This window comes from Cyanistes caeruleus, chromosome 2 (assembly GCF_971803275.1).
Source record: "Cyanistes caeruleus chromosome 2, bCyaCae1.hap1.1, whole genome shotgun sequence".
Classification (NCBI taxonomy): Eukaryota; Metazoa; Chordata; class Aves; order Passeriformes; family Paridae; genus Cyanistes; species Cyanistes caeruleus.
The window spans coordinates 60,814,398-60,918,681 of record NC_141702.1 but is presented as its reverse complement, the minus strand read 5'-3'; the positions used below and the strand labels follow the sequence as shown (position 1 = coordinate 60,918,681).

Below are 104,284 nucleotides of genomic sequence, written 5' to 3'. Positions count from 1 at the left end.
TATATTCCACATTTAGGAAAAAAATCCCCAAACAAAAACCCAAGTCCATATCAAATTTATATCATATATCCTATTGTTTACATATCTGATTAGCTGCTGAGTCATGAATCCAAACATAATGATTTTGTTTAGGAAGAAATTGTTCTTCCACCACTGTGAACTTCAGCTTATTTTGAATCCTTGATTTTGTACAGTACTTATAGGCCTTGCCACAGTCTAAATTATAAAACAAATACCCAATTCTAACATATTGAGTAATGGATTCATTTCACATTAACCACCAGCTTCAGTGGGATCATTTGTGGGATAATCAAGGAGTCAGTGTGGAAATTTATATGCAGTTTGGAACTGCAGAAAAAATTTATTATGAAAGCTTACTGTTTTCTTCAATGGCTTACTGCTTGATTTTAAGACTCAGACTGTCTTGGTTTATATGATTAAAGAGTGGTTGAGATATATAGATACAGATATGAGATATATAGATACAGATATACAAATTATGTATGCACATTTACGTATCTGATTTTTAGTGCCTGACATTTGTAAGCTCAGCCTAGGAGTTGACTGAACTTTTACGGTGAAGATGCCAACTAAGAAAGGTTAAATTTAAGTAATTTTAATGACACCATGAAATACTATTATCTTCAATGCACAGTAAACGATCTTGTTTACTTCAGCTCACAGTAAACAATCTTGTTAATTCATAAAATACATGTTCTCTGGATTGTTCTCACACACATGAGGTGGCCCTGCAGAGTGGGAATCAGAGGATATGCTTTTGAATGCACCCTACAAACCTGGAAAGACTGTAAAACGGGATTTTTTAATGTACAACAGCACCTGGAGGAGGTTTAGTACAGTGCATCAGACAGCCATCTAGCTCTCACCACTAGGTAATAAAAACCAAAAATCAAAAACAACCCCCCTCAAAATCCCCCAATTACCATTAGAAGTACATTAAGCAAATAAACAAAACCACTATTACTTTTTTTGAAACACAGGCAGTTTAGCTACTGAGTCAAATCCACTCAGTCTGTCTCTCTCAGGTAAAATGGGAGAATTTCCTAAAGCATTCTCTATTTTCTTTCAACAGCAATCTCTATTTCCTTTCTTGAGGACACATCCATTCTCTCTAGTGATTGCTGGTTATTTCCTCCTTTACTGCACTGGACAATTATTCTTCCTGGGCTAGTTGTTGTACCAGAGAGAAGGAAGAGAGACTCAGGCATTGGTCACAAGTGAACCAAGCAATACAACCCCTATCAATACTGGTCAACCAGGGACATATTCATTGTGCTGCCAACCCCCATGCTAAAATAACCCCCTCTCCAGAATTAGCTTATCCCACAATTTATAAAATTATCTAAATATGTGACACCATTTAGACTTAACTTGCCTTTTACAGAGCTTTATTTGAAGGCCATTAATAAACAGATTTTTTACAAAATCTGAGGCTTGGAACAAAAAACCCAAAATGCCCAATAGTATAATCTTCAATAAAAATGAGATGTTATTGCTTTATTTTACTATGAAGCTGCATTTTCAGTTTTCATCCCTCTCTTCCCACATAACATTTTGTTTGATTTATTCAAATACTCTTACCTCCCTTTAGAGATCTTTCTTATCTGTCAAATACCACTCTTCAGCTTCCGCATGTTTTACAAAAGAAGAATTTATGAGCATGTTCAAGTTACAATAACTACACAAGAGCAAGTTTACATCACAAAATGTTAACAAGTGAACTTGCAATCTTATTTAGATCCAAGTATAAATAAGTAGCAAGTAATAAATGAAGTTCAAGTGTCTTTTATGTAATCGTACTACCATGCTCTTCTTCCAGTACACAAATCCTTTCAACTCAAACTGAAAGCAAAAAGTGAGCAGTGGAAGCCCTTCAAGATAAAACTTGGTGCTTTTACAAGCAGCAGCAAGTCTGTCATCCAAGCTCTATTTTTGCTGCTCAAGCAAGACCTGAGAACACTATAGGTCTTTGCCAGATACTAGCAAAATAGTGAACTTTTAGTTACGGATACAAACATTAAATTAACAAACAATATTCCAAATACAATGAGAGCTGATTTTCCCACCCTATCAACTCTATTATCAAAGCATGGTTATATTTAAACAGATCTCCTAAAGCTTTAATTCTTAAATGTTTCCAGCCTTTAAAAATGTATCTTTAACACACAGTGTTTTATTCCAAGCTGTACTCACTAATAATATCTCACACCTGATGCACAAACACTTAAAATCTGTAAGTGAAAATGCTATCTCAAAATATATGGATATTTTAAACACTAATATCCACTTTTCTCCTTGTTATTTTTGAAGCATGTAAGTTCCATGACTACATGCATTTAAAAACAATCAAAACCTTTCAGAGGTCCAAGTTCATTCAAATCCCAGAAACTCTTGCTTGGGTTTTTTGCTCCGTTTTTTGATTCATACACATACTCAAGTTCTAAGTTTCCTCACTGGACTTCCTTTACCATACTACCTAATTCAAGATCTGTTTTTCCCTAGGAACTACTGTGAACTCAGCTTTTAGACTACATATGATGATACCAACTTCCATCTTTACATCTTTTGTTTATTCTTCCAGCACAGAATTGGTTATGCCTTATTAGGGTACAGGAAGTATCAAAAGTATTGACAGGTTTAGAACTTAAAATCCATGAACTTGTTTGTTCAAAAAAACTAAATTGTGAGCAGAGAGTAGAAGAACACATGCCTGTTTAGTTTATACAATTTGGAACTTCTATCCCTCTATATTATATAAGCAATTTATCAACTGCAAACATAAGCCAAAATGCATGCAGCAGCAAAGCTGTACAATTAACCAGGAGAAAAAGACAAGAACTGCAAGAAGTTTATTATAGACTGAAAAGTCACAATAGAAATGGAGCACTAGACATGCTAAATACAGAGAAGCTTAACATGTGGAATTCCAAACATGACTTTTCATATGCTGTCATTTGAAGAGAGAATGATAAATGATTTATCTTTCAGCAGAATCTGGATGGAAAATAAACTAGGATTCCAAAGAAAGGAAACAGACACTTCTAAATAAATTGCACTGAGCTATAATGCCATGTTAAAACTACTGATTATTTTTCCATTAAATGAGCACCCAATAATTTTCCACAAAAAAAAAAAACAGTTATGAGGTGAATGTTTGATAAGTCTCTTGAGATCAAGCTCAAGAAAGAGGTAAGGAACCATAAACCATTTATAAATAAGATTTAAACTTTTTATTTCAGATAAAGACATGTAGCTGGTTCTTAATCTACATGACCAGGGAAGCACCCACTTGTGAAAGAGAGCGATTAAACAACTCATTGTTCTACACAGTCAGAGAAAAGGGAAGGTACCAGAATGACATGAAGTTAAATTTTACAGGGCTATTTCTCATCCATGTGAACCTGAATATACACAATTCTACAGAACTTTCTTTGGACAGCTTTTTGATTAAAAACATCTAGTGAAACTTTCTCCTGAAGATTCCCTGTTCCTGAGGGGAAAGAAATAGCAAACCACAAAACCAATCCAAACAAGAAACAAGGACAAACCGACCAATTAATTTGATATCTACTGGACAAGAGAAACAAACACCAGTGGGAGTCAGTAAGGAAAACTGTTCCTTATAAAAGCCTTTCTCTTTACACTTGTTCTTTTTCTCAAAGACAAAAGGGTGGCATCTATCTGATGTACATGAGTAGGTCTGAAAAACCAAGCCAGTGTCTGAGTTAAAGTTACAAATACAGTGTAAAAGAAAAACAAACAACCAAACCACGACACTACAAAGCTTTTTTCTTTGCAGCGAAAGGTAATATGGGAGAAAGAAGTAAGCTGAAGAAACAAAACCCATAACCAAAAATCCAAACCCAGCTTTCTTGTTTGTTAGGTAGAGCATGGGAGTCTGATCACATAACTTTTTTTTACTATCAGCTTCAGTGAAAAAATACAAGCAATTATACCTATAGGACTGGTCTCCCATTTCTGTTACCCCATTAATTTATGATGATCTAGGGCAATGGATTTTGTTGTCCCAATCCCCCCATATCCCTCCTTTCCCTCCAAACTTCCGCCACCACTCCCCAAACTCAGAACAACTCAGAAAGCACAGCCTTGGTAGAAGTAGGCAAGTAGTATGGGGCATTTTCAACATGTTTTAACAAAAAAAACCCCAACACTCACAACTCAAAATAACACAACAAAGCAGTCACACCAACTCTCATCCTGCTGTACAAAACTTTGCAAGTTAGAGCAGTACCTGACCATGCCTCCAACTTAGAGATGTTCCATCAAGCACAGATCATACTGCAACAGATATTCTTTACTTTCTGTCAGTCACACTATAATCAGATTCAATCACACACAGGAACACAACACATCAGAGGACCTCATACAGCATTCCAACACAGAACACTACTTTCTGGGTCATCTCATATTGCAAGATAAAAATCTGAAGGAAAACCAGAGAGCATGCACCAAAAATTCTCAAGGGAACTCCTCAAGTGTATAATTTTAAATACTTTAATAAAGATACCACATTCTTTCAAAATGAGAAACAAGATCCAATTCCAGACTATTTTGTCTATGAAAATGATGCATTTTCTATAGTAGCCACTTCTATGTAGAACTTACATGCCACAGTGTTATCTATTAAAACAGTAACAACCCAAACTATTGAAATTCACTGTTCCAAAACTTGCAGTAATCTCATTTCTCTGGTTTTTCTCACTTCTGAGTAATAGGAAACGAGTTCTGGTCCATTAACTCGCCCACTCTCTCCTGGAGGAAGTTGACCAACTCAGCTAATACAAAGACATGAGTTTCATCCAGGTCTTGTATGATGAACTTCTTTCCCAAAGCATTTGACTCATCCAAGTAGAGCAGAAACTGCTTCATTGCTGGGTCACTGTAGAGACAAACACACATCAGATCCCACCTCACAGTTATAGCTGCAAACAGAAGAAACACCATTTGAAGATATTCCCAAAGATTTCAGGAAAACTAAAATTAATTTCAAGAGTCACTCACAACTTAAATACAGTTTATGAAGCTTTAGTAAAAGTAGTTTCTTTCAAAGTAGTTTTGATTCCTGTAGACACAAAAATAAAATGGTAGTAAAGCCTAATGAGTAGAATCAGCTACTTGATTAGGAGAAACGTTTCCATTTGCTGCTGCTAAGGCAACTTCAAAAACACCCAAACCAAAGCTAAAACTCTAAAGTCCAACTCTTAATAAGGCAAGGCTGAACTTACATTTCTGATTTCAGCAATAGCCTCATAAAAATGTTTTCTTGAAGCATAAAGATAACCAAAAGAGAGGAGAACACAGATCTCGCTCAAAGTACTATAGCACAGACAAAGAGTGCTCATATAAGAATTGTACATTGCTCACACTCTGACTGAACAGTCATGATGTCACCTTCTAAATTAAATTTAAATGTTTAGAAGAAAACATTTTGGAAGTACTGAACTGTTTTTGTGCAGTTATAGATTGCAAACATATTAACAGACTAAGTATACAGAAGAAATATCACACATCATATGATGCTATACCATGACCCCACACATCTTGAGTGATGCTTCTTTTTATTCTGGAGGTAGCCAGGGGCCTGAGTCTCCGTCCAGAGATGAGATTATATGAAAACAGGTACATTGCACCTACACCAAAACCTGACATTAACAAACTCCAAGCACATTCCTTTCGAATATAATCTACAAATAGAACCTCACGTTAGCATTGCGTGGAATTCGGTCCAGAGCTGATTAAAAAAAAAAAAACAAATAACAAAAAAACCAAAACAAAACAAAACAAAAAAAAACAGGAAAGGAGAAATTAAATTCTCCCTCAAGAATCAGTAGAGAAATTCTTTGTTCACCAACAACAGCAATAAACTATGTCTGCAAGCAACATAAAAACAAAAGGGTGCAACTAATATTTCCAAGGAAAAACTGTCAAGATAACTGGATTGCTTTTACTAGGGTAAGACATACCTGACAAGCACATAGATAACTTATGTATACAGCTAAAATTTCAAACTTGTGTACCTTTCAAAAATGTGACAATGTTAGGGGACCATCAGACATGGCAGAACATGGCTTTGAAGCATAATTTCTCATAGTTAATGCTTATTTTAATTATTTTCTATCCTTTTCTCTACTTTGCAAAATTAAAATAATATGCAGACTATTATGTATTTTGAAAAACCTGGATTTTTATAACAATGTGATTGCTAACTTTTTTGCAATCATATTTTTACCCCATACTCATATGCAGTTTCCTTTAGAGTTTAGGCATAAGTGGAAAACAGTCTGTTAAAAAGAAAAATGGGGAGTTTGGAATTAGGAATATCTACAATTGCCTTCTCTTCCCACAAAGGCCGCACTTTTCTCTGCTTGTTCAGCACCACCATTCCCCACAACAATTCCTTTTGTCTGGACTCCTCAGTTACTTAGATTAGATCCAGGTCTAAAGAAACACAGTCTTCGGCGCAAGGAGAGCCAGTAAATGCTGCTACTCACCATTCAACAAGAACACCTTTCAGAACATTCACCATCTTCCCGGTTCCCTTACGAGCGCTGGAGAGTGGGCAAGAGCAACCCCTGCTTTGGCTCGCACTGGCGACCACGGGAAATCTGAAAGCACAACACGCCCCACACACCGCCAGCAAACAAAATCAAACAAACGACGCCTCTGTTAAACTCAAAGACTCTTTACGACCCTAATCCCCAGGGGAGTTGCTGGTCCGTCCTGCCCTTCACCTCCGCTTTTCTCAGAGAGGTTCCCAAGGGATGCCAACCCTCCCTCCCTCCCGTCCGTCCGTCACCTTCGCCTTGAGGAGGTTCCCAGGGGATGCGGTCCCGTCCCTCACCTCCACCGCAGACCGAGCGTTTCCCGCTGGATCCGCTCCCTCACACCCGTCCTTCTCCTCCGCCGCTTCCCGGCCGGCGGAAGTGACTCGACCGCGCACGCGCCCGCCGGCCCCCGGCAGCGCCCGCGGATTGGCTGGGGCTGCCGGCGACGCGATGGCGTCACGCGGCGCGCGAGGGTCGCCGCAGGGAGCGGCGGCGCAGGCGGAAGGTGGGAGCGGAGCCCCGGCGCGGGCCGTGGGGATGGCGGGTGGTACAGGACGGGTTATGGGGAGACCCGGGGCTCAGGGTATTAATGGGTGCTTTGTTCCTCCCCGTTGGAAAGAGGCACAGAGCTGCCCCCACCGGGCTCCTTACTCGCTTACGTGTTGCATTGCTTGAAGTCGGGTGTGCTGTGGTGCTTTTGTTTTTTAATACGCCCCGGTTGCGCAATCGCGAGGCCGGTAGGTGGGGACCGCACCCCGGTAAGGGACGGGGCTCGGAGGTGCCTGGACTAGCTGTGAAACAGGGTGGGAAATGGGTTCTTTTGCATTTTATTTGCATGTCCCTGAGCATGAAAAGCTCAGCGTGAGCCGGCAGTGTGCCCTCGCAGCCCCGAGAGGAACCGGCTGAACCGGGCAGCGGGGCCAGGGAGGCGATTCTGGCCCCCTCCTCCGCCCTGGGGAGACCTCACCTGGGGTCCCCAACATCAAAAGGACATGGAGCTGCTAGAACAAGTCTAGAGAAGGGCCACGAAGTTGATAAGAGGACTGGAGCACTTTCCCAGTGAAAACAGACTGAGGAAGTTAGGGCAGTTCAGGTTAGAGAGGAGAAGGTTGTGTGGAAACCTTACGGCAACCTTCCAGGGCCTCAAGGGTCCTACAGGGAAGTCAGAGAGGGACATTTAATCAGAAACTGTAGTATAGGACTGGAAGTAATGGGTACGAACGAAAAGGGGAAGCATTTAGATTAGATACTTTGAAAGAAGTTCTTGACTGTGCAGGTGGTGAGACACTGGAACAGATTTCTCAGGAGGCTCTGGATGCTGCAAGCTTGGAAGTGTTCAAGGCCGGGCTAAGGCTGTCAGCAACATAGTCTGGTGGGAGGTTCCCCTGCCCATGGCAGGAGTGTTGGCTTTAGGTGATCTTTGAGGTCTATTCCAGACCCTTAACAATTTGATGATTTGATGCTTGCCCTTGGACCTGAAAAAAAGCTCCTGGCAACAGAAGCGCTGCTCACTTTGGCCTACTGTTTGCAGGTGCATGTTTTAAATTTTAGTAATTGTGGCACCTGCTGTCACTGAACCACATGTTTATTTCAGACTGTGGTTACAGAGGAGTAAATGTGATTGTGTGAATAAAGGTAGTAAAGAAACTGACATGAGACAGAGAGTTTGGAGGCAGGAGAGGTGTCTCTAGAGGACTGATTATCAAAGTCTTAAAGCTGTGTTTCAATGTGTGGTGTATGCTGTTGCAGTGAATGGATAAGCAATGTTGAAATGTCAGAAGTCAAAAAGTAATCTGCAGTGATTGTGACAGTGCTGGGGTAATGCTGACATTTTTCAAAAATCTCCCAAGCACTCGCAAGAGAGAAGGAAAAAATCAATTTGGGGAAATGAGAAAAGAGGGAAGACATGTTAAAGAAAGGACACAAAAGGAGTCCCCTTGTTTAGAGATGTTGGACACTGATGATAAAAGTGATATAAGTACTTTTCTTGGTCTGCAGAGATTACCTTACATTCAAGGAAAATATTAGGCTTCCATATTTCAACACCAGGTTTACACATGTGACATTTTATAATTTTGAGTTAATTGTAATTGTGGTAAGAGAGACCTAATTTGACAAGAATTTCATTAGTATGTGAGAGATACTGGTGTGGTTATTTTACATCCATAACAACACAAACTCAATATTTCATTTAGTATAATTGCATCAGTACAGACACTAAAATTTCACTTAGAAGGTATGAGTTTCATGTTACTTCTGCAGTGTATGCAAAAAGTGTTAGTTTATATGAAGTAGTTCTTTAAGCCTTGTTAGTCAAAATAAAAGACTTACTTGCCAACACAATAAATTATGAACTTTTAAAGCCAGATGGTTACTGAGTTGTATTAAAGCCCATGTCATATTAAGTAATGTCTTGATGGAGCTAGAGCTGGTATTTAGGGAAGAATGACTAAGTAGGAAATAAAACTTAGAAGCAGAGAAGTTAATTGGAGATACTTAGTCACTAAAATCAACAGTAACATAATTGATAAAAAACTACTTTAAACTTTTCTTATAATTGAAAATTCAGCCCATTAAATTGAGAATTTTATAGAGTTCTTTAATTGGAGTGCTTTATATGGAGCAAAATGACACAAACATGGTTTATTGTGACCTTCGCCATCATGACCTTTGCTGTAAAAAGAGATAAAAAATGCTACAGGATTTCTGCTGTAATTCTCAAATCGATCATTACTTTTTTTTTTCTTTCCCCCCTCATTATGCAGAATGTCAGTGGCTGCATACTGTGTATTTTGCTACAGAAAAATAGGAACCTCTGGCTCAGCCACAAAAAAACCGTGGAATGATATCAGTAAGTACAGTTCATTACGTATTGATCTAAAGCGTTAATAAAAAGGAATGGCATGACAACATGCATAATTAAATGATACTTAAGTTATAAGCCCTTGAACACTTAGTGATTAAAAGCTTCTTTTGGTCCCTGCTCTCTGTTTCTGACCTTGCTTTGCATAGCGATTTGTAATATGACACCAGCAGATTATCTAGGAACAGATACAAACACTTGATGAGGGCCTTTCCCTGACTAAATGTGATCTCTTTAAACTACCTTCAGTTCCACTTGTATCTGATTTTTTTAGTAATCTCTAGAGCCATGAAATAGTTACTTTCATAAACAGTGAATAAAGCACTTTCCTATTTTTTTTCTTTTTTCTTATTTACTTAGGCTCTGCTTAGTCTCTGTTTTCATTGGCGCCTTTGGCATATAATGACAATTTTTACAATTCTGAAATTTCTTTCTGAGCATTAAAGATAGGGTATTTTAATTTCTGCTCTACAGGAAACATTGCATTTCTTTTCTTTTTCAAACTTCTCTGCCAGTTATTTCTTCAACATTTAGCTGCTGCCTCTTGTTTGCATGCAAAATCCTTACGGCCTCACAACGATGGAAGCTAGTAGCAGTGGTTGAGGGGCAGATCTCCCAATTCATTCTGATGAAAATAAATCATTTATGATAGGTTAGATGTGTTCCATTGGGTTTGCTGCTACTGGAAATGATAGAGTTTCTCTGTATGGAGATCCTTATATCCAGATAATCAGATCAACTTTGTACATTAAAGTAGATTCAAAGTAGCTGAAATCTGGAATGAATCATTAGGTTTAAAAGGCAAATTGTTGCAAGTAGCATGTATTTATTATCTGTTTGCTTTATAAGTTAGATTCAATGCAATTATTTTTAAAAATGTATTTTCTTATGGAGACTCTGCAGCGCTTCTCAAAGAACATACATAGTCCTGCATGTAATAATATACATTGAAGAAAGAGTTGCAACATGTAAGAAAAACTTAACCCCTTAAAATTATTTGGAGTTCCAAACTACTGTGAGTTTTACAGGCAGGGAAAGTTTATTGTTGATTCTGGTAGCTCAGCAATGAATGCAATTGAGAGGTAGCAATATTCAAAGTAAATAGCACTGGCAGGATACATGTTTTATCATTGTGCTTAGGAGAGCAAGAAATCGGAATCAAGTAATGTTTTCTTCAGTTGTAAATTTGGTTAATTTCTTGAAAGCTAGAGTGTGATAGAAAATTTTTTAAAGCTTGTTCTTAATGGTTGGTATTCTTACTGTCTGATAATCGAATGGTAGCTGTTTTATATTGAGGTGATGCACACAACTTTGTTTGACACTTGGTTTTAATTTTTTCAAGGAAAAATTGCAAAGGTAACTGGATCACTTATACTAGGGTAAGTTGTAACTCATGAGCATATATGTAACTTTTGGATACAGTTAAAATTTTGATATGTGTATCTTTAAAAAAATGTCATAATCTTAGGGGACCGTAGACATGGTAGAATATAGTCTTGAAGCACAATTTCTGATAGTTATAACTTATTTCAAGTATTTTATAACCTTTTCTCTACTTTGCTAAATCAAAATAATCTTCAGACTATTACATATTTTGTAAAATCTGGATGATTTATACCCATATGATTGCTATTTTTTTTCATTATATTGTTTTAATTGATATTCATATGCAGTTTTCTTTTCTTTAAAGAGGTTTTGTGTTCATTACGTATGAAGTCCTGTCCTTAAATAAGTTACTGAAAATCGATACTCAAGCTCTACATCAAGAAAAACTTAAATCCTATGTATACGTACGTACAGCTTCTCTAAGTCCAAGTGAATATCAAGGTAAGATGCATAATTGTTTGAGTTCTAAAACAGAATTCTAAGATAATAAAATGTTTCTGGGAGTCACCCTTACATAACAAGTAAAGTTACATTTCCTGAAGTCTGTTACCAAGAAATGTCACCAAATTTATTTTAAGCTGCTGACTTTTTTGGTTTGGTTTTTTTTGAGATAGTTCTTTCTACACATAGTTCTCTGTATATGAGATAATTATATAATATCTATATGTATATGTGTGTGTATCTCTTTTTCCATATATTTATGAAAAGTGGTGTGAAGGAACTGTCTTTCAGACTTGCAGTAATACAAAAATACTCTTGTAGGGATTACGTACAAAGCCAGAAAAGAAATCCATAAAGCAGTGAGGAGAATTCTAGAAACAGAGGCTAAAATCTTCCGGAGACCTTTTAATGGTAGGTATTGAAAGCAGGACTTTATCTATGATTATTATTTTTTAGCAGTAAGAAGTAGGACAATTAGGAAGTAAATATTTTTCTAACAAAGTTAACGTGTTCTTTTGTTCTTGAAACAGTGATGATAGAGCTTATAATTTCCATATTTTTATGGATTATCAGTCAGTTGTCTATTTTCTGTATATAAAAACAATTTATTTTCTTAAAGTAAATGAAAGTGATGGTTAAAAGGAAATTTGAGGGCTGTTTTTTTTCCCATTTCCAGAAAAGATTTAACACACCAAGTTAATATTTGATATAACTTTCATGTAAAAAAGGTGTTTGGGGGATGAAATACTCTCATAGTCTCATTTTAGAAAAATATGTATGTTTTCATCAAAATTGACAATATTAACTAAAAGCAGCACAGTTTTTTGGAACAGTGTTGCTGCTTTTTCAAGCAATTTGAAACAAGAATTTCCATTTGTATCAGAAATTGTGCTCCTGAAGCATACTGTGCATTCTCATTTAACTTTCTGTTAAATGATTACAGCAATGTGCATCTCCACTGTCATCTTATGAAATTAATTCTTCAAGGTCAGGGCCTCAAGAGCTGCTAATAATTTGCAGCTCCTGCTGGTAATTTTGGTTGGTAGGCATCAGCCAGGAGTTGTGTGTGTCACATAAATATATGAAATATCAACTTGGTGCCACTAAAATGAGTCAAACTCACCATTTTAGGATCAGCATTTTGCTGATGTCATTCTGTCATTGTTTATCATACTAATTAAAAATGTTACACTGTAAATTACTGTGAATGAGTAATATTCAAATATTTTAAAAACTACATACTTCCATATGTCACAAATAGAAATGTGTCTGGTTAAAATACTCATTAATAATAACTTGGATTTCATTTGTTTCCTGGTCAAAGAACAATTCAGTACCTTTGATGGAGAAGATCATGAGTGTGCCTTATGGCTTCTCTTAAAGAGAAGTCAGTCAGAAGACAAAGCAATCCGACTGCAGGCTGTACAAGATCTGGCAAGCAACAGTCACTGGCATGGTAATGTATGCTGATGCAGCCTAATTTGTCCCTGAAATTCCAGTCTCAGTTAGCTGTTCCAAGTCTGCTGACAACATGAAGAAAAGCTAGTAGCTGCAAGAAGCATAAATATGCTCTGAAACTTGGGGAAATTATTTACATTTCAAGTAGCTGTTCTTTCCTAATGCCATGACACGGTGTGAGTGTCTGCAGTGCAGGCCTCTCTCTGTTTCCTCACCAGAGGATTGTAACCATTGCTGTGGCGTGGGAGAGCAGCTCATGCTCTTTAGTTCCTTGTGTTTTCTGTTGGGATTGCTAATGCAGTCACAAGTTTTGGCAGTGATTTTTTGTAAGCCTCTGTAGGAGTGAATTTAAGGCCATGGTTAAGTTAATAAAAATTGGTTAGGAGCTGATGGGTAGTAATGACAAACCAGAGGTAGAGGGCTTGTATGTGCAAGCATTATCTGTAAGCCATGTTTTGTCCTAGTTATTAAATAATAGTAACTCCCTCTTGCTCTAGCATCAAATATCCTTGAAAACACCAAGTAAAGGGATTTGTGCTTCCTCCTCTCCCCTCCATAACCAGGCTACATAAACTAGGTGACATTCTATTCTGGACTCTCATTTTGGTAATTTAGTCAGTTGTGGATCTTTCACTTTTCCAGTGCAATTTCACACCATGGGATTTTTCTTGTTTCAAAGTGCCTCTTTAAAATTCTAAATTTTCACAGGAAATTTACACCAGCAAACTGTATTTCAAAATGTTTAAAAGCTAGGATGTACCAAATCTGAGCTTTGTCCTTTGTAGACGAATACTGTTAGCAGGTGATTTCAGAGCACAAGATGTCCAGTATCAGGAATTTAGTTGCCTTCTATTATCTCTCTTTTTCTCTAGGGAAATAAGAACATCTTACTGTTGTAGTATTTGGATATTTCACAAACACTAATTATTCTTGCTAACTGCCTTATGGGGGAAACACTTTTTTTTTTAACCTTATACTTCAAGTCAAAGAAAGTTTAGGACTGAAAATATGTGCTAATTTTTCACAACTAGGACAAATTGTTCATCTAGAACCAAAGTGTTCAGCTCCAGTGAGTTCAGTTTGCAGGTATAAATTATCTCCACCAAAGGAAAAGTGTTGCCAGTCTACGACTGTGAAAAGTATATTTTAAAGGGCTTGTCAGTTTTGTTCTAGTGTTGTGTAACAGTAACAGGAATAGAAGCAAATTTTCGTAGAAAAAAGTGTTGATCCATTTCAAGGTTATATTTTATTTTCCACTAGTTTGCCACTGAATTATCAAACTGGCCTATAATGAACAGTTAGTGCCCAGGTGTATTTCAGCTCAGTTTTTAACTTTTGGAATTTGTGGTTAGAAAAATCAAAGGGTTTTTTAAAGTAGGCTGCAGAGAGATGTTTCTTGTTTTCAAGTATATTTACAAAGTGGATCACAAACTACATTTAAAACAATATTAATTATATAAGGTTACTTTCAACCCTAACACTGAAATTCTTGTACAACAGATTATCAGTATGGCACAGTTGCTCAAACCTGTGATCAAAGGACTGCTATAGGTTTGGCTCGATCCAAAGATGTCGACCTTCGCTTTTTCCTGCCTCCACCACCATTGCCAAAAATAAAGACTGTAAGTAAAGGAAGAGTAGGCATTAGATGATTCTTAGTTGCTTATTTTTTACTGCTTTTGTTGTTAATGGTTGAAAGTGAAATTTTTCTGAAGTAACTGACTAGTAGTAAAATACCAAAATACAAAACACTAATATATGGTATACTGCTGGGGTATATCTGAATTAGGGAGTGGCATGATGGAAAGAAATAAGGTTGGAAGCACTGATCAATTATTACTCTTGGACTATATACCCACATGACATATTTACAAGCAGTGAAGTCTGAGCCAGTTACCAGTCTGGCAGACCCGCTGCTTGTCTCTATCCAGTAGGCAATGTGCAGAAATCATCCTGCATTGCCTTGTTGGCACTTGTTGGACAGAATCCTACACACAGAGTGTGCTCCTGGAGGCCTTTGCCTCCTCAGTGCTACTGTGGTGCTCTGCTGTAGGCCCACCTCTTCACTGCCAGCTGTTGGGTGCCAGCAGATCCTTACTGGATAAACTTGGCCTTGCTTTCTTTTTAAATTAATTTCTAACTTAACACATTTGTGTTAATTATTATGTGTAATTATATATGTGATATATATATAATGATGGTCTGAGGAGTCATGTCATCAGCTTCTTCAATAAACAGAACTAGCTAATTAAGTATAATGCACAAGGTATATTTTTTGTAATGCTAATAGAATGAACAGGGGCAGAAGTCCCGGTCAGAAAATACCTGCTTATCTTAACCAGCAGCTCTGAATATCAGTTTTGATCAGGTGTAATATTCTTAGTTTTTCCTTTCTTGTCGTTGTAACATTATATGATAGTGGATCTGTACCTGTCAGTCCTTAAATACTAGGTCACACTAGTATATGGTTGTGGATATGTTTTTGCAGCAGTATGATTGCTAGGTAATTGAAGCTAAGGGTTGCCAGTCTGCTGCTTAGGAAGTTGAAGCAAATCATTGTGGCAACTCTATGCAAATAAGTCTCCATCTCTGATTTAATCAAAGAATTAGAATAATGGCAAGTTCAATGACTGTGGGCAAAGAAAATTACTTTGTTGAATCTATGAATCAATATTGGATTGTTAAACAAATACTTACATTAATTGTTTGGACAAAACCATAAAAGAAATGTCTTTATTTTTTACTAGTAATTTATACATTCATTTTAATGAATCAGCACCAAAAGCACAGCATCACAAGTTGGTGAATGAGGAAGGTGATTGTCCCACCCTGCTTTGCACTGGTGCGGCCTCGCCTTGAGCACTGTGTGCGGTTTTGGGCACCACAGTATAAAAAAAGACATCAGACTATTAGAGAGTGTCCAAAAGAGGGCAACAAAGATAGTGGAGGGCCTTTTGGGGAAGCCATATGAGGAGTGGCTGAGATCACTTGGTCTGTTCAGCCTGGAAGAGACTGAGGGGATTCAATTGCAGTTAAAACTTCCTCCTGAGGGGAAGCTGAGAGGCAGAGTGATCTCTTCACTCTGGCAACCAGTAATGACCTGAGGGAATGGCCTGAAGCTCTGTCAGGGGAAGTTTAGATTGGATATCAGGAAAAGTTTTTCACCCAGAGCATGGATGAGCACTGGAACAGGCTCCCCAGGGAAGTGGTCATGGCCCCAAGCCTAACAGAATTCAAGCAGCTTTTGGACAATGCCCTCAGGCACATGGTGTGATTCTAGGGGTGGCCTTGTGCAGGACCAGGAGCTGGACTTCTATGATCATTGTGGGTCACTTGAAACTCCAAGTATTTTATGATTCTATGAAAATTTCTATGTCATTAAGACATTTTAAGTTTCCTCTGCCAAGAGGAGCTGTTTTTTCTTCTCTTTTGAACCATTAGAGTAAGGTCAACAAAGTATGAAGTGTAAAGCTTGCTTTTGATCATTTATTTGGTGGTTTTGTAATTACAAGTCTTTACAGATAAAACTATTAAACTGAAGTTGCAGAGCACTTAAGTCCAGGGTTCATATCTTATGGCCTCATTAGTATGGCTGATTCCATTATTTGAAGTATTTCTCTCTTCTGGATTTTGCTTCATGCTTTGAACAAAATAACTTCAAAGCTGTTTGTGCTTACTTCTCACAGGATTATCCCATCGAAGATGAACTTCGCTTGTTGTTGGTATCTTTACCTCAGACTGGTCTTGATCCATGTGTCCAGTACTTCACATCACTTGCCTTACGTGAAAGTAGCCAGACTCTTGCTGCACAAAGGGTGAGTTTCCATCTGCAGAGCAGAACTGTTTGGGTTCTTTGTTCCTGCAGAGCTCAAAGATACAAATCTTGTTCCCTATTTTTGGTCATTGTAAGAGGAAGAGAAATACAGACACTTTGTGATTGTAGAACATGAGCAGAATATCTTGTAAATACAGTCTGTCTGCTTGAAGGCTTGTTTATATTTCCCAGCTGTTCCAGTTGAAAGGTGTAGTTAAAGATTATATCTTACAAGCCTTCCCATTAAGCTTGTAATGTCCATTTTGGACATTTCTAAACTCTGTCCAAAACATTCCTTCTCCATGTAGTGCTCATAAAATGATTTTTCACATTTCATCTTACTGATATTTGAATGTTCTTTTACTGATGAGATTATTAAACCTCTCTTATGTCTCTAGTAAAATAGAGAGGTAGTTAGCACACTTTAAATAGTAATCTCTGTTACATCACATGGAAGTGCCTCCCTGAAATAGGTCCCTGTTACCAAACCAGAATTAGAGTAGTCTGTGGTCTGTTTGGACCTGAATCTAGGAATTCTTCAACTGTGTCTGTGCAGCACCTTCCTAAGTGGCTTTAGAAATGTAATTTAAAATGTCATTATTGTTTAAAAATAAAAATTTCATCCACTCTCTTTTGTGATTTTTTTTTTGTTCTTTAAAAGTTCTGACTTCCTTAATCAGTGATTGTTATTTTTTAATAAGATGCAATAACAAAAATGAATGTCATTTTAATAACAATGCTTGTCAGTCTTCGTTTAGAGTTTTCAGAGTGCAATAACTCTTTATTTTCTATGGCAGAGTTATGTGTGCTATTTTTACACTATCACTCCTTTACTGTTTTCACAGCCAGAGCTCGTGCTACAAAGGGAGCTTTGGTAAGACACCACACTTGGAAGTATTTTGATTTTTATTGAGGTTATGTTGGTCTTTCTGCTGCGTGATTAAGAGACTGGTCTTCTGAGGCTGTGCCACATACTGAAGACCTTTCTTCCTTCTCTTCTAAGTTTTGCAAGTCTAGAGTTATTCTGATTCTTGCTTTTTTATGCTTAAGCAAATGATCTTAAAAGATGACATTCATTAACAAAATGAGAATACTACATTTTCCCCCTTTATTGTATGTTTTGAAGTTAATAGACTAAGGAGACTACACATTGAAAATCTAATTAATATTTCCAGTTAAAAATAGTAACTACTTTTATGATGTACTGTTGTGTAATTTGTACATTTTGAAAAGTGCAAGCATGCTGTGCACTCTTTAAAGCAATTTCTGTAGATCCTTACACACTTAACATTGTAGATTAGAAACCTTTTTTTTTATGTAACCATTTGAAATATGTTATTATTCTTATGGTTTCTCATTTCAGGGAGGCTTATGGTGTTTTGGAGGAAATGGACTTCCATATTGTGAGACATTGAGTAAAATCCCTTCAGAGACAGTGGAACTCTTCTGCTTGCAGGCTTTAGTGCAGCATTCTAAGGTGATTTATCTTTAAACTGTAGCTGAAAAGTTACATTTATAGGCATTCCTTTCTAATGCACTCTCATGTATTGGGAAGGAGTTGCTATTTCCTTGTCTCTTATCCCTTTCTCCTCTGTAAGAATGTTTAAACAACTGAGACAGGTGTGAAATGAACACATTCCTGTAACAGTTTTTTTTTCTCATGGGGAAGTGTAAGTTTTGTTGTTGTTTCTAATTTGCCTTTACAAGTTCCCCATACTATACCTGTATGTATCTTTCAAGAAGTAAAAGGGCAGCTCTGAAGCTCTAATGCCAGGTTTTCACAAAGCAGCATCATGAATTCACTCTAATCAGAAACCAGAACAGAATGCAAACTTTACCCATACATGAAGGTATTCCTTGGGCAGAATATTGCACAGCAAGCAACGAATACAGTGGCCTTCTCAGGACCAGACTGTTTTTTGCAGATACAGATGAAGACTGTAACAGTGGTGCTTCTTATTTTCTATTGCTACATTCTTCTGTGTGCACTTCATTATTCAGAAGCCTAGAGCACTGAAAAACTGTGTTGCAAATGCCAAATGGTTACTGATAGTTGGGACGGGTAAAGTGCAGTTTCCTGGTATTCTTTTCATATGCCACATGCATAGAAATTCTGACTTTATCCAGAATTTGTTACATTCTAGATTTTCAGTTTAAGCAAGCTATGACTGTACTCATTCCAAGTGCCTGTTGAAAGCCACAGACTTGAGGATATCAGCAGTTCCAAAGCTATCATGCGTATTCATCTCGACTGAATTGTTGCCCTTAGGATCAGTAATGATAGCAGTACTAATTGGAATGTAAAAAAGAAAAAATTTCATTTCAAAGAGAAAGAGTTATAATGATTGCATTTTGGATGATGGACAAATGTCTCTGGTTGAGATAGTGCTGTAGCAAATGCAGACAATTGACTTGTTCAGACTCTCGAGTTGAAATTTGATCATCTGAGTGGAGACCATTTCATCTCAGACATGGAGTAGAGGGGTGGTACTCAGAGATTTTTCAAGTTGTCATTTTATAGGAATTAAGCATTTTTCATATTAAAATATCTATTTCCTCTTCAAATATGGCATAATAAATTCTAGATTAATAATAATTCCTGTGCAACAAGGGCTATGTTATACCTGCATCTTAAAACTCCCTAATTTATGAGTTAACAGCATCTAAAAAGAAGTTTTACAGAACATCTATTTATTGTTACTGTATTTACTGTGTAATGCCAGATTTCTTCTCACTGTGATAAAATTGAAGCTAAAGGAGGCCTCCAGCTACTGCAGAGGATATACCAGCTACGTAAAGATTCAGCAAAGATACAGAGGAACATAATCCGTATTATTGGGAATATGGCTTTGGATGAACGTCTTCACTCATCCATAGTACGTGCAGGTAAAAGGAAAGCTGTCTCAGTGGAAGATTTCTACTCCAAAAGTTTCAGATAAATAAATAAAATAAATAAATAGAAAATATCAATATGCAGGTCTATAAATCCAAGCTGTTTTTTGCCTCTTTTTTACACAAAGGAGAAGTAGTAAAGGCAGAGGAAAAGATGGTGAGGGTGATTAAAAATTTGCAATTGTTGTGATATGAAGAATAGCTAGACTTAAGACACTTAGCATGGAAAAAACAGCTGAAAGAGAATATGACAGAGATTTATGAAATTCTCTTCACTGGCATAGAGAAGGCAAAGAGAGAGTGGTCATCTGCTGTTCGTTGTAATGCAAGACCAAGAGTTCTTGTACTTTAAATTATAAAGAGACAGAACAAATAAATAGTATTTTCCATGTGCTGCATGACCAAAGTAAAACTTGCCACAAAACATTATGGTAGTTGAAGACTCACGAAACTTCAAAGAATAATGAGATGAATTCATGAAAAGAAAAATCCATAAAGTTCTACACATGGAGACCAAGTTGACTGCAGAAAATGTGAGGTTGTAGACTAGAATCAGAGTAGTGTAATTGTCCTTTTATTGCTCTGTTCTTATATTGTTCTGCAGCTTCCATACTGTTCCCTTCTGAAGAAAGGCAGCTGGACTATAAAGGCCTTTGTCCTGAGCTCTGGCCCCAGTCTGAAATTCTAATGATTGTCGAAGCCGTATATGTAGAAGAGATTGAAACAGGAGAGTCAGCAGTTCCCTGGGACAGAGCTTTCAGTACAAAAGGAATTTTAGATAGTGAATCAAACTCCAGAGATGAGAAGTCAAATAGTGCTAGTCCAGAGTTGATAAAGCTTCTCTTTTATTGCTGGATGATGCATAAGAAGAAAGAACCTCTAAGGCACTTTTTCTTGCAAAAACTGCTGGCACAGGAAGAAGAAGAAAAAGGAAAACAGTTTTGCACTGTGTAGTAGCTGTGATGAGGTATCTGGAGGCAGAACACTTACTTTTGATTCTAAGCTGTTATTTTTGACTCTTCATTTTGCCTTATTTAAGAGAAATGCAAAACCAGAAACTAAACTAGTTTTAGGCAGACTACTTGGCAGTCTTCCATTGTGTTTGGAGAACTGAAAATAGAGTTTAGATAGTATTCTTCTTAAGTACAGCTTTCACAGTGGTCAGCATATATTCTGCTTAGAAACATAATTTAAATACATAATTCTTAAAAAAATTACAGTCCTCAAAGGTCCTAGAAGTTTTGTTTGTTTAAGGCAAAACTCAAATGTCAATTTGTTCTTCTCCTTGGTGGACAGTAAACAATCTTGAATTAGCAGCTTACTGACTATACTAGTAGCAACATAATGTACATAGTTTTGAAACAATGCTCATGAAATAAATCCCCAGGTTTTATTTATGAATTTAACTGTAATGTAACTGTGATTTATAGGCTGTTTTTGCTAGCAACAGTAAGATTTATTAGGATTTTATGGAACCATGTGCATATGCATATAAGAAATATTCCTTTACATTTCTCAGCAGTCTATGACAATTCCCATCCATGTTTAAGAAAATTTTACACCTTAGGTAGAGTATCATAAAATGTTTGTAAGTCAGAATATCTTTGACTTAAATTTTATTGGCTCCAATATTGTGTCCAATTTAATTGTCTTATGTTTCTAACATATAAATAGTATACAAATTTTAGAATGGCAAAGATATTTTAAATCACATAAAGAGTTTTTCTTATGCTGGATTTTACAATTAGAAATTATTGTACTTTCACAGCAAGCATCAATTTTTTACCTGCCATACCTACCAACCAACCTGTAGGTTGTTTTCTATGCCTTTCTTATCTTTAAGCTTCATTGTCTCCATCTTCCTAGCATTTTACCTGCAAGAAGAGATGTGAGATCTGTTCTTGTTGCAGCTGTACTGACCTGCTGATACGCTTCCTTTTTCTTCTGAGAAGGGGTTCTCGTTCAGATCATAAGCTGAACAGTAGTAAAATACATCTGAATTTTTGAATTTAGGAGATTCCACTTACCTAGCCTTGACTTTCCTGAGGTAAAGAGTAGATTGAAATAATTTATTTTGACATTGCCATTCTTTAGTTTTAACATCTGTTTTTCAGATGCATAGTTTGATGGTTGATGTTTCTGAATTCTGTTGTTCAGATAATGTTTCTGTTAGTTAACCTGCCACTTCATTTTCTCAATGTAGGTTGGGTTTCTGTACTTGCTGAAGTAATGAAATCCCCACACGTGATTCAATCTTCTCATGCATCCAGAGCTTTGGCTAATCTAGACAGGGACACGGTGAAAGAAAAATATCCAGATGGTGTTTATGTCTTACACCCGCAGTATCGTAGCAGGTAAAGTAGAAGGAGACATTGTACTTGCTGTACTTGGAGTTACTTGTTCTACTGTTCTGTTACAAAACTTCAGAAGAGTTGACATCAGAGTGCTGCTGTACTGATGTTACCTTTCCCTTTCTCTTCTTTGGTGGGTTGAAAAGATTGAATTTAGGTTCTCAAGTAGAACAGTAGAAGTGGTTGGAGCAGTCTATAGGTGTGGACAGAGTATTACGGTAATGCAGGGAAAATCTGAAAACAAAACATGAAATTAGTTACTGCTTTGAGTGGGTTGCAACTGTTTAACCTTTGCACTTTGTCTTGGGATACTGTGCCTTGTAATTATTCTACTGGCAATTGCATATGTTGGCCTAAGATGCAGTGAATTTTCATCCTTAGTAATAGTGATTGTGACTTAGTAATAGTAGTAATCCTTAGTAATAGTATCTGGGACTAAAGCAGTCTCCAGCTTGGGTGTCAGCAGCAACCATTCCCTGGGTCATTGGTGTTACTTCAGTTACAGTGAAAATCTAATGTGATGATGAGGCTGGAGCTACCAAGCCACGTGAACAGTAGCTAGTTTCATTATAGAAAATAATGATTTGTGAGGTGGACATTTTCCATACCTCATTTTATATCTTTCTTCTGTGTGGTTCCCTAGTTTATGTTTTTATCTGAGTATGTTCTTTGAAATATAATGAAATGTTGCCCATAAGATAAGAAATCACATGTAGTGTTAAAAAAAAGCATTTTGGCATCCCTTAGGTTAAAAGTTCCAATTTGCTAAAAGAACATGTGCCACGTATCTCTTAAAATTTCCTTTTGGTTGATCAGCCAGCCTATCAGAGCAGACATCCTTTTCGTTCATGGTCTTTTGGGAGCAGCATTTAAAACCTGGCGACAGCAGGACATTGACCGGCGTTCGGATAAAAAGGCTTCAGAAGGGGAAGAGGACTATAGTCAGTGCTGGCCAAAGGTAAAAAGGCAGTAATGTTTTCACATGTGGCTGCTGCTTTGTCATTCATGAGAGCTGTCCAGAGCATCTAGAAGGACACTGTCTGGCAAATGTCTTTTTTGAATTCAATTACTTGTAATTGAAGTGGCAGTATTCAAGTTCCTGATGGTAAAGTTTTGTTGATGAGTTGCTTGTTGTTCTTGCAAGGAAAAATCCCTGCTAAGTTTTTTGTTCTCAGCATCATTCACGTGGTAGAGAAAGAGGAGGCAATGGCTGCTTTATTTATGCTCTCTCTCTTGTTTTGGGTTTGGTTTTTTTTTTGCTTATTTTATAAAAAAAGCTATTGCTGAGGAAAAGATTTCTCAAATATAACATTTTAAATTAAGTTCCCTTTCTTACCTAGTAAGTACCTTACTTTCTGCAGATTGCTATTTAAGTGTTGTTGGTTAATAAGTAATTACTGCTCCAAGCAAGCTCACACTGGTATAGCCACTAAAGTACCTCTGTGAAACTTGAGCTGATCAGTCCTGTTGGTAATCTTAGTAAGTCTTGTTTCACCCAGGAGAGGGAGCCAGAAACGCACGAGTTAGAGATGAATCTCCATTCTTTGCCTGCTTTGTGGCTCAGGAACAATCCAGAGTTCACCAGCATGTAATGAAAGGATGATAATGCAGGTGTAAAGTGTATTTGGGGATTAACTAAAGAGCAAAAGTCTTGCTTGATATTTTCCCCACAGTAACATCTTTTCTCCATTGCTTTGAAGAGTTTAAGTACCTCAATTATATGCTCCTTTGGTTTTGCTTTGCTTTAATTTAGACATGGCTTGCTTCAGACTGTCCTTCCCTTAGAATCATATCTGTGGAGTATGACACCCATTTGAGTGACTGGAAAGCAAAATGTCCTGTTGAGGCTCACAGGTAATAAATGCAGCATCTTCAGTTTGGAGGGGGGGCAAGACACAGACCTGTAAAGCTGATCCTTGAGATCACCTGGTGTGAAAGAGTCAATTTAACTTTTCCTATAACTTTGAAAAATCAAATTAGGAAAAATATTAAATATAATCATGATATGCTTAACTTCTTAGCCTCATGGGTAGCTACATGTGTCAATTTCATAAATTCTTACAGTCTGTTCTGCTTCACACTAAGGGAGACACTAAATTATGCTATTAGTTAATGAAAATACAACACCAACTTATATCTTATAGAAAGTATTTTTTAAAATTCACACAATAATGCTTCATAAGCGCAGCAAAAAAAAATCACTGCACTGTGGCTTTATACTCCTGATTAAAAGAAGCATATATTTTCATAGAATCATTTAGGTTGGAAAAGACCCTTCAGATGATCAAGTACAGCCATTAACACAGCACTGGCAAGGCCACCACAAAACAAGTCCTAAGTCCCACATCCACATGCCTTTTAAAAGCTTCAAGGAATGGGGACTCAACCACTCCTGGGAAGCCTGTTCTAGAGCTTCACAACCCTTTTGATGAAGAAATTTTTCCTAATTTCCAACCTAAACCTTCCCTGGCACAACGTAAGACTGTTATCTGTCATCGTGTCACCGGTTCCCTGGGAGAACAGGCCAACCCCCACCCAGCTACGCCCTCCTTTCAGGTGGTTGTAGAGAGTGGTAAGGTCTTCCCTGGGCCTCCTCTTCTCCAGGCTAAACACTTCCAGTTCCTTCTGCCTATCCTCATAGGACTTGCCCTCCAGACCCTTCACTGGCTCCTTTGTGCTTCTCTGGACCGGTTGGAGAGCCTCAATGTCTTTGTGGTAGTGAGGGCCCCAAAACTGAGCACAGGACTCAGGGTGCTGCCTCACCAATTACTTTCCTAGTCCTGCTGGCCATGCTGTTTCTGATACAAACCTACTTTTATTCAAAAAATATTACTCTGATGATAAAATACAATTACTGTATCTGATTCAGTCAGAGTCTAATTGCCCTTGCCAGAGGAATGGTGTTTTTACTGACCTTAAACAGGGTAGGTCAGAGGAAGATGCTACCACCAAACATGTTGAAAACTAAAAACGCTTTGAGCCTGTAAAAGTTTTATTCTTGAAAAGAATTTGGTAATTAAGTTCAATGATCTTTAAATCAGAATCCTTCAAACATCCATTCACATATTTAAGCGTGTAACTAGTACCGTAAATTCGACTTGTGTACTGCAGCAGAGGTGTGTGCGTGGCTGCATACAGATTAAGAATCTGAAAATTAATAATATTTTTTGTGCAGGGAAGAAAAAAATTCAACATGTGTATAAAAGACCAGGAACTTGGTACTTGTTCATTCACTTCTCTCTCTGGCGATATGAAAGATCGATGCAGTTATTGCATTAAAGAAAACACATAAGCTGGGAGAAGAGGAGGAACACATGACTGTTAATGTACCTAATTGAAATTAGGCAGAAAAATGACAGTAAGAAGCATCTAGGTGGTTGCCTGTGCAGGTCCCAAGAAGACTGAAAGTGGCTTTAAGTTGCCTGGGGAGGTTTAAATAGGAAAAAATTCTTCACTAAAAGCATTGTCAAACCCTGGAAGAGGTTGCCCAGGGAAGTGATTGAGTGCCAATCCCTGGAGATAATATAAAGACAGGCAGATAAAGCTCTTGGGGATGTGGGTTTATGGGGGACTTGGCTGTTCTTGGGCTAACAGTTGGACTCAATGATCTTACAGATTTTTTTAACATAAATGATTCTATGATTGTAAAACTTTTCTTGTGTCTGTCTGGAGTAAGTATGTTAAACAAACATATATTTACTTTTTGTTTCCTAAGTTAATGTCCTTTTCATTACAAAATGGAAAATTTCATTACCTGCTATTTATGGTCACCCAACCATAATATTTGATAATTTTGTAATTTTATATGGTTAATAATAAATGAAAGATATTGAAGATATGTTTAACTAGGAGGGGCAATGAGGTAGCAGTAGAAAAGCAACCTGAGGTTTGCTTTTAAATGTACAGTCTCATTCGCTGTTTCAAAAGTGAATTTTTATGTCTCTCTGCTAGCCTAGAGCATACTGCTCAACTGAGAAGACACATTTGATTATTCTTTTCATATGTGTCATAAAGCAATTTCTAGTGAGAATGCTGAGACCAACAGAGATGAAGTGAATTATTTTGCACAATGGTTGCCCCCATATCCTGATGTTTTCATTACCCAAGGGCCTTCTTGATTCTTGTTACACTGCAAGGAGTAATGTAAAGTGCAAATGTTGCACTTTCAAGCTTGGATTGGGCATTGACATAGTTTTGGTTCTACCACAGACTCATTTTCAAGCTTTAATGTGTAGTTTATCCTTTCCAGAGTTCAGTCTCTTCATTTATAAAATTGAGATTATTGCACTTTCATACTATTCCAGTATGAAGCATTTTGAGATTGTCTGGCAAGTGTAACTGACATTAGTTGTGATTTTTTTTAATGTATTTGTTGATGATTAACTTAGTTTTTAAATTTGTGTACCCCGCTTCACATTTTGAGTGTTGTTCAGCAAAGTATATGAGGCTTGTTCGTGTTGCAGGGTATAAAGTTCATTATGTGTTGCTGTTGCTTTCATAGAATAAAAACTGTTTTGCTACAACGTATAAATGAAACTGTTTAAAACTCCATAAAACAACTTGTTAGGAAAACAGAAATGTTTGCTGAGCAAAATTAAAATAAAACTTTCTAGCAAGAATGAGAAACTGAATTTAGCTCAATTCCCATTGTCCTTGTGAAGCCATCCTTAGAAAAGTTCTTGGCCTTTTTCAATGCAGAAACAATAATTAAATAAATAATACTTGTTTACCTAATTCACTTTCATAAATGTGCAGCTCTAAAATTCGTTGTGTTTTAACATTGCCTTTTAACCTGTCATGCTCCATTATGCCTGCATTTGTTTTTTCTTTGCAGGAAGTCTATTGCTTTCAGGAGCGGTGAGCTGCTTGACAAGCTCAAAGCTGCTGGGATTGGAGACAGACCTCTGGTGTGGGTATCCCATAGCATGGGTGGTAAGCATGTTGCCTGTTTGATATAAGGCATTTATTTGTATTAAAGATTTCAGAATAAGCCATTAACCAGCTTCAGGTAGAAATGCAATTATTCAGAATAGTTTATTTTAAAAATTGGCGAAGACTTAAAAATGAAAAACAGATTTCTATTCTCTTAATGCATTATATTTAATAGCATATACATATTGAAAGTATTTTTATTGCTGTTTGTTCTTACTGTGTTGATTTAAAAACTCAATGAATTGAAATTCATGTAAATGGAAATCCAGAGGCAAAATTTTCTCCATGATCAGGCATATAGTAAATGTCATTAGCAACACATAAAGCAACTCAAAATTGTATTTGCATCATTCATTGACATTTTATATTGATGCCTCCTCAGGCGTGGTTTGGGTTTTTTTCAAGTTAATCTTACATATTTGACAATCTAAGGACTAACCAAGCAAGGCAAGAATATGGTTAATTGTTTCATGGTTAATATAGCATGAACATTATTTCCCAGTAATTTAAATCCCTACATTAAGTCAGCTTCTGTTGCCAGGTCTTCTAGTCAAAAAGATGCTGGTGGATGCTTCCAAGAATCCAGAAATGGATAAAATTGTAAACAACACCAGAGGAATCGTATTTTATAGTGTACCTCACCATGGTTCCCAGCTGGCTGAATATTCTATAAATGCCAGATATCTTCTCTTCCCGTCTGTGGAGGTTAAAGAGCTCAGCAAGGGTATGTTCACTTTGCTACCATCTAGCAACAGGAACTCTGCTAATCTGTTCTTGGTGCTTTGGATTTTTCAATTGTGCTGTCAGAAAAAGCTGGGTAAAAACAGCAAACCTCCTTTTTACATTTTGGGTTGTGTATTAAATTATTGCAAGTAATTCTGAGTAGCTGTTCCATTTGATTGCAGAGGTGAGGGGAAAAGGAGGAGTCAGAACAAATTGTTGCATATGCTAGTTGGAAAAAGGGATTACAAACAAAATACTATTCCTTTTACTCATCAGAGTAATAAAAACATCTCTAGAAACATAGTCTTGCCAGAAAAATGCTGTTCTTATAACACTGCAAAATCTATGTTCCTCTTTCTCAGATTCTCCTGCCCTTAAAGAGCTGAATGATGACTTCTTGTCTTTTGCCAAAGACAAGAAATTTTCAGTGCTGAGTTTTGCAGAGACCCTACCAACACACATAGGCAGCATGATAAAACTGCATGTTGTACCTGTGGAGTCAGCAGGTGAGAAATAGCCATTTATTTTATTTACTTTGGTATATATATTGATGTAAACATCAATAACGAGAAAAGGTTATAAATATTATGGTAAAAAACCGAATAGAAACCATAGAAAAATAAGTCTATTACTGAGGAGGGGGAGGTTTGTTTAAACTCTTGACTGAGCCTCTCTGCTGAGATCAGAAGCAGCTACATTTAGATGTTAGAATAGCAGCTGTTTGTTTTGATTTTTCTAAATGAGAGTAATGTTTGTTAAAAAAACAGGGTAGACCCTGGTCTAATGTTGGAGTCCTTTCCTTTGGAATTATGACTAGTTGTGGTTTATCTTTGTATAGGTGGGCTGCATAGTGTTTCAGATGCTTCTGCAAATTCCAGCCATTTTCTTCTTTAAAAAACTAAGTTTGTAAACTGCAAATGGAAGGAAAATGTCACAAAACTGGTTTTCAGTGTTAAGAATCCTTTACCTTCCACATCTCATGAACTCCAGCAATAGAGTTTGCCTCCTGAAGAGTTCCCTCCATCTTTTTGCCTTTTGTAGGAGAAGGGGAAAACAGACAATTTTTTTCCCTTGTTTTTTTTAATATGTGTTCAACTTATAAAACTTTTTTAACTCTTATCTTTTTAGTCTTTCTTTTGCACTGCCTAAGGTATCTGTAAAGCCAGAAACCATTGCTTTGTTAGATTTTAGACCAAGCTTTCCACCAGCTAAATCCACTAGCTTGAGTGCAAGGTCAGGTGCTCTGAAAAATATGGACTACACATCCCTGTTTTTCTGAGTCACTATTTAGCAGTATTTTTACAATATGTCCTCTTGAGCAGCAGTGTTTTGTAAAAATGTTGCTGATGCAATTTTCTTGGCAAGGACTGAAAAACTGGACTTTTTTTTGTTATGATTTAGCAAAATAAGGTCAAAAAGAGGGCTGAATAACAGAGCCCAGATGAGCACTGTGCACTTGTGATTTTGTAGCATGTCTCTCCTCTTCTAGGGATGACACCCAGTGCAGCACATGAGTGCTCTTGAAAACCTTTAGAGGGCATGTGTCAGTTCAGTAGCAGGCCACTCACCCTGTTCAAAACACAGGCTGACGAGCAGGAAGCTCCCTGTTTCTTGCATGTTTGCTTGGGCATAGGAAAGCAGAGCTTCATCCTGCTCTGGTGTAATTTTACATGGTTAAAGATACAGAAGTCAAAGCAAAATAGAGGATTTCTCTAGATACTGAGTGAATAGACAATAATGTAGTGGTCTCAGCATCCTATCTGGAAAGTTAGTAGTGATGGCTGTCAAGAAAAGAATAAATGCTGTAGTGTGCCCAAAATCAGTACCTGAAAATAGAATATTTGTATTCTACAATTAAGCAATGTAAATATTTCATTTACCTGGAAATGTGTGTAGTAATTTGCAGCATATTTCAGGTTCATTCTAGTCCAAATTTTAATGTCCATGTTGCAAAGTAAGGAATATGGGCAATTAGTGGTGATCAGATTCAAGATACCACACATTAAACTACGTCCCTGCTTATATCAGCACTTAAACCTCAGTCAGGAGTGTGCTGTTGAAGTTCTGTTTCAGCAAAGTTATCTGTATGGAGAAATGTACATTTGTGTATTTCAAACAACAGTAGAGCTCTGCCCTAATGGTGTAGTGTGCCAGTGTGGGTTTTGTGGCAGCACAGAGCTCTATCAGGCCATAACTGTGTGTACCGATGCTTTTAGCACATGAAAAAATAATGACGAACAAAGAGTTTTACTGAAGATAGGAGAGGTTGCTTTTGAGAGAGAAATTGCTAATGCAAGATGTTCTTTTCAGTCTAGGTCATCTTATGAACTCTGATAGTTTTCATCTTTTTTTTTTTTCCCAGATATAGGAATTGGAGACCTTATTCCAGTGGATGTTAATCATCTAAATATTTGCAAGCCAAAGAAGAAGGATGCTTTCCTGTATCAGCGTACACTGAAGTTCATTCAGGATGTTTTAGCCCAAGAACTGTGAGACTGAGGTTTTGCCATCCTTTCCTGCTTGTGTCCTGTGTTTGGTGTAACACAGAAACTCCTCATAACATTTGTCATGGGATCTGCAGAATTACAAGGGTGCTGTGTCAATAGTATCTGCTGCTGAATAGTTTCCTGTACATCTTGAGCTTTAGACACCTGTCCAGTTTCTCAAAATACATTCAAAACAAATACAAACTTGGCAAAAAGTGAGTGCCCAGGATATCTTCTTTTAACAAAAAAAGCCCCAAGCTTGCTTTGAAAGCAGGTAAATATACACTTGGGATAAGGTCTTATAGAGAGGTTTAGGAACAATTAAATGAGGTGGTTTTTATTGTGTCAAAGGGGAAAAGCAGCATGTGGTTACTGCAAAGTTTTGGTTTACTGTCTACGTTAGGGTAGCCTGACTGGAGCCTGAAAAAATAGTATTCAAGTGAATGAATTTGGCATTTTAGTCTGGTGGCACAATTTTGTCATTTGCCTTTTCATTTAATAGATCACCCAGATTGGTCAGCAGACACAGCATCTGTTTTTCTGCATGAAAAGAGACAGGTTGGTAGCTTGCCTTAGTTAGAAAGTTGTTTTAGTCTCTTTGTATTAATGAAAACAAAAGAAATATTCATCTTCTTGTATGTTTCCCTCCTAATCTTAGCAACTTGTGAGATTGCTTCCCTTGGGACAGTGTGTATCTGGTCAGACAGTGCAGTTCTGTGCTTGCTCACACTGAAGCTGTGTTTGATGGGTTCAGCTCTTCTGCTTTGCTCTTGGGACACACCAGGAAATTGGTACATTCAAATCCCTGGCTCATGTTACTCATATAGAAACTTTTCTGTAGCTAATTTTAAGAAGAGCACTGAAAATGCTCAGTTGGAGCACAACAAATGTAGGCCCTGACAAGAAAGCAAATGCTTAGGGTTTGGAGCTGAGGTAGAAAAAAGTAAAGCAGGAAAAAAAAATCAGGTGATTGTAAGGCCTCACTGGAAGTTACCGCAAATATTTTGGTTTCTTGGGGCCCAAATATATCTGTTGGTGTAGATATAGAGAAAAACATCAATGTCTTATTTGAGTTTATGTTTAGGATACCCTAACAGTACTGATGAGAAATCAGTATTTTTAGACAGATAAAAAAATGGCAGTGCACAGTCACTTTTTTGAAGTCTTAGATAGTTTGCACTGTGGTTAAAAGCAGCCTCATGTAATTGCAGTCTCTTTACTTCCTTTCTTTGCACCTGTATCCCTCTGAAAACAAACATGGGCTGTGTAAGGCTGTACTGCCTTTGTTGACCATTTGTTAGATAAGGTCTGTGTCGATCAGGCTTGAGGTGTCTCCTCACATCACTCCTGTGAGATGGATCCAATACTACTGCCCTTCAAATGACGGCTCTGAAAACTGCCAGGGAGGTGGGATGCACCTTGCAGCTCTGCATGGGCTTGGTGCTGTGGGCACTGCAGTCCTGGCAGGTCTTGAGAGCAGCCCAGGAGGACACTGCAGCTCAAAATGCACAAGAGCATTTCCCCCCCCAAACTGAGATGTAATTAAGAACACTGCATGGCAGTATTTTGTATAGAAAATGTAACAGAAATGTCCTAATTTCTAAAGAGCTTTATATTTTTTACACAGTGGTTTAGACTTCATGGTGTAAATATACTAGTACACTTTGTATTCACAAAGTAGAGTATGTGGAATTCATGGTGAACAGACAAGGCATCTAATAACTGAATGCTTGTTTCATGTGACAAATCTATTGGTTTTAATAGACTCCTTTGGCTTACACAGATTCAGATCAGTGACATTAAACATTAAGCTTAGTAAATGTACCTGTGTTTTGTAACTGGAATTCTTAAGGCAATGTTCTCCTTTTTGTAACTTTATTTATATATGTGTAACTTCTAAAACTAATATTTGGTGGGGGAGTTGTTGGGTTTGGGGGTTTGGGTTTTATTTTTTTGAAATATAGTAATAAAATGTGATTTAATAAAATGTCTTGGCTATGTCACAAAGTATATTAAAGGCTGATGATCTGCCAGCTGAATACTCTGGACCATGCTCATTTTTGTTAAAGACCTGCATTATTTTTTAGTGATTGTCTTGTGCTGGGAGAATGTAACCTTACCTTTTACTTGGGGAAGAGGCACAGTGCTGGGGGTGGCTGGTCAGGCATGTTTTGCCAAACTGAGCAGTTTGTCAGTTGTGCTTTTGGATTTTGCAGCAGTGTCTTCTAAAGTGTGTACAGACATAGCCAGCAGGTCTGCGGCGCTTCTCATCAGGAATTGGATGCTTTTATGCTTCCTGGTGTCACAGTAGTTGAGAGTATGTCTTTCTGTAAATTCTCAGGTCTCAAACCACTCTTTTAATCCCATCCAGTGGCTCAGCTGCAGGTGTGGCAGGCAGGTTGGGTGTGAGTTGTCTGAGATGATGTTTTATCTGCATTGTGGCATCCAAGAGTAAAATAGTGAGATGGGAAGGGAAGGCTAAAAGGGGTTGGTCAGCCTTCTTGCCTTTGTTGTCCAGCAGTCTGGACAACATCTGTAACTATGTAGGTGTTTCTAGCAGCAACAGTCACCAAGAGTCAGAGTGAAAATTCTAACCATTCTAACTTGGGTCTCTTTATTTTTGTTTTTTTCAGTGGTAACCCCCCCCTGAAAAAGCTAAATCAGGCAGTTGCTTTGCCAAGGAGAACCACTTACCCACCCCAAGCACAGATGCAACAGAGCAACCAGGGTGCCCACTGCAACTTGAAGCTGCAATACTGCAGGCCCTGGGCAAGCTCACGTGGTGTCTTGCCAAAGCCTCTCACATTAAAGAAGCAGACACTTGTAGACTTGTGTCTGGTAAATCATTCGTACCTGACTTCACAGCTGCCATCAATTTTTGCCAAGTGCTGGGCTCATGACTGGAAGAATGTCAGGGGATAACCACTCCCCACAACCCATTATATGTCCCTGAAGACTGATTTCTGTATCAGCTGTCCCTGAGGACACTAATTTCCATCGATTATGTCCCAGTGAGGATGGGCAGCAGAGCTGGGAACAGAGCTGTGCTGTGGGTTCCCTGGTTGTGGACATCAGGTAATAATAAGGGTTCAGGTTACTTGGCCTCTTTTCACATGGTGGAGCCTGGCTTAATCCCAGAGGAGAAGGAAAGAATCACTGGCTCCTGCTGTCTGAGTTCTCTGTAGTGATTTCCCAAACATGGAACAAGTCTGGCTCTGCTTTGCTTCCTCTGACCATTGAAACTAGAACCAGGTCACAAGCAGGTCACAAGCTCCTGCTTCTGAGAAAACACTTGGCTGGGACGTTGGGCACCGGTGTGGAAGGTAATTTATTGAGACAGGAGATTCCTCATTCTGTGCTGTAACCTTTTCAGCTGGACTGTCTGTCCCCTTCCCTTGATTTGCTGCGACTGAGCAATATCTGCTGTCACTGATAGCATAAACCAGCGAACTGCCGGGATTCATCCTTCAGCGGGCAGCTTGCCACAGACGCAGACATAAGATAGAATGCTAAAGGCCACATCCGTCTCTTATTCAAGGAGAGTAATAAAGCAGATTTTATTTGACTTGTATAAATCCAGTTTAATTGGCTTTCCTGCTAACACTTTCATTAACATGTAAATTAGCTGTCCTAGAGCTGTTAATTATCTTTGCAGAAAATGTTGGATGTGGTCATATTCCCTACTCTTTCTTTTTTACTGCTACTGTTCTATACTGAGATGTGCCCATAAATCTTCACTGTATTTTTTTTAAGAGGAGGACTAAGAGGCAAAGGCTTTGTATCATCTTGTAGGGAAACGAGTATTTTATATTATTCACCAGCCTGCAACCACGTTAAACTGACACTCAGGCGAGAAGCCCAGCACTGGGCTTTACGGGCTTGGCCTTTGAAGGTTCTGGGGATTTTTTTTTTAAGTGTCTGGCAAACAAGAGAGCAGAGGAGGATGACAGGTGCTCAAAGGCAGCATCCCCTCATACAGGATGTCTTGTGTTCAAAATTTGGCAGTGGCAGAGAAACAGGTAGGCATTGTGAGGAAGAAAATGGCTGAATTCCCAGTGTTTGGGAAGCTCAGAACAAGCCAATTAATTTTCCTACAGAAAAAGGAAAAAAAAAACCAACCTTCTTTTTAAATACATCTTAAATTATTTTTTTAAAATTTGTTGTTTTTTCAGCTTCACCACCTGCTTAAAAATGTTCTCCTTCCTTTAATAATGAAAGCTCTTGATGCTTAACAAGTTACCATGACAAGTTGCAATCTGGTTATTAACTGCCTGCTTTGCACAAATGGCATCTATCATGTGCAGTTCTACCCCCCAGGCAAGGCAAGGACCAGCTCGTTCCTCATCTACACGCTGGAGATAGAAGACTGACATGGCATTTGCTTATGAAGACACAGAGCAGGAACAGGGACACAAGTACTCAAGTGCCAAACTGCCTTTGGCATAAGACGTGCCTAAGCCAATACCTGTGGAATCAGCTGGTCCCAACCATTCCCCATTTTTCCTCAGGGTCTGCACAGACAATGCACAAGCAGCCTGTAGCATTTCTTTGCAGTGAAACAGCGTGTGGAAATCTACAATCCCTCTTCAAGGTGTGCTGTTGGACATGGGCTTGGGAACAAAGAGCAGGGTGAGTTTTGGAAACTTGCAGCAGAGTAATACCAGTGTTGCTGCTGTTGTCATTCCACCTTTGGATGTTCATTCCAAAATAACTGTGGCAGCCCAACTCTTCGAAGTAAGGATGCTTTATTTCAAACAGAGATAGATTAAAATATACATTTCACAGGAAAATGTTTTTCTTAATGTCTTTTTTTCTATACATGTTCTTACATATGATTTGTACCTGAAATGAAATAAAACATCTTAAGATAGATTAATAAAAAGAAATAACTTAGAATAATGAAGTTTTCAAATGAACTGCAGGTAATGTTAGGTTGTATGTTCTCTATATACTTCCCTCCAGGGGTCGTATCTTTAAATGTGAAAATGAAATGTAGCATGGACAGATGACGTATTTCATTAAATAAAAAAAGATTTATTTTTTATTTTGCATCATAATTATGATTTCTTTTGAACAAATAAGAGGGCAAAATTTACAATTCTAAATCAGTATTTGTTTTCATTAAGGTGTTTTTGTTTTGTTCTAAGACGAGCAGTTTGTTGAACCCTTCTGCCACTGCACTGCTGTCTTCATCATCACTAAATGTAACCCAGTGACTGAAATCTTTCAGATTGGGGTGATTTAAATTTTCTGAAGTGTGTGCTGAAGAAGTAGCTGATGGTGCCTGTATGGAAAGAGGGAAGGAGGAATGCATGTCCAGGTCCAGAAGATTGGTGTTCTCTGGAAGGGAGCTGGTATCCAGTCGTTGTGGATGCTGGCCTGCTGGTGCAGAAGGGCCTTGGAGCTTCGCTGTCAGTTCTGCAGCACTTGGTGCCAAGGGCTGAGTTGTGCTGTTTTCTGGGCTGGCAGAGGCTGTGGGACCTGAGCGAGCAGGGCCATGGGTCTGGGGACAAGGCCCAGGGTTGTTGTTGTTGGAGTTGAACAGTGACCCACTAAAAAGGGGGCTGTCACTGCTCTGGAGAACTTGGAGATGAAAAGCTGCAGGAGCTGACTTCTTTCTTCGTGGTGGCACCTTTGGAGCAAAGGGAGCGTTCTGGGGAGGCAGTACTATGGCCTCAGCTGTGCTTGCTGACAGGGGCTGCCTTTCACTCCTCCCCCTGCTCTCCTGAGGCTTCCCAGCTTGTGTTCTGGGCTTAGGGACTGGAGTGATCTTGGTTGGACTAAGAATAGCTCCAGCTTCTAGATGGGGTTCTAGTAAACCAAAAGGAGACTGTGCTGTCTGTTGGTCAAATAGATCTTCTGGAGATGTGGCCTGAGGAGGAAATGGAAGAAGAAATGTGAGAACAAAAAGGGACCTTAAACACTGAGTCACTACTAGTGCAAGTCTAATTGACAGCATTACTAAGAAAAGCTGACAGTCCTGGAAGAAAAAAAAGCAGTACAAAGAGGAGGTTTGACAGCACCATTCTCCACTGTAGCTCCTGGGCTCTGGGCTCATTCATCGTGCCTTGCACTCACCTTCAGAGTGCTGCTGAAGGACCAGGACCCTACAAGCCTGTTCACTCACAGCTCTTTCTGACCTTTTCAGGTTAGGATTTTGCTCTGGGCCAAATTAACACAGTTCTGAGGAGTTATTTATTTGTTACCTCTCTCTACTGACTAATATTACTTAAGCAGGATTGCATAGGGAGGCCTTTAGGTGTAGCTTATTTGGATAGATAAGATTGAAGAAGAATTACCTTAAGCTAACCCAATACATGCATTGAGGCTCTGTCCTGTCTCACTGATGCCGGCAACTGAAGATAAAAATAAGCTTTAATGCCCAGTCTACCATACATCCACCATTTAATGGTATATAAATAAGCACAGCTCAGTCTAGGAGCAAGGGCTGCTTCAGATTTCTCACACTTTGTGTGATTCAATGAAAGCATTCAAATTCTTTATTACTCTTGCGTAGTATTAAAAGATAATGTACAGGATTTTTCATGCAGGCAAAATATTTAGTCAGTATCTCATGCTGGACATATCCCTTGCCACTTCTTCCTATGTGCTGTTAAGTTGTTTACGTTTGACTGTGGTAGAGGGGGATTAGGTAGAGGTATTCAAGTACACAACTCCCATTTGACCTCCCTCAGATGGAGGAAGGAGTGGAATTCCAGGGCAGAGTCAAACTGAAATAGATCTATTCCTGCAGAAGCTCTCACATAACTAACATCAAAATAGCAATCCCTCTCAGCACCTTTCAAGAGTGACCTGGGAATGGCAACAACTTCAACAAAACAAACTGACCACTCCTTGGCATAGACTGTGCTGTCTGGGTTGGGGTTTTTTTGGTGAATCTTCTAAGTAAAGATAGCAAAGTCCATTATAGAGAAGAGGTGAATGCCTTTACCAAAGGAAGGTAAGGCAGGAGCCCTAAGAATTTGGAAGAGAACTTCCTTAGCAGAGATTCTGTCAAAGGAAGAATATAGAAAGTTTTATTTGTCTTTCTCTTGTACTCAAATTCCTTTATAAATTAGATAATCATTTTAGCAGCTCTAGAGGTTAACTATTGTCTCTGTTGTAGAGACCTGACATACATTAAAACCTGAACACCTACAGCTTTGTATTTTTGAGAACATGAACTCTTGAGTAGACTCCCAGAATTCAAACTGAAAGGCCGAGTCACATTACAAGGTGTGCAAGAAAAGCAAGAAAGGACACAGAACTGACGAAGAAGAAGCCACCTCAAATCTTTACAGAGCAGACCACTCATGGTCAAAAGTAGAGGCTGTGATAAAGTAAAAGTGACTCTTAAATCCTGACAAGGTTTAGACAAACCAGAAGAAAAACAAGAGAATGGACTGACAAAAAGAAAAGCTGAAGATGGCTCTCTTTCTTGCATTTGTATGCCTTGGTGGCTGTAATACACAAAATTATTCCAGCACCTGCTGACAGGACCAGACTGCCTGCAAAAAAAGAGCAGCCCACCCCTCCATCATTCACACTGTGTAATGGAAGCTGGATGCATTTTGCTGCAACTCTCTTACATTTTCCACCTTGACTCCGGTCCTTTGCAGGGGCACTGGCTTCTTTGGAGTTGGAACTTTGGGTGGTGGACGATGAGGCACAGGCACCACTCCTGCCTGCGACCCTTGAAATTGTGTTGACTTTGTGATGCTGGGAAGAGCCTCAGGTTTGGAGGAAATTTGGTTTCTTGTTGGAACAGGCTTTACTGCATCTTCCTGTACTCCTGAAAAGCAAAACCAAATATGGCATCTTGGTCTGCTCAGAACATAGATTCAAGATAATTTCTTTCACAACCACGTTTCCCCGTGCCTATAGGGCCAACTCGGGCCAAGAAGGTAGGTTTTGGAGCTAAGCACAGACCTTTGCAATCCTGTAACATCTGTAAGAGGCTGTTAGGGAAAAACTTTCCTGTCTGAAATAATTTCATGCCAAATCAGCAGTGCTGTGCCACCATTTGGTCAAGTGGAAAAAACACTGGCTGGGGGTTCAGGAGTCCTGGGCTCAAGCTCCGAGTGTCCTTTTGCCATTATCTGGAAAACCAAGTTAATGATACCAAGTGCATCTTGTAGAGTACTTTGGAGAGAACTGTAAATGCCAAGTGGTGGTATAGCACAAGGGACTGGAAGTGATACTGACCAAACTTTTCTTACCCACACCAAGTGAATGTGAATTTCCAAATCAATGGAGAGTAAATCTGATTTCAAAATGAAATGAAAACCACTGAGGAACAAACATCAAGATGCCTTTATCATATTTCTAAATAAATGGGATTATTCCAGATTGTATTCATTCTACATATAAATGAAAGGGGATCATTTTCTCCTAAACTGAGAGCCTTGCAAACTCAGGTAGCCATTTTCATTCATACAGCATCAGCAGAAAGACTGCATACAGCCCTGGAGGGTACATTGACAGTACCTCAGCTAGTTTTGTGCTCTGACGTGCCCTTACAAGAAGCTCGCTTCTCCAGGGACTACACAGAGAGCCTAAACACAGGGTAGCCTTTTAGCTTAGCTATTCAAGCTGAAGTAGTGCAAGCTTTTATCTAGGTTACAGCTATATTTGCTGTCCAAAAGTGAACAGAATCCAGGTTATTTCTCCTAAAGCTGCATTTGCTCTGTAGTTCTGCTTGGAATAGTGAGCATTCAGTAAATAGAGCAGCAAATATCCTTTATGCAACTCTGAGCAAACATGGGCACCATCAGTTTAGTAAAATCCCATCTTTATATTTTAATTTTTCTGACTAAATCTGGGCATAAACAACCCTAGGTTCTTCTAGTAGCAGGTTCTACAACAAAATATAAAATTTTAATTACCTTGAAAAAAAGGTTAATATTATCAGAACTGACAGAGAATACCACATACAATTTGGCAAGAATGTGTTCAGGTGAAATTCTGAATAGGAATATGTGTATCTGGGCTATGGCAAGATGAATACACCTACAGCTTTCTTTATTTAAAGATTTTTAGAAGTCAGTTAGAAAGCTGTGCTTACCTCCTTTGGCCTCCATAAGACATCTAATAGCTTCTTCTGCTTCCTCAGCTGTGGTGGTTTTGATCTGTTTGACGTTGTAAGGTTTGCTTATTCCAGTCCGGACTTTGGGCTTTACAAAAACATAGGAGAACAAGTCATCTTCAGAGAACTGAGATTTTTCTTGTACACCTCTAATTTTACAGCTAAGCTCATACATCTGTAAGATTCAGTTTTTGCAAGTGGCTATTCAGTGACTATAAACACTAAAGAAATGGGAATCTTTTAGCAAATTGTACATCTTTGCTGCCAGCTGACAGAAGGCCAGTGCCTGAGTGCCATAGCCATCCCTTCTTCAATGTGTTAGGGTCCTCATCCAGCAAGACAGAATGGGGAGGGAAGGGCATTTCCACATTTTGGTCTTGGTCTCCTCAGGGGACTAACAGCCTTGCTGGCAGTGGTCAAGACTTTTCCTGCATTCTGGGCACTAGCATGGCCCACCAAAACAGAGGTGAAAAAATAATTAAACCACATGATGATGGAGTTAAAAATTCAAGTTAGCATCTGTCAGAAAGCAGCAACAGTGCTCTCGTCTTACACCGCTCATTCTCCCTCTCCCTCATTGGCCTTTCTAACTCCTGTTAATTTATTAACATTTTTCTGCTGCCTAACAGGGCCTGGAGTTTAGTATTACAGTACAAGAAGTTATCTTGGCATTTTCAGCTCAGACATGTGATGGACTTCCTTCCTTGTATAACAGGTGCATCCTGTACGTGATTGTCAGTGTGGATGGGAGGGATCAGGACAATGGCAAGGGGCCATGCTGAGCAGCAGGACTCACTGGCTGCTGAGGGGCTCCGGGAAGCAGCTTTGCTGTTGCCAGGATGGAGCAGGTGGAATGGCTTCCTGGAGAGAGGGAACCATCTGAGGGGGACTTTTTGCCTGATGTTCCAGCTGGAAGAGGAATAAAAAATGGCTTTTTACATTCAAGAGCTGGTACAAAATTTTACCTGCAATGGAGCAAAACCAATGTGCATACCATCACCCTCTAAAAATCTTGAACTGTTTCAGGAAGCAGTTTTGTGTTAGTCTTTCTTTAATTTAATTAATTAGATAACCTCAGCTGAGCATTAACATTGCATTCTAGGCACAGAAATACAGATACCAGTGTTGGCACTTCTGTGCAACAGACTCAGAAATGAATGGGAATAATCCTAAAGAGCTCATTTTCTATCAGGAAGACCGAGCATCATAGAACTTCTAATTTAAGTCTGGAAAATGTACACAAAAGAGAATTTTGGGCTGCAAGAAAAGCATGATGTATAGCTTGTCTAATACAGGAGGCAAAGATGATTATGCTCATGTAGCAATCAGCTTTCATCCAGAAGTAACCATAAAAACAGGAGCAGCACAGCTCCTGTTGTGGCATCTCAGGGGGGCAGAGCTCAGGTAAAGAGCATCACTTCTCTTTGTGCCTCACTGAAAATCATAATCTACTTCGCATTTCCTTCATAAACACAAGAATTGCTGGCAAAGAAGGAAAGTACAAAAACCGTCCAGAGTAAGTATTTTGTCAAAGTTCTTTAAAATTCTGATTACAATTAATTAAGAATCAAAAAAAACTGCAGGAAAACACTCAGTGACTTCAGAAGCCAGCACACATAAATACCAAAATCTTTATTGCCACAAAGTGGCTGCTTAACCTACTAACCTGAGTGGTGAGCTGGTATGAAACATATGGGCTATTCTATCCTTACTAAAGACTTTTTTTTGTGGTGTATCTGTCATCCTGAAGACAAACTTCTCCCATTACTAATGGCAGTAATGCTCAGGCTGAAACAGGCTGGGAAGCAAGTCCCTCGACAACCTGACATTTCAGAACAAGGTATTCCTTTCTTTGTCACCCAGACGTGGCAGGCAAAAACTGTTCAGCTGGGGCCGGCACCACATTAAACCATGTTCAACTCACCAGGAGGGGGAGGCCTCTGTGGTGGCTGAAGCGGCCGAGGCCTGGTAGGAATGGACAAAGACCTGCTTGGAATCCGGCGGCTGCATTCCCCACTTGCCTCCAGCTCCCGCTTCAAATCGGCCAGGTCTGCATCATCTAGGGACATTTTAGAAATGTCTGTATTAGGTACCCACTGGGTGAGGTGCACACCAGATCTGAGAGGTCAGGAGAGAGGTGACTATGAGTGACAAGCCTCAGCCAGGTCTCTCAGCAACACAACAGCTCCATTCACATTTTCTGCTCTCCCTCGGTGTCTGCCTGCTCCCACTGCAGGAAACATCTACCCTTTTGTCAAATGCTTATTTCTTTCTCTCTCCCTTTCCACCATTTATTAGCTGTTTGCACCAGCACAACTGATTCCAAGGTTACTGGGCACCGTGTTAGTTTCTGAGATTTTCACAGCCAGACTTAGTAGCAACCTGCTCCCACTCAAACTGTCATGGCTAGTCATGGTGAATTCCTTGCTTTCCATCTCAAACACAGGAATTCCATTTGAGGATTAGACACCTTTTCTTGCACAGGAGAACAGTTTTTATACCAGAGAAAAATCTCTGCTTTCCATCAACATCTTCTAACAGGTACAGCTGCCTCAATCTGATAGCTGTTTGCTGCACCTTACATCACTAATTACTCAGTCTTTCATCCCATCTTAACCTTTCTGACAGCTGGAGAGGGAAGTATGGATTGCTTTATTCTCCCCCATCTGTTATAGTGAAGACTTTCATTTCAGTCCTCTCACCCTGCCATGGCTGCCCAGTTATGCAGCTCTTGTTCTTTAGAGCTCCAAGATTCACTGGGGTTAGTTTTGTCCCTATGTTTTGGAGAGATGGGGAAGGAATTATGCAACAGCAGTCTCTTGCACTTCAGGCATTTGTAAACAAGTTCTTGTTTTTTGGAAAGCTGTGCTCTGCAGGGAATCACGAGCTGCCTCACAGCTTCCTGCTCCCACTCAGCAGCAGATGGCAGCCACAGAGACAGCCTGTGTTCTGCCCGGCCCGCCCTCCCCGTGCTCGCTGCATTTTCAGTACTTCTAAGCTGCAGACACGGGCTCATCAGTAGGACCCAAGGAGTCGTGCAGGCACCTGGAGGCATGGTTTGAAGTTCAGTGAAACTGAACACAACAAAATCCAGCCATTACCACTCAATTCCATCCCTGAAAGGCTGCTGGCAGGGACATCAGTTTCGTGAAGCTGTGCCCTTCCCTGACCTCAGAAACACACATACACGCTATTGTGCCTCTCACTGTTTTCCATCTGTGTCTGCCACCAGCTACACAGTCATCATACCTTCAATTAGGAGTTACTCAGGCAGAATTGGAAGCTTATGGAGGAATCTGAAATTGCAGACACTTTAAGATTAATTGAATATATCATATTTTGAGTTATGTGAGATCATGAACTCACCCTGACCTTCTTCAAACTATACTCCATAACCTCTATTTACTTTGTGATATTTTTTGTGGAGAAGAGTTAGACTGAGTGACAAGACTCACTGCAATTCTCTGTGGCTTAATGAATCATCACACAGTAGGCCAGAGGTGCTTGGAGGGCAAGGCACCCTATAATACAAAGTGATTGACTTCACAGTATTTAATAATGACTGATTACTCCTTTACTCAGGGAGAGGCTTTTGGGTCTGGCCACACTGAACCCAGCCTATGACTCAAGGTGGACAAAAAAGCCATAAACCACTCTGTTTGGAAAATCTGTCCGTGTGTAAGTGTACAAATTCCATTCAATCTTTTTGAACTCTACTTCTGACTCAACCTCTGAAGGTATTAAAAATTTTCACTTTTATGTCAAAAGACAAAGCACTTCTGAGAGAGTGCAGACTGACAGGTACTGAATCACTTGCTGTCACAATTAGGTGTTTAATACATATCACAGCCTGTCAATGCTTGTCCACTGAAGCACATCCTGATCACATCCCGTTGTAAGACCACAACTGGCTTGGCTAGTTCTTGCTGCAGTTTTTATCAGTTTTCTATCCACAGCTTTATCTACTTTTTACCAAGCCACTTCACAATCATGTGCAAATGAGCCAGGTAACTGAGGAAAAAGGTAACACATTTATGAAGAACCTAAAGAATGACTATATACATATATAAATATTTTCTATGAATCTTGACTCCATCAGAAAAAAAACAAACAAGAACAAAGGAGAAAATTCAGGCCTCTGAAGTAATTTGAACATAACAACCTACCAGCTTACAGCTGACTGCTCTGCCTCTGCTGCTGCTCAAAGGACAGATTCGAGTCCATCACCAAATCAACAGGATTCTTTTGGTTTGATTTTGCTTTGGCCCTCACCAATAAGAAAATAGCCTGCAATTTTTTTTTGTATGTTCTGGTGCCAAGCAACATCAAATGGATAAAAAGATTTAATTTCCTCCAGCTAGAAAAGGAAAACCAGCATTTTTCAGCTTTCCTGCCTTGCCCTGGCCTAGAGAGAAGGAGAACCTAAGTTTCATCATTTGTATTGCTGTTATGCCTGAGGACCTCAGTAACAGTCTCTAACTCAAGGGAAGCTGAGCATGAATAGGTACTACAGGAGAACCTAGAATGAAAATATAAATGAACAGGGAAATCAACACAATAGGAAAATAAACAACAATCCTTCAGGTCTTACCTTAAGGAAGGTGGATACTTTACCTTTATACAGGCGGGGGGTTTGTCCAGATTTGTTTGAAAGAGCTACAGATGAGCAGTGTCCAGAGCGCTCCAACATATCTTCTGCTGTGTCTGCTACTAGGTGTTGACACAGAGCATCTTCTAAATAATCCTCTTCATCCTCTATATCACCTGGATTAAAATATTAGATAATGAAGAATTAATGAGCAAATTCATTCTCTGTCTCTCTACACTACCAATTAATTAATCTATACTATCAGTGAATTTAATATTAAATTTATTGGCTGGGAAAGATTCTTGTATGTGAATGAAACACACCATCCCATGTATTTCATTACAAGTCTGTCTCTACAGACAGTTGTACCATACATTGAATTTGCTAACATATAACACTAAATAGACAGGATGATCTAAATAACAGTTCTATGCCCAGGCACAGAGTCAGGTCCCAGCTTTAATTACAGTTGTCTTTTTAAGAAATGTGGCTTCATCACAAATTAAGGTGCCACTGATACTCATACTGTAGCTTCTCTCTGCAACCCAAGCCAGCAAAGCAATTTATCACTACTTACCTTAGAAACATGTTGCTTACCTTCTGACTCATAGTCCAAACTTGAGAAGTCAAAATTTTCTTCCAGAAGATGGGAGTTTGCCGTGGGGGACATGGGGACAACGCTGTCTCGTTTTCGAGCAATTTCCTCCTGAAGGCCCTTTAGCCAGTCCTTAGTCTTGGGCTGGATCCTCACTGTTCTGCCTCTAACCTAAGCACACAGAAAGAATTGTTTCCCTTTGCCAAGCACCTTTACAAAACGAGAATGCTTGAACAGAATAAGCAAGTGCTGCCAGCCTGTTTGGAATCACACAGATCACAGATTCTGGATGGTACCCAGAAGGATCATCAAGTCCAACTGTTAAGGGAATGGCCCATACAGGCATTGAACACAGGACTCTGATGCTATTAGCACCATTCTCTGACCAAGCTGTACAACTGCTTCAGAAACTGAGGCAACTAAAGCTTCAATTCAGAAGCTAAATGGAAAGGCAACACTCTTCTTACTCCCATAACCACATTTTCAGACTTTAAAAATATGCTTGAAAGAAAATGAGTTTCACAGCTCAAAAGTAATGTTTCTGCATTTGGGAAATACTGGAGAAATAGGTGAACCATCAAATATCATCAAAACACTGGAATTACAATATTGGCATGGGAGGGTGCCATTTTTGAGACAGCAGCTTTAAAACACACAGGAGTTTTGTACCTGCTGCCACCTGTAAGGAGACTCTGACCAGAAAATCTCATATATGATGTATATGGAACATGTATTTTCAAACAGATTAGTACTTTAGCTGTTTAAGTGTGTTGCTCTATGACATTTGCACCAAAATGCAGACAAGGCAGCAGCTTTGACAGGAAAATCAGTTTGAAAAGTTCCTAACTCATATTCCCAGCACCATTACATACTGTGTGCATTCAACTGTGTTTCAGTCTGTGCTATAAATTACATCAATGGCAGTAGTCAAATTAGAAGATAAAACTGCAAACATGAAAGAAGAATGAGAGCTAAATCCATTATTTCAGTATTAAGCTTACAGGGCAGCCCCACAGTTTTTCAACAGGGGGTTGATAATTTGTAGAGTATGTGTGTGGGAAGGAAAAGCAGAGCATGGGAAGGTAAACACCCACTGCCAATGCTGGATTTACCACTGAAGCCAATGAATCATGTTGCTACAGCTTAGTGGAAGAAGCCTATTTGATACATTGGGGAAACAAAAAATCTCCACACCACAATCCTTAGGATGCTTTGGCAACAGTACAAAGCTACACAGAAGGTCAGGAGAACTGCTTCAAGTGGCCACAACCATGACCCACGTGTTCTAAACTGGTGCCAGGGGCCAGAGCCTAAGCATTGCTTGGGATCCATGAAAAGTCACCTCATGCCATCCTGAAACTAAAATACTGCATGAATAGCCTCAGCAGATGTGAAAGTTAAGGACTTCATGAGCACTAACTTTCCTTGAGATAATGCTACTTGATTTAGGTAGAAACTCAAGTACCTCATTCTCAGCAACCACTTTTGAGAAATTTGTTACGAAATTATTATTATAGGTTTGAGAAAGTCTTACTTTGGCACCGTCTATATCCATAACACGAAGAGCTGACTTGCTGTCTGCAAATGTCACCAGCATTTGACCTCCACAGATCCTGTGAAAAAAGGCAGAGGAGAAAAAACACTTTATTTCACCACTGAATAAAACCCTTTGAAGGCTAGCATGATAGAAAACTACCATATAGATCTATATATATGATACATATGCAGTGCTATGCATTTGATTTTAGTTGTATTTCCTTCACAATTCTACTTTTTGAGAAGCAGGTGATCTATTAATCCCAGCCAGGCTTCTCTTTTCTCCAATCCTCCCTTGTGTGACCCCAGCACCCTGCCCTTTTCTGGATTACCCCGGAACAGCAGGACAAACATCTCAGTAGCTGTTGACAGGATACCCAGTGTAATATCTATACTCCCTCTGGACTAACTTCCATGGTTCTGCATATCCTTCACCTCAGAGGACATGCAATGTTCCCAAAGACTAGTATTCCACCAATATCTGAAGCAATTAAAAATAAAATAAACCAAGAACTATCAACCAAGACATGTTCTTTTCTTATTCCTTTTCTTCACAAGCATGGTGGTGCTGCTTTTCCTGCATGGCTGCTTTTGAACCCTCAGCTTATGTTGGTGCTTCATAAAACTATACAACAACAGGTCATCAGCCTTCTCCACGAATAAATGAATCAAATAAACATGAACAAGTTTTTGGTAGTGTTTCCCAGAGGTCACCTGTTAGGTCTTTTGCCTGTATTTCTCAAAACAGAAGTCTCAAAGCTGTGCTGGAGCCCTGTAGAGAATCAATCAGAATGAAATTAAGCTGCTCTGCCAGAAGGTATCACAGTCTCCCTCTCAAACCCAGTGGGTGATAGCTCTGCAAGAAGCTGTACTGTTAACAAACAAGCAAAATCACCCCCAACAGGAAAGAGAGCTGCCAGGAAGTCCTGCCAAGTGTGAAAGAGTGGTGGAAGAGAGCAGACCCCCTCGGAGGAGGTGAAGCAGGGCCTGAGGATCCACCAGAAGCAGCATTGCTTGGAAGTGAGGCCTGAATCTAAAGATGATGATTTACATCAAAGTCTCTGCTTTAAGGTGTTGTCCTGAATAAAATTCTCTTCCACTCAGACAAGAGAACTGTTAGATTATTTCTTTAGAAGGTTGTTGAGAGGTACAAGATATTCAAAACACTTGCATTCAGTTTCTAATGAAGAATTGAAAGCGCAGCAAAGGAATTCTACATTCTTCCTTCCAAAACAAAGTTAACTCTGTCAGGACAAAAGGGATCTTCTAGTCTGGTTTTTAATTGATGCCATGCCATTTCAGATCCCAAACTCACCTGACCAGAACAACAGTGCCATAATCCTCAAACATCTGCATAAGCTCTGTACGCAAGTCTTCAGGAAATTCATTCTTCTCTTCAGGTGTTGGTGATAGCAGATTTACCACTACTGTGGCATCCAGTGGTCCCTGGAAGGATGACACTTCTCGGAAAACATTGTCACGGGCAGCTTCATTAACTTCCTGAACTTCCACTTCTACAATAGCTAGCACTGGCCTACACAGAACAAAGGAAAAATACTTATTTAAAAATAAAAAGTGCTTATATAAAATTTAAATCTCTATAAAGAAGGGGGACGGGTAAACTTCATTTTTTCTGCAGTGGTGAACATCATGCATAAGCACTATTAATTATATTTCCCAGTCCTGCATTAGCTGAATATAACAGTGAAGACACACGTAAGTGAATTGAAATAACAATTGTATGCAGCACTTACGGCAAACCTACAGACCAAAATATCAGAATACTTCACTCATTATCAAACAGCTGTGGCCACAAACATCCATAAATCAGGATGGATTATCTTCTCTTAGACAAGGCCACATGTCTTCTTCCAAAAACTAAGAATAAGGTATTCTGGATCTATAATGTTGTCATGTAGCAAATTCATGCCAATCCTTTACACTGTAAACAGCCAACACTGCAAACTTGCTTCTTGAGCCATTTCTTACAAATTACTTCTCTGTGTGTTAGGTCTGAATAAAATTGAGAGAGCTGTCTGAAAGAGTAGAACTCATCTCATCTCAGTGGGTGCAATCCACATTCTCAGATTTTCACCTGTACATACACACAGAGCAGTGACTGGGACAGCTGCTCTTACAACTGTGTCAATATTGCTGCCTTCTACTTGCAATAGACCTGGCTCTTGAATACACATTATCAGAACATATGAAAGCAACAACAGCAGGGCTAGGAAGGGATAATAAAGGGGAAAAATGTATAGGAAGCATTAACTATTTCCATAAGCATTGTGAATCATAATGCATTTCCATATGTCACAAAAATACAGCTATGCCCTTTTTCCAGCACAAACCTTGGGAAAGCAAACCCACTGACTGTAATTAAAAAGAAGCTTTTGGAGTCAAGTTTGCTGAAATAGAAAACCATGTATAACAGCCATGTTTCACAGATTGCATCCTCAGGGTCCTATATAATGAGAGCAGCAGCTCCACTGGGCTTTGCAGAACACAGCAATGTCAGAGCCTTGACACAGAGAAATTGATTGCAAGAGGCATGTTCTTCCATCGCTAGAGGAATACGGAACAGTCCTAGCATGCAAGAGCACCACCAGAAGCACGCAGACAGCTACTGGGGGTCACTGAGCACTGCTAGGAGGAGCAATACTGCAGCATTTTCACAAAGCATGCAAGGGGTGAGACAAATATTCTCAATGTAAGGGACCTTTCAAAGTGTATTTATTACATAATTTGTTTCTCAGAAGTGAAGCAGAGAAAAAGTTAATCAAAGATAGGTCATTAATATGCCTAAAGAGAAGTTAATGACATAGACCAACCAGCACTAGCCTTTGATTTTTCTATCTTCTCCCATTTCTGTTTTTAAAGGAGGCACAGAAGCCCCACACTTGAGTACTGTGAAGAGGCCAAACTTGTCCCTGTGTGGTCTGGCTTGTACCTCTTCAGGCCACACAGTCCCAACCTCCTCCTTGCCTGCAGCAAGCTGAGTGGAAATCCATCAGAGCAGCTTCCTTAGGTATCAGAGCTTTTCCAAAACCAAGCAATAGAAAGCTCTGTTTTCTATACCTCTTGCTGCAACTTATTCAACCCTTGCTGCAATCACTGTGCAGAAAAAAATAAATACAGGACTGTAGATACTTGCCACTCTGGTATAAAACTCACCATGAGAGTTTAAAACCCATCAAGCAGATACTGAACATGGAAGAAGGGTGTAATTCCTGTTTTAATCAGACTTGGTCCCTCACTCTGAATGTGTAATTCAGCATGACACATTTTAACCTGGCCCATTTTAACCTCTCTCTGAGTGTTTAGTTACCTGTGGTCAGATGCTTGCAGCTCTGCTCTCCCATAGTACATCAAGGCTCCAGGGGTCCAAGTGTGTCTGATTTTAGTATCAGCACTCAGATCACTGTCCAGAAGATTGATCTCTCCAGCTATGCAGCACAAAACATGATTAAAAATTCACTCAAATCTAGTTTTACTAACAGTTAAGCACTATTTTATTAGGAAGCACTCCACAGACCCTAGTAGTAGGTGGTGGGGGTTTTTTGTTCTTGTGTATATATATGTCATTCAAAGATGAGCTTGTATCCTACAAGATGTACAAATTAGGGACTAGATAGACAAAAAAAGAGAAAGGACTGGGAATGCAACTGAGACAGCTGATCAGTAGAGTAAGACTGCAAAATTGTTGACCTGAATGTCACTCAATTAATCATCTGTACAACATGGGTTGATAGAGTCCTATTAGTATTTTACCTCCTACCTCAACACTGAACATAAAACCAGACACTGTACTTGGACATTATTTTGCAAATCTCGATATTAGACAGGGATTGGAGAAATAATACATAATAGATAGGAGAAACCAAAGCCATGCAAATCCAACCTCCAAATAATTCCACTGCAGCCCATTAAGGTGACAGAAAGTGTTCCAGACATTATGCTAGAGTGAGGTACTCTTGCTGTTAGTAAAAAAGAAGTTTTTAGGTCACTGCTTGAATAAATGGATAACTCTGTCCCTTTTTTCTGTGAAGCCAAAAATGAGTTACTATGGAATATGGCATTTCTTCCTAATCACTCACACTGGGGCTACACTTTCTTCTCATAAGAGCAGTCATTTAGCCTGTAACAGCAATAAGAAGCAACACAAAAAGAGCTGTGAGGCAGAAGAGCCTTGCCACCAGCAGCAAAGGAGAGGAACTCTGGCAGCAAACTAAGGAAGCTCTGCAGGGCTGGGAATGTACCAGTCAGTTATGGACCCATGAGAGCCAGCTGTGGGAGGCCTACAAACTCTAAAGCAAGGGACCTGCCCTGACTCTTGCAGACCAGCTGGTTAGGTCCTGTGTGCTGTATGTACTCCAACTGCTAAAGCTCCCCAGGGGCAAGTTTTGCCATGCAAAGTAAGGAATATGCATTAGAAATGCTGAAGGATGTTCTTTGTTCTAAAATGAAAACAGTCAGCCCAAGAGGGCTGTTTTAACTTCCTTATTACATCTCATACAGCTTCTCTTTCCTGGACTGCATCTCTATCAATGGGTTAAGCTCCTCTTTATTTTGTTTTTCATTCCTTAGATAAGACTGAGTAACTGTATCATGATCACACACGCACTCATTGCCCTAGTTTTGCTCTGTAGTATTTAACACAGTCATAGTATGACTTAGATTCCAAACAGAAATTTCCAGGCATGTGAAAAACCACATCTGCAAGCACCGATGAAATTAATTCTCCAGCAATTACACTTTTAATATGAATTAATTCAAACTTTAGAAATACCAGGGGATAGATGTTCCTGCAGACTGAGAGAATGATTATGAAAACTATCCCTGGACATGCAAAGAAATGCTTTTTATTTCTTAATTGTGACTTTTGAATAACAAGTGAAAACAGCCTTCCTGTTGTCTTGGCCACTCATGAATTCAAAGTATTTTATAAGCACTACTTAATGAAACCTCCCACAACTCTATAAACTAGTAGAAAAATTCCTAAGAATTACCAGTTCAGATGAAATTACAGAAAACTGTTTCTACATTTACTGAGAATAGCAGTTTTAGCAATCTAGTCATTATAACATAGGAACTTTATGTGGACTGAATACATTTTATATATATACATATATATAGTAATACAGAGTTATTTCTGTATTACAACAGCTGGGCTCCCAGCTCCCAGCACCTTTTTGATCTGTAGCATGAAACCTTTATTCACACACACAAGAAGAAAGGTCCTCCTCTATCTCTGACACTTAATCCAGTGAAGCTGAAAGAACATCTGCTTGAGTAAAGCACCATTCACTAGATTAAATCTCCTTAAGTGGGTTCTAGATGAATTCTAGAACAACTTTCAGAAGAAGAAGGATCCTACACACCTGTTTTTTCAAAGGGCAGTTTCTTTCTCCACCAAAGCACTCTGTCAGTCCACGCTGGCGTTCTGCACTTATCACTTGTATCATAAGCCTCCGAGCCAACGTCGTATTTATATGTTGGTCCAAAATTAATAGTCCCTTCATGGAAGTCTTTAAAAATCTAATTAAATAAAGAACATCTCTTTAAGTTGCAGATGAGGAAGGTGCCACTGTGACATATCAACTTCCTCGCAAACAATGTTCTGATTTTTAAACCAATTGCTGCATTCAAGTGCTACAAACAAGGGTCTGAAAACACAACTTCTTCACTCCCTCAAGGAACAAGAAAGACCAAGCCAGAATGCAATTACTCAAGAAAATAAGATACACTGCCTTACTTTTCCACTGGATTTTTGCTGCTGTAGCTGATCAAATTCCAAAAGTGTCTTCCAATCTTGACGTTTGAGAAAATAAAAGACTTCTTCATACGTTAGATCAATGCGATAGTTAAAATCACCACACCAGAAGACATAGTCATGGGAGAACATGTTCTGCCCCTGGTTTTGAGGTACAGAATATTGTTAATGATAAATCACATTCATGAAAACACCTTTAAAATGCACTGAAATGTAGCACTCAGTCTCTCTAAATTACTAAATACTGGATCTACTCGTCACAATTTTTTTGTCGAAATTCACTTTGTGCAAAAATAGAATAGTTCCTTCACTGTCTTAGGCACCCCACTGAGCTGAATTTTGTAAACAAGAATGTCCCTTCTTTCCTGAAGGTATGTTTAAGCTAGAACCTAGCTTTATAGTCACAATTTGTCTGTCATAAATATTCAAAGTATATGTTTGTTTCCCTAACACATTTCACATGCACACATTTGCATATTCTAAATATAACACCAAATATGCTTCTGATACTGAGGCAAATTTAGCAACAAGCTCCTGAGTAAGAGCAAGCTCCAAATTCAATCTTATGTGCACATCACAGCTTTGTAAAGGTATTGAAATCAAACGTCAATGAAAATTCACTCCAGTTCTAAATTTAGCATCCTATCCTCTAAATAGTCTTTTTCTTTTTTTTTTTTTTTTTTTTTTTCTTCCCTGTGCAGCTATAAACCTCTAAACCCCAGAGATTCATAAGGGAAACGTTCCAGACTGTGGCTGTCACAGCACTAGAGGGCACTCTTTATATGCATTATACACACAAAGTACCTTTAGCTGTTTAAGTGTAAAGGACATCAAATAGTTAACGAGGTATTAGAAGGAAAAACTGCCACAAGCACAACTTTATGACCATTTTGAACAGATCTTCTTTGCAGGACATCCAGTCTGTCAGTATTACCTCCTACACAAACCAACTGATTGGTATGCTGCACGTGCCAAGCCTCTAAACCTTACAAACAAACAGGAAGGTAAAATTTTATGCTTTGCAACCTAAAAGGCATTTTTTGCTGACTAACTGGAATACACAAACTGGTCCAACCCTTTCATGGCTTAGGGCCTTTTCAGAGAGATCCAAGAAAGAAGGTACTGTGGAAATTAAAGCAATCACCATTAAGGGAAGCAAAGGAGCCCTGCTACCAAATCCCATGGGTTATCTACAGGTTTGAGGAGACAAGTTGGAATTAAAGCACTAGGGTGACTGATCTGACACAATTTAGGGGGAAAGTTATTCATGCAGACCAGTGGCATCTACTTGCCATGCTCGGAGAGAAGCCAGCAGTTCCTTGAGAGTGACACATTCACGAGGAAAAAATGAAGGGAACACAGGGTACCATGTCAGTGCCCAACAACAGATCTATCATACCCGACCCAAAGCAGCCAAGGCACTGCTGCACTGAATGGCATGGATGCTCTTTCAGGAATTCTCACTAACCAGAGCCAGCAAGAGCTATCAATATCATGCTCTCCAGCTCTAACCTCAGTCATCTGGAGTTTAACTGCAGAAAGCCAAGGACTTTTCAAGCACTGGAGCAACTCTATTTTTTGAAAGGATTAGTACTTGTGTAAAACAAGGGCTATATTGGGTGGTATCTAGTCTTCTGTGAAACATGCTTCCCTATTTTTTATTTATTTATTTGCTAACATTTTCTTTAACATTTTCTTTCATGTTACTGAGATGCCTTTTTTGATGACCTGTCATCAAAGGCAGCCTGAGACCACCAGTTTACATGATGTAAAGATACCACCTTTATCTCCAATGTTTTTAGCACACTTACATCTACACTTACCATTGGGAAGCTGAGTTTCTGTGTGATTTCTTTATAATCTTCATTCCTCTCTTTCACTTGAGTCTGCCCAGCAGTCAAGTGACTGCATATAAAGCAGAAACTAGTACTATAGAACTGAAAACGAATGCTCACTGCCCCTTTATTCCCAGCTTTTCCTCCCATTCCTGTCTTCACGGTGTCTATTGCTACATCCCTGCATTAAAAAAAAAAAAAAAAATAGAAAGAGAATAGATTAAAGGGCTTCAGGGACAAACATTCAATTAACTTTGACTGCAACAGAAAGGGAAAAGCTGGTTTACAATCCTGAGTCTTCTCCCCCATAGAAAGCTTGGTGCTTTCAGGCACATCTTTTAGTTTCTTGACGTTCATGTACTTAGGTTTCAAATTAAGTGTAATACAATAGTACAGAAATAAAACTATCTGAAAGTATCTTTCTCCTTTTCTTGTCCCTTCCAAACAGACCAGCAAGACCTTATTTCTGAAGTTCTGTGAATTTCTATAGAATACAATTTTCAAGTTTACCTCTACCATGATACTTAAAATATTGACAATAACTAAATTTACTGTTATGCTTCCTTTTACTTTTGAACATATGGGAATTTGCTTTTCAGACAGTTAACAATTTACTGCTCATATGTGTTGAAACCCAACTTCACAGTTCATGATGGATTTTCCATTTAATTAAAGAGCAACAGATCATAACCCATAATTCATTAATTATTGGATACAACTATTTATATGTAACTTCTCAAATGAGTTCTGTACTGATGACAAATTACTTGAGGTCTCCATGTTGCTAATTACTTAGTATTTCAATGTGATGATTAGTGCACACTTCACTACAGAAAGATAACTTGATAAAGCAGACCACCTGCTCTCAGGGTAATTTCTCCTAAATAGCCAGGCTACTCCAAGAACAAAGCATGGCTGTCTGATCAGATAAGTAAATGATGAGATCATGGTTGTAGCCAAGCCCAGCACCATGCATGTCTTTCCCAGTGGAAAAATTTTACTTTCCAGAGAAAATGACAAGCAGATCTGACTAGAATATTACTGATTTTATGAAGGGGCGTGCAGAAAACTGCCATATCTTATTTGAGTTATTCTCAGAAATTCGTGATCTAAAGGATGCAAGATGTTACAGGTCTCCTTTTCCCAACCCCTGCATTTTCTTCTCTCTTCCTCCCCCATCTTTTGTACCTTTTTTCTCCCTCTTTAATTTCCTCTCTTTTTCTGACAGCAAGGACACCACCAGAAGACACCCTCAGGGAGGCAAAGGAGGGACATCAAAGTTTTTTATGAAACAATGGGTTTTAAGCACTCCTACAAAAGCACATGTTCAGTCTTTTCACTCTAAAGTTCTCCCTGCTGCCTGCCTACCCATCTCCTGACTGATATCAACTGATTTTTGTTCATGGCAAAGGTTATGCTGAGATAACCCACTCTAAATTCAATTGCTTGTATTTCATCAATCCTTTCACTGATGTATAAACCAACTATTGTCTCATTATTTATCTATCTTCTGTCTAAATATCTTCAATCTCTGTAAGCACAGAAGCTTTTTTTTTTTTTTTTTTTTTTTGCGCTTCTCATAATTTTTCCTTTCCATTTCTAGACGTGGGAAAAAATATGCAAGCATACAGGTTAGGTCTGATTATGCTCACATACCACATTTGCATTAAATGATGAAACTTGGTCACTAAAATCAAACCCTTCCCTTTTCCTCTTGAGCTTCAAAGGGCTACATCAAATTTCTGGCAGTTTGACAACTGCAACAGAATCACTGTGCTGTTCTGCTTCTGATTTCCTTTTAAACCATGAATTTCCTGCTGGATTACTCAAATTTTTTGTAAGCCAGGAAAAAAGTCAAAAACTGAGAGAAACATTTCTCCTCTGGACTTCTTCATAGCAGCAAAACCAGTAATTCTTTAAAATAATTTTGAAGAAAGATTACTGGAAAGCAGCAATGCAAGACCATCACAGTTATCTGGATTGCATTGCTCTGTCTGACCTACAGCACCTGATGTTGCACAAGCTCTGTTCTGAGGTTTGCAGTAGATATGAGATCACGGGGAAGAAAGAGGCAGCTTTTGATATTTTAATCACAAAATACAGTGGCCAATCAATGCCCTATTATGGGGTAGTTTTTGTGTATGTATGTAGTATGGGGTAGAGTTTGTGGATCTCAGGGCTTCAAGGTCAGACAGATGCCCAAAGATAATTTTGGCTAATTATTCACTTCCTAACCATTTACATTTAGACTGCATAATTCTTTCACACTTAGCCTGCATAATTCTTGCCCACAGCAAAGGCATTTTAATACAAGTATCTCCACGGGTTGGTAATCTTCTAGGAGGAATTTGGTCACTCTTCAGGGACAGCTGAGCTAGTAAGCAGAGTATACACAGCTCTGCACCCTCCTGGCTGGGCACACAGTTCTGGTTCCCATGACATCTGGGAAAGGCAAACACTTCATAGGTTCTCTTACCTCTCAATTCTATAAAATGTCAAGGGGCAAAATTAAGTCTCTTTCCTCCATTCTTCTCAGGTCTAGAACCACCCCTGTTTCCATAAGGAATGGACAGGGCTAGAAGTATCACCTGCCCTTCAGGCAGTGGGCAGGCACTTGCCTTCATTCGGTGCATCAAACACTCTTGGACTTAGGAGCCCAGGTCATTCCTTACCCAGAAAGAAGTGCACCCAAACAAGGTGCTCCACTCTGACTGCCCACTTGGAGCATGCCTGGCTTTTCAGCTAACTGGAGGAAGACACTGAGGCTGCCTGGCCTTTGTGCTATCCAGGGAGATGGACTCCAGCCTGTTGCTGTCTGGAAGCATGCCTCTTCTTCATGCTGAGCAGCGACCACAACCCAGGTCTGTATGACTCCCACCAAGATGAGAAATTTCCCTCCAGCATGTGCTCTGACCACACTCCAACACTAGATGTTACTAAAGACACAGGTTGGGTTTTGGGGAATTTTTTGTTTGGTTGGTTTGGGGTTTGTTGCTGTTAGTTTTATTTTGAGGTGGGTTTTTTTTTGTTGTTTTTTGTTTGGTTTGCTGGCTTTTTCGGGTTTTTTTTTTTTGTTTGTTTTTGTTTGGCTTTTTTTTTACCTGATGAAGGGGACATGATATGGTCGTACAAAGATGAAAAGACAAACACCAACAAGCTGTGCTGATGTCAGCTGAATGTAGCGGTGAGTTCTGGAAATAGCCTTTTGAAGCTGCTCTCCCCACATTTTTCTATTCGTTGTACTGGAACAAACATAAAATCATTTAATGGAATCAAAACAAACCACATACAGTCAATAAAATGAACAGATTAACTGTGCCTTAGATTTACAGACATCCCATTAGGCTGTAGAACTTGAAGTCATGTAGAATGCATGGCATAATACCTCCTTGTAAGCCAGCCTAGAGTTACCAGGGTCAGTGAGCCCAGGCACAGCACACAAATACAGTCATCCTGCTTCTGGATATGTGAGGGATTTTGTCTACTACACTTGGAAACATCCACACTCATGTGACATTGGATACACTCATTCACTGGGGATAACTGGAAGCTGATTACAGCAATCATAACCATAAAACAAATCTCCATTTCAGTCTCATTATTTGCACGATTTCCTATGCTTACAGTGGAGAGATCTCGGGATTTTCTGACTGGAAGGTGAATGGCTACTCACAGCTGTTGGCTGTTCTTAGCTAAGGTTTGTGAATAACAGCATGTACCTTCACTTCAGTGGATCTAGCTTTTTCTTTTCTCCAAAGTCAACATATCCATGCAGATATACCACCAGCCCAGCCACCACACTGAGCACTGCTGTAATTTGTCATTCTCAAAACAAACAACTAACTGGCCAGCCTGATGAATCAGCATTGGAAACATGATCTTCAGGGTTCCACCTCCATTCAGATTCACAAAGACCAGTAAACACAACAGCCTACTGCACTTGCTGATATGCCAGCCTTAGACTTTGCCTTTAACTTCTTCTCTAGCCATAATTTTCACAAATACAATTAGCCACAGAGATATTTTTAGACAATTTTAGAATTCCCATATGAATGGCAGTTAGGTTTGTAGTCATTTGGCCTATTTTTCCAACATCAGACAGGGCTTTAGGACAAGTGCTAAATCAATCTCAACCATCAGAATTCTTCTCTGCCAACATAAAGACTTAAGAGACTTAGCAAACAGTGTATTCTACACTGAATTCAGTGTACAGAAATTCACAGAGAAAGAGCACTTTCCAAAACCATCCCAGTGACATTTGTTAATGGGAAACATATTTCCAGCTATGGTTGTAAGCAACAGACTTGGAAGGGAGCATTCAACACAAATGACCATAAAAATAAACACTAGTTCCTTTAGGGAAGACTATGTTCTTTTGGTTGGGGTTTTGCTTGGTTTGGTTTGCTTACAGTTGCGGGGTTTTTTTTTTTTGGTTGGTTGTTTTTTTAGGTTGATTGATTAGGGGTTTTTGTTGTTTGCTTTGTCTCTTTGGTGCTTTTTTTTTACGTACCTGGCATTCACAATATTCCCTGCACTTAACTCAACCATCTCTTCAAATCCCACTGCAAATATATCAGGAGGGCAGCTATCATCATCTGTTGGCAGGAAGGAAAAGTCACACCAGAATTACTGTTTTGTTGTTTCTTCTAATAACTTGTATTCTAATTTCTGTCAGAAATCCTTCCTGTAGTTCTATCTTGTGTATCCCCTGCCAAGCTATACATATTCATAGCTCCTTTAATCTAATCTCATAAAACATCCCCTGCAGTTCCTCTGAAATTTTTTCCTGCTTTTCTCCCACCAGTTGGTCTCCATCTCTCTTGCAGGAAGCAGTTCAGAACAGAACATTATATTGTAGCAGTGTTAAGATCTCTCTCCCCAACCCCAGTCATCACTAGAGCCACAACATCTCACTATTCACCATCTCTTACCACTTGTCATTTTACCCAACATGCTCTTCCTTTCTGACACAGATTCCTATGTAACTGAACTTAATTGTCCACACACCAGTATGTCACCTCCATCTCAATGCCTTTAGTAAATTTATCTAGTTTAAGGATGCTTTTGAAGTTTCTTCTTGCTTCCAAGTCCTTCTTAGATTACCTATATTTAAGATCACCCTAGAGCACAGTGACTCTTCCCCAGCTTTGTGGATATTACTCTGAGGAAACACCAAAGATCAGATACTCTCATAAAATAGTGTGAAGCAAATCTGTTGACCCATTAGGTCTGTCCATTGCCTAAAGAGTTTTTTGGTTTTTTTTACAGTGTCATATGACCGTAGTGACAGTAACTTAATTCAACAAGAAGATCTAAATATAGACAAACATAGGAACCTAAATCAGATCTGACTCAGAAATCATGAATAAAAAGTAAAATATGCAGCAACTCTGTACAGACACACGGGTGAAACTAGCATGACAGCTAGCCTCCTTGACTGGCTTAACCAGATAGGCACCATCACATGTATTTCCCACTAATAATTTTGGACAACTGTCTTTGAACACTTGCACATTTGTGTCTGCACTGCACTGACATTAACACAGACACAGACATTTGCATGTTCGCACCCTAGGCCTGCCCATTCACATAACTCAGCTCTCTTCCAGAAGCTGCTCAGACCTACCATATCTCAGCTGCCTGTTCCATGTAGCCCTGCACCTCTTATTCTATCAGAGGACAGTCCAGCAAGGTTAACACATGGCAGGCTTTCAACAAGTTTTAGTATTATGGGCACAGTCATATGCTAACACATCTGAAGTGCTTCTGAAACAGACTAGACTGGGCTAATCACCTACCTAGGCTGCTCAGAATACAGAGGTCTGCACCTAATCATGTACCACTCAGGAACTAACCACTCAATTTTTAAACGACAGAATGTACTCTTTTCATTTACCTTAAAAAAAAATTATTAAATCAATTACAATACCAGACCTTGTTACATAAATAAGAAATTCAGCAGCCAATTTCATCAAGCTACAAGCATAAGAGTTTTCTATACTGCTAAAGAAAGGAAATATTGCCTTCAACAAAGTAAATCTTTGCCTGAAGGCTTTGATAGTAACATTTCCAGACAAGCTCATAGTCCAGATTGTATAGGTATGTTCAGCTCCAGATGAGAGACCAAAGAGATCCTCTGATGGCACCTAAGCACGTAGCTCCTGCTCACAATAAAGAACAAAGAGCAGAGATACGGAAGAAGAAAATGATGTACAGAGTGCAGAATAGGCAGATATATCCCACAATGGCATGAAAGAGAGCTCTGAATTCTGATCTGCTGAAGGTTTAAAACAGTCACATGGACTGTTTCAAGTGTTCAAAGAATTCTGACTGTCAGGAGCTCTTCACACACCATCCCACTTCTGCAAGACAGCAGCAAAAGCATGGAGGAGCTGAATACACCCCTAAGTACTGACAGAAAATGCCCTCCAAAATGTACTGCCTTTGAAAGGCTGGTCAAATCTTGTGTCCAGACTCACTGTCTCTAGAGATGCCAGAACATACTGCTTACACATTTTGACTGTGAAGTCTTACCTTGAAATTCTGAAACTCCTGAGAGCTTGGGAGAATCCAGCAGCCAGTCTGTCAGCTCACTGGTACCAAGGATGTTGCTTCGAAACTGCTTTCCCCCATTCACGTTCCAGGTCCCCGTGGCAATACGAACACGCTTGGAGCTTGTGAATTCAAACTGACGCTCTGACATGGCCTTCAAAATACTTGGAGTTACTGACAGAAGAGGGGAGAGAGAAAGATGGTATGTAAAAGAAGAATGTGCTGTAAAAGAGCAGAAACCATCCACACTGCAGTAGCACAGTTACTCTGAAATAACATTATCCTAGCAGCAGCAATACAAAAGGTAGGAATAACTCCTATGGCAATGTCAATAGCTAAAAAATAACTGGGGTTGATGTCAGAAATTTCTCTTCCAGAAACCAGGCACCCTTGTGAAAACCTGAAAACTTGGGAATGGCTGGTCACTCACTTTCAGCTTACATTTTTCTGTACTTGTTCAAGTAACAAGCAAAAAACTCTTTTATCTCCCATAATCTTTTCAGTTTAGTCTACAGCACTGTCATGGTTTAACCCCATCAGGCAACTAGTGCTTAGTACTGCTTATCCCAGCCACTCACTCCCTGCCCCCACAGTGAAATGCAAGAGAGAATCACAAGAGTAAAAGTGACAAAACTCATGGATTGAGATAAAGACAGTTTAATGGGACAGAAAAGGGGAAAAAAAGATAATAGAATTAGAATACAAAACACAAGTGTGGCATAGTGTCCAGCCAGTTCCCAAGCAGCAGCCCCCAGTCACATCTACCCACACCTCACCCCCCCCAATTTATATACCAAGCATGGCATCATTTAGTGTGGAATATTCCTTCAGCCATTTGGAGTCAACTGTCCTGGCTGTGTCCCCTCCCAGCTTCTTGTAGCCCTCCAGCCTTCTGAATGGGAGAGCATGAGAAGCTGGAAAGCCCTTGACTTAGTGTAAGCACTATATAGCAACAACTAAAACCCTCAGTGTGTTACCAACCTGCTGTGGTTAAACCCAGCTGGCAACCAAGTACAGCACACAAGCTCTTGCTCATTCATTAGTCTGATATTAAATCCAAAACACAACATTATAGCACACACTAGGAAGCCAATGAACTCTATTCCTGAAACCAGGACAAGGAATCAAGAATGTCAGAAGTTACAACTTAAACTGAAGCCCTTAGAAGTTTAGAATATGGAAGGAAAGATGGAAAGCAGCAGTCTCACATCAGTACAAATCTAGCACTGCCATGGCTCTCTAGCCTGGTAAGAACTCCTCAAAAAAACCTGCTATATTCACTTATTTTGCTGAGTATAGAAAATTAGCAGTGTGCTTTTTCTGTCTAAGCAAATGAAGCAGAGTTAATCTTTAACTACCCAACTTGCATTGGCAGTCAGGCATAGAGAAGTAATCTATATTTTCCTTGCAGAGAACAAGCCCAGGACTGAAGTGGTGCTGAATGGTTCTCTGGAGTAAACTGACCACCCAATACCCGTTGTGGGTAAAATTATCCTATATTTTGCACGTAAATATCTTCTCAGAGAGAGATGAGTTTATTCTAGATGGGTGCAAACAAATGTGTCTATGTTGTGAACTATTAGGGGCCTGGAATAAAGCAGGAAATTAAGTAAAATAACAAAGATGTACCTTTAAAGATCCAAATGGCTAAAAGCATGTGGAAACAGCAAGGATATGACTAAGGAGATAAAAAAGCTGAGCTCAAGAGACTTCCTCAAGACAAACTCAGATAGGACAGACTGGGAATATAGCCCTAAAATCCTTCACTCTGGTTCAATGCTAAACTGGCAGAGAATATCACCATCAAAGACCAGAAATACACATTCAAAAGTTCAAAACAAAATATGAGAAATAAGCACAAAAGTTGTGCTGTGGTCACTTGAAAGTAGTGGTTTAAACAACAGATCTGTGCAAAAGCAGCTTATTTATTGATTTTTTTTTTGTCAAAGGGATACAATTGCTTATACCTGACAGCTAAAAGCAGATGCAAAAGCAAAGGGAAGGGTTAAGACTGGCTTTACCCAGCAGTGCAGTCTGGTCCATGAGCATCTTGCCTTTGTCTGCATATTCCTCACGGTAGAAGTCACCCATGAGCAGCAACTCAATGGCTTCCTGCTTTACTGTATCAAAGAAATTTGATTGGATGGTACGAGACATGGAGCGGGCACCATCCTTGAGCTTCCCAACCTACAGCAGACAGGAATTATGAATGCAAGTGACACTGAAACATTAATAGGACATCTTTCTTTACTTGTAAATGAAGAGTTTTGCCATTTTTCTTTACCTTGTTCTTCCCCTCAAGGGCACGACTGCCACTAAATACTCTGCTCAGATTTTGACCATTGAGAGTCCACATCTCCTTGTAGGATTCCACAAAGCGCTCAATTATAGGTTTAGAGTTCAAACCAAGGCTCTCCAATTGAGCAAACAGTATCTGGATTAGGTGCGGAAGGAGAAAAATACACAAAAAAATAAACCAACGTAATTTTTAAATATTTGCTTTTTATCCTCAGTATTCCAGCCAGCACCATTCTGTAACATAGAGCTGGCAAGACAGACCCTCGTAACTGAGACTTACAGCCTCCTTCCTGTCTTTCCCATGGAACAGCCAATGTATGTACTGCAGGTAGCCCATGGAAGGTCCTCTGACAAACTCACCTCCTGTGCAACGAAGGACTGTACACTATTAGAACGATCCACGCAGTCCAAACAATTCATTCGAAAAGTACCTGTCTGCAGACTTTGGTAACCAAACACAAGAGGAGGGAGGAGAAAATGGTATATTTTAAAATAACATCTAATCATGAGTTGATTGAATAAGATCATCAAGTATTCAGCCTGAATATACCCACCCACATTCTGACGGCGCAAGCACACTGTGCACAATATATTCCATTAACACATCTAATTACTTGTCTACATCTGCAACAGTATATTAGCAAATCCATGCACCAGTAAATTTGCAGATTTGAAACCATGGAGATGCAATTAAGCTAGATCACTGACTGAGCACCAAGACTACACTTTGTCTCAAAATTTTATTTCAAGATGGTCAATTTACAGTCATGGTCCAAACACAGCAAGAAACCTGGAAAGACCAGGACAAGCAGTGCCCGGGACTGCTGGGACACTGGGACAGAGGGGCAGAGACACTCACCATGGACTTACATGCTCGCCCTTTGTGAAGATTCCAAAGTCTTCCCAGTGCAACTTCAGCTGAGGCCTCAGCAAATTTTCCAGTTTCTCAGTTTTCCCACCTTTTGCAAATTGGTGGTAGTCAAAGTTTATCATGGGACTGTCTTCCGCATGGGAAGAGGCCCATAGCAGTTTCTGTTTAGATAAGAGAATGAAGGAAAATCAATCCAGCTCAAGCCACATGTAAGGATTGATACCAGCAGGCTTTTATCATTAATAAGCCTTGACTGTTATTCACATAGTTCGTAGTGATTTTTGAAAGGCCAGACAGGAAAAAAGCAACTAAAGCTCCTCATTGTATTCTTCACAGAAGTAAACCTGACTGTTAGAACCCAGTTTTCCTGCAGGGGAACTCAAACTGTAAGTGCAAAGTATACATCAGAATTGCGCCTTGGCTGGTGGCAGCCCTGCAGCAATGGGCTGCTGCTACATCTGTGCATGAGGGCGGACAGCACTAGCAATGCTCTAGGCAGGCTCAGGGGGAGGAAGTAAGTAAGAAATTACATTTCAGGAAAGGTACTATAAAGTGTTTGTGGTAAACTGCAGAAGTGAAAGAAGAAACACAAATAGCCTCACTATTTCATCTCCATTTTCAATGACCGCACACACATTTCCGTAATCACCACAAATTTCATTAAGGTATCTGCAACAGACACAACAGTAATACATCCTGTTCTCCACAAGAAAGACAGAAAGAACCATTACATAAACTCAAACTATGCAAGCCTTTGTCTATTCTCTTCCCTCCTGCACATTCTCACCCCAAGAGATGAATGCTTTTCTCCACTGACATTGTGACATACACTGGACAAACCAAATCTGGTATTACATTAAAACTGTACACATAGCAGTTACACCAACATAATTGTATTGAGCAAGCCATTAAGAGTTTCCTGCAGAAGGAAATTTAAAGGCAGTGCCTGGAAAGAGACCTGTAAAATGTATTTCATTAGACTGTTACTGTTGACACCCCAATCTGCCCTGACAGATGCTGGCACTAGTAATACACTTGAGGATGGCATTTACCCACTGCCACAGTGTAAATTATTGTCAGAGTATTTGCAACTCTACACTACAGCCCTGCTTTTACTGTAAACATAATTACATCTGTTATAGGGAATGTTTATGGGAGGAACAGCATTTCCTGGGAACGGTATTGATTTTTGGTCTGGTCTGATTCAGGTAATGCATAATGAACAGTAAATGAATGGTAACCGTGACATTCTGATCAAGAGAGCCCAGCAGCAGTAATTACAAGGATAATTTGAACCAACACTGATAAGAATTACTAAGATTGAAGCAAGAGTGGAGAGAAGAGGAAAAAAAAATAAAAGGAAAAAAAAAAAAAAAGATGGAGAAACGAATGATAAGAGACAAGCTTGCAACCCTAATCACACTCCTACAAATTACTTTATTTTTAATTCGAGCCCTTTAAAATCATCAAAGTAAAATTAACTCTACATTCTTTCCTAATGTTTATTTCTTAAAACACAAAGGTAAAGATAAAACCAAGGAGTCATTCTGAATGAATACAAAACTGTGGGTTTCAGTGATGACAGTCTAAATTCTTTGAGCTCACAGGGTATTTTCAGATTTTATTTATTTTTAAAATAGGCAAAAATATAACAATTTCAACAAAACAAAATTTATTTAAATTAAATTTTAAAATGCAAGGTCTTCATTCTAGAGATGCCTAGTTTCTGGCTTAATGTCTGGTTGCATGATATTGGCTAGAACATGATTTTCAAGAATGTGAAAGTTTGAGAAAATATCAGTATCAGATAATCAACAAATGTCATATTTTTATCCATGTAAGTTATTTCATTATTTCAGAATTGGTTACCTTTTGCCTTTAAATTTCAGTGGGGTGTGCAAAACAAACTAGAAAAGCTATTTTAAAGAGATGGAAACCAAAAGACTACAGGGGCTTAGCTGTGTCATGCAGAAATTCAGTAAGAAGCTGAAAACAGAAACCAGAACCAGACTTCACTGCCTTCCTCACTGCCTCGCAAGTTTTAGTCATTAACTTCTTTGTTGAATTTATTTCTTAATTAAATTAAATTCTTAGTTTCTTATCTTAAATGAAATTAAATTCTTAGTTTTTTTGTTGAATCAATTTCTTAAATTCTTTCTTTGGCCACATTCTGTACAAGGGGAGACCTTCACTTCATTTTCTGCTGGGGAAGTAGATAGTGCTTCCCAGCTCTTTTGCAGGAGGAGGAAATGGTCACACAGAAAAACTGACAAAAAACTTAACATTCCCTGAAAATCCACTACTGCAACAGAGAGGGAAAGAAATCAGGCACTACTATTTAAGCACAATTTTTATTTTGCTTAGTTTCACATCGTAAGCACTGCAGCTCAGAACTGCTGGTATCATTCTTTACCAATGATATATACACTATATATATCATATATATATGGCACTTACTACAGGTGTGTACTTAAGCCATCAGATCATTAGTTTTAGGAACATAACCTCTGAAGTATCAATGTCAGTTTGCTAAAGCAACAGGCACTTAAGGAGGCAGACTTCCATCAACCCCCAGCCAGATTCAGGCAGCTATTGCACTGCTGCAAATCCCACTCAGAGCCAATCTGTGGCTTTAAGTTCACACTAGTTTTAAAAAGAATACCATACTAGAAAACAGCACAGCTTTAGTTCTACAGTTACCTGACATCCTTGCTTTCAGGTATTAGTTGTGCCTGGGGACACTTAGGGGCCAGGAAAACCTCTCTCCATATACCAAACTGTCATCTGGTGGTCAGGCAGCCAATTCCAAGCACAATCAGTACTAGACAGCTATTTTCCATTATTATCAGAGCAAGACAGCTTAGTGATGCCAAGTCACTATGCTCAGTGATCCAGGCTCAGGGCCTGGCCCCCAGGTGGCTCAGGGGGCCCTTGACTGCATAGGTGGCTACATACAATGTCAAAACTTGCTATGATTTGCTTTTGCAAATGTGAACTATCCTTAGGAGTATTCAGGCAATTTCTTTTCAAGTTTGGTTAAAGAGAATGTACGTGAATGTATGAAGAAGGAAGCAGAAAGGAAGTGCTGGAAACTAAGCCATGAAACCAAGAAGCACCACTCTCAGTATGTAACATGTGGTAAAGAGTTACTGCAATTTCTTTAGAAATACTATTCATCACCTCCTGGGCCAGAAGGAAAACAGAAGAACATGGAGGCTCAAGGGAAATCAACAGTTAAAATGAAAATTATTGCTTTTTACCTTAAAAGCTCTGTTGAGCACCTCCTCTCCTCCTCTGCTTCCCAATAGGTTAACGATCACTTGCTTTCCATACTGCTCTTTCAGAAGCATCATATGCCTACAGCAAAAGTAACCATAATAGGTACTAAACAAAACTAAGTTATGTTGCCTACTGCCATTTTCAAAATACAAAGTAGAGACCACTGATTGTTTCATCCAGCAGAAAAGTCTTAGCCATACCATCTACAGATATCTTAGCTTCCTTGCAATCAATTATTAAAGTAAAAATGGTCAAAGTATGCAATTAATAGACACAGTATTTTGTATTGAACTTAAAGAAAGAAGTGTCTTAGGAAATAGGCCCCAAATCTTTTATGTCACTGTTAGCTTTGACATTGCCCTTTATGCTCCTACCTCTTGGTTGTTAGCCTGGGAACTACACAGGAAAGACAAGAAGGGAGGAAAATACATTACACTTCAACAGGAATTGCCTGGCACCTTGCAGAGCTGAGACTACTAAGAGTCAGCAGCAGCAATGGGGCCTACAACTCCAGTGCCAAGGCCAGAGAGGTCCAAACACAAGTCACAGGTGACAGGGTTCAAGTATCTCTGAGCTACTGCAACATGGAGACATTCACTCTCAACTCAGATCAAGCAGGAAGATGAGTAATCATGAGAACTGCTTCACTGGAGCAGAACAAAGGTCCTTTTAGCCAAGTTGTCTGGCCCAGATTCTGCAGGAAAAGCACAAAATAGGACAAGTGGGCTGGATTTTTTGGTCTGTGTCACGAAAATCTCAAAGGCTGACATTTAGGGACTGTCATGTTAAGAGCTTTAACCAGATGCCAAAACACCCATTCTCCCCTCAATACATCTTTTTCAAGTTGGCATGCATGGTCTGCAGAAGCTGTGCTGGCTCATCAAGAAAGAATTAGATCTTAAAGTTGATTTCCATCATGTACAGACAACACTGTAGTAGTACTTAAGAGGAAGCTGGATAGAAATAGACAAGAAAAATAAACACTCACAAAAATGAATAGTTATTACATGTTGCAAAATAGCGTGTAATGGTGAAGTGTGAGAAAAACAGCAAGCACACATCATCTGGCATTACTCTTTAAATCCTACAACCAGAAATAAATTACACAGAAAACCATGGAAGGGGAGAAAAGAAAGAAGTCATAAGCATTGCTTTCAGGAAACACAGCTAAATATATTTTCTGGTGCATTCTGTATTCTGCAACCAGTTCTCTGTATGCCAGCTCATCCCATGTAGTTGCACCCTCTGATCCCAGCATCAACAGTCTCTGCCACTGTTGCTTCCTTACAACAAAACTTCTGAAGCTCAAGTCACCTGTTTGAATGAGCAAACTTTGTAACCAAAGTTCCCTGTGAATTTCTCAAGGACAGAGACAGAGGATGAAAAAATATTTAACAAGATTAACATCAATTTCTCACATGGTTAAATAGAACAGGCTATATTAACATCTCGGAAAAGCCGTAGCATGTTGTTAAATTCCAGTGTACTTTTCCATATAAGCAGTCACTTACTCCTTAACCATTTTCAAAGAACTGTCTTCTGCAGATTGGTAAGCAGAGAGATCCCTAAGTTCATCTAATTTACAGGTACAAGGGAAAGAAGGAATAGTGCAAGTTTATCCTTATATTCACTTTTCTTAGGAGAAAGCTATTCACCAATCGTATTAGGGTCAGGGCTAAAAGGTCTTACAAAGTTGTTCTTTCCTGAGGTACTCTCAATTTCATGGGCAGTACAAGAAGATGCTGAATTAAGTTATTTTTTTCTTCTTACATGAAATATCTCTGTTGTGGAATGCAAAACTCTAAGGATGGAGCTTCAGGGACACTGGCAGGGCAAGTTATCACAGCACCAGATGGCCATGAGACCAAGAGTCTCAAAGGTACTTGAATTTGGTAGGATTTAAGAGCCTTAAAAGCCTGGAGAATGTAGGCCAAGAATCTCTGGAGCAGAAACTGCTATGGTGCATAGTTCCTTTAGATTCTAATTCCTGCTTGGGGTCTTCAGTGTTGTAAAACCATTAACAGTCAATAATGTCCTGTATGCAACAGTTACGGTAATAAAGAGGCCTTACTGAAAATCAACATACAACCTGATCTGCCAAAACCAAACCAAAACAGAAATTAATCACTTGACCTGCACTTACAAGGTGAAAATTTCCCACAGACCAAATTCTTCATGTGCTTTTCAGGCACTGTTCCCACAGATATCAGTAGAAATACACCCTTAGAGAATAGCATTTCCTAGTCAGACAGTCAAAGAAATCAAGCTAATGCACGTCTTTTTCTACAGTTTCCAGCTGACAAACAGAATCTTAATGGTTTAAAAATGTTTGCAAGCCAGTCTTCACATAAAATAGAGAACATCACCACAACAGCATCATATGACATTGGTCACAGAATAAGGCACTGCTATTTCTGTGTAGGAGCAAAAGAATGAAGAGAAGACCACATCCAGAATGGAGTGAAAGCAGTGTTTACTCTTTAACTACTTCTGTTAGAGTGGTAAAGTACACATATTCTGTGTACTGTAATTTTAAACTCATCTGGTGCATAAACCCTTCTTTTGCCTATCACTCAGTATTTCTAAACTTTTACAGAAACGAGCTGGAAGACCAAATTAATTCAATTACCACTGAAAACAAGAAGGAAAAAAGCACCCAAAAAAGTGACTAAATTAAGTAAACCAATTCAATAATCTGCCACACCTGGGGGGTTTGCCACATCATCTGAGAGATGTTTCATGTATCAAAATTTTCTAGGAAGACAAAGTTATGGAACCTTGGATACATGCCAGGCTGCTGTGTTGATGCCAAAGTGGAATGAAACTTACCTGTCAAAGGCAGGTGCATTGGCTTCCAGACCTCTGTTAAGCCTTAAATGGCGGGAACCAACCTAAAATAAAATATTAGAAGACCAAGAAAGAGAAAAAACTTCTTAAACAGCTAGAGTCCTAAGTCACTAGATGTCTCCCTTTTTCCTTCAGAGAAAAACATTTTTTTAGCAGCAGCAGACATCTCTAACAGACTCCAACCACCCCCACACATAATATCCTTAGCACAAAAGCCCCAGCTTTTATTAGACAACATTTACAATTACAAGTGAAAACACAATTACCATTAAGCAAAGGGATACCTACACATCTTTTTATGGCCAAACAAATCACATCTCTTTGCCAGTTTCCTCTTGCAAACTGCAAACACTGCCTCACATGAGTATTCTGTGAGCCTAGCATTCTTACTGCCCTTGCCTTGGTAGAGAGGGCTGCATAATGCCAGTTCCATGGGTTGTGTATTCTGACTTCTTTCAAAAGTATCAGGACAGTCATTCAAAAATATGAAGGGTGAAATTCTGTACCATCAAACTAACAGGTCTTTTGATATGGATGTCAACAACAGTAGCCTCAAGCTCCTTTTGAATGGTGGCTACTGTTACCTCTTTATTACAGAGGGCTCCTTCCTTTCCAAGATATGTGTAGGATCATGCATTGTTCCCTGTACTTCATCATCTTTATTTGTCTTTCATGAGGCTGGTTTCTGCAATTCTTTCTACCACCAGTGCCAGTACATTCACATCTAAGGAGTAAGAGTACATAATCTAATCCAGATAAGGCAAAAAAACCAGGCCTACTAAAAAATCAAAAATTCTGTGTAACTAGAGATATTACCCACTAGCCAAAAATACCTGAGGGAATGCTCGATGGCTCTGTAATATACAGAACAACAGTGCTGGATACAGCTACACCACGGGCAGGACATGCTCAATCATATGGACAAACTTGGTTTATAAAAAGAAGCAAGTATTGCATTGGATGGTGCTAACAGACAACAGAGACCTTTAGTCATTTCCTTTTGTGCTAAATCAAGTGCCTCTGAACAGTACATAGGTTCTAGTTTAATGATCAAAAAAGTATCATATAACCTTTAAAGTATCTTAAAAAAAACCAGTTGTGATGTACTTTCTCTACTAACACACATGAATATATGTGCATACTCATTTCAGTTGCTTATCCCTGTGTTAAGAGAATGCAAAGTGCGCTAGGAAGATTCTTATTTGGGCTTACAACTGTATATAAACGGCAAGTCACATACCATGTGTTACACACTAAATGTGATGCAATAATCTCATGATGAAATCCTACATTTCTGCCTCACAAAAGATCTGATTAGATCATTATCACCCTTTTCACTGAAATCTCAAAACCACATCATCCAGACATTTTACTTTGTTTCAAGGTAGCATGCTTCTATAGAGCACTGGTATCCCCAGATACTCCAATAGTATTGTGGAGGTCAATATCATCAAGCCAATCAGGCATGTCAGAGGAAGAGATTATTCCAAATAAAACTGAAAATGTTATAAAAATATAGCTGTAAGCTTCAGTTTATAACATTAGGACACAGTCCCTTACACACAGTTCCCTGTACAGGCTTTCAAACACACAAAAATGTTAAAACTTCTGTCACCTATAGCCATTTGTCTGGTACAGTTCTGTTTATCTAAACACACAGTATTTCCTACAAGGTAAACCTAAAATGAAAGAGCTCAGCACTTTCACAGAATGAGCTTTGAAGTGCATTTGTAGAAAAAAAATATTTAATGTTAATTCTAAATTATAAGTAACAAGAGAGAGAAGCAAGGTAGGCTTTCTGATTATTTGCTTACCTGAAGCCCCGTTTGCTCCCAAAACAGTGGAACAGAACCTCTGATCTGCACAAAGGAAGAGACATCATCATCCAAGTAAATTGTCTGCAAAAACAAAATTTATGAAAGGAGTTCCGCAGTTAGATCCATCAGCCTGTGGCCCCTTCATCAGGTGACAGATAAAGACACTGAACTCAAAGGGTAAAAAAAGTAAACCATGTATCTCCCTGTATCCACTTACCGCTCAGCCTCTTTTCCATAGTCTCACAGGCAGTGGAACAAAGCACAACGTATTTGCTTTCATGTCATCGCAGCAGATTCAATTCACTTCTCACCCGAAACAAGAGAAAAAACACCACCACATCTTTCACCCACAATCAAGATGGATTTGATCTACTGGTGGAGACACTCGGAAAGACCAGGGATATACTCTCCTGCTGTCCCGCTCACAAAACTTAACTGTGCAAAATGTCATTGCTCCTTGTGACTGATGATGGGTAACGTCAGGTGGGGGATAAGCTTATCTCCTGCTGTATTTACCATTTCTTATTTCACTGCATGCTGTGCCTTGTCAGAGAATCCAAATAAAACTCTGTGAAACCAGCAGCTTTGCCACGCCCATCCTGAGGTACAGAGAACAGCAATGTGATCTACTTCTTTTCCAGAGGACTTACAGCAGGAGGTTCCAAATTCTCCACTTCCTTTCCCAACCAGACCTCAAACTCTCCCTTTATATGTTCTAATGATCGCTGTTAACAAGCTGATTTTGGGTCAAAACTATAGGAAGCACATGATTTCCCCTTTTGCCTTCCCCCATCCACAGTCCCCAGTTAAAGTGTTACATTACGTTAACTTGGCATAAAAGGTACTATCTTCAGATTCAATATGACCACAGAGCAACTGTGCAAAGCCCAGCTCACTCCTGTGGCCTATACTTAGCAGTGGAATCCTGGCTGCTCTCCACGGGGGACACATGATACACATGATACACATCTCTGTTATCTCATGCATGACAATGACTGTTCTGCAGCCCTGGGGAGGAATGGTATCCAGGTTATCCAGGTAGCTGCACTCACCACATCATATCATTTGGCACAGCTGCTGCCAGCTGGCTAGTAGCTCTGAAAATAGAATACGACATGAAAATGGATTTCTCTACAGCATTAAAGGGTTTTGTCTTTTTGGATTTGCCACTGGATGTGGCCAATGGCTAACTCAGGGAAAGTGCCTGACCTTGACCTCTTATCTTCATATGCATTATCAATGTACAGCTTTTAGAGCTACATGTGTGAAAAAAACTAAGTGTTTAGACAAAATTGTGACAAAACATTTATCTAATATTTACCATATTTTTGCAGAGCACTTAAAGCTGTTTCCATTTCACTAAGATGAAAGATTTAATTTTCTTCATCATGGACACAATGTCAGTGCTCGAAGGATAGCCAGCCCAGAAGAGGCAGTGCAAAACTGTGTTTCAATCTTTTTTAATCTCTCACCAAAGCATTAAGAACCTTTTTCTCTGTTACATTCCATCCTAGCACAACCTCTTGCAAGGGTCGGGTTGCTCAGAGAAGCTTTCTTGCAAGGCCTGTGTCACAGTTTGAGTAATGTGGCTCTAAAACACGTTCTCCCAGTAAAGTTCTCTGAACATTATTGGCACCTGAGTGCAGGAGCTAATTACCATGGCAACACACTGGCGTGCCTTTTCTTTGTACATTTGTGCTCAGGAGAGCTCATTCCTCCTGCAGCTGGACTACGAGAGGAATAAGCAGCCTCACCTTCTTCCTCTTTATCACATTCTCCCTGAGACTGGTCGTGCCAAGACGAGTCAGAGACTTCTACACACTGAATCATCTTTTCACTCACAGCCATGGACCCAAAAAAGCTCATTCCAAGGTAAAGCAAATTAACAGCACTACTACAGCCCTGGCATTATCCTGACTAATACTAAATGAAGATTAGGACTTGAATCTGTGCAAAAAAAGATTCAGGACTGGCCTACTTAAAATTTTGACAACAATAATCACTCTAGCAATTAATGAGTAGAAATGAAACATCTAATGATGACAGACAAAGCTTTACTTGAAGTACAAGGTGGTCACTCAAACAGCTTGCTACAGAGGATCAATTTTCGTTACAGTATTCTGAGAAGTCCCTGTTCCCACACCTAACTCCAAAACTGACAGCTCAAGTGTTTCTTTGACCAGCTCTTTTAGACATCCACCTGCAAATCTCTAGGACCGCTGATTAACAGATAGTAACTCTAATTCAGTATCTGCAGTTTAACATCCTTCTGAGTTATAGTTTAAAAGGAAAGTATTTCCTCAGTTACACAGCATGAATATATAACCTACCATCTTCCTGCCAAATACAGAAAAAAAATACTGACCTAAAATTTATTTCTGCATTAACAGATGCTCTATTTCCACTTCTTAGTGAGTTAACAGATGTTTGTTACCAGTGCCACTCATATTTTCTTTTATTGCTCACTGGTTTTGACCCATTACTTCCTCTGTTTTCTGCTCTGTTAAGCTGTCCATTTGGAGAACTGAACAACAACCAAAATATTCAAACTATTTGATCATTCCTGTAACCTAAACAGGATGCCTAAACCTTGATGTGATGGGCTGGGGAATCCTTTGTCAAGCTGAAGTCTAATACAGGACTCTCCTATGATGGCAGAGCATTTTAAAGAAACTGATATTTTTAGAGTATGCTGCCATAGAGCTTTAAGAAATTATATGAGGTTTTTGAACTGGGAGCAGAGTCTCTCCAACATAGTCACTCACAAGAAAGTACCTTTTTTTTTCTGTTCACTTACAGTGCTCATCATTCTGTTCTCTGAAGCAATTCTCTGGTCTTTCACAATCTTTCACCTTATTCCCATGACCCAGATGAATCCAAAATTATTTTTTTCCAAGCTGCCAGTGAGTTGGAAAAAGACCTAATATTTTTTTAATGAGTGGGAGACTCATTTTAATGACTTTTCTGCCAGTCATTCCTTCCTAAACAGACTCTAACCATTTCATTAAGCATTATAACTGTGCAAATCTTCCCTTAATTTCAGTAATACCCACTATCCTTCATTCACCACTCCAAAGAACATGACCCTTGATCCTGCACTGCCTTTTAGTGTACATGTCTCTTGATCTTACAGTATTAGTGGCAATAGACTTCCTACCAGCAGACTTGTTAAGCAAGCAGATTTAAAGACTAAGACAACTTTCCAGATCAGGAATGGACATAATCTTAGCCGCATGCACTGTAAGAAACCCTATTTGCTAAAATCTTAAATAACCACTGATAATACATTTAGACTGAAATTACACTCATACATAAAGGATTCCAGCTTCATTGCTTATGCATGGACAAGTACAGTTTCTTTTCTCATATTCTTCACAGTCTTAATCAGTTTTTGAGCACAATGTCATATTTTCTACAAGCACGTATCTGTCCCACTTTTTTGTTGCTCTAGTTTTGACTTTATCACCCTGTCCTCTTAGCAGAGCCATTTCCCGTATTCTAAGGTACTAGACAAAAGATCAAGAGTCCTTTAAGAAAACAAATTTAAAAGTAAAATGACTTATATGCAGAATTTTCCTGTCCTCTGTTTTCCTTTCCTCACAGACAAGAAGATCATACTGGTTTTTCTCTAGAAGTTCAACAACAATCAGTTACTTTTTGGACAACACTTAGTCATTAGGATTCATACATACTGCTAAATCTCTGTCTTAGTGGAGCCTTACCTCTTGACTTAGATCCAAAATGACAGCAAGTTGGTACCTATGTACTTCAGAGAGAATGTTCATTCCTATCAAATCCTCAGACCATTGAGGACTACTTCATTAATCTCAAGGGTTCTGGCCCGTACTACAATCCAATCCAGTCAGCTGCATGAACTTTCAGACCAGCTTTCTATCAGACACCATTGCAGCAACTGGACAGCTGACCCATGTGGAATACCTATTTGTCTTAACAGCAGATTACTTGGCCTGTGACCGCTGGTGTTAGAATTTGCCATGCTTTTCTTTCAGGTTCTGTGGTCTTAGAATCTCTTTGTGGTCTCTTTCTCCAGCTCAGGATCTAGGGTGATAGTACTGACAGTTCAATAGGACATTTTTCAATCTTTCTGTTCTGTTGCATAGGGCCAGACCTTGCCCCTCCAATACAAAGATCTCTCCTGGTAAACAACCTTCATGCACTGGTACTGCTAGAAAGCTTCTGGGCAAAAAGCAAACATCTGTGTCAACCCACCGGTGTTCTAATCACAGCATGCTGTGTCCATTTATTGCTTGGAATAATTTCTTCACTAATCTCCATCACTTAGCCTTATTAGAAACAAATAATCATCCAGTCACAGCTTCAAACAGCAAAATTCATTACAGGCTCAAGGGGTACGCAGAGACACAGCCCCTGATGAAATGGATACTCAGATGGCATATTTGAGGATTCCCAGCTCTGCCACACAAAGAGCATGGACAGCAGATGGCCTAAACCTCTAAACCTAATACCTCTCCATGGGTCCCTTTAGCTCAGGCCATGGAACTCAAGGATATATTTGCCAAAATAATCCTTTTTGCCTTGCCTGGAGCATGCTAAAACTTGATCCAGAAAATAAATCAACCACATGATTTCATCCATCCCTTTCCTGAAGAGCTATCCAACACAGTCTAGGAGGTATTGTGAAATAGGGATAATTTTCCTTAATCCATGCCTGACATTTTTTTTCTGAAACTGGAAGAAAGGCAAGGTTAATTCAAATTCTTGGTATTTCCTTTTAATGCTTTCTCAAAGTTTCAATTTTCTTTACTGAACAATTCCATGAAGGGGGAAAAACTGAAACCATTTATTTGTCTTTGGTTAATTAGAAGTGTTCCTTATAATCCACATAGTAAGATTTTAGTGTAACTCTTTGGAGGATAACTGGGAGAAGAGCTGAAATGTAAAGAGTGTAACAGGCACACAAACTAAATGAAGAAAGCATTTCTAGTTCCTCAAAGCTATCGGAAGAAAAGAATTACAATAATGCAACACAGTCTCAACTTCAAAGGATTACTAGGGGAGGAATAAAAGGTGAAGGAAAACATTTAAGCTACAACTGAGAAACAGAGACTGATTTAAAAGCTACTTGAGAATTAACTGCAATATTGCAAGCTCTCCAAGTAGAAAGGGCTACCATCCCATTACAAAATATTTGTCAGCAAATCTGAAAGCTGAGCACACTGAAGGGATTGACCTCTTTCCTCTTAATTTTGTTTTTCCTTAAGTCTTTCCTATAATATTTTCTTTCTTCTTTCTTCATAAAGACACAAGCCAAACTATCAATAAACTTAAAGGTATACTAGAAGTTGTTATTTATCTTTTTTAAAGAAAAAGTGAAGCTATTTTACTTTCCCCCCTTTCTTCTCAAACACTGAGTCACAGCAGTTAAGTGAGCCCACAAAAAAATGACTCATTGCAGAGCTGAAATGCCACAAGGCTAACTCAGTGGGAGACAAAAGCATACCATCTATGCATAAAAGAGCTGCCTGCAGATAAGATTAATTGTTTCTCCCTCTTCTAAAAACAGAAAAATGTTAGAAGCAATTCCTACAAAGAGGGGAAAAGTCCTGGGTTTTCCAGAATCCTAGGGTGCTATTTATCTGTGAAAGCACATAGCCAACATGCCATTATACTGTACAGGCTGCAGTAAATGGAAACAAAATCTTATTCAGCCAAGATATTACCTCACAGGAGATTAGTCAGGCGTTTACTATGAAAGTAGGAGAGAGTTTATTCTTGGACTCTTCCCTCCTAATGGCAAGGGGATGCCAGCTTGAACTGGATCTCAGGCATCCTGGTGGTTAGCCCAACTTTGCTTTCTTAGGACATGCAGCTTGGTAAAACTAGTGTTTAGCACTATTAGTAACAGCAACCTTCTTTTCCTTATTTTCTTTGGTTTTAGAAACCAAACGAAAACACACAACCCTTTAAAACTGCAAACTCTGTAATTCTGGACCCACTCAAGCCTTTCACCCTAAAACCATTTCGCTCTTGCACTTTCGCTTACCCGGTTGAAAAAAAACCTCAAAAGGCTTCAGTTCTCCCACTCCAGCATCTGGCTGAATGGGAACAAAGCACAGCAATTCCCACAAAGAGCCTGACCCAGACCCAGCTAAGGGAAGCATCAGCAATCAAGTACTGTTTTGCCATTCACCAGGAGCCAATCCTCAGGTTTTCTGCTGGAACACAAAGACCACCTTATTTTTCATGCTAAACATTTGTAACATGATGTACTCCAGGAATATAACAAAATAAAATTAGTTACTTCTGATCCACCTAGTGAGCAGGATAGCAGAATTACCCATAATAAGTCAACTACTAAGTGCAGTGCCACAAATGTGAGACTCACTGAAAAAAAGCTGACAACCCGTTCTAACATTTCTTCCCCTGCTTTTCAGCAAGTAAACATTCTTCAAATCCTGAGTAACAGGATTAGTGCTTTCCACTAATATTCATAAGAAGATACTCAACTAAAATAGCAGAATGTACCAGGTATCACTTAAAATGGCATATCTCCCTTCTGTTCCCAGCTTCCATGGGAAAATTCCACTTTTCAGTAAGCAAACATAGCTGTATCTCCCAATGCACTGACAGACTTTCTAGAAATGTGCAGATGTTGCAAGACATGACTTGCAATTGCTTTGGAGCAGTGACACGCAAGAGAATTACTAGCAGAAAGTTTGGAGGCTGATATTAGAGACCCAAACACTGCAGGGGAAGATGCAGCTTCACATTCAACAAGCTGAATTTGTGGAAGCCTGTACACTAAGTGGAAAGATGTCAGCCTAACTGAAAATGCAGGCATACCAGAAAAAGGAGGGACATGAGCAAGAAGTCACCCACATCCCCAGAGAGAACTCTGACCACTGGGCAGAAAGTCACACATATGACATTGTGCATGTTTTGAGCACCTCTTGGGAATCAAACCTCACCAGCAGGCTGAGGAATACCAGTCTGCAATTCCTCCAGGCATCCTCTGGAGGATCAAAGCACTGTCAAATCTGAAGTAGCTCTTCATATGCCTTTAGGCAGAACCAGGTGAAAAGGTTAAAGCTGTATTATGAAGACAACAACTTAGAGGAAATGTGGAAAGTACCCAAACATGGCTGGATTTTGTACAAACAGGTGCCTGAAGGCATGCCTGGCTCATGTAGTGGGATAACAGGAAGGAACTCACTGGGTGAGAGCTGCTACATTTGCACATTGCTGTGAGGAAATACCAGAGCAGTCAGCCCACAAAAGTGTGGGCACCTTTGAGAGTGGGTGCCTTCCTCAGCCATGAGGCACAGGCTTTCAATGACAGCTCAAGTATCTCTACCCTGTCCTGATTGTTTCATGCTCCTCTTACAAGCATCACATAAACAATCTACTTTCATTGTACATGCACCTACACATATAGACGCATACGTACACAACCTATGCCACATATGCCACTCTGCAGGTATGCCCAGAAGATGCTGAAAACAATCAACTTTTAGGAGTAAATCCCTGATCTTTGTTGAAAACTACCAGCCATTTGTCTATTCTGTTTATACAGTGATCCATTTCTGTATGATGGTTCTGACTGCTAGTAATTACTACTTCAGTTCAAAAAGGAAAAGGTGGTAGTACCTGAGTAAGAAAGCACTTTCTTCAGCTGGCACAGAAGACTTCAGATTCTCCATGGTCCAGTGCTTTTTACTGACTTTCAAGGCAGCAAGCTAAAACCATGTGCAATAAAACCAAGTGACTCTGTTGTTTTGTTTGGCTGTGCCAATCAAGGGAGCCTGCTGAATGCATTTCACACACATAATTTGTCTCAGCATCAGCCGGAAATGAGGCTTTTACCACACATGTATAAAAACTGTCATACCACCTCACACTGGAGAGAATCCAGCACAAACCAGTGGGGAATATGAAAGCAGTCTCCTCCAAAATCAGTTAAACTAGAATTTGCCTGACTCTGAGAAGATTTTATTTTTTTCAACATTTTCTTTACTAGAGAAAGATGATTTGACAGTGAACTTTACTAGTCAAAGAAGAGGTCCCAGCACCTTTGCTAGACACCTTCCTGAATGGTTTAAAACCCCATATCTGCATTTCACTATAGTATCAAATGGCCAGACTTTCACACTCAGGAAAAAATAAAAAGTGTTAGTGAAAACTGTCTAAATGAAAAAGTCAAACAGAAAAAAAGACCAGATTGCAAAGAAATGCTTAATGGACAAGAACAAACAGATCTGTCGTGCAATAATATTTTAAATATTCTTGAAAAAAAACCACTTGCTGAGCTCCTTTAATTCTCATTGAAAACCCTGCCCCAATTAAACACGAATGGACTAAATTATGCAAAGCCATTGGATACATCCTCTTACCTGCTCTGTCTCAACAAAGTTAGACACATGTCCATCATCATTGACCCCTCGGACGTGGAAGCGGACACCAGCTCGCTCGCAGCTGATGCGAGAGATGAGGCAGGCTTTTGCCTTCTTGTGGGAAGCATAAACAGTGCGAATGTCCACGACTCCACAGACCACTTTCAGCAGCCAGTCGGAGCAGTTCACCTGGTAGTGTTTGAAGGGCACATGCAATAGCTGGTTCCTGAAAGGTTCAACAACATGCAGGCACATTACTGAATAAAACAAACAGACAGGCATGCGTGCCACCTGACAGCTATCACTAATCAATTAATGTTTTATGACCCCTTTTCTGCTGTGCCTTATCTCTAAGCAAACCCAGGAAATATCAGGAAGAAACCCTTGAGAACTACTACAGTGAACTGAACGTGGCAAATTTTAACCGAACAGCTACCACCAAGGTGCTGTCTTTATATCTTGTACCTGTCTTATAAATTCAGATGCAAATGTCACCTCTTTCAGCTCCAGAAATTTATATTTAGTAATCTTTTTCATAAATTACAGTGTTGTCAAACTAATTACTTTTTTTTGGAAGAGTACCACCTGGACATTAGCATTCAGTACAGGATGAAGAACTGGTTCAAAATCCACCAGGTTTTTTTTAAAAAAAAATATCAAGCAGAAACTGGATCTGTAAGCCACTGGAGATACTGCAAAAAGTACTATTTAAAATGAAGAGGAACATCTGTTCTAAACTTCAAGATCAAGAACTCAACAAACTTGTCATGTCTCATTAACAATGATAATAGTCTCCTCTATTATGATATTTTTCTTTATTTAATGTTTCAAAATGTGCCTTTAGTCATACAGGAGGGCCAGAAAAATATCTTTTATGACTGTGCATTACTCAATAGAGGAGCTGTAACAAAGTGTGAAACCCCTGAAAATATTTTCTTCTAGAGTACAGCATTTACCTGAAAAAGGTGCAAGGCATTATCACATTTTTAATCTAAATATGTAATGGAAAAAGCAGCTCTAAAACAATTTTTGCTATCTGTTCTACCTCTTTCTCCCAGTTCTACTTGCAAAGGAAGTCCTCACTCAGGCAAATTCCAGTACAATTTTTTTTTTGTTCTTGCAGTTCATTGAACAGGCAGTTTGTGTTGTCTATAACTAAGGTCATCTTACACTTTTCATTGTACAGCTATTTATCTCATTGTTTACTTTCCTCAAGCATCTATTGTTTGGTCTGAAATTTCCCATATCACCTAATTACCTCAAGATAAATTTTCTTTGGAACATCTTTTTGCCCTTAATGTGATATTGTCACCATTTTTCCCTGTTCTACAACCTATTGGAGAATGGAAACTCTTCAGAATTTACTTCTAGATGGACCAGAAGCAGCAAAGAAGGAAGGTTCAAATATACTTATCTTCCAAGAGGAAAGGTTTCAAAAGGCAGTAGCGGGAAAAAGAGTTAATTTTTTTTCTTTATTATAGGATATTGCCATCTTAGCAGTCTCATCACTGGAGTACAACTCATTTCTGCCATGTGTCTGACTTGACAATGCTTGGTGAGCTTTTGGAGAGGGATGCATCATTAGCACAGTTGAAAGCAAATATTTATTATGAATCTTTCTTCAGTTTTAAACTCAAACCACTAGATCCTACATCATAGGTGAAAAGATTATTTAGCCTAACTGAACTGCTCTCTCATGTTAATTTACCACCCATTATGAACATTTTCTTATTTAATATTCACCTACTTTGGGCCACAAACCTCACTGCACATTCTAGCAGCACATCCACATTTAACCCTGCCAGTTATTTTCCACCTACATCAAACCCTCATTTATTTCCAGAACAGCTATTCCTGCTGTGTGACTATCTTTCTGTTCAAAAAGAACGGAGCAGGGGGGTGAAAGGGTATAGAAATGCAAGCATTATGCCAAAACTTGCAAAGCAAACAAGCTGAATTACATCAACAAAGCATTGCGTTTTCTCCTTTCCCCTCAACCAATACTTACCACAATACAAGATATTTTTTTTCTTTGCTTTATAAGCACAAGAAAGTAAAAAGCACAGAACAGTGTATTGCAGGCATTTCTTTTTCGTGCAACTTAAGTTTTCACTGAGCTGTGAACATATTAATATTGATGTTTTCTTGATGTTTTCAACATAAAAACATAGAAACTAGGGGACATTACTGAAACAATAAACTACAGACTTTAAACACATGCTTTTAAAAAATAACAGATACTTCAGTGCAAATGATGGGATTTAGGAACAGTTTAAGCACAGGTTTCTATTAGATAACTTTAAAGAAAATCATTAAAAAGGACTACAGGGGAAACCATTCGTGACATATAGGGACATGTTTCCATAGTATGAGCAATATATATCTTGTATTTTCCCCTTCGAAGCATAAATGTTATTTTATAACTGCACTTCACTATCAGATTAATTTTAATTAAACACAAGTTACCATGAATTCATTAAAGCCACCTGCCCTGTAAAAGGTCAGTGAAAGGAAAGGAGATGCACTTGAAATGCACATGTTCACTTCCCTCTGAGAATGTCTAACCAATGAGATACAGGTGGGGACAACAGAAGATCAGGGTATAACATGCAGTACTAACCAGAAGAACGAGTTACCAGATTCATAGTTGTTATCACCCTGCTTCTGAGCCCTCACAGTCAGGTCAAAGTTTGAGCCTGCATTAGGCCAGGAGAAATAGAACATCCCAGAGTTCAGTATTTTCTTCAATGCAGTAACACGCTCGTCTTCCTTGGTTTCTTCCTGGAGAGGACAGAAATCTGTTGCAGTAATTTTATAAACTTCAGCGTCCAGGATTTTTCCCACTGATGTACAGCCTGTCACCAGGACCAGAAAGTGCAGCCGAGTGTTACCTAGAAAGTGACAGACAGTTACAAAAGGGTTATTTCCAGGTGGACACAGCTTCTCATCAGTTCTGTCACATGCAACGCTGACAGGGCACCAGCAGAGGCCAGCGTCTTTGCTTCACAAGAGAACAAACAGGCACAACAGATTTGCAGGCCACATTCTTTACATTTCTGAATTCCTCTTAACTGCAGACAAGTGGCTGGAATTGCACAATATTCCACAACACTTATCCATCGACATCCTTTGCTGCACTAGAGTGTGTTTTCCCCACTGACTTTATGAAGAGCAATGTGCTTACTATCGGGACACTACTCAAAAAATCAATTTCACCACCCTAGAGAACTTACAGCATTCAGATTCTTTACTGGATTCAGCTGAAGCTGGGCATGTTCAAACATTCGTAAAATTTCAGAATTACCAGTTCTTGAGATTTTGCTTTTTATATCACTAACACGTGTACATGATTCGACGACAACCTCAGTTATCACTAAAACAATTACAGCTGCCTCAACTGTGAAATCATGAAGCAGCTGAACTTCAGGGCCCCAAAACTAAAAGATAAGTTTGGAGTTTTAGAACCTCACTGTAATCAGATCCCTCATACACAGAACCATTTCAACCTCTGTTCATTCTCTCTGAAATGCTAATTAAGAAGCAGTAGAATAATTCTTCTGGAAATGCTGGTATTGCTACAAACTGCTTGATTCACTTAAATTGGCCTGTAATGGAGACAATGTCATCCTAGTCACTCCAGTTAGTAAGAAAAGGTAGAAATGAGCCAAGATTTTTTAATTTAGCACAGCAGAACCAACAGCTGACCTGCCAAGAGCAAGCTAATTAGCTAAGGGCACAGTGACAATCTGGGACAGTATGGCTTCAAGACAGCAAAAGGGAACACTTCTCAGCATCACTTTTCAACCCTCCAGGGTGACCCACTGTCTGAAAATGCACACCAGCTCTCACACAACAACTATTCTTTTTCTGAAACACCAGTAGGGGAGTCCTTGTTTTCAGATAACAGGCTGACTACAGAAACTAGAGTTAGGGGTGGTTTTCAGCAGGGCCAAAATATTTGCATAAGCACGTGGGACTGGAATGGCAGGACAAGGTGGGAGATTAGATCTTATTCATTCTGTTCTGCTGACTCCAGTTTTGTACAAAGGCCAGTGTAGGTGGTATTTACTAAAAAGCTCTGTTCATCACATTTCTTTCTGTAACAACGCTGTGCCATGTTCTGCTTCTTGAGTGCTTTCAAGAAGTATGTCTTCTGTGCTTGTGATATCACAGCCAAGAGCTAGAAATACTGAGTTTATTCCTCCTTTGCACATGACTTTGCGTAATAATAAAGAGATATATTATGACGAGACACATCAGTTATCACCATGAGAGTTCATAACTGACCAAATACTGCCTTGCAGCCTCCAGAAAGGGTTAGCAGGAGTTAGTTGTCTCTCAGGATAGCTTCTGTGACTGAGCTGAAACCATGCAAAACTGACGAGCTCAAAGTAAACCTCACTCATGAGACTCTGGAAGCAATATATAGGAACACTTATAAGTATGCCTTAATATCAGTCGACTTTGTTAGTCACAGAAAAACAGCAGTGAAGGACTTGGAGAGCTGCCTGGGTGTGATGCTGAGACAAAGACTACAAGTACTTTCATTGTCTTCGGTGACCTTAAGCCTTCCTCGACAGTTCAGAAGAGATCAAATGAGAAAGTCAATATTAAAATAGCCAAAGAGAACAAAAACTTAGTAATACAGGGCTTGTCACCTGTGGTTCTGCCCTTCGAGGAGCTTGTAACCAGTGGAAAATCACTGGATCTATACAGAATAATCCTCTAGTTTAAGAAGGTGTTGAGTAGGAATATTTGCCTTACCTAGAAACTTGCTCTTGCTTACCAGAGACTATGAACTCTTTTTACTACCTCCTCCACTCAACCACTCACCCCCACACGGGATACTCATCTACACATTCAAAAGTCCAGCATCTCTACTCCCTTAAAACACTAGCTAATAAGCTCCAAAAAAGTAATCACACCTAAGAAGGTATTGCATTGTCCCTAAAGTATAACAAGATTGGTTTTCTAAAGCTGTGATACTCTTCTGCCACTGGGCAGTAACTCTGCATGAAAACAGTCAGGGTTGTTCAGCCTGGAGAAAACCTTATTACAGCCTTTCAATATTTAAAGGGGGCCTATAACTAAAGATGGGGAGAGACTTTTCACAAGGGCTTGTAATGATAAGACATGGGGCAACAGTTTTCCACTGAGTGCAAATTTAGATTGAATACAAGGAAGACATCTTTTACAGTGAGAGTAGAGAAACAGTGGAACAGGTTTTCCAGGGAAGTTGTGGGTGCCTCAACCCTGGGAAGCATTCCAGGCCAGGTTGGAAGGGCTTTGAGCAACCTGGTCTAGAGGTAGGTGTCCCTGCCCATGACAGGGGCAGTGAAAATAGATGGTCTGTAAAGGTCCCCTCTGACTCGAGCCATTCTACAGTTCTATATACACAGAATAAGTCTCTCTACAGTACTCCAAATTATATAGCAGCCACAATGCACTTTTCATACCTTTTAACAGAGACAGGCTGGCAAAGGAGCTCACACTTACAGCCCAGAAAACTGGAGAAAAAGGATGAAAAGAGAGATTTAAGGTATAATAAAGCTAGCTTGCTTTGACACTTGGTCCTCCCAGGCTGCTCCGTGAGTTCAGACCTCTCCTATTTGCTTAAAAACTTGCTTAAATCACTCAGGATATGCTGCAAAACAGCCAATGCAGAAACCCTAAAACACCACAGCCCCAGCTTCTTAACACAGATCTGTCTGACTCTGTACCTTGGAAAAAAGTCCCAAGCCTCATCTTTTGATAGCACTTTCATTCCAGTTGGTATTTGGACAGTGTTCCTGAGAACCAGCACTGGACTATCACTGCACTGTCTGCAGGAGGAAGAATCTTGCTTGATGTGCACGCCCTCCTGGCACAGGGAACAAGCTAATCACAATATCCATTAACAGTGCTCTGTGCCTGTGCCTCAGGTGTCCTGCCTGTTTTTATTCACAGCACAGATGTAGCCATGGTGTTCTGAGCAGAGGTAATGCTCCTGTCAACCTTTCACCCTTTTAGAGCCTCACACAGTAGAATTAATGCTGCCAAAACACTGCCTCACTATTCATCTTTTAGTCATGTCTCCGTTAAGGTGTAAGAAATTACTCATCATTAAGCTATACAGCTACACACAGAGAAGGCTTTCCCTGTCTTCCCTTCTTTACCAGCAACATCTAGACAGGCCTATGGTTTTAAATTATGACATGAAAATCCTTCAGATTGCAGTTGTCTCTTTAGGTCAATTCTACTTGGTACCAACCACCAACCACATCAGCTGTAGACTATTCACCATAATCCCACCTTGGAAAATATTTTTTTTCCTTTAACTTACACAAATATGCACAAGTTACACAAATATTTAATGTGCAATCATCATATTAATCTTTCTAAACTGCACACATAGATGAAAGTGATTGAGGAATGTAAGTACTGCAATTAATTTTAAATGAAAATAGAAATGTACTTCCTGTCCTTGGGATGCAATCTGGAATGTATTAAAGAAATCTCTGAAATAATTTTAGAGCAAGAAGTGAAGTGTTCCTTACTGGTCATGCTTTCTGCAGCAACATCTATGAAAAAGAAAGACCCACATATAGTACAAAAGAAAAACATTACTTCAAGTGCTTATGGATCAAACTTTGATCTCAAATAAATGGGTACAAATGTTCATGCATTGTCACCAAGATCACTATTTTGCTCCATTACAGCTATCAATCACTACAACAATTTGTAAAAAAACACTTTAGAATAAATATAAGAAATGTGTTGCTCATGGTGATATGCACTGAATGCCCTTTCATTAGGTTGCACAAGAGAGGGAGAGGATGAAGAAAATTTAGCACAGAAACAAGACAATAATAATTTCCATCCATTTTTTCAAATGCTCTTGTGAAACCAACTGCCTTTATCCAAGTTGAACAGGAAATACAGTTCTGGTATGTCACACTGTACAATAATAAACTGAAGTTTCTGTATTTAACACGTCTACATGACTCAAGGCAATTGTTTCCCCTGCAGCTTAGGGGATAATTTCAGTGTTGCCTATTTTGAGCTACAGTGAAAAGGAATCAATATCTAATTCTTATTTTGCCCTTCTTAACTGTAACTATTTCACTCAAGACTGCTTTTTCTTTCCAAAATGGATTTTCTTGCTCTCTCCATTCCATCACAGTCATGCCATTGCCTTATGTTCCCTCAGACTTTTCCATCTCCACTCCACACATACTCCACTCCATTTTATAGTCCACTAAAAACCAATTTTGCCTCTCATCTGTCTTCAAAAATAGCAACAGAACACAGCAGAGCAGCACATTCTAACCACCTAGCTGAAAATTCCTGAGGATATCTACAGCAGAATTATGAAGAGAGCCAAGACTTTCCAAACTACCATTTTAGTCTCAAAGATACTCCTCTTTCTCATTCTTCAAAATACAATTACATATTTAGGAAGTGTGAAAAAAGAACAGAAGACAGGTACTTAGTTATCCTTTTTGCCTTTGAAATTTCTTCCTTTCAACTACACACAGTGTATGTGACACAAGAGTGAGAGTATATACACAATCAAATGAATTCAGAATGTCTCCCCAAATACAGCAGCTGTATTAAACCAAACAACCTATGTGGTGATGGTGTTAAAATATCCCCTTATGTATGCATCTCTTTCTGACACCACAGTATCTGAGAAAAACACTGTAAAGCCAGCTCTTTTAACACTTTGCTTAAGATGTATTTGTCACTGCTAGATCTTCTTTGGCAGCAAAATCTTGGCTGAGGTACAGCTCAGAGACACTGTACAATTCATTCTGCTGCCATCCATCTCACAAAAGAAAGCAAAAGAACTTAGTGAGTCATGTTAACAGACATAAGTACATAGAAGTGAATGTTATTACTGGTGGGAAACATTAACTTTGTGAGTCAGTTTCACATATTTCATCTACTTTCTTGTGAAAAGCACGATCTACTTTGGCAGGCATACAATGTGATTTATTTGGATTTCTAAGTAGCGATGTTTACAGATTAATTGAAATGTTCAGAGACATCTTTCATGTCTTGGCAAAAAGTTTCCCCTTCTGCTCTACAAATATACTCTTAATATCCCTGTGGAATGTATTTTCACCAGTACTCTCAGTTAATTTAATACTTATGGTCTGCATGTTTCCAGTAGTAAGAAAAAATGCCGATACTCCTGAACAAAGTCTGTGCAACCACTGAAGCTCAGTGAAGAGCTAGCCAATTCTGCCTTTGATTGCAGCTGCTAAAATACTTACACAAAAAAGGAAAAAGTTACATTGCATTCCTGTGGTCATTTGACTCCCCCTGGCTGGATGCCAGGTGCCCACCAAAGTTGCTCTGTCACTCCCCTCCTCAGCTGGGCATAGAAGAAAAATAAAATAAAAGGCTTATGGGTTGAGATAAGGGCAGGACAGATCATTTAGCAGCTATGGGCAAAACAGACTTGGGGAAGTTAGTTTTATGTGTCACTAATCAAAACAGAGTAGGACAATGAGTAAAACACCTTCCTTCACCTCTCCCTTTTCCCCAGGCTTAACTGTACTCTAAATTTTCTCTTCCCCAGTGGTGCAGGGGGATGGGAAATGGGCACTGTGATCAGTTCATCACTCATTGTCTCTGCTGCTCCTTTCTCCTCATGAGGAGCACTCCTCACACTCTTTCCCTGCTCCAGCATGGAGACCCTCCCATGGAAGACAGTCCTCCTTGAACTTCTCCAGCAATACTCCGTCCCACAGACTGCAGTTCTTCACAAACTGCTCCAGCATGGGTCCCTCACACAGGGTGCAGGCCTTCTGGAACAAACTGCTCCAAGGTGGGTCCCCCCCAGCGTCACAAATCCAGCCAGCAAACCTGCTCCAGCGTGGCCTCCTCTCTCCATGGGTCCACAGGTCCTGCCAGGAGCCTGCTCCACTGCATGTCTCCCAAATGGTCACAGCCACCTTCAGGTACCTGCTCCAGAGTGGACATCCAAGGGCTGCAGGTGGATCTCTGCTCCACCATGGACATCCAAGGGCTGCAGGTGGATCTCTGCTTCACCATGGACATCCAAGGGCTGCAGGTGGATCACTGTGCCCCCATGGACCTCCATGGGCTGCAGAGGCACAGCTGTTTCCCCATGGGCTGCCGGGGAATCTGAGCTCAAACACCTGAAGCATCTCCTGCCCCTCCTTCCTCACTGGCCTTGGTGTCTGCAGAGCTGTTTCTCTCACATATTCTAACTCTGCCCTTCTCCAGCTTCACCTGGGCAGGTTTCCCCCACTTCTTAAGTCTGTTATCCCAGAGGCACCACCACTGTTGCACAGTCTTGGCCAGCAGCACATCTGTCTTAGAGCCAGCTGGCATTGGCTCCATTGGACATGGGAAGCTTCCAGCAGCTTTTCAGAGAAGCCACACCTGTAGCCCCTCCTGCTACCAAAACCTTGCTACACAAACCCAGTACAATTCTTTGTAGTGTTAATCTTTTACGTAAGCAACAGCTAAAGGGAAGGAATTCACAGTAAGATGGAAGGTCTAAATCAGACTGTGACAAAAACCTGGGCTATGTCTTGAATAGTGAGATACCAGACATGCATCTTGGATTTTTAAAACACGTTCAGAAGCAGATGTTAGCTTACCTTCACTTACCATTACAGCATGACCCTCTGACATTTCACTGAGTTTTAACAACCCCTTCCAAAGCAAGTCCTGTACCAGAACTTGTAATCTAATGCTAGAACAAGGCAGAGATACAGTGACAAAGCTCAAGAAGGAAAAACCTCACACTTTCAGAGCACTGAAGTTAAGCATATGTTGTTCAAGAAGAAATAAGGACATGAGAAAAAGTAAGGCTGAGAATATTTCACACCCCACTTGAAATTGTTCACCTTTTAACATGAAGATGAAAATTGGATACGTTTGGTTCCCACCACATACAAAAACTACCCTTATCTGTAGCTTGAAGAGAATGAATTCAACAGCTACATTCCTTTATTACTGCAACAGGATTCATTAGACTTCTATGAAGAAAAACAGAGCGAAGTGCCAAGAAAAGCTAATCACGAGTCCTCCATTTTAAATTACATTAGCGAATTGATATAAATCTCCAGAGAAACGTCTAATTAACTCAAAGAAACAAAACAAACAAAAAGCCCACATTCACTTAAAAAGACTAGATGGACCTAAAGCTTTAAATTATGACAAAAAAATCCTTCAGATTGTAGTTGCCTCTTCAGGTAAATTTCAAGTCATATTTTCCAGGCTGCAAAATGGCAAGCATGGTATCAAAGGACACAATTTTATCTTCTGGCCTAAATACAACAGTTCTCACACCACCACCGCCTTTGGTAGACTCCTTGACCAAGCATCAAGTTATTTGGAAAAGTCATTTCTCCAAGTGTAAATTAGGGCTCATTGTAACAACTTGGGAACAACGCGTACAGTGCTTTTTTATTTATGCATCTAAATCATCAGTGATTTTTAAGTACTGTGTAAGGTCCTATTATCTTCAAATCAATCACTGCAGTTCTCAAAACATGTTATTTCCATTAACATTCCTGCAGGCAGTGTAATAACAAGTCCTTTGCTAAATCAAATTCCCAAACCGTACAAAAATTCACATCAATGACAATAAACATTCCTTACTATACTAATTGAAGCCAGAGGCCTTCTTCTGCAAATCCTTATCCACATGAATGATTGAAGGCAATTAGGCATTATAGCAAGAACTGGCAATCTGTAGTACTGTACTTTCAGATGATAATCATGATAATCAGTGTCTAAACATGATCCTTAAAGAAGAGAAGAATTAAGAAATCATAGCTTGCCTTGGACAAATGTGGTAGGGAAGGGAGAATGGCAATTATCTTCAGGCAGCTAAGAACGTTAGACAAAACAAGTTTAGAAAAAAATTCATCCATCATTCAGTGATATGGTTTTGGCCCAAAACAGAAAAAGAAACAGATCTTTTCCAGACTGTACATGATAAAGTGCAACTAGCTTTCACAATTTAAGGAATTAGACAACTTTAGCCACTTATTGTCATTTAGCATTGTCTGGGCATTTTATAATCTCAGTCTGCAGATGGTGACTTACCACATTTAAGCTGAAGCTCTCCTAAGCAGCCGTAAGCATCCATGAGCTTTTCATACTGTCCTTTAATTGTATCCTTTTCTTCTGGAGCTAAGGAACAAAGAGAAAGGCAGGAAACTTAGTTATCCAGTCTTCATAAAATTTTCAGATTGCTATTAGTTCTGTTGCATAGGAACCAATGCTACCTAGGTTGATTTTTCTCAGTCAACAAGACTACAGTACAAAGGTAGGGTTAAAATGCTGTAAAACCATAGAGATTAAAACATGATGGAACAGAAACACCCATCACCACACACCGCCCTAGAAGAAAAAAGAGCACTCACTTTATTTTCAAATCAACCTGATCATTAGTAACAATTTTATTCTATGGTACAGCTGCCACATCAGATCCAGAATAAATAAAGAAATACATGAGCATATGTAAAATTTACACTGTTCTAAAATAAGAACAAAAACAACACTCAGTCTTGCCATAAGGTAAAATATAATATCTTTTCTTGGTGTACAAAAGGAGAGTTTATACTTCCAGACTCTCAGTCTAATTTCAGACAGAACTGGAATTTTTTTATGTAGGATATCATGATTTGATGTAGACACAACACCAGATGTTGGTTTTAAGAGGAATTAAACATATTTCAGTGAAGTAAGAATTAGTTAATTAAGTAAACAAAGGGTCAGATGCTCATGTTATATTTGTGCATTTCTGCAACAAGCAACTTCAATGGGCACATATTGAACATTAATATTGAAATTAACATTTCAATATTAAGCTAGACCACAGGTCAAACTTGTCACTGGCTATTTTAACATAAAACCAGCATACTTCCTGAATGAGTAAGTCTGCATTATGTATCTATTTCCCAATGAGGAGCAAGGTTAATCTCCCAAATGAGGAAAATAGACTGTAACCCTCAAATGTCCTTTTACTTCTTGATCTACAGATAAACAGCAACACAGTACTTTCAGAAATTTGCTATTAATATGCAATCTTATGCTCCTAATTAACTTCAGCAGTTAAAAAAACCCTGAAACCTCTGGGCATAAAAAGGACAAACTGAACTGCTTGCAATGGATGATAGAACAGAAAAGAGACTTCTCTTTATAAATCTCAAGAGGCAAGGAGCTTAGTGAGACACAGAAAACAAATAAATATCCCATATATTGCTGATGGTTTGAAGTGAAATGAAGGACAATTTCTCTTGCAAAATTCCTTAACAGAGGCAACACTCAAGAGTAATTAAAACATGTTTATCTCAATTTTTGCACTTGTGACAAGTAAAGAAAAGTTGTTTAATTTTTCCTGAATTTTGTTTTTAATACCACAGTTTTAAAACTTGCGTACTCTACTTTCTTAGAACACTAAGTAAATCAGGAGAAACTAGCAAAATGTTGATACCACACACACCAATGAAGCAAAGCATAAGCAACAGACAGAGGATAAAGTGATTTTATGGGGTAACATAAATCTCAGGACAATAATAATATTTAAATACTCAGTAATGGCACATTTTAAAGGCTGAGATTCTGCAAGCTCAGTTCTCAGGCACTTAAAAAACAATTTCAAAAAACCGGTTTAGACTGACTATAACAATGTTTGTTATAGTTATTGACTATAACAATTTGAAAAAATACCTCCCTGTCAAAGTTTTCTTATGTATTAGAATAAAAACAGGTTGAAAAAGGTGATGTTTCACTTTCCATGGCATCTTTACTAAATAGAAAAGAGCAGCAACAATATACTGACATTTTTTTCTTAAATCTGTTCCCTCCTTTAAAAGCTGTCTACATTAAATTAATTGTGCCACTTTAAAATAAAAAAGGGAAAGCCAAAACCAAAATTTTTGCTCCAAATATTCCAGCTTTAGGAAGAAATCTAAAACAAGAGAGACACCAAGAGATTTAGATCTGAGATGGATGTGGGAGCTCGTAAAGCCAGGCCAGGCACAACCTGAAAACATTTCAAAAGTCACTTCAAAAGCATGGCAATACTCTTTAAAATAGAATTACAAGTTGGAAAGTTGGCTGTTAAAAGTGTCTGGTAAGAGCACAATCCAAAAGAATGGAATTTATTTCAGTGTGGGATTAGGCAACATACAGTTCATTCCATTACTGGCAAGAAGTATCTGACACTGGCATGTGTGGAACCCACTGGAGTTTCCCAGGTCAAGCCAGTGGCACCACACACATGTCGGCTCCTGGCACAGGACTTCTCCAAACACTCAGCCAAACAGCTGTGTTTGCCAGATCTGGTACAGAAACACTGTCATTCTGGGCAAGCCACTTGTGCCTGACATCACTTGTGTCCTGACATCAGTCAGGACAGCAGCACCAGCAGAGCTGCTTGGAAGGAAGGAAGGAGCAGGAAAGGAACATGCCAAACAGACACAGCTATGTCTGTGGGTCATGCAAACAGAGAGGCCAGAATGTTTTAGTGCCTATGGACCACATTTGGGGGAGTGGTGTGTATAAATTCCCTCTGTTAAAGATACCAATGGAATTTGAAGTCTCTTGTCCTGTTACAGTCCTTGGTGTTGCACAAAGGACATTTCTGCAGAGGGCCTGAGCCAGGTTCATATCCTCTTATTAAAAAAAAGTATTTATAAATCTCAAAATCTTGTTGAAATCTCAAATAACTGTCATCAAAACCTAAAATATCTCCTAGAGCATTCAAGGAGTGCTAGGACACATGAGTCAGAATCAGAAAGAGTGCGGCTACACAGAGAACAAAACTTACGTGCTACTTTGTTGGATGAAGAGAGTTAAAGGGAAAATTTTCTGTGAAACACTTTAACCCTTGCAAAACAGGAGGCATACAATAATTCAATGAAACCAAGCTGCAATAAAATCAATTAAAAGTGACCTTTTCCATGCATAAAATATTTCAGAGCCAAAAAGCCTCACGCCATGAAAAGACATACAACTACATTATACCATAGTGTTTAACCAAGTGTGATTTCCTGCTTGTAAAAGCTGCAATTTCAATTTACCAGCTAGCAGGAACTGGCCAAACATATGCAGTTTCCTTCATTCAACCCTCTTTAGGGCTGAACCCCCAGACTTCAGCAAGAATCAGCACAACTGTCAAGCATATGGACCCCAGAAAGGTCAGTGACTGGAGTAAGAGGGTAGAGAAAGGTACCATAATTCCAAGGACAGACACAGTAGCACCTTCAACTTAAAGATAAAAACTAAGGAAAAGTTCTTGAAAAACAAAAACTCTGAGACTGGGTTATGGATTCTTTTTCTCCCCTGTGATTTTTCAGTCTGATTCTGGAAATGGTCACCTGCTTGGCTGTAGGTATTGCTATACAAATGTAATCTCAAGCATATGTCTAAATATTTAAAGAAACACAGGTTTGATGTCATGGGATGACTTTATTTGTGTCATTAAGCATTTGGGGGAAAGAGGTGTGAACTTTCCCCAGAAACAGGGGAAAACTATAATCAAACAGAAATTTCATACCTAAACTCCCATATATACATTACCATAAGCATCTTACCTAGAAATAAGTCCAATGTCTGGTATTATATAAGTTTAGACAATTAACTCCTAGTTGTGTTTTCAGTCATCTGCAGACACATTTAAAGTACTTCATTGTATTTTCAATATCTTTCACTGCTAAAATCTTCCTGTTGACATCCAATCCAAGCTACACAGGCATTATGAAAGTCAGACTGTATTCAGAAACACCATATAGGCAAAGCAATAAGAGTTGGGAAGAAGTCTGTGGTCAGAGTTACAGTTGAGAGAATCCAAATATTTAAAACACTAAACAATGTATTTACCAGTTTTCTGGTAAAGTAAGTAAGATGCATTTCTGGTTGAAAACACAACAAACAAAACAGAAAGATCAGTTCCCTGGTTTTCTATATTAGATTGTTCTAAATCTGCTTCTAGTGAGAGATTATGTTTGCATACTTGCATGTGCATATATGAAGATATTAATTCACAATCCAAGAATAATGGATGAATGAAACCACCAGGTTTCTACTAGCCAGCTCCATGCTGCTGCAGGCAGTCAAGAAAATAAAAGGGAAGTTCTTAAGTGGTTTCTCTGAAGCTTGGCCATTATCATTATGTGTTTTCTGCCATATATGACTCATATTTACATAGAAACTTGCAGCAGTCACTACAGACATAACCACTACAAAGAATTCATCCCTCACAATCACTACTTGTCTCCTAGCATAGAAAACAAGTCTTGTAATCAACACTCTACACTTACACAAACACATTTTCCCTCTTCTCTGTACCCAGTTTGCATTTTGACAGTAGCGAAAGAATTGCAACACACTTTTTCCTGTAATCTAAAGCCATGAAATTCAGCCTGAGAAACCATAGCTTACAAGTGCCCACTGCCAGCATAACCAAGGAAGACAGGACTTCTGCTCTGTAGGCTGCTTCCACAAATGGAAAAGTTGAACACCGCTAGACTTCCTAAGAAGAAAACTTCATAGAAGTTTGTGCTAGCTATGTGAATATCCTGGCATAAGAGTAGAAATGAGTCATGGTGGAGAGCTCACTGTCTTGGATAGAATGTAGTGCTCAGAAATACATTCACAGTGTGCTGTGCACAGGTATTGGTGTCTGATTTCCATACTCCACTCAGCAGCATAGTTGTTCACACCAAAACAAAACCAAAGCTAATTGTAAACAGTGAATGTACATAGAGCACAGGAACTGCTTTCAGTACAAAAGAAGAAAAAGATGCACTGGTAAATAACTGCTACTTCCTGCTTTTGCAAGACTTTACCCTGATTTCACTCAGCTGCATCAGAGAACCACACACACACCTGCAACTGAAGCAGCAGAGGAGGCATGGAGCTCCTCCACAGAGTGTACACACACCTTAACTCTATATAAAGTTTGTCTCTAGTAAACGCTAACTGCCCAGATCTGTGGGTAAAAGTCAGGAAAAACCTCAGACATATTTGCAAAACCACACAGCTTTGAACTTCTGTACTTTCCAGACACCATGGTCATCTAGGATTTAACATAACAGGTGATGTAACATCCTTTATAAAAACAGCTGCAGCATCAAAGAGCTTGCAAAAAAAACACAAACAAACAAACAAAAAAAACCTCCCAAACCACAAAAAACCTCTGCACTCTTTGGCTCTGCCCTTGAGAAAACATATTATTATGCTGAAATTCAATAGCAGAGTGCTCCTGTTGACAGCTTTTCACTAAAACTAGCTGCCATAATAAAGTTAAATGACCATACTTTCAGCACTATAGCCTTAGTTTAGTTTAGCAACTTGACAGCAGTGCACAACTACTTTGTGCAGTTCACTTCATCTGTAAACCACTCAAACTGTAATGTGTTTAAAGCAGGAACAGCATCTGTATCTATACTCCCTGTTGTATTAAGCAAAAACTTCTAAATCAATGACAATTTTTCATCAGACTTCATGATTCTAGGTTTCTTCCATAAAATATACTGATGTTCTAGTTCAGAGAATTCCTGGAAGAATTGTTTCAGGTTGTCACTCATCCTTCTGGAGATGACTGAAGCTTTAGGATTGCCAGTGGCCAACAAAAAAAAAAGCAAAAAAAAAGCAGCCTCCAGCAAAATGTGTCATTCAATTCAAAACAGTGAATTTTACCCTCCACCCTACAGTGACATCATGAGAGGAGGAAGAAAAACTTCCATCATCAAAAATACTATTTAACTTTCAGTAGAACAGAAAACTGTTCTGTTGATATCACAACACTATACAGATTAAGGTGTTTAGGGATATGCACCTAGGTTTCCTGCAGTGATTCTTGATTTTTCCAAAAGTTTTTAGTTTAGGTTGCCATTACAGGACAAGTGCTCTCATTTTATAAATTGCTGACATTCAGGCAATTATAGATCTTTACAATATTTCTCCACTACTGATATCAAAGATGCAAATATTTTTCAGGTATTAAATCTCTGCATGCAGTAAGGAAATTGTGAAACATAATCAATTTGCAGCTAAAATTGTCATCATTATCTCTATAACATATCAAGAGAGGAAAAAGTATAAAGTCACCTATTCACAAGACAGCATCCAAGTGGTAGCTTACATGTTTGAAAGTGTTTATTTTAATGAGTTTGCCAGAGGTTTACAGCCTGTATTGACACCGTGTCTGTACAAGTGTGTGGTTTTTCAGATTTCTTTTTTTGTAACACCACTTCTTCTAGGACAATTCTCACTCCCTTTTGCCACTTGAACTAGGTTAAATTCAACACTTAAGTTTCTTCTAGTACAAAATTATCATAGAAGCAATTAAACTTTCTGCAAGTGCAGACGTCATGCCTGTTCAAGGGCAGAGATACTTGGTAATTATGGAATAATGAACAATGACTAAAATTTGTTCTCAGGCCTTTACTGTACATCTATGATTATTCCTCTCTACAGTTCTCTTTACACAAGGGTGCAATTGCAAAACTACATAAACTGTAGTAACTGCAGCAACTTAAGTGCTCCAGGTATACCAATCTGCTTTTATTTAGTGTAGAGGTTTGCATAAGGCACAGTTGTGTAACTCCTCCTCACCACAGGTATGCAAGTTTTAAAGAACTTTATTTTAGAAACAGAAAACTAGACAGAGAGGCCAAAACTAACACAATCCTAGAACTAGTATGTCTGAAACCACACATATACAAAGTTTATATTAACCTCCCACTGTCATGTTCTATGGTTAGTAACAACCTAAGGGCAAGTCAAACAAAACAGAATGAATATTGTTTCTGTTACCACCCTGCTGTGAAGAAGCTTCCTCTTCACAATTCTAAATTCACCAGCACAATACCTACTACTGGCTTTCCCTTCTTTTCTGGTCTTCGGCTGCATAAACAACAGAAGTTATCTAAACGGGTTCCACTGGACAAACTAGCTTTTCCTACAATACAGGAACCAACCCAGGAAGGAATAGAGGACTCAAATGAAATAAAATGACAAAATTATTACCATGCAGTGGGCTGAATGCCAACAAAGACACGATTACAGTTATCTCAAGACATGACAGTGGACTTCAAAAGGGCATGGCAAACAGGCTTGTTACCCTATACAAATCATTACATGAGAATTCTTCTAACACATTTTATGAGAGACTGTATAAATTCTACAAGCATAGAATCACAAAATCATAGAATCATTAAGATCAGAAAATATGTCTAAGATCACTGAGCCCAACCATTAAACTGTACCACTGTGTTCATCATTTAAACCATGTTTCCCAACTTCCACATCTGCACTGTTTTGGATCACTTCCAGGTATAGTAGTTCTACCACTTCCCTGAGCAGCCTGTTTCCATATGCCTGACTATCCTTTACATGAAGAAATTTATCCTAATATCCAGTCTAAATCTCCCCTGGTGCAAGTTAAGGCTATTTCCTCTTGTCCTGTCACTTGTTACCTGGGAGAAGAGGTGAACCCTCACCTGGCTACACCCTCCTTTCAGGCAGTTGCAGAGAGAGTGATAGATAAGGTCTTCCCTGAATCTCCTTTTCTCCAGGCTCAACAACCCCAGCTCCTTCACCTGCTCCTCATAGGACTTGTGCTCCAGACTCTTCACTGGCTCCATTGCCCTTCTCTGGACTTACTTCTATTTTGAGATAGACCAGGATGCCCCACTGGTCTCTTTGTTCACCTGGGCACACTGCAGGATCATGCTCAGATCGATACTGAGAAGCACCACCAGGTCCTTTTTAGCTGAGCAACTTTCCAGCCACTAAATAATTTCAGGTATAGCAATTCAAATGGGGGATGGCAACACTGGGGGACAAAAAACTACTCCATGTTGATGATTCCTTTAATTAGTGAAATTTCAAATATTTCCAGCCACTGGTCATACAGGTTGGCTACGTGATTACTGGACTCTCCATTTTATTCCTGCACATTGGCTTTAGGAAGTGGAGCTGCTTTAGATTTTTATCAGAATAACAAAATACAGACCAAACCCCATTGATATCTATATTGAGTTTTAATGTCAAGAAGTTTTAGAATCAGGGAAAGTGAGTAATGTGCTGCTCTAAATAACTAACAGCACTAAATAACCAAAGACTTTAGAAAGAATGGAATCCACAAAATATTTCACAATATAAAACGCCAATAAAATAAAATAAATAAAAATCCCCACAGTGTGGCAATAACATCTTTTCCATGACTGGTCAAAATTTTCCCACTATCAAAACTATTCTTGTGAAAATCAGCTGTCCCTTGATGGGGACTAAATGGCTTTCTAAAGTCCCCAGCACCTGAAAATCAAGCATATTAATCTGCATGTCCTGCCAGTGTACATTGTGGAAGATTCAGCTGAGTGGACCCAGATCCTGACGTGACATTGTGACTGACATTGTACAAATCACAATGTACACACAGATCTTACTACATCAGTTTGAACTGCTTGAACACGGACTCCTACAATGCTGTGAACAGCAGCACGATTGCAGGCACAAGTATTATGCAGAAAACAATTCAAGAACACAGCACAAGCATGTGCTTCCCTACTCTGCTTTTTGCCCCTTACATTCTCAGTCACCTCATTTTTCTGTCTGCCTCAACATTAGCAACATCAGCATTGCATTGATTCATGTGAAACAAGTATCAAAAGCGCAAGATGAGACAACCCTGAGACTCCTCCAGTAAGAGCCAGACACTCAGCAACCAAATACCGTTCAAACCACAGGGGCACCACAGCAAGAAGCCAGGGTTCTTTTACAGGACACAAGACGTCAAGTCAGTCATCCCAAAACATCTCTGCTGTGAGAGCTGGCTGTCTTCCCTGGTGGTTAGCACCTGATGTAGCTGAGTAGAAACTTCCTCAAGTGCAGTGGACCCTACCCCTTTACCTGGGCCCTCCTCTGCAGACAAGGCTGCAGAGATGAGTCTTGTACACCGAAGGTGCCCTGTGCCGAGACCCCATCGCCACCAAGAGCCGGGTGGCCTCTCCTGATTCTTCTACTCCGGATGCTGGTGAGGAGGCTGAAGACACAGAGCAGCGATGGGACACGCATCGGGGGGAGATGCTGGCCAACCCTCCACTCACGGCACGTACCGGGGATCACCCAAATGCGCCAGCAAGCGGCCAAGCCTGGAGGGCCGCGCTGGAAGTCGGGGTGTGAGTGAGGCGAGGCGCTCTCCGCAGCCAGCATCCCACTGGACGTGGGTCTGCGCGCTCCCCTTCCTCTCTCCATGCCACGCAGAAAGTGCCCCAATGCTCCTGGGCATCGCCTGCTGCCGTCGCACCCCAGCGTCCCTTCAGAGGCAGAGGTGCGCACCCACGGGCCCCCATGGCCCCCACGGCCGCCCCCACACGCACTTACTGAGCGCCGCCACGGTGCCGGCCTCCAGCAGCAGGCAGTCCTGGCGGCTGCGCGCCTCCAGCAGGGCGCTCGGCCCCGGCTCCTGCTTCCAGAGCAGCCGCAGCCCCTTGCTCAGAGCCATGGGAGCCGCCGCCGGCGGGGAGGAGGGCGCAAGGGTCCCGGCGGAGGGGGTGGCGAAGGAGCCTCCTTCCCGTCGGGCGCACGGCTCGGGGCTCGGGGGCCACCGGCAGCCCCGCGGGAGCTCCTCCGGGCGCCCGTCCCCGGTCCCGGCCGCTTCCCGGAGGGAGGCGGGCCAGGAGGGCGGCCGTGCCCCGCTGCCGCTCGCCGGTCACCTCAGCAGGCCTCCGAGCGCCTCCGCGGCAGGGGCGCCCAGCCCAGGCGAAGGAAGCGGAGCGTCCCCCGCGGGCGGACCCGCGACTGCGTCCGCCTCCTCGGGGAGCCCCGGCTGCGGCCAGCGGGGCGGGAGCGACCTTCCCCTTTGCTCTCCGCCTTTCTCTTCCCACCCGCGGTAAACTTTCCAGAGTAAACTTTGTCCCTCCGGCTCCGCGGCCCCGGCTCCTCCCCCTCCGGGACAGGTAGACGCCGCCGGCGGGGCTGCTCCCGCCCTGCCCGCGGCTGAGGGGAGGAGCGGCGGCCGCGCTGCCGAACCCGGCGGGGCGCTGTGGGCCCGGCCCGGACGGGCTGTCCCAGCTCGGCTGCTCCCGGCCCGGCTTGCCCCGGCCCCGCGGTGCCGCTCCCCACCCCTGTGGGTGGCGAAGGTCGCCGTCGAGGCGCCGGGAGCGCGGCCGGCCCAGCAGCGCCTTGAGGCGCCGGAGCTGTTCCCTCCAGCTGCCGCCCGGGAGAAGCCGCGCTCCTTCCCGCTTCCTGCGGGAGCGGCCGGCCGAGCTCCCGGCGCCGCTCCCCGCTGGCAGGGAGCTCCCCTCGGGGCTGCTTTCCGACTGTGCGCTGTCCTGAGATAGAGCTTCGGGCAAAGGCGCAGCGCACGTGTTCTGGTGTTGCAGGGTTCCCATCACAATTCCCTGATGAGTCCGTGCAGGGTTGAGTGCAGGGTTTTTTTCCGGAGTTCACCCATAAGGACTGAGGAGGTAGGCACAGGTACGCCTACGTGTTCGCATGAGAGAAAAACCCTCTGTAACCTCTAGCGGAAAATGTAGTCCAATTCATACACGGGTAAACCAAGCAGAATTCAAATTTTTTAACACCACGAATTTTAACTTGAATTAGGATGCAAGAAAACGGCGAAATTCAAAATTCCCAAAGTATCATTTGCTGTTGTCTCGCATTCACGTTGAGAAGGTCGGTCATGGCTGGGCGCTGCCAGGTGGAATGTCGCAGTCCCCGCCTTCTCTGAACGTGATGGAAACAAACTGAAAAGCAAGTACTGTCTTTCTATCACACACATCTGGTTTATTTATTTTATAACCAGTAGTAATCCCGAAAGGAGATTGGTTTAATGTTTGTTTATGGTGCCTCCTTAAAAAAACATTTTGAAAGGGTCTGATACGGAAACGAGGATTGGTGTTTGCATAGGGCTATTTTTCCCCTGTATCCTAACCTTTGATTATAGTATGTAGAGTGAAATTAAAAAAAAAGTACTGGGTAAAGCAAAAGAAATGACCCAGAAACTGTAGAAATTAAGTGACCCGGATGAAAAAGCAAGACAGCACATAGCTCAAAGTTTGGGAGTTTTAGAGGATGTAAGAACATAGATTAATTTTGAACATGCTCAATTTTAAACAGAAAAGGGATGCATTTCTAACAGCTAGCCAATGTGAGTGGCAGACCAAAAATCAGTTTATGTCTTTGACATCTTTTACTCTTTCCCTAGAGAAAGTGCTCATTTGAGATGAAAAAGTACTGCTTAATCAGTGCTGCCCAAGAGAGTTGTATTACATTACTTTTAAAAGTTGCCCTGGAACATACACTTAGGTGCTTAATATTAGCAGCAAAAAAAAAAAACTTTTTTTTTTTTTTTTTTCCTGTGTGTGTGTGTGTCTTTGCCTTTGAGGAATAATTTTTCACAGTCCCCTTTAAACTCCATCATGAGAGCAAAGTCTCACTGGGAGGATACAGTTGTGCCCCTCTCTATTACCTATGTTTTAACTCCTTGGAATTTTTGTCATTAGCTCTTTTCACCGCAAATTCCAAGAGCACAAAATTTAGGATTGTTAATAAAAGGTTTGTTGCCAGATTTATTGGGTAAAATACTGAAGAAAGGATTGGTGCACCTGGGATAGGATTTTTTTAGCACCCCAAATCATTGTGAGGCGATAAGGATGTGAGAGAAAAACTCATATGAAGGTGGCAAAATGGAAAGCTTTAGCAGTGTGTATGACACTTGTATGACATGGCACTGCTTCATAGGTGGCTCTCTGACTGAGTCTGTTCTAATCTGTTACAAACAGATCTCTTCAGTGTGTTCCAGTTGCAGTACATCCACTCAAATTAAGTCAGTTAATTAGGCTTTGTGTTAGAAACACAAGCCTGAGTAAGCAATCAGAAAATGGTGAAGAGTAGCAGTAAATAAACCATTCATTTTACAAGCCTCCTTCATAAAGAAGGACATCCAAATTTATGGCTCCTGTAGGAACCTTCCTCAATATATTTGGAATGTGTGGAAGTGTTCTCTTGATAAGATCTTTTCATCTAACCAGACTATGTTTCAATGCATGGAAGTCCATTCTTAAGAGAAAGTGTTGAGATTGACAGATCATCTTTTAGCAGACATTTGGAGTTGAGCTGTCTTGCTCTGGACCTTGTGTATGTGGGTATCATGGAAGCATTAATTCCTGCATTACATTTGAGGAGCCCCTCAGGTGAAGACATTCCCTCTTGCACAGCACTTGTTTTCACCCAGGCCATACACCCTCATTGCCTCCTCAGCAATTATTCATTTCATCCTCCTTTTTCTGTGGAGTTTTCCTTCCTTTTAATCTACCTTGACAATTCTGTCATCCTAGCTCCTTTGCCTCTCTTCACCCATCTTTGGTTCTTTATCACTCTTTCTACCTTTAAGCCATCACAGATACTTTGCATTGCTTTCTGAATATTCCCACAGCTAAAAAGTGGGAGGTGATCTGTTGCTGTCCCTGCAGCCTTCAGCTGGGAGAAACAACAGGGCTCTCTCTGCTTTCAGCATGCATGGAATAGCGGGACTGTTTTGGACTCTTGTCTGCAGCAGCGTCCCTTTGCTTACCTTTTGTCTTTCCAACTCCTTTTCCAGCTCCTGTCTTCACAGAGGCAGGGAGATCCTTCTCCTTCTGTATCAGAAGGGGAGCAATTCTCAAGGTCTATGTTTGCTGACTGTGGAACTATGTGAAATGCAGCAGTGGTATGTTAGGGGCAGACTCCATGGTAGGAGGACACAGCCCTCAGCTACTAAATCAAATTCAGTTCCTGTTAACTTACCTGTGGCATAAATTGTGTTGAAGACAATGTCCACACTGTGTTTGTGCAGATCTTTAAGCATTCGGCTGTTACCTCAGCAGCAGAAATCGCTTCAGTGTAATTTCCGAGCACTTCTATCTTTTTCAAAGTCACTCCATTTGGCTTGAATTTCTAATCCCTTCTCCTACCCAGCAGCTTGTTTACCTTGGAAGTGTTGCTATGCATTACAATGACTCCTGCTCATAGGTCCTTCTGGTAATGGATGTTTCCAGGGCCTGGATAACTGCCTCCCTGAAAAAGAGTCCCGAGTGCTGATCTTAGCAGGTGGCATTGTTTGTTTGTCTGAAGACCATCTGAAGAGGAACAACAGGGATGTTGCAAAACAGAGTCTAGAAGAACTGGATAGAGAAAAGAGTATTTGGCTTAGCTGCTCTCTGTCTGGAATAGGTGTGTGAACCCCACATCCTGGACCTTCCTGGGGTATAGGATGGGTGTCCCTGTAGTATTACTTCTCTGTCTTTGTGTGCTGTTGAATGAATTTTGCAATCTGGGGTGCTACAAAATAGTGATACACTGTGATACAAACAAAATATACTTTTTTGGTGATACACTGTAGAAACAAAATGTACTTTGTCCAATATTATGCTACTGAAATAGCTTTTTTGGTAACTTTTTTAAGCTCTGAGATTAAATATAAGTTTACATATGACGGCATTTCCTCAGGATTTTTGGCCACTTGCACATAGCCTCAGTGGTCACAAATTCCTCAGGAAATGTGTGTGCTTACAAGGTCATTGAAAAGTTTGGGTTTTGCCTTTTATGACAAACTTTTGACTTTAACAAGTGAGGAAGAAATAGGGGAAATATCTCAGCATATTTTTTCCTCCACATGGCATTCAAAACAAGTAACTGCTGCTGAAATGTAGAAACTTCTACTATGTTTCCACGTTTTCTAGTTAACATTAGAATGAATTTACAACTGAATTTGACACAGAGAAGCATTTACAACTTCTAGGCCAAAGTGCTCAAAATGTTGCTCTGAAGGTAACTGGGAGTTTAATGTCACCTCTTACACTGTCAGTGAAACCGAGAGAAGAGCTTTCTATTCTAGCTGGTTACACCTCTCTTGGCCTAATAAAGAACTTTGTG

The 104,284-nt window shown here is 39.8% G+C and overlaps 3 protein-coding genes across 19 annotated transcripts; 1 reads left to right on the top strand and 2 right to left on the bottom strand.

The window, feature by feature from the left end:
• Window positions 1-2,851: 2,851 nt before the first annotated feature.
• On the bottom strand, window positions 2,852-7,060 carry GTF2H5 (general transcription factor IIH subunit 5). 2 transcript variants are annotated; one of them, XM_023923437.2, is made up of 3 exons: window positions 6,884-7,060; window positions 6,534-6,647; window positions 2,852-4,921 (listed from the first exon to the last, which is right to left on the bottom strand). In XM_023923437.2, the coding sequence occupies exons 2-3, from the start codon at window positions 6,566-6,568 to the stop codon at window positions 4,741-4,743; spliced, it is 216 nt and encodes a 71-aa protein (XP_023779205.1). In that variant the 5' UTR covers window positions 6,569-6,647; window positions 6,884-7,060; the 3' UTR covers window positions 2,852-4,740. The 2 variants fall into 2 exon arrangements, with proteins under 2 accessions (XP_023779205.1, XP_023779206.1); XM_023923438.2 differs by having other exon boundaries at window positions 6,839-6,971.
• SERAC1 (serine active site containing 1) lies at window positions 7,005-31,972 on the top strand. Of its 6 annotated transcripts, none has more exons than XM_086868356.1 (17): window positions 7,005-7,092; window positions 9,353-9,438; window positions 10,793-10,829; window positions 11,141-11,277; window positions 11,599-11,688; window positions 12,602-12,733; window positions 14,236-14,357; window positions 16,422-16,550; window positions 17,913-18,026; window positions 19,273-19,435; window positions 21,645-21,795; window positions 22,609-22,750; window positions 23,546-23,646; window positions 26,627-26,724; window positions 27,266-27,448; window positions 27,810-27,953; window positions 29,810-31,972. In XM_086868356.1, exons 2-17 carry the CDS (start codon window positions 9,354-9,356, stop codon window positions 29,938-29,940), a joined length of 1,959 nt encoding a protein of 652 aa, XP_086724482.1. In that variant the 5' UTR covers window positions 7,005-7,092; window position 9,353; the 3' UTR covers window positions 29,941-31,972. The 6 variants fall into 6 exon arrangements, with proteins under 6 accessions (XP_086724482.1, XP_086724505.1, XP_023779203.2 ...); XM_023923435.2 differs by having other exon boundaries at window positions 7,053-8,118; XM_023923436.2 differs by having other exon boundaries at window positions 7,084-7,324.
• Window positions 31,973-34,661: 2,689 nt separating this feature from the next.
• On the bottom strand, window positions 34,662-103,325 carry SYNJ2 (synaptojanin 2). 11 transcript variants are annotated; one of them, XM_086868300.1, is made up of 27 exons: window positions 103,157-103,325; window positions 90,455-90,541; window positions 82,002-82,272; window positions 79,382-79,607; window positions 71,007-71,090; window positions 69,175-69,236; window positions 66,327-66,423; window positions 63,055-63,227; window positions 62,556-62,637; window positions 62,182-62,331; window positions 61,919-62,084; window positions 59,880-60,071; window positions 57,856-57,940; window positions 56,447-56,587; window positions 53,334-53,526; window positions 51,493-51,651; window positions 51,119-51,275; window positions 49,066-49,183; window positions 47,053-47,271; window positions 45,736-45,814; window positions 44,204-44,372; window positions 43,633-43,782; window positions 40,943-41,077; window positions 39,815-39,927; window positions 38,998-39,106; window positions 37,523-37,725; window positions 34,662-35,805 (listed from the first exon to the last, which is right to left on the bottom strand). In XM_086868300.1, the coding sequence occupies exons 1-27, from the start codon at window positions 103,215-103,217 to the stop codon at window positions 35,026-35,028; spliced, it is 4,461 nt and encodes a 1,486-aa protein (XP_086724426.1). In that variant the 5' UTR covers window positions 103,218-103,325; the 3' UTR covers window positions 34,662-35,025. The 11 variants fall into 11 exon arrangements, with proteins under 11 accessions (XP_086724426.1, XP_086724471.1, XP_086724447.1 ...); XM_086868345.1 differs by lacking the exon at window positions 103,157-103,325 and adding an exon at window positions 100,263-100,340 and having other exon boundaries at window positions 82,002-82,162; XM_086868321.1 differs by lacking the exon at window positions 103,157-103,325 and adding an exon at window positions 100,081-100,295.
• Window positions 103,326-104,284: the final 959 nt, after the last annotated feature.

What these genes read in the sequence shown, in the direction of transcription:
- GTF2H5 (XM_023923437.2), bottom strand. Translation starts at nt 6,568, where the DNA reads ATGGTGAATGTTCTGAAAGGTGTTCTTGTTGAATG. An exon ending in AAAGGTGTTCTTGTTGAATG is followed by an intron (nt 4,922 to 6,533) that starts GTGAGTAGCAGC and finishes TTGTCTCTACAG; the next exon opens with TGACCCAGCAATGAAGCAGT.
- SERAC1 (XM_086868356.1), top strand. Translation starts at nt 9,354, where the DNA reads ATGTCAGTGGCTGCATACTGTGTATTTTGCTACAGAAAAATAGGAACC. An exon ending in CTTCCGGAGACCTTTTAATG is followed by an intron (nt 11,689 to 12,601) that starts GTAGGTATTGAA and finishes TCCTGGTCAAAG; the next exon opens with AACAATTCAGTACCTTTGAT. An exon ending in CTCATCCATAGTACGTGCAG is followed by an intron (nt 19,436 to 21,644) that starts GTAAAAGGAAAG and finishes TTCTCAATGTAG; the next exon opens with GTTGGGTTTCTGTACTTGCT.
- SYNJ2 (XM_023923432.2), bottom strand. Translation starts at nt 99,869, where the DNA reads ATGGCTCTGAGCAAGGGGCTGCGGCTGCTCTGGAAGCAGGAGCCGGGG. An exon ending in AGAGCTTCAGCTTAAATGTG is followed by an intron (nt 82,273 to 90,454) that starts GTAAGTCACCAT and finishes GTCACTTTCTAG; the next exon opens with GTAACACTCGGCTGCACTTT. An exon ending in CCCTTGAGGGGAAGAACAAG is followed by an intron (nt 62,085 to 62,181) that starts GTAAAGAAAAAT and finishes TGTCTGCTGTAG; the next exon opens with GTTGGGAAGCTCAAGGATGG.